A 127,834-nucleotide genomic window follows, 5' to 3' on the forward strand; every position below is an offset into this window, starting at 1 on the left:
TTTTAGATCATTAAGTTCTTTAGTAAGATCCTTATCTAAGGTTTGTTTATATTTTTTAAGTTCTGAAAATTCCTTAGTTAGTTTTTCATTTTCTTTAGTTAAGGTGTTGGTCTTTTGAGTTAAAAGTTGGTTGCTTGTTTTAAGTTCTATATTTTCTTTGGTGATTAAATCCTTATCCTTAACTAATTTATCGTATTTATGTAGGTATGATTGATTGGTTATTTTCAGTTCTTTATTCTTAAGATTTATAGCCTTATATTCTACCATTAATTCATTAAATGCATCATAAAGTTCATCAAATGAAAAATCATAGTGCGTATCGGAAGTTACCTCATTTTCGTTGGCCATGAAACAAAAATTGGCCTTCTCTTCTTGTTCTTCATCCGATGATGAAGATGATGCGTCGGAGTCCGATAGGGTGGTGACAAGGGCTTTCTTCTTCTTCTTGTACTTGCTGCTCTTCTTTAGTAAGGGACACTCAGCCCGGATGTGTCCCGGCTTTTTGCACTCATAGCAGCCGATCCCCTCACTTTTCCTTTCCTTACCTTTGTCCTTGCGGTAGGAATTTGAGGGGCCTCTCCTTTGATGATAGGACTTCTTGTGGTTGATGAATTTCTTGAACTTGCGCACAAGAAGAGCCTCACCACCATCTTCCTCATCTTCTTCTTCTTCACTGCTGCTGCTGCAAGACAAGTCCTTGTTAGAAGAAGTAGATTTTAAAGCTATTACCTTTTTCTTATGGGAGGACTCTTCCTCGTTGTGTTGTTTCATGGTAAGCTCATGCGTCATAAGGGATCCAAGGAGCTCTTCAAGTGGAAGCTTGTTCAAGTCTTTAGCTTCTTGGATTGCCGTCACTTTAGCTTCCCACGACCTTGGTAGACACCGAAGGATTTTCCTGACAAGTTCACTGTTAGTATAGTTCTTGCCAAGGCTTTTTAGGCCATTGACTATATCAGTAAACCTAGTGAACATGCATGTAATTGTTTCGTTAGAGTCCATTTTAAATAGTTCATATTTATGAACCAAAATATTTATTTTGGACTCTTTCACTTGATTCGTGCCCTCATGGGTCACTTCAAGTCTGTCCCAAATCTCTTTTGCAGAATTGCAAGTAGAGACCCTATTGAATTCATTACGGTCTAAGGCACAATAAAACACATTCATAGCTTTAGAGTTTAATTGTGCCTTCCTCATGTCATGTTCATCCCAGTCCATTTCTAGTTTAGGTACCTTAACACCATCTACGTATATGGATGGGATGTATGGCCCATTTACTACAATGGACCACATCTCATAGTCTTGGGCTTGGATGAATATTCTCATCCTAGCCTTCCAGTATGAGTAGTCAGATCCATTGAAGAAAGGGGGTCTTTGGGTGGACTGACCCTCAATGTGAGAAGATCCAAATGGGGTTGTCATTTTGATCTTTTAACTCTTGAGTGGAAGAGTTTTTGGCTCTGATACCACTTGTTGCCCAGATAGACAACCCAAGAGGGGGGGTGAATTGGGTTTTTAATATAATTTGGCTAATTAAAACTTTGTGGATGATTAATTAAAAACTATAGCAAGTTATTTAATTAACGCCTAGTGCTGTGAGTAATGTGCGGGGAAGAAGATGAGAGACAATGCACTACAAACACAAAGTTTTATAGTGGTTCGGAGCTAACCCTTGCTCCTACGTCCACTCCCCAAGTCTCACTTGGGAATTTCACTATAACCCCCTTGGATTACAGCCGGTTGTTTTGCAAGCTCACAACCAAACTTGTTGTTTTACGAGCTCACAACGAACTCGGTCGGTTTTCCCAGGCTCACCGACTAGAACCAACCCCGATTGTTTTCCCGGGCTCACAATCAAACCCTTACACATGTTGGTTTTAACTTGGCTCACCAACCAACCTTAAACCCCTTGATTCAATCCCCCGATTGAATCAAGTAAATACAAGAGATAGAAGAAAACAGAAAATAGCTTCTCAAAAAGCAGATTTAAGACAATATAATCGTAAAGGAGTTAGAAGCCCTCAAACGCTTTTAAGCTGGTGAAGAGGTATGGCTTCTGGAACTCCGGTCTCCTCTTGAAAGAGTGGTCGACTTGAATGCAGGAGGAGGAAGCTTTGATTGTTGGGAAGAAGTTGTTGGAGCAGTAAATGCAGATCTCCCCTTTTTCGTTTAAGAGCACTTGGAGAGCTTGAAAACTTGAATGCTTGGAGTGGAATGTCTGTTCCTTTCCTTGCTACAGTCCTCTGTGGCTATTTAAGCCAATCCCCACGAAAACTAGCCGTTACTCTGCTTTTTCTGGCCGTTCTGCATACTCTGCGCAGCCTGACAATATGACCGTTGGTGGGTTGGAGTCGACTCGCGCGATCAGGAGTCGACTCGGCTGTAGCAGGAGTCGACTCACGCTTTTCCGGAGTCGACTCGGCAACTGTTCCAAATTTGAATTAAAGTTGCCGTCTTGACTGGGAGTCGACTCGTCTTGACCTGGAGTCGACTCGCCAATTTCTGGAGTTAACCTGGCAATTTTTGGAGTCGGCTCATCCACTGAAGTCCGTGGATCCAAATTTGAATTTTGTCCACTCGAGTCGACTCGACTGTCCTGGGAGTCGACTCGAATCTCAGAGCCCGAACTCTCGATTCTCTGTCGTTTGGCTCATCCAGTCTTGGAGTCGACTCGAACCTCCTTGGAGTCGACTCGGCTCTCAGTTTCCGAAAGTTGGTCTTCTGCCTTTTGACGTGTAGCTTGTCTTGGAGTCGACTCGAGCTGTCTGTGAGTCGACTCGAATCTCAGAGGCAGTAACATGGTCTTCTGTCTGTTGATGGTCACTCAGTCTCGGAGTCGACTCGTGTACTGCGGGAGTCGACTCGAATCTCAGAGTCCGAAAATCGTTCTCTGACTTTTTCCTTGTGTTCCTCTGAGAGTCGACTCTTACCTTCTTTGGAGTCGACCTCCCAACCATCGGAGTCGACTCGCATTCCACTGGAGTCGACTCGAATCTCAGACCCGAAAACTGCTCTCTGACTTTTCTGCCTGTGACTGCTTGGAGTCGACTCTTACTTCCCTGGAGTCGACTCGGTGAACATTGGAGTCGACTCGCGCACTTCAGGAGTCGACTCGTTGACAGGTTCTGAGATGAAGCTTTCTGTTCTTCTTTCTGTTCTCAGTCGGAGTCGACTCGTACTAATCTGGAGTCGACTCGAGCTCGTGCCAGTGAACTTGATACGCTTGGAGTCGACTCGTGATACTCGGGAGTCGACTCGAGTCTCAGACATTGGTTCATGCAGACTTCTTAACTTATCCAAAATACTATGAACCAAGTCTAGAAACACTTGGACAGGATTTTCACTGAAACACTCAATTGAATTCATTAGTAATCACAAGATATACTCAATTGCTTTGAGCTCATCAAAATCAAATGGGGTTTTAATCAATCACTCCACAAGGTTGAATATAAATCTCATCTAAGGTATTTCGGAGCTTCTTAATATCAGAAATGGGATAAGTGGTTTCGGCATATACTATTCTATACATTTCAACGAGCAACCAACTACCAGTAAAGTGGTACAACAAGTGATTATTAGTGCCTATTAATGGGATTAATGGTTTGATACTTCTAGCTTTGTCCATATCTTGCAATGCTTCCAGCCTTAGCTCTAGATGAGTCTTAAGGGCCATTACTACCTATTTACCCAGGTCTAAAGGTCAGTTTTTTTTCACAGAACATGCTCTAACTTGATTACATATGCCTCTATATGTGGTTTGCGCATCAACAATGTCTTATGAGCTTAAACCATTGTTTATGTCACTCTCATAGTTGGATTTACAAGCCTGGTACTTCATTCCATTTATAAATTGTTGATTGTTGCATCTGTTTTTTTTTTTTTTTTTTTTTTAGTACAATGGGACTTGGATGTGGGTGCAGCCCTTAAAACCAAAACAAAGTACAGAATTCAAAAAAGATAGGGCATACTTATGTTTTTTTCCAACTAATCGGAACGAAGGATCGTATAAGATGCCACTCAATCCACAACACTGTTTGCCTCTCTGTAGATGTATGTAGTCTGATATTAAATGCATTTGCCCAAAAGACTGTAGATATCGTGGAGCAGCCGCATCTCACCGGCAGTGAGCCTCCGACCTTGAATCCATTCGATTGTTATGGCAGACTCTCTTAAGGAGAATACAGTCCGCACCCACAATACGCCTTGCATAGATGATGCCCTTTCATGCTATTTTGAGCTCAGCACCAACGACAAACTGATCAAAGATCTGCTAATCCCCAGCCGCCGCTAATCTGGCCTCTTAGTTACGGATGACAAACTCCGCACCTTCGCTGCTCCTTCTCACACCTATACTGTCATCGAAGTTTACCTTAAAAAAAAAAGCCAGAGTGGGAGTTCCTAGGAGGCCTCGCATATGCTTGGACATTATATAAATACGCATACTCTCGTATTTCTAAAAACTAAAATCTCATGAACGAAGAGGAAAAAAACTAAAAACTCTAGAATGTTCCTACGTCAGACCACCCCCGACACCCGTACTACAATCTGCGGCCGGCTCACGCGCCCCAAACCGTCCAGCCAATCAGGTAACAGCATTTGATCATCTCTCCTCCTCCCTCCGTTTCTGGATGCGACCACTACGTGGCGCACTATCGTCTTTCCACGCAACCCACCCTCCCCCTCTCTCTCTCTCCCCCCACTCGCTAGAACCCTCCCCACTCTTCTCCTCAGCGCCAAGTCCAAAAGCAGAAGAAAAATCGCCTCTGCTTCCTCGGTTTCTCCGCTGCCGTGAGGAAGAAATCGAACTCTTCAATCTTCACCATCTTCTTCTCGCTTTCACGGGGAGATTTCGTTTCTTTTTTACTTTTAGCAAAATTCTCAGGGTGTTTTTTTTCAGGATCGAGTTTCGAAGATGTTAGATTGGAACGATAAAGAACAGGTATTTTTCTTATCTTTTCCTTCTTTCCTCATTTTATAATCTATTACTCCTCTCTTCTATTTGTTTTGCCCCTCAATTTGGTTTCCTTCTAATTCATTCCTCTTTTCTATGTTTTCTTATCACTTAGTTCCAATCAGCGCTAAATAGCCAGCAACTGGAGAGAAATAGAAACATGATGATCTATGTCGAATAGCCTACTTTAATAAATCACAGTCGCTGAGACTTTTCTCCCTTGAGAAACGTCATATTTTGTAGCCTGATATCGCCTACTTGATATTTGAAAAAAATATAACTTCATGAACTGAATAAAAACTTGCACTTGGTCATTCTAATATCTATAAAAGAACATTTAATATACATTTGCCTTTTGTTTTGAGGATATTAGCTCATTATATCAAGCTGGAGATCAACTTCTCTGTTTTCTGATTGCTTATTTTTTGGTTATATTAAATTCGGGGAGTATTTAGTGTATTTCTAAGATGGTGTCAACTTTCCAGGTAGAGGGCCCAGAATTGGGTGATTTTTTTGGCAATGAAGATCGTACCGTGCCACGTGACATGGAAACTGAAGGGATGATTTTTACTTTTGGAGATCAGGGGGAGAAACAGATGAAGGAAAGCATTGCCAGTGACAGGAGGTCTAAAGACCAAATCTGTGGAACTAAAAGTAATTTAAGGAGTTGTCATTTGGAGAATATCTCTTGTTATAGTACAGATGGGAAACCGACTGCTTCGGAACTTGACTTTGATGCATTGCCTGCTTTGCCTACCGTAAGTTCTGCATGCAGTGAAGGGTACAATGGTGGACAAGAGCACGATTCTGGGGCAACAGAAGTGATGGAAGATCTTATTGATAATTCTAAACTGAATTCACCGAGTGATTGCATGATGGAGTGTCATCATTCTGGTGTTATGCTCCATGACAAGGACTCAATATCTGCAGATAAGTCATGTAGTTTCTCAACCAGTAGGACAGTGCAGCTAGATGGTGAACCTGAATTATTTGGTAGAGTGTATGAAGATGAAGAGATTGATGGCCTTCTTGACTTTGATCGGGATACTTTTGAAGACATTGATTTTGATACAGTTTTCAGGTAATGCAGTTCACTCTGAATTGTGACTATAGATATCTTAATTATAATCATTTTAAAAACAAATATAGATATGCTTTACAAATTATTAATATCCATGCGACACTTTGAATTGTGATGCCAGCAAATCAAAATTTTTATTCTTTTGATGAATTAATGACATTTTGATGGAAGAATATCCTAACAGACAATATTTCTGCAGAAATAATGACTCTGCTGACTCCGTTTTTGGAGATGAAATAGTTGGTATTTCAGATGGATTTCTCTCTCCATTTACACATCTATCGGGTAGCACCACACAGTTTATTCCAAAGCCAGTAAGTCTCTAAATTAGAAAGTAGATGTTCTACAGCATATTTGTTTTAGTGAGTAATCAACCAGTGTATAAAGTTTCCTCTCACTATGAGAAAATGATTAATCACAATTCCTTCTCTTTACAGGATATTTCGTTTTGCAAAGATGAGACTCCTGATCAAGGTTGTTGCTCCATTCAGTTAGATGAACATCCAAATAGAGAAAGAAATGCTTTACAGAAAGAGAAGGTATGTAGACACATCTATGCATTTAGTTATGAGGTATTTTGACAGGTAAGTCTGTTGAAAATGTTTCCTTCTTTACGTTGGCCGATAGAAGGTATTTCTATGAAAGCTGAAGGATAAACTTCATGTCAAATCTATCTTACCAGTGAATAATGTGGAATGTGCTACCTATTCTTAAAGTAGATGAGTTTTACCTACTTTTATTTTGGTTTTATCCTTAAAAAATTGTTATGATTTCATAGAAACTTTGTTTCTCACAATACAATATAAGTTTTCAAATGATCTATGACCTAGCCATCAACTACTGCAATCGGGTGACATTCTTTTCAGCCTAAGGTCCCAAATTCTTGCTAAGAAAGCTTACCTGGATTGTCAGTCCGCCTGAGAAATTCCTGTATTAATATATATGTGACACTAGGACATATATGGATTGTTGAACATTCAAAAGTCTGCATCAACTAACTGGTTATTCTAGGGGTGTAATTTGGGATCCAACATTCATATGGCTACAAAATTGTTGACTCTTTCTTAAATATGGCATCTTAAGCAGTAAATTCCTTGCATATATTTAAGAATCGATTTCTTGAGTAGGTTTCGCCAACGATTCAAATTACAAAGGAAATATTGCTTGTAATTTCCTTCTCAATAACATATGAACTCTAATGTTAGTTATCACCTTATATAACCCTTCATATTTATTATTCTAATTCTATAACCCTTTACAATTAACAAGAACATTTTGATATTAAATATAATATTGTTCATCAAATCTTGAATTCCCTTCCCAAGATTTCTCTAATCATACATATATATGTGGCAGACTTCAATATTTGAATCCATACCCTTGCCACATAATTAGGTTAACAGTAGTAGATCATGTTGTGCTAGGGGCCCACAATTGTGCATTAGCATGCATTTATTTGTATTGTTTCCATGCTTCAGATTTGATAAAATTGGTTAGCGTACTATTATCTCAACCTAGATGTGATCCTCTTGAAGCTCATTGATGCTGGTCCTCCAAGGGACCATCGCATGTTCCACTCCATTCTCAATTTGTAATTTCATTCTGATTGGGAAGCTGATCAACTATCTACTTCTACCACTGTTGTCTACTTTAGAAACTCCGATACCTCCTGAAAGAGTAAGAAGCACGATGCTATTTTATGATGCAACACTTAGGCTGAACATTGGACATTATCTTGTACCACTACAGTGGTCAGTGCCATCTTTCCTGTTAACTTGGTTACTACCCTTATATTTCAACTTTATCTTGATTGTGCCACTGAAAAAGCTATTTTAGTATTCTTTTTTCTCACTGAGTGGACATAGAGAACATCAATTGTCACCTTGGTGGCTGAAGTTACATCTCTTCCGATATCTATGCTATGTTGCAGGTTACTAAAATCTTCATCAGGATTCCTACCACCTTGTGCTTTTAGAATATGCTTGGGGAGCTCTTTATGAAGGGGCTTATAGAGTGAAGGGTTATATATTGTATTGCATGTTGTAAAAAGCTCTATGCTGTATATCATGTTAGATTAATGGAACCATAGCTTATTTCTTAGAGCATATATTGGGATTTTGCTCCCTATACTAGATTTATGCATTACTACAATCATCGAGATGTTGCAATTATTGAAACACCTACATCATGTTTTTTTATTTTCTTTGTTTTCCCTTTTTTTCAAGAGTGAAGATTTTCAGTAAGGTGCTTGTTCAATGCATTTGGAATATCTTATTCTGCTGTTGTTAACATCTGTACAGGCGGATGAGCAAGAAAAAACACTGATTTCTTGGGAACAGGCAGAGGCAAAGAGCAAGAATAAAGAATCATGCAACTTAAAAGGTTCCTGGTCCCATAAAACTCGCCAAAACCAACAAAATTCAAGACAGAAAAGGGGTAATCTTGTCACAACTCCTTTACAAGCCTTTCAAATCTCCTGGAATGTCATATACCGCTGTTGTTAATCCAGATCCCTAATGCAGTTTTTTCAGATACAGTACCAGATGTTCTATCTAGACAATGTAATGCAACACTCCAGGAAAATATTGAAAATCAAAAGCAGCAGCAGCAGCAAACACAGGCTATGATTGCAATTCAGCAGCAGCAACAAAAATATGGCCTTCAGATCACTAGTGCTGGCAATTCAGTCTCCCGATCATGCTCACAAAAGAGTCTGAGTCAGGAGGCTGCCACAAGCTCTTTTGGAACTGAAGAAAGTTCAGAGCTCCCATCATTGGAGCAGAACATGCTTGTAGAGCAAGATGAATCTCAGATGATCTCGATGCTGAGTGATGAACACTCTTTGGAGGAAACCATATATTACCATCTCCAGGATACTTTAAGAAAGGTTAGATTGTACCAGCCTTTCTATTTGTTCTCGGAACTTGCATTTACATTTACAAGTTTACTTTAAGCTGTACGCTACTATTGTCTTTTTCTCCCACTGCAGTTGGACACTGGGCTGAGGCTTTGTATCAGAGATAGTGTGTTTCGTTTAGCTAGAAGTGCTACAGAAAGACAAAGCATTAGTGACAGCTCAAGTACCAACAAGAGTAACAAAGATGAAGAAGTGGTTGCTGCAAATGGACAAATGAATAATAATGGGAGGTACGTTCAACTGCAACAGCCTTGTTCACCTATACAGAATTGCATGCAGTCTATCTTAATATCCTTGAATTCAAATTTATTCGTGATTGACATATATGGTATATAAAGTACTAAATCTTCATGTATATAAGTTCTCTTGCATTTGTGGCATATGATATTAGGAGAATATACTGTCATTCTTTTAAGTATTGGATAGTTTAAAGTAGATAAGTTTGTATAATATTAATAATTTACAGTTAAATATTGATAAGCTTATGTATTACAATTCTTGTATCATCTTCTCTCTCTCTCTCTCTCTCTCTCTCGGGGGAGGGGAGTGGGAATCATCTGAACTTTATGGATGGTGTCAAGTGATCGTTTGGAATATAAACTAAGTGCTTTGTGTGTTGAACTAAGGAGATAAGCGAGAACTGATGTGCGCAACTTCAAAGAAGTGAAGGCTAGTATCTCTTCAAAATAGCAAAGTTGAATACAAAGGAGGAAACACATTCATTTTTTGGAATTGACTCATTGAATCACCAATCCACGCTAATCATTACGAGTTTTTGGATTTTAAAATAGAGCAGTATGTCTATATCTTTTTCATTTTTTCTAGATAAAAAATATTGAAATTTTGATACTAGTTTGCAAAAGTTTATGTTTATATTCAACTTAATGCATATCGGTGATTCGAGTGCAATACTAGTCAAGTCTTTTTTCCTTTCACCTATGACAAGAATTCTGTCTTTGGTCTTAGTCAAACCTTTACAATTAAGCCATCGTACAATGTTCATCCCAGGCATTGCAGAATACTTTTTTTCCCTAAATATGTTGAGGAAGACATTGAAACCAATTGTAAAATGTTGATCTGCAAGATTCTAATATAACTAGCATTAGTTAAAATGGTCTCTAGATAGGAATAAGATTGGAGGAGAATCCATAAGGGTATAGAAGAATGTGTACAATGGAAATATAACCAATGAAATTTGGATATCATTAGGCAAGCTACCTTTGAAACAAATATAGATACATACATATATACATGCTTGCATTTGCATATAGATATATTCATCCACTTGAAAACACATATATGTACACACTCACATGCATATATGTACATATATATGCATATACGTATGTACATATATATGCACATACGTGTGTGGAAGTATATGTACATGTGTAAGTGTATTGTGTGCATCTGCATGCACATTTTGCTTGTGATATTTTGAAGTAGGTGAAACCATGCACTAGCTTATGTGCGAAGTGTGATTTGGGAAATGCTTACCCTTGAGGTGTTGGAAATGATGCTTCAAAATAATCTAGAATTCCTAAAGTATACACAGCAAGCAAAATAAATGAACATAGTTAAAGAAATAGAACTTCTTTCAGGGCACAATATGTAAGGCACTTTTCAGAGTAGAATTTCATTACAGCCTGTGTCTATGCAGTTGAATGGCATCAAGTTACAAGGTACAACAAGCTTCTAGAGTCTCTTAATGTATATTTGAATTGAATTCTCAATGAACCCTTTAAGCCTTTGCCAGTTTGCCTAAATGCAAAGCAATGCCGAGAACTTCTGAAAGATTCTTTGAAGGAAAATGGTTTGTGTATCTTTCTCTGTGCACACCTGTATGGATACTAAGCACAATATGCTCTCATCCTTAGCTCACTCAAATTTACTCAGATCTCACCAAGGAGTTAATCTTCTCTCTCAGACACTTTTGGATCTTTAGTTGTTGAGTTAGGTAGGACTACGTGACCCATACCCAATTTATAGAAGGAGAGGATGCAAGTGAATAGGTGTCACAAAGAAAATGATCACGCCCCTTCACCTAAAAAATGCCTCTTGGACCTGACTACCAATTCAAGGGATGTTCCTTTTTGGTTAATTCAAGAGAAATGTATTTTGGATCACAACCACTAATAGATGTATACACCCAAGGGATATGTCTCTTAGATTTATTGCCCAGAAGATATCTCTAGAAAGAGAAAACCCCCAAGAGATGTCTTCATTCAAAATAATATAAAAATATATTTGAAATAATAAACAATCAAATTTTGAATCACTATTTAGAAATTAAATATCCATATGCTATTTATAAAATCCAACTGACAGGATATAGGTAAAAATGAACTCATTAATATTTGGTTGAAGCTTTAGATCTAATCTATTTATATATTAGCAAAACCATCTATATTGGCAAGACATGATTATTCACATATAAGGTGTGTATGTCCTATGAAAAGTACCGTTGGAGAGACAAGCATGAGGATCTTGGTTAATATATGAACTAACGCTGGAGATGTTGGATCATATGAAATATGGTGGAAGCATCTCCACTAACTATCCCTGTGTCATTGACAATGCATTAGATAATTAAGCAGTGCAATGAAAAAAGTAAAGCCGGCTGTCAGAAGCCTATTTTAGTCCATTAATGTCAATGGAGGTGACAAAAACTTATTGAATCATGTAGAAGTCTGGAAAAGGGCTATTGGTTTCATGAAGAAAGTAAATATGTATATACGGATGGGCTAGTCATAAATTAGTGTAATGAAAATTTATAGCATGCACAATGCTCATCCGTTCTGTAGGAGCCAAGTTCTTGTAGCATTTAATGCGATACTTCTAAGTGAAGCTACAACTAACTAGGTGAGCTTTATATTGCTTTTTCTAAAGTTGGAGCAGGTCTTAAAATTTTGGTTCCACATACAATTAATTATTTTTGCTGTTGGAGGGGGAACAAGGTTCCACAGAACCATCATAGAGCTCAAAGTTCTTTAGCCATGACATCTGCAACTATGGAGTTGTTAAGCTACCAAGCAAATTTCTCCAAAAGCCTGTTGTTTTCCTTTTTCTAATTTTTCTGTTTGAAATTCTACCAAACCGGAGTCATAATCAATTGTTACTTCAGATGATCTAAGTCCTAAGATTTGTCTTAGAGGGGATAAATCATCTCACAGACATTGACCAGTGAGGCTGAAACTGACCATAATGACGATAATGCATATCCTTGAGAGTATTGAGTTTTTTTTTTAACTCAAATGTATTTTTTTTAAAATCCAGTAGTTATAAAAGATTGACTGTTTATTTAATAGTTCTTCTTTCTTTTCAGGGCTGCGAGTTCACCGACTTCAGAGACAGATACAAATTTCATTGATCGGATCGTGGCTCAGTTGCTCTTTCACAGGTCTTCATACTCATGTCTATGATCCATAGAAGATGAGCAACGTCAAGCATGGTATGCCATACTGTACCAAACCGGATGGTATAGGACGTACCATACCATACCGGACACAATAATAGTGTGACACCGGTACAGGGCTCGGTACTGAGACGATGTAGCTTGACCTCAACCATCCATTTTGGGCAACTTTTGTATTGTCCTTTTTTTTCTTGTAAAAGTACCGTGCTTTGATTCGTTCGATGATGCATTACACTTATTTGCATATTTGGTGATTCATAATGCATTGTGGAAGCGCAATTAAGGGACAGCTCGGGAACTTTGTGTCAAAGGAGGCCCAACCTTTGCTTTGGAGTAAGATGTATTATTCCACCACTTACTTTCATATCTTTCTCCTGCTTGATGAGATTGTTTGCTGTTAATTAGTTGTTTTTCACCCAGACTGAGCGGATTGGATCCCAGTGAGCACTCCAGTGTTCCAGTGCGGTAATCTCCTGCAAAACAAGAAAATGTGTCACCTGAAGTGTTGCATTTCTATACATAAATTATGCAGCCTGTGGATCTTGTGGGATCTTTTTTTGCAACTGTAACACAGTTTATTTTTTCTTTGGTTGCACAGTTAAGGTAGAGAATGTTGTTAAATAATTCAACATGAGTTTCTTTTTCCTTTCTTTTTCTTTGTTTTTCTAGGTTAAAGAGGAAGTCCAACCAAAATCTAGGTGAGGGAGAGATCATACCCAGGTCACTAGTATCCAGTGACTTTATCAACTCAACCAGTTGGCACCTTTATACATGTATCGAATCTCATGTGGGTGCTTACCATATACTTTGTATGTCTAATTAAATCATGAGGGCAAAAGCAATATATTTTTAAAAGAATCATCGAAATTGTTGTATAGCTACATGGCTTGCTGTTTCTATTATTCTTGAGTTTAGCCTTTAGCCAATGACATATTCTGGATCCCTTTCTCTTTCTCTCTCAATGAAAGAAAATTATGAACAGGCCATGCTATAAAATCCTTGCAAAACAAATTAGATGTGTCTGCTCTCTTCTTTAGATTTGCTACAATGACTTTCGAACATCATCAATTGTAATGGTATAGCCTTCATTTTTCTTGATGATGAAACTGTACATGGAATCTGCCTCTGCGGCGCAGCTGACATGTTGGAACCGAGAACAAAGGATTGCAGGTTAAGTACCTTCGACCTCTATCTTGCAAGCAGCTGTAGAGTGCTGGTGGCCAGCAATATGAATGTGCTCCTGCTCTGATCTAAATAGCTTCTACAAGGAAGCTCCATTTCACTAGAGTTTTTGATGAAGAGGTTAATATAATCCAGCTTGTTAGGGAGGAAAGATTTGTTGAGCTGTAAGAAACAAAGGAATGGGCAGCAAGAGAGAAAAATTAGAATGGTAGATTGTGGGAGGGTTTGGGTTTAGAGAAGGGAAAGGAGCTATATATGAAAGCCGAGAAGATGCAGCCCTCCCATAAACGATCTTATCATTTAGAACTAGACAACGAATAGAACTTTTTTAAGGCCTAAAGGCAACTTTGTACGTTAATAACTATATTTTGAGCAGTCACAAGAAGATAATTTGTATACAAAGAGATCTATTTCCACCTTAAAGAAATTGTGGAGAATTCACAATGAAAGGAAAACCTTTCTTTCCCACTAAAACGGACAAAATATAATAGGTCAGAAAACTACCCATATATGCGAAAAATAACAAAGTGATTAGCTTAGTATAACGTATAGGAATGTTATATAAACAGCCGTATTACAGCAAAAATTGTTTATATAACATTTTCATGGAACCCCTGCATTATATATGGTGGCTCGCATGTCAAAAAGGACGGCCTAGTTCATGCGGGGCCTTCGTGCATGAGTAGTTTAGTACTGCCAAGAAACTCTACAGTAAAACAAAATTTAATTGCTACTTTGATTTAGATTGAAATAAAGACACATGACATCATGCCGCTTATAGAACGTACCGTACTATATTGGTTCAATATCGGCAGATGGTACGAAGAGTATACCGATATTCGGTAAGCCGAACTGACCTTTATACATGACATACTGATATAGTAACAAGATGATATCAGTACATGATCTGGTAATCTTAATCTAAATTCTTGTATCATTTTGGTTAACTTAAACAAATCTATTTTTTTTTCAATCTATACCAATATGTGTGTATATATGTAACTTGGGTTGGCTCGAGCTTACTTACCTAGACACTTTTGCTAATAGAATAATGTTACATTTCACATTAGTCTCACCCTCTTGATAAGGGAAGGTCATGGAGCTGCAAAATGAATCATGCGACCCGAGAGCATCTTGGGCCCAACACGAATCATTGATCGAATCGATCTCATTTGATTGAGAAGCAAGTTGAGCTCAACCCTCATTGAAACTTAGACTAATAAGTAAACCACATCATAATACTCGGTACTTAGGTCTCACATTCAAAATTCACTTTCATACAACAAAAGAAGTCCAAGCTATTGAAATCCTAGTTCAATGCTGCTCGTTTCCACTCCAAAGCCTATATCAGTTGCAAGTAGTTCTAGCATAATTTAAATTAGTCACTCAAATAAATTATTTAATAATTATTTGTGAAGTAAAAAATTTAAAAAAAAAAAAAATCTGCCGGCTGACACGTGCGTTGCACGTGCAGTGCAGCACGACAAGTACAGGGAGAGGCGATGCCCCTGTGCACGTGTCGGTCCACCGCCAGGAGGGAGGGAGGGAGGGAAGGGGAGGGGGTCGGAGGCGGGCGTTTGGAGGTGAAGAAGAAAAACGGAGATGGCGAAGAGGAGGGCGGGCGGTAGCGAGTCGGCGGTGGCGGCGTCTTCCTCCGCCGCCTCGCCCATAAACAATCTGGACGACGGATGCCTCATGCACATCTTTAGCTTCCTCAGCCCCATCCCAGGTTCCCTTCTGTCAAACCCTAGTCTCTTCTTCTCCTCACTTCCCATCCCGAGTTATCTCCCACCGCCTTAATCCCTCTCTAGGGTTTCAATTCGTCATTCCGGACGTAGCCTACAAGCCCTAAGAAGGTTCACTTGGCGTTCCGAGCGTCGATCTTTCCGTCTGTGTGGTTTACCTCTTTGTTCGCTTATTCCTTCTGATTCCATCTGTTTTTAGTTTTTTAACCTCTTTGTTGATAAATGAATAGCAATAGAGACTATAATTTTAAAGATTGTTGGAAAATTTCGCTAAATTTTGGTGTTTTTCCATGCATATGGTAGCTCCATAGGAGGAAGAAGAAATAAAAATTAGATTTTTTTTTTTGGCAGAATGTGTCGGGATGGTCTGAATCGGTGGTTTGATTATGTGGCAACGGGGGCTTTTTTTTTCGTTTTTAACTCAAATAATTGTTGGTGCTTTGTTGTGGTGCTTTGTTGTGCTCCATCGTTAGTTCCCCCCTTTGACCTCTTTGTCGATAGATAGAAATAGAGGGAAAAGTTGAGAGTATGATTTTGTGCTATTGTGCTCTGGATCATAATGGGTAGTTTGCGACTAAGGTTTGGTGCTTTCCATGTTTTTGATAGTTGTGCAGGAGGAAGAGAGAATAGAAATTATTTTTATGTCTGGTACATGTGTCAATGTGGTCTTATTGATGGTTTTTATCGGATGAAGTGACTTTTTTTATAATCAGATTGCCGCTGGTATTATACTGCTAACGCTACTTAAATAAGTAGTAGTTATAAAGGGTAGATAATGAAGCATAATTCTACACCAACTTTTTCTATCCGGAGGTTGCTGTTTGTGTTCTTTACCTGGTCAGATTCTCTTTGGTTTTTATTGGCTGTGGATATCTAGGTTAGCTAATTTCCCCCTTTTCAATTGGTGAAAAGTTTATTTTATTTCGTTGATGTTTGGAATATTCGGAAGCTTATGGTGTGGTCCTATTTGGATTATCTGATTTGGAGGATTTCTGTAGGGGATGCATTTATATTGGATTCATTTTTGTTTGCATGGCAAAAGTACAGTTCTATTCGTAGTCAGATCCATGCTATGCGTAGTCAGATCCTTGTGTATTCTCCTGATGAGTTTATTTCAAATATTTAGTATTCTGTCTTTGCCAACAATATTTCTTGCTTGACCATCAACATTGGTTTGTTTGAAATTTATTTCATTTCATGGTGAATGAAGAGATAACCCTGTTTTTATTGTTACAAAATACTTTCAGATACTGGTAAAAACTACAATTAATTGTAATGCCTTCAGTTAAACTTTATTATTTATAGCTTTAACATGTATTCATCTTTCTGAGTTGATTCGACAATAGAGTAAATGATATCATTTAAGGCCAGTGACCTAAGTTTCTTTCTGACCCTTCTCTGTGGTGGATACTGAAACTATTAAGTACATAATAAATGATGTATTCAATGTGACATATTTTGGTTAGAAAAATTAGCTCTTTACCTCAGTATGCTCGTGTTAATATTGTCATGTATATCGCCATCAGCAGCATAACACATCCTCTAACTAATTCAATTTCTTTTATTCTGTGTTATTATTTGAGCATATATTTATGATCATGTTGGTCTTAAAGTTTATTTCTTCCTTTTGGGAGCACAAGAATTATCTCACAAATTAACATTCTTGAACTTAATGTCATGATGTGCTGATCTGGATAATGAATCCAAGATCCCTTGGATAATATAGATTGTTGACTGCAACAGTCTCTTTACTTATGTAAATGCTGATCCTTAAAAAAGCAAGATCATGAAAAATCACTTAGTTTTATAAATAGATATCTCTTAATTTGTTCCTTTCTTGCTAATTTTCTATGTACGGTCCAACACTCAGGACCGGAGTTGGTCTTGTCATATGAATATACTTCTTGAGATCTGAAAAATTTTCTACATTTTTCTTGTCTGTATAGTAGTTTTGATTCATCTATGAGGTTCTCGAGAAGGTTGCCGTAGCGTTGTTTCATTTTAGAAATTATTTAGATTGTTGGTGGCTAAAACTGTTAAGTTGGAGAACTTGATATTTATGGAGAACTACTTCTCATGTCTGATCATAATGAGATGTTGTTACTGAGATAAATTGTTAAACTGTCGTGGTTGAAACTTTTAGTAGTATGTGATTAGTTTTTTTGATTATCATCCGCTTAATTGACGAGGCTTATCCCATCTTTATGGAAGGATTTGAAATCACTATATCTTTCGAAAAGTGTGGCCCTAAACATCGCTGAATGGAGGAAAAGGATTCATGTAGCCAATCACAACTAGTTTGGGATTAAGGCTTAGCTGAGTTGAGTTCGACTCTCCAGTTCACCATTCCTATATAACAAAAAAAAAACTTTAGTTGCCAAATATTTTATGCTATTCGAGGATTTTATGCTTCAACACCAATTTATCATCCAAATTAATGTGAATAGCATGGATCTTATCTTGACACTGCCTAGTGACCCTGATGTAGTGAGATGGGTGAAGAGCATTTTGATTATCGGATTACACTTCGAAGTTCAACACCCAATTGGAAACAATTGGAGCGAAGAACCCTTCTTTGGTAAAGGAAGTTCTCTCTAAGAAATTTTATTAATATGTCAAAAGGCTGCCATGCAATGTATTAAACGCATATATATAAGACATGACCCTGTCCCTTATTTGGGCATTAAACCTAGTATAGAATCATACTTTAAATAGGACTCAATAATAAGAAGACATGCTAGAATTATTCTACTGTAAAAATAGAAACTTGGCTAAATCTGACACTGACTCTAATGGAAAATGTATAAGAAAATTCAGCGAAAATCTCTGAATCCGTTGATGAAGTCTTCGCCCGCGAATCTGTTTGTTCCTGCAAAGCTTGGCATGGTCCAACTAATCACAATATCTATTGTCTCCACCCTATGCCACATCAATATTATTCCATTGATTGTTAGCAATGTTACGTTTTATTAAATCAGCAGAATTACTCATTAACTTGGATCAGATTTTAGCTCAGATATCCAGAAGTTGAACCCTAATAATGTGATCATATATTTAGGGGGAGTAACTTTAATTCAGAAAGTTAAAGTGTCTGTCTTTGATTGTTTTCCTATTGGAAGTGGATTTTTTTGGAAGTTCTCTTTATATCTTAGTTGTTACAAGATGGATGAGAACACGGTTTTCTAGTTGCTTTTGTGGAGTTATTATGAAGAAACATAAGAATGTTATCACATATTGTACTAGAGCCAATTGTCGCCGACATTTACTTGTGCCATTAAGTGTCAACAATGTACCCTAATTGTATTCTTACAATCTATGAAAAGTTTTCAATTTGGGCATGGAAGCTACATTTAATAGTTCTCATTGGGGGGTGGACATGTTTTGAATATTTATACATGATTTTCACCCATCTTAACAATTCTAACATTGTGAAGTGCTAGTGACATGTGGTTGCTTATACACAGTGTCTGATTATACATACTCCAGGCTATTTAAGGAAGTCTGAAGCACAAATTACTATGAACTGTCAACTAGTATAATATATTAAAGAAAACAAACAATAACCGAAAAGAAAATGTTTTTTCATTTATGGGAACCTTCTTTGCTGGTAAAGGATTGAAGGATTTATTTCATTGAGAAAGTCCATAAGATGCTGCTACCAGAACCAGTCTTCTAGTGCATCAGGCTCGAAGAAATAAAACCACCTCCAACAAGTTTGACCTTTTGAGCTCTACGCTACTCACTAGAGACACAGAGTATCATCTCCTACTATATGGGTGTTATTCAAACTGGTGGTTTGACAATGTTGTTTATATGATCAACCAATTTTCCTGCGATCATATGGTTTAATTATTGTTTGTGATTAACCATGTATCCTATGATCGCATAATTCAATCATTTCTATATACTTTGTTGAGCAAACCATATGGCAAATTTGTTGGCTGAGAGTGCTTGATTGAGTCTGCAAAGTTTCTAGAGTCTCTTGTTGTTGTGGAATATATATTTTTGATGGTTTCCAAGAATTAAGCATCTTGGAACTTACCACCTGTTGCACGTTGCTATGTTCTGCAACCATACATGCATGACATGGAAATGGTTCTCATGACTAGCTTGTTTCATCTTCTGGTTTTGTTTGAAAGTATGTGTTTGAGATGGTATTTTTACATACTAAAAGTATTGTGTGGCACAGATATCTTTTTTTCTTTTCAACATGAATGACATGCATTTTTTGCTAAAAGGAGGAAAATTAAGATTATTGACCTGATATTATAATTCCGTCTTGAGCAAGGTCGGCGGAACCGTCCCGAACCGGGCCGTTCCGGCCGACTCGAGCCATACCGGTGGCTTACTGATACGGTTCCGACAACAAAAACGAGATCCGCTGCCGGAGAAAGAGAAGGAAAGAGAGAGCGAGCGGGAGAGGGAGGGAAAGAGAGGTGGCGGACGCCAGCGGAGGGCCGGCGAAGCTGCGGCCTCGCGCAGCCTCCGTCGGCCCTTTGCCAGCGTCTGCCACCCTCCGCCAGTGTCCGCCTCCCTCTCTCTCTCTCTCTCTTCTCTCTCTGTCTCTCTTTTCCTCTCAGTGTCGCGCTCTCGCTTGTCAGTACAGGCTTGGCACGAGCCTTACCGAGTCATCCCGTCGGAGAACCAGTACGGTGCCCGGTATCTGTTCCTCAGACCTTGGTCTTGAGTTTGCCACTCTAATCATGTATCTTTTGGTTATGAAATTTCCTATATACGTTATGGTCATAACATGATTATATGTACTTCCTGTGATTGTGATAAGCTCAGGTAACTTTTTTAATAGTATTCTGCATTTTCATCCCAAATATGCTTCTTAAATGAGCTTTTTAGCACCCTGTTGTTTGGTTTGCAGATCGGTATAACACTGCCCTCGTTTGCCACAGATGGTGCTACCTGGCATGCCACCCTCGGCTATGGCTGCGCGTGGAGAAACCCATGAAAAACATAGCTGAGCCTGGAGTATTCATCAATCTTGAGGCTGCAATATCTGCTGCAAGGTTAGCGAGTTGTAGTTCGTTCTGTCTGAGTTCTTGGTAGAAAAGAAGGGAATGAATACATAATAATTTAAATCTTTTTGAAGGCCTGGTGATACCATCCTGATTGCTGCTGGTGGGGATCATGTTGCTTCTAACATCCAGATTCAAAAGCCTCTTTGCATTGTAAGTTGACCCATTTACTTTGGCATTGGATTTTTTATCGTCAAATACCTTTCAAACAAGCACATGAATGAGTATGTGTTATCATCAGAACGCTTGTGAAAGTTGAATGGCTTATTCCTCAATTTTTATATTGGTTAATGTTTGGGAATATATCTCTCTTTAACGTGCCTTGCTTTAACACTGACTTGGTAATTAGATCACTGATCATTATGACTGATAGCTGGAGACACCAGGGGAACCTGTTGTGTCTTAGGCATTTCTTGTATATGCCACAGAAAAGCTGAACAAATCAATCATAGGATATGTTTCCTTTTCTTCTTTCCATTACATAGCGGTGTAGTCGGAGAGAAAGGCTTAACCGTGGGCTGATTAATGTCTTATTGAGAGAAGATTTATTCTAAAAGGCAGATTTCTAATTGCCTGTTGGTAGTACACAGTTCTTTTTCCAAAATTTTCATGCTTCCACGTATCATAAGCTCATCATGTCATTTTCTATTTTGTTCAGATGGGTGGTGGCGAAATTCCAGATGATACCATATTGACCTGTTCTCGTGGCTCTGACAGGTTTGCTGATTTCATTTCATTTGTTTTATGAGATGATTTCACTAGCCAGCTTATAGTATAAATTTGGCTGCATTCGTCATCAACTAATTGCAGCAATGGAACCAAAATATCAAGCTGATAACTATATTTAGCCAACATGTTAAGTATAATTGTAGCTTTGGCCAATTTATGGGTCTTTAAAATGTCAACTGAAACCCTGTGTATAAAAATGCCCAAGCAGTGCATTGGAGTTTCTTTCCACTTGCAAGGTTGCAAACTTGACAATCAGAGCAGAGCTGGGGTGTTGCTTGCTTCACCGAAGTGGGAAATTAACCATTGAGGGGTGCATACTTCAGTGTGAAGAAAACCCTTTGGATCATCTCTCCTTCCCAATAGTGAGCACAGCCAGCGGATGTAGTGCATTTGCCCCTTCAGTGAAGGGACATGGAGACAGCGTCACAGTCGCTCGGACAAGAATTGAAGGCGGTGCTAAGGCAGTTCGAACCAGTGGGAATCTGGTGTTGCAGCATGTGCGTGCCATTTATTCGCGAACTTCAATCTTTTTCTGGTTTGAAGTTGGCGAACAGCAAGTATCTGCTAAGGCATGATGTACAAGTAGTTTCTGTTTCTGTTCGCCTTCTATTTGTTACAATGGCGCCTAATGTATAGATTGATGATGATTCACTTATAAAGAGCTTGTTTTCGACCTTAAACATGATTGCTTTGGTTATTGACCGGCAAACCTCATTAAAAAAAAAAACAAGCTATAAGATCTGTTTGTGTATCTTATGCCACTTGCAATATTTGGGATCATCTGTGTAGATCATCTTTTCAGATAAAGATTTTTCTCTGATGCCATCCTAGTTGCAGTGCTGTTGGAGAGTAGCTCAAAGCTACTATCATTTTGAGTTTCTTGTGTTTAATGGTCCACTTTTCATATCGAGTTGAAGTGCCATTGCGTTCTTGTAAATGCGCAATGAAGTAAATTTAGAATGTTCAATCTTTTACCCTAGCAAATATCGTCTCCTTAATCATTTTGTAATGGTAAATGTTGCAACCCGATTCTGTTCATATCTGGCTTGCATGCATGCCCTTTTGGTGAATATTTGATCTCCCAGCAATTGTTCTTCCTTTTCTGTAGTTTTTAATCAGAGAGTAACCTGCTCAAAAAAAAAAAAAAAAAAAAAAAACCCTGATCTTGGGCTTCACAGGTACATCAAGAATATGCCAAGCAGTAGGGTAGATGGCTTTCATTAGGGTCCAGCGTTTATATATCTTAGGTTGCAAGGGATCTAAGAGACAAAGCTAATCAATTAGTAACCGGAAACTAACTACCCACCAAACATTGGATGCAACTAACATGATCCTAGAATGATCTGTTGCCCAAAAACAATAAGCCGACAAGCTCATAACATGTGCAATCCATCTCGAGTATGATCAACCCCTAGATCTGGATTAGAACACAAGCTACTAACAGATTGCCAAATTTTTTCATGCGTCATACTCTTTTTTTTTTGGGGGGGGGGGGGGGGGGGTATAACGGGGACTCACACATTACGTGTGTGGGTGTAGCCCATGAGATCAGAAAAAAAATATAGAGTGCAAGAAAGAAGTAACAGTCACGTGGTTCTTCTAAATAAAATTTTCTAAATGATGGGCTGCATAAGATGTTACCTAGTCTGCAGCACTATTCGTCTCTCTGTAAGTAAATGTAGTCCAATAAAAAATATACTCATCCAAAATACTGCAGATATCGTGGAGCAGCAGTATTCCACTAGCTGCTGCCTTAGTGGGAAGTTTATCTTAAGAATTTTAGAGGAATCTTTCCACTTTGACAACTTGGAGGCACTTAAACGTTTGCAAGATTACGGAAATCCCCCCCAATCTACTATAACACCCCCGTTTACGCGGGATCCGTCGGTGGATGCCGACACCGTAGACTTTCAAATTTGGAATCCCGTTGGGACGGGGAACTCAAAATCTAATTAAAAATAAAGTACGGCTGCTATCGATACAAGTACGGGTGGGAACGATTTCCAGCTCCTCGCGATGGCCATCGTGAGAAAGGACGAGTGATCGGCGGTTAGAATAAATTTCCGCAAGGCCGGCATCAGAAGCCGTTGGTGACCGAGTTGCTTAACAAAGCAATGAATAGAGTTGGTGGGCACAATAAATGCACCGCCGATTTGTCACAACGCAGACCCTCTCTAGGGTTCATGATTCAAAGGAAAGCAAGCATTAGCACAAAATATTTATTTGTTTATTTCAAGATAGGGAGAGAATCTAATCCATATTATAATTAACTAGGTCCAAAAAAATCAAGTCAAATCTTCAATTTATAATGAAAAATTATGACCACTCGATACATTTGAACCGATTAATGCTAAATTGGTAGCATACAAGAGGTAGCAAAGTTTGACCTTGATAAAATCAATGCCCAACTTAATTTTTTTAAAGATTTGGATAAAAAAATTAATGAGAAAAGACAAAATACTAAGTTTGTTGGCACATATTTCAATTGAAAAAGAAATTGCATGTTAGAGCTTTTGAAGTTTCATATGCCAATAAAGATCTATTTAAGTGAAGATATATCATAATAACTAAATAGTATTATTATAAATAATTGACCATTTTTAATGTTACTTGTTTCATTTAGAATTTTTTGAGGATGATGGTTAAAATGTTAGGTTAGATTGGCTCGGAATTAGATAGAGCTTCTAGTTGTCTAGCCAGGTCACGATTATTAAATAAAATTGGTTCAAAATAAGATTTCATATGCTACTGTGACTCTTCCAGCTAGGATGGTTAGGGACATCTGAAACTTCCGCTACACTGTTTTAGTGCTCGAGTTCATCCTTGTTTTCTGGGAGCCCCCACTCCTCGACCATCTTAAGGTGGACTTTAACAGTAGTGTTGTCGGTGATGAAAACAGAGCAGGAGTGAATTTTGTGATTAGGGATCACGACTCACAAATTATAGCTGCGGGTGGGAGATGCACTTATGGGTTGACAGACAGTCTTGGGAAAAAACTCAGAGCGGCATGGGAAGGCATCTTCTATATAAGAAGGAGATGGGGGCGGAGCGTATTATCCTCGAGGAAGACTTGACCACGATGATCGATTAGATACGAGAGAGAGGCAAGAGAGGATGGATTCCGAAGGTTCTATGACACATCAGGAAACCCCTCCTCCATAGTTGTTGAGTTGTATCTCTTCATTCCGCTGGCTGCAAGGTGACCAATTTACTCATCTAATAAATAGTATGTGTTCGGAGCGGCAAAAGCTGGTAAAAGGAATGAAAAAAAGGTGACCAATTTTTTATATTTTGAAAATATCCATCCGTTTTTGATGTGGGGCCCATGAATACACGCAGTTATAGACGACAGACGCGGCCTCCGCCCTTCAATGCGCGTTCCCCGCTTCCCCACTTCAAACTGCACTTGCCTTTAAATTGTTCCCTCACAGTCACCAGCGGCACCGCTTTGCGTATTCCGAGATTCCGGAGGGACAGCACACCGCACTCCCCTCTCCTTTGTCCGTCCCCGAGACAAGAAAGATAAAAACAAATCAGAGAGAGAGAGAGAGAGAGATCAACGGCTTTATTTCGAATTCTCTGACTCTCTTCTTCCCTTCGGCTTTATTAATCCTCAGTATAAATTCCTCACAAGTTGTTTTGACTGCGTTGGCTTTCTTCTCCTTTTTCTCGTCCTTCTTCTCCCGAGAGGTATGGTTGGAAATCACAGCAAGAAGCCTTTTTTTTTTTTCTGGTTGTTTTCCTATCCAGATTCTCACGAATGTTCTATTTGGATCTTTCGGGGTGTTTTCTTTTGATTCTGTGTGATTTTTAAGGTAATGTTGCTGGATTTGTTCCTGGGTTTTCGCTTCATTCCTGTTCCTTATTTTGTTCTCTTAAGTTTAAATCTTTGGGGGTTTTGATGCGTTGTATGTGTTAAAAATTTCTTTTTTAAATTTTTATAAGAAATTTCTGTGAAAGAAGGGGGAAAGATCTGTTTTGGGGGTTCCACAATGGGGTCAATCGACGAGTCTGCTGTACTTGTTCATGTTTTGTTTGATTCCGATTGGATCCACAGAGAATGTGGTATGTTTGGAACCTCACTGAATGGCTCTTTTGCGTTTATGTGGCTTGATCTGATGCCTTTTGTAATGAAATGATGCTTATTAGTGCCAATTGACTCCAAAAAGTACTTGCTTTTTCATGGGTATGGGCTATCTATTGCCAAGTTTACTTCTTCTTTACCTGAAATTCGAAAATGTTGATTTAAATGCTGTAGCTAGCCTTTTGTTCTGTTTATTTTTATTTTCATGAATATACATGGCAGTAGATCTTTGCAGTTCGTGCTAGTTTTTTGAATTGCTTTGTATGTGGAGTCCAGGACTTACAGTCGGAAAGGAATTCATGTAAAGCTAATGGTTTAAAACTTTAAATATTGTGTGACATGAAGAGAAGCATGGGCTATTTTTGTCTATGTATCTAAGCATCAGAGTTCTAATAGTTTAAAACTTTAAATATTGTGTGACATGAAGAGAAGCATGGGTTATTTTTGTGTATGTACTTAAGCATCAGAGTTTTAAACCTTTTTTTTACTTTTTTTAGATGACTCATTTGATCCTCAACATTAGGAATCTTCTACTTGAAATGCCACACACTTATGAATCATTCAATCTCCACTGCTCCAACCATGCTCCAAATCATATTTCAGTTATTGCTACCACATCTGTGAAGAATAAACGACAGCTGAACAGTAAATGTGTCATGCATTTTTTATTATCTTTTTGATACAGATATCATATGTATAACAAAATTACAGAATAAAAATTGCTATTAGTCTATAGTAATAACATCAGTAGATTATGTGTTTAGTGGCTAGCGCTTGACTTTCTGACTTTCACAGCGAAATTAACTACAACTCTCTTCCAAATCCAAACATTTAAATTTCAAGTTGTAAGATTGAATTAATCTTTTTATGCATTTGGTGGTCAGATGGTGCTTAACTAATTATAAACATAATAAGAGAGCCCGATTGACTTAACTCAGGATGGTCCGATACTTAATATTTTTGGGTAACATGTAATTTCCTTGAGCTCAAGGAATGTTACTTTAACATCATTCTTATAATAATGTATTCTTAGGACCGATGAGGTTGAGCACATGCATCCTTGAAAGATAGCAAGCTTGTGATAACCAAGGCCCTGCCATCATGGTAACCTATGCTTTAGAGCCACAAAAGTTCTGTCTTCCTGACTATTGGGCCACCATCATATGTAGCATGTACTTCATGTAGATCAACCCTTAAGTGTGAGGCAATTCTGATCACCTAGAATGATCCTTTTGAATAGTAGAAATCATGGATTAAAAATTATCAGAAATGACAACAATTGTGTGGAAAAGGTTGTGATTACGAAATAAAATGGGTAAATTAACTTGGAAAATTGCTAAGCTGTTGTTTTTCAGAAAACTTGAAAATCAATATTAAAGTAGGTAAGCATAGTATGAAAGAGTAGAGTAGGAAAACAAGCAAAATAAGAAATTTGGTCTAACATTGAGATGCACGAAACACTGCCCTACGAGTTTTATCAACCAATGTTTTAAATCCTGGAGTGACGGTGTCATCCTGGCCGTCCCATCAATCTCTATGAAAAAATGGGGCCAGGATAGTGCAGGACTCCAAAATCCATCCACATGAGAGAAAAGAAGAAAGAGGAAAGAAAGATACAAAGGAAAGAAGAAGAAAAACAAAAAACCAAGGAAGGAGAGAAAGGAAGAAGAAAAGGAAAGAAAGGAAGGAAAGACGGAAGAAATAAAGAAAAAAGAAAAATAAACAAATAAAAAAAAGAAAGAAGGAAAGGAAAGAAGAAGGGGAGAGAGGAGGGTACCTAATTGGATGCTCGGGATGGGATGGCAGGGCATCCATTCTGTGGAGAAACGAGGGCACCTTTATCCCGTAGGATATAAAACCTTGCTATCAACTCGGTTCACAAGTAGCACTGTGTTGAAGCTCTGGAGGCATAACCAAACTCAATGCTTTCTGGCATCTCTATCAATGAGCATGTTAGTGGCAAATTAACTTGTGATGTGAACACTCCTTGCCCAATAAAGAAAACTTGTAGATTGAATAAAAAAGCAAAGCCTTAAAGAGTTGGCAGAAGAAAGGAATCGAAGAGCTGTGGGTTCATATGTTTTCTGGCCTCTCTCTTTTCCTTTTTCTTTGATTATTGTGTCTTGCATTATTACCTGTTATGGGCCTCCTTTTTTCTAAGCCCAGCTAGTCATTGAGCTAGCTGTAACTAGTCAGCTAGCTACTATTGGCACTAGCAGTTGGGCTAATTACTGGGCCTGCCAAGGTTTCAATAGCAATGACATACACAGACAACAAAACACCTTTGAAACCATTGTTTTTCCTTAGCATGGAAGTAATGGTTGTTTTTCACCTAGATTATTCTCGTACAAGGTTTGTTAGAAAATAAGTAAAGACAGTTGTCATGGCTGTTATAAAGAACAAGTAACAACTTGATTTTCTGAAGTCACTGCTCTCATCAAATAAAAAATATTTTATTTAGATGAACAGTAAATTTATGAACTAATGGTTGTCATCCCTGATTTATAACAAGTGTTAAAATGGGCCAACAGTTAAATAGCAGTTGTTACTAGAATCCTGTAATGTATTGGTGTATACAAGTATGTATATCTTTATGTATGTGTATCTCAGTAGGCCTTTGAGACTGTGGAAACAGGTTTTATAACATTATAGTGGCTGCTATTCTGATCTTGATTACTGCTAGCCATTGAGGTCATGGGTGACATCTGCCAGCTCAGCAAGACTTGGCTCAGTTGTATATGGGCCGGGAAAGAGAAAAAGCGGCACTTCTTCTCAGACTCAACAAGCCTTATTCTTATTTTTCTCAATTGTTTCTTCAAATACTCAAACTCAACAACAACAAGCCATAAACTTTAAATCTTAGGTTCATTCCTTCTTTTAGGTTCAAATATTTTGCTTCCTTAGTCTTTTTCCCCACTTTCCCTGCTGGGTGATTTATGTGGTGATATTTGTATCTTGGAGATTTGTTGCTTCACTCGTTGCACAGGCTGGGGGATAGAGCTTTTTGGTCAGTGTTCCATGCATCTTGATCTTAGGCTGAAAATCCTATTATCTACTTGTTTTATATATGTGCTTTCATGTTATACTTGAGTGCTATAATACTGATGCAGAATTCTTTCACAACAACAATTTAGTAAGTTTTGTGAACTTACTATTGTTGCTACTTTTGTGAACATAATCTTGGATAGTATGTTGGGCCTCATATCCAAATTAGACCAATAATAAACCCAATATGATTTTTTTTTTCTTTTTTTGCAAGACAATGTTGTTAAAATCGTAGCTCAAAATGTCACCTTTTCATTCTTTCACCATAGAAACTACACATTTGCATGAGAACAATGGTTGATCCTCAAATTTTAGGTGATGAGCTCCAAGTTTTAAAATTGTGGTGCTAATATATCTGTTGGGCCTACACATTTGCCTGAGAGCAACAAACCAAAAATTTTATGAGAAAACTGTAAGTTCAACAACTATGGAGCTGATTTATCTGTTGGGCCAAATGACACTTGAGTTTTGATTGTCTTCTTTAATTTAGATGACAGAAGCTTGTTAAATACTACTAATCGCATAATAGGTATCCTAGGACCTGAAATGGAGAATAATTTTATTGTTGTTGGCTTGTGACAGGACCCTACCACTGTCTTCGCTATTTACTTATGGCATCTGGTAGTCCTTATCTTGATGAAATGAGAGTCAGTCCTGAGGTTATTGACCCCCCTAAAAATGAAGATATGATGGAACTCAATGAACATGCGAATGACCATATTCAGCATTCAGCGAAGCCAAATGCTGTTGCTAGTAATGTACTTGAACTCCTGGAGTGCCCTGTGTGCTTAAATGCCATGTATCCACCCATTCATCAGGTCTGCATTTTGTATAACCCCTCCTGCAAATGGCACTTGGATTGTTCTACTACCACATTGATTATGTCTAAATGTTCACTTTTGATGTTCTAACTTATCCTATTAGTAACTTTTAAGGACTTAATTAGCCATTCAAGTTTATTGGCTGTTTTTGTTTTACACATATTTTTCATGCTTTGAGGTGCCTCATATAGATGAATGTCATTATGCATCTATAATGTGATTTACTGCACAAATGGGTTATATTGTACTAAATGTAACTTAAATGAGTTGGGTTTGCCCAATCTTTGCTGCAAAAAGAAAATGTTTCATTAAGTGATTCTTATTTGTCTACAAGCTGTTTTATGATTTTAGTTCTCTATATTTTTACATGGGTATTAGTTTATATATACCGTAGATTTCCATCAGTATGTGTAAATCCATCAAATGTTTCAATCTAATTGATTCCAGATGTTCTAGTATATCACGACCCAAGAAATTTTGACGGGTTTATGTAAAAGGTTTGTATGAATTGAACTAATTTCAAGATGTTTAGTTAATAATAATTAAGCAAGAATAAATAGAATTTATGCGAGAAGAAACCAGCTTTCTAGCAAGATAACCAGCTGAATGCCTTAAAGATCATTACTAATGTAATTTTTCTAGCAAGATAACCAGCCGAATCCCCAATGTTTTAATGTAAGTTTTCACATTGCAGAGATTAAAACCCTATGATGTCGGTAGGCAGAAAGCTGCTAACATTATGATTTATTAAATTCAATCAAGAAATTCCTCCTATTTTGTCGTGATGTGAATCAAGTCCTACCCATCACTTTATTACTATGCTTGATTATACTCAATCTTTATTTTTTCTGTTAAATAATTTAAATTTGAAGAAAAATTGCTTAAAGATGCCTAAGATTTAGGTGTTGGATGTTTGAAATAAGTTCCTCGTTCTTGGAGTATGTAAAGGCAAGCTATTCATTGCTCAAGTTCTAAAGATGATTTAAGAAAAGAATGTGCCATGCCCTCAATCCCAGAATCACAATTCAAGGGCATGGGCAGCCACTGCACTTACATTGTCTGGCGCTATAAGCATGCAAGGCATTCCTCCTGTCAATGTATTTTATATAACTTGAAAATTATACAATTCATCTATAGATAATAGTAAATATCAGAACAACTAAACTATCGAACCAAAATATCACATATATCATGCACACCACCACAAGCCATAACATAGAGTTCTTCTAAATTTTATAATCCAAAACTTCTAGTGTTAAAGTTATTTATACATAATCCAGAAAATATTATAATATACATACACCGATCAAACTAGATCTACTAACTGTCAGAAATGGCCTCACCTCTAATACCTCCAAAATTATGTTACTAGTCTAGTTGGATCTGGAAAAAAAAAGGTGAAGATTATGAGCTTCATAACTCAGTAAGTAACAAGTACACTTTATAGAATTGGATCAAGCCATATCAAGTCATTTAGCTCAATTAAATTATACCAAGCATGATACATCCATACAAGTAAAATTTATATCATTTTCTTTCAATAATATCCACATGCTAATTTAACAAGGCATTTCATCTCTCAATAGAATTAACAAAACAAAAGGATACATACAATCGGAGTAATGTAAAGTATCTAATCTCATAATCAACTATACTTACATTTATATACTTGTACGCATAATATACTGGGTATCCAATTTCCAGTTCTCGCTCTACAACCAATGACTCCGGTCGCACTTGCTGCGGATAGAGCACTCTATATTTAACCCATGTGGTCTGGATCATTAGTAATCAAATTCCAGGAATAGTGATTTAAGACTGCTCTTAACCTCAGTGGCTTAGGTCACTTCACGTTTAATCCTTGTGGTCCTCAGTCACATGGCCATATTTAACCCTTGTGGTCTGGGTCACATAATCATATTCTGGATCTATATGTAGTCATGCTGAGAGTCAGGTGATGCATACGTATGTACGTACGTACGTACATACCTACATATATATATGTATATATATATATATATATATATATATATATATATATATCTTCTTTTCAATGCCACTCTTGAGTCTTACAATTGAACATGCAACAATTTAATTTTACGTGCTTGATCCCATAACAATGTTTCAATGATGCAGTTAATTAACAGAATTTTTATGATAGATCAAATTTATTATAATTACGAAATTTCATATACAATTTTATTTGGAAATCATGGTATCAGGTTAATACAAAGTAACAGGTTAGATGAAGAATTCATAAAGACAACCCTCAATATAGGGGGTATGGCTAGTTGGTTATGATCATAAGTGATGCATGGCAACTAAAGTGGCATTTAGGTACTCTCTGCTTACATATCTCCTTGCAACTAGCTGATATAGTCCAATATGACCAAGAATTTTAGCTTTCATCATTTTGTATATCATTCACTTAGATCTTACTTCATTATTTTTCCCTTTGCTTTTGCTCTTTCTCCCCATTATTAAGAACCATTGCTATCTTAAATCTATATATTTTCGTTCTGGATTTTAACTCTGTGGTAAATACTTTTCCATGCATTTTATGTTTATTTTTTGTGGCTGTCTTCCATTTTATATGGTAGCAGCAACAAGTGTGTTCCATATATTATATTTATATATGCATGTACATACATCTGCATGCATGCTTCTAGTTTCTCCCTTGCACTTTTTTTTCTTAGCTATATAACTGTTGCTGTTTCATTGGTTTCCAATGCGATGGCGTCTTTTCAGTTTTGCTTTTGCATTACCTCTCTCTCCCTCCTTCCCTCCACCCCCACCCCACCCCCGGCCCCGTGCCTGGCATTCATACATTATGGGGGCTATAAAATATGTTTTGTTAAAAATCCTGTTCATACTTTTATGTTCTTTATCATGTGATGGGTTGGTCTCAGAACTGGATATCATTCCAGAGCATATTATAGCCAATTAAAAATGAATTTTCCACTATATGCAGTTCTTTGTGATTTATCTATTTTGCCCTTTCTGTGTGCAGTGTTCAAATGGCCATACATTGTGTTCTGGATGCAAGCCTAGAGTTCACAATCGGTGTCCCACTTGCAGGCATGAGCTGGGCAATATAAGATGTCTTGCACTGGAGAAGGTGGCTGCTTCTCTTGAACTGCCTTGCAAATACCAGAGCTTTGGGTGTATGGGCATACATCCTTACTACTGCAAGTTGAAACATGAATCACAATGTGCCTATAGACCCTATAATTGTCCCTATGCTGGATCAGAGTGCACTGTTGTAGGTGACATTCCTTATTTGGTGACTCACTTAAAAGATGATCACAAGGTTGACATGCACAATGGAAGCACGTTTAATCATCGATACGTCAAATCAAATCCACATGAGGTTGAGAATGCAACATGGATGCTAACGGTACTGTTCCTACTTTTTCCTTTTCCTCTTTTTTGGGTTTAAAACAATGTTTTCCTCATCTATTTAGATGAGAAAGACTGTGTAATGTCATACTTCTGTTCCTTTTCTTGGGCCATGACAACTTTTGACTTTAAATGGACTTGCTAAATTACAAAAAATTGTGGTGATTTCCTTCAGCTTTCAGTCGACGAGCGAGCTTTAAAATGGATTATGATTTAAAATTGTAGTATTCTGCAAGTACAAAATTATGATAACCTGTGTGTTTTGATTTCTAGGATTGTCAATGAGCTAAAATAGTTTAGTTAGCTGCATGCTTGATGCATATAAGCCAAGCTCGGTTCTAGCATTTTCAGCTCATGCACTTTGCAGGCATTTCAAATATAGTAATGCCTAGTACTAATATTGATCAAAACTATAGTTTGGATTCAGTTTGCAGCTTTAGCTTGGTTTATTGGTGAACATGCACAATATATATTTGTACATATATCTTGAATGAACATGCATAACTGAGGATTGAATTCATCTGATTTGGTGGTGCAAGACCTAATCTGAAGACCTTTTACTAACTCAAATGTTCAATTACTAGGTTTGTTTTTGATAATCCTTTTTTATTTCGCTCTCCTTCATATGTCACATTTTTGTTAGGCTGGAATTTTCTAAAGAAGTTCAACTGTGTCAGATTCTGTAGTTTTCCAGAGTACTCCTTAAAAGACATCTGAACAGTTGGAAGCTATGCCTACTGTCCTGGTAAATATGAGACTTGAGCTTGCGCAAAGTGCCAATTAGCCAGGCAAAGCTGATGCTCCACCATGTTTGATAATGCAATCATGATAAATTGAAGCCATTTTTCATGCAAATTTATTTTCATCATCACTAATAAAACTGTTCTGTTGAAAGCTGGGATCTTCTTCCAGGATGTTAGAATGCCATGCAGATTTGTTGCTTTGTGGTGGTTTCGATGTGATGGTGGTATTAATACGATTTATGCAGTAAATTCTGAGGATGTATCTTGTATTTATTTCTGTAATTGTTCTATATTTGCTTTAGAGCATCTCTCTTGTTTGTATCTCAAGTTTGACTTCGTAATTGTTTATATAAGTTTGTATATGCAATCATATTGGGCCATAATATAAGAATGTGTTGTATCTTTAGGTCTTCAGTTGTTTTGGGCAATACTTCTGCCTGCATTTTGAGGCATTTCAGCTGGGCATGGCACCTGTGTACATAGCTTTCTTGCGATTCATGGGGGATGACACTGAAGCGAAAAACTATAGCTATAGTCTCGAGGTTGGAGGTAATGGACGCAAGATGATCTGGCAAGGGGTTCCCCGAAGCATAAGAGATAGCCATCGGAAGGTGAGGGACAGTTATGATGGGCTTATCATCCAACGGAATATGGCCTTGTTTTTCTCAGGTGGGGATCGGAAGGAGCTAAAGCTGAGGGTAACTGGGAGGATTTGGAAGGAACAATGAAAACCCTTCCCGCTCTCTATCTCCAGTTCAGCTTCACTTCTTTTGTGGTCCCTAGATGATCTCTATTTATGTCTCTTCAGATCCTATATATATTTTGAGGTAGATCATGTATTTAAGGCAAACTCTCTTTGCTAAGAATGATGCTCAAACTGGACTGGAAAAGCATGAAACATATTCTTTTGTTGTGTAAATGCCAGATATAGAGAACTTTGGTGCCGTCTGTTGAATCAGCCATCATATGTGTAACTTTCTGTTTTAGTAGCCCTGTGGCAAGGTAATTCTATCTTGAAATTTTATTCGATCTTTGAATTAGAGCAATAATTCATAGAGCTTTTAAAGCCTCATGGCGGTTCGTTTGAGAGCTCATGGATATATTTGATCTCCGGCCTGAAGTTCAATGTAATGGCTTGTTTAGTTGTTTCATTGATATACACTATCTATGTTCCTTTCCATGGATTTTGGTGCATTTAGGTTGTATGCGTATTTTATTTTTCTAATCCCTAATAACTTATTCATACCGATCCACATCCATGTATTCTACCGATGGCTGTGCATAAGGGTAAAGTTTGTGTTACTTGATGCTTTATTGAAAGGTCTAATATAACATAGATTATGTGTTCTGACTGAATGGCTTTTGAGAGCAAGTTGAATCACATGTAGGATGATAATTTTTAACATTTCTTTGTTCTTTTTGGCACAGCAAGATTGATTTGTCTTGATGATTTTTTATTGTCTCAGTTTGAAACCAGTGAGTGTTGTGCCACAACCACAAGGCCGTCTATCTGATCTTGTGCCCCGTGCTGCCTAGCTACTTTGTTACATTTTTTTCAAAAAAATTGTTTGCAAAGAAATCGAAGGTTAAATAACAAAATTGGTGCAGGTGTGTATACTAATTCTCCGAGTTGCATATTTAAATGCAAGACTGGTCCACAAGTTCTTGAAAATTACTAGCAAAAAATTGAGAAGCTAACTTTTTTATGAGAGAATTTACATGCTGGTAATGGACATCGCTTGCGTAAATTACTTTTCATTCTGAGAGAATATTATTCCGGAATTATCTTAATATTTCTTTCTGAACTATAAATATTTCAACCTCTGTAAGGCACAAATAAATCATGGAAAAGCTTAACTTATTTTTGCATCGACAAGATACTACATCAGATAATCGAAATAAAAATTCTGTATTCAACCGTAGAGCTTTCTTATATCAAGATCGTTCTCAGGCTAATCCAGGTGTCTCGCGTTCGTGTCGATTTTTGTTTAGTATTCTAATGCGGGATACTTGCACCTCACATCCTTAATTTCTGTTTAATACTCAAGACTTAGTGCTGATATTACTTGACCCAAGAAGCAGCATTTTGGTTGCAGCAAAACATTAATTTGCATCAGATAAGTCAACCAAAATCGACATTAAAACTTTGTGGCTGCAGGTTGTGACTCTTCTGTTATGGTAGGCATGGACTGCATCGATACTGAATTAAGAGCTAGATGACATATCCACGAGAAATTCTATTCTACAGAAAACATGCCAAACAAAATCTGAAACCAAGTCTATGAGCAACTGGCTTTGTAGGCATCCCAGCGCTGAATCCGATGCTCCCTCTATCATGGATTACCTGCAAAGAAGTATGTAATTTTATTGTGGAAACAGTTATCAACTACAAAATAAAGAATTCATTGCAATTAGAAGTTCCCAAACAGACTACAGAAGAAAATGCTTTCACCATGCATCTGAATCAGATAATAATTTTTGCTGCCTATGGCTGCTCCTACTTATAAGATGTCATCAAACAGATTAGTCGTGCCCCTAAAATTAAAATGGCATGATTTTCTATGTTAATTGTTCAGTAATCCAAGAAAAAAAAAAGCCAAAACAATTCCCCACATAGTTGAAATCAAAGTCTAGTTGAATAGCATTAAATAAATGGAGAGAGGTGGGGAACAAGGAACGCTAGTACCAGTAAAGTAGCTTCTTTCAAGTTTTCTAAAGCTCCTTCAGACCCCAGTATTCTTTTGCATTCTGTGGGATATCCACATATTGTTCAGCTGGTATTAGAATCTACTTTGATGACTCAAGCCAAAATAAGATTTTTATTTAACCCAATAGAGAGAGGTAAGCCATGATATGTTGAACATGTTTTTAGCCTTTACAATAAAGACATTTAGACACTTAGATATGACCAAACTTTTGCAGACATGAAAATAATCATATTTAACTGACAATAAGTGCCCAAAAAAAATCAGCACAGATATTTGGTGTTTTGAAAAATATAAGGTATAATAAGTATGATTACTAAGGTTCTGAAAAATCCAATTACTTTGGAGCAGATTTTCCTTTGCATTTGATTTGAGTCAAATGAAATTGAAATCTAAGTTTTAATTAGAATCTGAGAATTGAAATGGCAGTGGACGAAAGTTAAGAAAACTATACGAGAGAAAAAAGTTTAAATTACAAATTGGAAATTGATTTTGATAGAGGGCAGAATGGATCATCCAGCTTAGAATAGGGGACCACCCCATTCCAGCCAAGCAGACCTCGGCGCCGACCAAGCTAGACCTTGGTCCGCTAAGAGCTAGTCCTATCTCGGATCTCACCAAAGGCCAAGCCGACCTCAGTTAGATCTCTCCGCTGCTACGACATGCAGCAACTTCCTCTAGAGTCTACAATGATGACGTGCCCGGTCAAGTTCGGTGCGCCCCATGCGACGACGCGCCCCGACCCGAGCTCAGGGCGCTCTGCTGAGCAGACCTTAAAGTCAAGAAAGCTAAACCGACCTCAGAGCCCGCCGAGACGACCTCATCAAACATATAACCGACCTCAGAGCCCGCCGAGCCGACCTCATCAAACATATATCGTGGCTCTTAAGTCGGACCGACTTCAGCGCCCTGCCAAGTGGGCAAGGCCGACCCCGGCCCCCGTCGAAGACCTAGCTGACCTCGATCGCCGCCAAAGGCTGAGCTAATCTCGCCCAATACGCGCCGCGGCCATGCCCTGCGGTAACCTTACCGCACCATGCTTCGCTTGATGACTACGCCAAGACACGTTAACAAAGGACTACGTCTTACTGCCCCAACCATGCCTACTGACAAGGGCCATACCGTATGGCATATGCCAACGCCATACCGCGCGCTGGGACAACTCAAACTGTGTGCCTCAAGCAAGCCATGGCCGCATGCCACCTGGCCAATGCCATCTTCTCCCATATTTTTTTATCATTTCCTACATTTTTAAGAGGTCTCAAACTTGTTTGATATTACCCAGACCGGGTTACTTGGTAACATGTATTGAAAATGTTGCATATTGTGTGTTAGCACCATCTAAGGACTCCAATCAATAAAATAAAACTAAAATGGATGGAATGTTGCTTTAGGTTCTTTTCTTCATTTCTCACCAAAAAATAAAAAATACTACAATTCTTATAGATACAGAATTTTTTTTTTCAATTAAAATTATTTTTTTTATTAGAAAGATCTATAAATAAAAATAGCACTATAAACAAAAATTATTTTTATAATAATTTTAAAAAAATCAGAACAAGGTGCATTTCTCCCCATCCATCTTAAGTGCAGAACTTCAATATATTTTTTTTTGTTGTTGTTGTTGTCGTCGAGATTAAAAGGTACCAATCCTCACCTACCGTTCTTTATCTAATCAATCTACCAAGGACCGAACTGCATCATCCTGCTGAGGTGGTGGGAGATGGTAGTGTGCTAAAACAAGGGCGGAGAGGCAGGAGCCAATTGAGCCAAAAAAAAAAAAAAAAAAAAAAAAAGCAAACAATATTTTTGTGAGGATCCCTACATATATATGTTTAATCTCATATCGATTATTCGGTGGATAGATTTTAGGTATTTATACAGAATCAAAGAATCTAAATAATACTTACTGTAGGAATTGATTATAGATCAATCGTGATGTTGGTGGTTAGAATTCAATAGATTTGAACTTAGACCGATGAAAACGTATACTATGTGTATCGCTTTTATACAGGGTCAAAGAATTGTTAGCATGTCTCCTAATTTTAGGAAATGTGGCCCACTTGATCAAGCTTATCCGACATCAAGATAAACCTCGTTTAAATAGTGACTTAATTCAACCTGATTAGAGGTTATTCAGAGTTTATCTTATTTGGTAGCTTATGTGATGGATAGAAACTAACTAGAGATATACCTTGAAGATAAGGATCCGGGTCCCTAATCTAGCACTATAAATAAGCCTGTGGATCCATCACCTAAAGCACTAAAATTCTGCATAGGTTAGAAGCTCCGGATCTCCTCTCTCTCCCGTAGGCCTCTTCTTCTTTCTTCTCGTGTCGGTGGATGCTTAATCTCAAGGGTGCTTAATCAACGATGGCAGAAGGTTAGTAAAAAAATTATTTAATCAATTTCGCTGCATGATATACTTACATTGTGGTATCAGAGCCTACCTCTGGCTCATGTTGTCTAGCATCTAGAAATGTGGCCCACTTGATCAAGCTTATCCCACGTCAAGATAAACCTCATTTAAATGGTGACTTAATCCAATCTAATTAGAGGTTATTCAGAGTTTATCTTATGTGATAGTTTCTATGATGGATAGAAACTAATTAGAGATAAACTTTAAAGAATTCAGATCCCTAACCTAGCAATATAAATAAGCCTGTGGATTCATCACCTAAGGCACTGAAGTCCTGCATAGGTTAGAAGCTCCGGATCTCCTCTCTCTCGTAGGTCTCTTCTTCTTCTCTCTCGTGTGATGCTTAATCTCAAGGATGCTTAATCAATAATGGCCGGAGGTTGGTAAAAAATTTATTTAATCAACTCCGCTTACAAGAATTTCCTCGCCAATGGTTTCCTATGGCTCCCTTAGGCAGGCAAATCAGGCATCAGATTTGTCTTTTCTCGGGTGGCGAACTACGTCAATCCGACGGCTGTAATTCGACCAGTTGGCGAAGTCGCTCACGAAAACGAAAGCCGGTCTGTACCCAGAAAAGACAACACTCGGGTCATTGGCTATTCCGCAAACCGTCCACCAGCCTTCAATTGCGTCAACCCTTCGGCTTTTGACTTTATGGCCACAAGCCCCCATCCATTTCTCTCTTCTCCCTCTTTTTTCTTATGAACAAATAAAAAAAAGCATCCATATCGATATTCTTCTCTCCCTAATCTATAGAGAAAATTATAATTTCCTTGTTTCGATGTTATTCCGTAAGTTGTTACTTAGATCCAATGGATGATCCTTATGTCCTTCGAAGGTGATGATTCCTTTGGTCTTCTCCGGAAGGTTGCGATCCCTTTTCTTCTCTCTTTTTTGTTAGTTAATTTCCCTTTTGTTTTGTTGAGATCTATCGACCTTTATGTTTAATTTGTAATAATTATGCAATTTTATCATGCCATTTATTTGTTGTTTCTTTTTTTGGATTGAAGGGGGGAGAGATAGAAGCACGGGGAGATGATTATTATCAGAAGAAGATTGCTGTGATTCGGGGGCATGCTATGCAAATGACTACTCATCAAGAAAATCGCGGCCCCGACGACCATCCAGGTATCTTCGTCATTGTTGTCATATGATAATTTTAAGAAGTGGATTGGAGGGTTGGGGGATTGTTGGTAACTGATGCTGCAACAAAATAAATGACCAGAGCTGCATTTATTTGGATCATAGCTCTATTTCTTAGTAGTTCCTCAGTCTCAAATGCAGAGTATACTTGAATTTGGGATGTTTGGTTTGTTAGTTACTTGGAAATACTTTGCATTGAATGCACTCTAAATTGAGGAGGTTTCCTTTGACATCAAAAATCAATTGGATGAAAATTTTATGTAGCTTTTGGAATGATGATGCCAATTTTTTGCCCTAAGGTTGACAAAAAGAAAGGAATTATTGGCTTGAAGGTGCATTTAAAGCACAACTTTGCGATATCAATCTTTTCGCTTTAAACAAAATGGCAAAAAAGTTTTCTTTGACATAAAATCGCCAACTATTCATTTCTAGGCATTTGCTGCTCAGCGTCCAAGCAACAAAGTATCTCTTTTTCTTCGTTAGAGTGAAAAATGAAAAGTAGGTGAAGAAAGTGGAAGACAGCAGTGAGCACCAATGGATATAAAAAGTTGAAAAGATCCTCCATCATTGTTGATTCTTAACACTGAATTAAGTTTTTTTGGGTTATAACATAATCAACCCAAATGAGACTGCTTATGCAGGAAGAGTTAAATAAACCTTGAGAATAATAGCAGCAAGTTCAGCATTTGGCAACAACTGGCTACGGGAAAAGATTTGGCATTTGGATAATGCGAAGAATCTATCAATGGATGGCACTCAGATTACCAAATATTAGAAGGAAAGTGACAAAAGCAAATAATTAACAATATATGTATGTATGTATGTATGGAGAAAGGCAAAATAATACTTGTGACATCACCACAGAAAGAACAGTAGAATGAGTAGCCAATTTGTAATCCACGAATAGGTTGTGAACACTCGTGAATAAATATATTTTTTAAATTCATTTATGCCAAAAATAATCAAAAGGATAATTTGCTGAGTACAAATCAAACAATATTTTGTTAATCTTTCTATAAATTCAGATAATACTGTCACTATGTTAATCACTTGCATCATTCAACACCTTCTGCTGACCTAAGACAGATATTGAATGTCCCTGCTCCCTAGCTTGAGTTACTTGTACAGTTTTGCTCGTTCCAGTGTTTTAATGAACAAATATGAGTCTTCATCTCTGTTGACAAATGTTATGCATATTTCCTTCCGTTCAAATTTCTCTAATGGAGTGGCAGTGGACCTATCCTCATTTAATTATAAATGAAATTAGTGGGTTGACTTGCTACCTGTAGGGTTTCTTGATTATCAAAACATTATGTCATTGGCTGCTTCACTTTAGTTCCATTTAGCAAGCATTACATCGAGTCATATGACAGGAGTCAGCTTGGCATTTTGTTACTTGGAGGATTCATAACACTATGATTTTGCTTAAAGTCACTAAATTGGCTCCAACAAAGATCTAACATTTAGTAGGTGAATTTTCTCTCTTCTGGAATATATTCTAACCAATATGCATATATCTATACAAGAGTCCTCTTACTAGCAAACCACTGAAGTGCTTTAATATTCCGACCACTGCCTCTAGGTAAGACCATATAGGTTAAACTAACCCGTAAAACTCATAAAAAATGCAATAACAAGTCTACTAATTGCTAAATGTATAAGCTTGTTCGCCTCTTCAACCATATACCACTTTCGCATAATCCATTAAAGCTTTATATTTCATCTCACTATAGTGTCTAGAATCTAGAGGTTCGTAATTGGATAGAAAAATGCCTATTTGTGAATGTGTCGCTCTGATGCCGATGGGTGGGGGTGGGAGGATGGTTTTGCCAAACTTTTGGTTGGAAAATGTTTCCTGAGAAAACCCATAGTTTCTAAGTTTGTTCCATTCTTGCTAATCATTAATATATTATTGGCAAATATTGCTAACGTAATGCGACCGGTAGTATTTATATAATTGAAACAGGATGATTGACATGATTTATATAATTAAGGCCCTTTCTGAAATAATCTTTTGAACATTTTCAGGACCAAAGCTAGATACTTTTATCAACAAAATTAAACCACGACCTTCCCCCCCACACACACCCCCTTCTCCTGCAAAAACCACCAAACACTTCCAAACCACAAATCTTGGATGTTGCTACATACACGTAGTAGGAAGCTCCAAGGAGCTAGGCATCTTTCACATCCTACTGGTGTGAGAACTATTTCTACCCATAGCAACATATTATCAAATTTATTAAAAAGTCTCAAAGTATTAGTAAAATATTACTCGGCAAAATTATTCTTGAGTAATTTGAATTAACAAAAAACTATTCAGTTATTAACAACTTACTGATAACATTCATGAATAATTTAAGAAAGCCTTATAATGATGCTATGTGTTGCTGGCACTGGTGATGACTATTCTATTTCTTGTTATTGCCTCTTTCATGCTTTTCTTACATCAATAAATATATAAATATATCAAAAATATTACATTATTTTTTGTTAAATTTTCTTATAACCTTTGTTAGCCAAATTGTTTTCCAAATTTTGGCAAATTGTCTTGCATTCTTTTCCAAATTCTGGATCTTTACACATAGCCAAACTCCTCCTAAACACCAAAATTGTGACTATTTTTCAATTTAATCATTTTGTATCTGTAATTTAGTATACCTTGTTATGTCCAAAATTCTATGTCACCGGCGTAATACATACAAATAAATGAATAATAGTCTTTGGATGACCAAACTTAATTTTATAATTTTAATTTCTGGGATGCTTCCATCATATTCATTGTATGATTATGAAAATATGCAATACAAGAGAATGTATATATGATGCAATGAGTTTGGTTGTCCACGACTTGAAACTATTTCTACGTTCAGCTTGTTTCCATTTTGTAGGTCCCTCAGGCCCACTGGGAAGGCTGGAAAATCTGTTGAGTCAACCAGCTAACAGATTTTGTGCTGACTGTGGCTCTCCAGATCCAAAATGGGTGTATGTATTTAACTTTGTAGAGCATTCCAGCTTGGCTTTCAAGTTGTGCTAGATTTCCTCATGTATCAATTGTCATCCGAATTTATTATCATGTATTTTTGCCTGCTACTTGTTAATCTTCTTCCATTTTCATATTTGGTATTCTTAATAAAGTTTTAAAGTTAATACTGAAGTTCTATTTTGTTAGATAGTTACTGATGTTATGCAGTTATCTAACATTGAACTCCTACGTAAATACTTATATAGTAATGTAATGCCTTTTCATTTTATGTGTCTTTTCAACTTTATCTGCTCTTTAAAGAGATCTGTGATTTTCGTTGGTGAACCATATTTGGCTTGAAGAATTCCCTGGTGAAGTTAGGGATGATCTCGACCCTATGACAATCTAAGAATTTTTTTTATATGTATAGTTATTCTCTGAATCTTCGGTATGGTTTGTAGTCGGAGAAACATCTTTTTTAGTGAGACAGCTAAACATATTCTTTAAAATATTGTGTACCTCTTTGATTTGGTGCCTTGTTCTGATATAATTGTTATATCTGGAGTTCCCTTTCTGTAATCAATTGCTAGTCCAATGAACTTCAGTTGCGTTGATGCACTTCATGGTACCTTCCACCTTCAAGCAGAAGAAATACTGTATTTGATGCTTGCTGTTTTTCTTCAATTGCTACATCACAGGCTGTATTCAAATGCAAAGCTGTGGTGATGCACTTAAGCTGTTGCATTTTCTGGCTACCTGGAATATGTTACTCTTGACTTGTGATAATGAGTGTAAACTGCATCTTCACTGAACTTTTTCCAGGAGAAAAATGTTTGCATTTGCGTATTTATGCTGTTTTCATCCTTTTTTTAAAAGAATTGTAGAAAATAGCAATGACAAATGATCTGGCCAAAAATATTAATCGAAACAATGTATAGGTAGCTCCAAATAGATTTGATATTGCATATGTATTAGGACCACGCCAGTTGGCAGGTTAGATATAGCTTTAAATGTAGTGTTGGAAGAACTTTTGTTGGCCAACTTTTGTTCTGGAGAGTTGAATTGTATAATAATAACTTCCAGCAAACGGTATCTAGAATGACTGAGGTTTGACAACAGGGGTTCAAGTGTGCCAAGGTAGTTGATACAAAAAAATTCTGAAGGTTCCCTCTAGAAAAATTTGTATAATATCAATTAAAAATTTGGATTGAAGGAAATTGTTGGGAAGCAGCGGTGTCCAAACCTCTCTATCTTTTAGGCTTTTGGATGATGGAGACTTTTGGATACATTGACATGACAGCAAGGTTCGCTGTACCGGTCAGTACCGGTCGGTACCGAGCGTACCGTACCCGTACCGATGGGTACCGATATCGGTACACCAATGTCGGTACGGTCGGTACCGAGCATACCGTACCGTACCGACACTCGGTACGTTTATACTAGTGCGGCACCGGTACGGGGTTCGGTACCGGTACGACGAACCTTGCATGACAGCATGGTAGGAAAAATCGTTTGCATTCCAAAATGGCACTATTCTTGTTCTGATTACTAGAATGTTATACTATAGGGTACACAACCATTTTGGCATTTCAACTGTCTACCGTTCTTGGTCTGGAAGCACAGACTTTTTCTTCCTTCTATAATATAATCCATACTATATTACAAAAAAGAAAGCTTTATTTTCGAAATACTCCCTATAGGACTCTGTATATTATCTTTTCTGACCAAAATGATTTGAGTTAATCATAAAATATCTTTGCAATGTACAAAAAAAAAATCTAATTTGGAAACAAATAGATCCCTATCTTTATTTCCTAAACAATCAGTGCCTGTTGCCAGCTATTATCTTCTTTGAGTTCTTTCTGAACAAATTCTACTTTTAATCCCTTAAAAACAAGGGAGTCAGGAAGGAAATAGTGGACACTGTATGATCTCCTAAGTTGTTATAATAGAGAGTGGATAATTAGCAATGGCAGCATCTTCAAGAATGGGCTATAAACCTGATGATGTCGATGGTTATGAAAAATCAAAATTTGTGTATGCTTTGTATTATGTATATTTTTTTTCATTTTAATCATATCAGCTTCTATTTTAATTTTTGTATTCTAATTTTTATCTTTTCATTTTAAGTTTTCTATTTTATGAATTTATAATTTAATGCTATTGCAAGTTATATGTTTTCTTACATGCATTGGACATGCCAAATTGCTAGTAAAAAAATGTAAATCAAATATAATTTATTTTTGAAAAAAAAAATGCTTGATCAATCAACTTGCTAGGGGATGCAAAACCCAACACTTGAAATTAGACCTTTTCTTCGTGCAAGGAGGGGTGTTTGCCATGGCAGTTCCTAGTTCAAAACTAAGTCAAACACATACATGTGCACACGTCTATAACGATCTTCAACGTTACATAGATCTTATTTCAATATGGTGTGTGATGTAATGAACTCGCAACTACCTCAATGAAATGAACCATCTGTTGGTCGATCTATTCCTTAAAGAATTATAATTGGCATGAATAGAGAGGTAGATGGCACATGACTAGATCAAATCCACATATCTCTTCTATTCAGTAAAAAGCACTTAGACCATGTTTATGTATGCCATAAACAGTAAATTTTGTTGATCTTATAGTCACAGTAAATAGTACTTTGTAGTGGTTGATGAATACCATATCACAGTTTACTATGTGCAAATTATTTGGCAAAGAGTTTTTTCCTTTATATTCTTGAATCAGGTGAAAGATTTTCTATATGTTATGGAGTTTATTAAATATATAAAATATAATTAGGAAGTAAGATAAATAGATATGAAGGTTGCACGAGAAAGAGGAAGAGTGAGAGAGATGTGTTGGAAACTAACTTCTCCTCCTATAGAGAGACTGATAGAGGATACTGAAGAGTTATGATGATGTCAAACAGTAGTGGAGGACTGAATAATGCTGACCCTCCACTGCCCCAGAAAACAGTCTAACTGGGTTATGGGTCAACAAGTAACCTGACACATTAACTACCGCATTTTTTTCTAATCCAAGCTTGCATATACTTTCTCACAGTTTCCAACTAAGTCTCGAAAGCCCAAATTTCTCGCATATCTTTCCCCGTTTCCTTCATAGAACCTACTAGTTTTTTTGTTTCAAATGCTTAATACTTATTTTATCTCAACTACTTTTCCATCAGAATGTTGTTTTGTGGTGCAATATCTTATCATTCTTAAGTTCACATTTCTAACATGATGTTGTTTTTAGCTTTGTCTTGCATTTACTTTGTCGTTATTATAATTACAACGCTCATCCTATAAGCTTAGGCTCTTTTTGGTAGGCCAGCCTTCTTAGACTGCGTTGCCAACCTTTCAGTTGGATCATGTAATTTCCAATCAAGGCATATCACAATTACATAATGCTGAACATGTATTGCCTTCCTACTTCCCTCCTGCTCCATTTTCTGTGAAAATGCATGCATCTATTTCTTTTTTATTGATTTTTTTTTGCTGGGGGCGTCGTGGGGTGGGGGCATCAATCTATCCCACCATTATTTGTTCTCACTAGAAATTGGATGCTATATGCTTCCTTAGATCTGCTCCTAATGTTTTTCTTCTCATTATAGTAACATCATTCACTGAGCCACACTGTCATCTAATAAGTTACCATCAATCATCACAGGGCCTCCCTATGAACCTGAATGGTAAATATTCTTGTGATAATTATTATGATATGAAAACCTAAGGCCACTTATTTGTGAAGGTCTACTGCATTTAGTAGTTCATCTACGTGGCCACAACTATTGATCATTCTCATCATTTCTCCCTTATACTCTCCAGTGACAGTACAAGTACAATGTTAAGTAGCTATAATCTGTATAGAATTTTATATTGAAAGCATCTTGACTTTAATGTTCGTTCACTATAACCAAGTACCTTTGTCAATATGTAAATTATAATACCTGATATCAGCTCATCCAAAGTATACAATACCTTTGCAGGAAGTGCCAATATTTCATATGCAAAAATGGGTGATTAGAAATGAATGTTGAAGAAGTTTCATGTCCTATGAGCTTCAAATATCATTGATCATTAGAAGATCCTGAAAGTAAATCGTACAAGACTAGTTAGATGTAGCATTTGGATTTCAGATTGGATATTTTTATCTTCCATAAAAGATGCAGTCAATCTGGAATTTTATATTTTTGCAAAATTTGTGGCCCTTTGCGTTTGTTGCCATCTTTTAGATGCCCATTTTCCTTGGTGAAAAATGTGGACTCATTTGAATTATCAAATAATTTAATAAGAATGTCTTTATAAACCTGTCGACTTGATTGGAATTTGGATTTGAGTTTGCTTTGTTCCTTGCTTGTACTGTGATTGGTACATCACATCAGAAAGATAGAACCTGATTTGTAGCGTTATGCATCACTCACTCTTGACATGCAGATGTTTTAGCATTCTCTAGCAGATATGTTGGCACTCTATAGCATGCCGATTTGAAAATTGGCTTCATATTTTTGGGCTTTGCTATGTGAAATTATTTATGTTTTATTCAAGAATAATAAGATACCTATTATATTCTCGGCACATTATTTGTATCTCTTGATGATTTTTGGTATTTTATTCAACAAGTATGTATCTCATTAGACCAAATTACTCTAACCAGGTCATTGAGTCTTGGAGTATTTATTTGTATCAAGTGTTCTGGGGTTCACAGAAGCCTTGGAGCGCATATATCAAAGGTATCAAATCTAAACAGCTTTTTATATGACTTATCAAAAAACATTCTGATTGACTATTTGGTATTTCATTTCAGTGAATGTAACCATTATTACGTAGAATAGAAGTACACGGCAGGATCTGAAAGTGCATTGTTTTGATTTGTTGCATTTATTCTTTAAAATATATCAAGAATTTCTCGTGCAAATAATTCTTGTTTGTTGTGCGAGACTAAAAGGAATGCATATGTCAAATTGCAAGCATCAAAAAACTCAAAACAAAATTCTACTGGAGTACATTGACGAAAAACATGTACCTAGGAGAAGTTTGCATGAAATTTAAGTAATTTTTAATAATACAACACATTAGAAGAATGAATCTAGAAAGAATGAAGAAATGATGAAATGATATTATATAATATTTTGTTCAACGTAACTAACCTATTTGAGAGAGCTTTTGCTAATATGGGTTTTGAATCAGCTTTAGGGTTCCCACCAATAATTTTCTTATTCGTTAGTTTAGTTTGAAGTTGAAAGTAGGGAAAGCACTATACTGTTACACTTTGTTATAGCCTTTTATATACATGTGCTTCATACCTATGTTGAAACAGCAATGAGAATATTTTTAAGGTAAGAAAGAAACATATTACAAAATACAGAATCAAGATCCTTCATAGCAAGGTGGTTAATGGATATTATAAAATTTAAAGGGGCAATCCCTATGTAAACAAGACCCCTGAAAGCCATATTGGGTCTCAGAGTAACCTGCACTGTTTAGAAATATGCATATATGATGCTGAGCTTGGCACCATTACCATCATGATATAAATTAAGTTTACCTGCTTTCTGCTCCAGGTCTTATCAGTGAAGCTAGATGAGTGGACAGATGAACAGGTTGATTCTTTGAGTGATGGGGGTGGTAATGCTGCAGTAAATATGAGATATGAAGCTTTCTTGCCTGAAAATTTCAAAAAGCCAAGACCAGATTCTTCTATCGAGGAACGCTCTGATTTTATCAAGTACATTCTACTGCTGCAATTTTCAAATTTGTCTACAACGTTCTCATAATATTTTAAATTTTAATTCCATTTCTTGAATATTCAGGAGAAAATATGAGCTGCAACAATTTTCAAACTCTAATGGATTGATTATATCTACAACACCTGGTAGTTTGAGCAAAACTTTGCAGAAGACTGTTTCCAGTAAAAGCTTCGAGAAACAACACACTGGCCTCCGTCATGGACTAGGTCATGCATTCCGAAATAGCTGGAGAAGGAAGGAGTCTGAGCAGAAGGCAATAAAAAAAACGGTGTGGTTCACACGATCCAAACTTATTAAACTTATGGAGTTTGCCTTGGTCCATATTATTTAGTTTGCATTTGTATGTGACTGCTTTCGAATCTGCTAACCAAACTCCTCTTGAATCTTCTAATCAAACTTAATTTTGTAGATGGGTATGGTTGAATTTCTCGGTTTGATCAAGGTCAACATCATAAGAGGTACCAATTTAGCTGTTCGAGATGTGATGACTAGTGATCCTTATGTTATCCTCAATATGGGACACCAAGTAAAGAACTTTTAACATAATCAAGTCTTCACATGCTGAATCTTATATTTTATGCATATCTGAAATGGCGCAAGTTTTCTATTCATGATGGCAGACAATGAAAACACGGGTGATAAAAAGCAATTTGAATCCCGTATGGAATGAAAGACTGATGTTGTCAATCCCAGATCCCATCCCACCTCTGAAGCTGGTAAGTTGGTCTTTATTGCTACAGGAACAGTGCTGTAATTAGGTACCAGAATGATATCAGTCATTTCTCAACTACTCTAGTACACAACCATATCTTCTGAAGCATATAATTTGTAGCTTCCACAAAAGTTTGCTTGTTCACTTTTAATATTCAGGCTGATGGTTCCTTTCACATGCTTATGATTGAAATATTACAGTTTTTCATATACTCAAGCACTCCCAGATTTTCTATTTATCTTCTTAGAAATGCCCTCTATAGTCTTCATCAGAAGTTAATTTTGTGTCTTAAACATCTTACTAGTACATTTGGTTAGTCATAGCAGCATAATCTTTGTTTCTCTCTCTCTCTCTCTCTCTCTCTCTCTCTCTCTCTCTCTCTCTCTCTCTCTCTAATTTTGAGAAACACTGGAGAAAGTGCTTCAACCTTCAGCCTTGTGGCTAACAGCTACATGCTCTGACCAACTGAGCTATTCCATCTGTCTGGTACAATATTTGTTGAACCAACAGAGCACATTCTTCAACAATAAGTTTCTGCTGACTAAAAATATCCGACTATATTTTGCTTAAACTGAAAATATAGTTAAGCGGACCTAGTGCTTGTATTTTATTAAAGGCCATTTGGAACTCAATGGACAACTGACATGATCAAGATGATACTTATTGCTTTCTTTAAAAATTAAAATGCCGAAGTAGAAACTTGTTGAAATTTATTGCTAATATATTATTTTAAATGACATTTATCAGTTCTTCTTGGAATCTACTCTTCTTTTATTTGCTCCTCCATTGGGAACTTTAGGAAAAATATTATTAATCTTTATCAGCTTTGTTGGTGCAGGAATTATTTCCTCTAAAAGGTACAATGTAATTTTTTTATATTTTATTTTCTTTGCTTTTAAGAAGTCCTTCCCGATAAGTGGTCTGCTCCTCTATCCTGTTAAAAGGAGAGGCCGGAAATTGGCGAATCAGATATAAAGTGGGGACTTAGTTTTTTATGTTTCAGTTAATGTTTTTTAATTTTTATTATCTCTTTCCCTCTCTTCTCATTCGGCTTTCTCCATCTCTGAATTACTCTTTCTTCATCCTATTTCTCTAGTTGTCTATTCTTTCCGGGTATTTTATTGTTGTTCTCAGCTGAAAGAAAAGAGCATAATCAGACATGATTTTATTACTGTAACATAAATACAATCCCTAGTGGTCTATTACCTCAATAGACTAAAAGACCAAAATCTAGAAAATTCATATCTTCTATGTGGTGAATGGATTAAAAGACCAAAATCCATTTTCTGTTAAATATAAAAGCATAGATGTAAATAGTGATGGTGAATGTATCCAATTATGTTTAATTATACTCAATATTCTCTGATGTTAAGGTGTAAAAGCCAATTTTTGCCAATATTTCATGATGAGCAACTGGCTAAAACCTTTTCAAAAGTTGTTTCGTGAGAATCAAAAGGATGGTGATATGTCTCGTGACATTCCAGCCAAGACAAGGTCATTCTCTATGTAACAGTTCTGAAACAACTGAAATGACCCTTGAATGGCAGGGGGATTAAATTGTTTCACCCATTAAAAATTGCAACTGGAAGATCGAACTATGTTTTATAAATCTTTTTAATCTTCACAAATTATTAGTGGCAACCCTTTATCAGCCAGGATGGGAATAGTTTCAGACTGATCATAGGATAGAACATTTTGCATTTAAAATATCCCTATTGGATTTTGTAGATTAGGTGGTTGTCAAACATTCCAAATTGGTCTAGTGAAATAACCGCAGTATCTACTCAGATCAATTTCTTGAAAGAGGTGCAGGAAATTAAAGATATGAAGGTCATCTTTTGTTTTTTGCCTTCTATAAGGAGCTAAATGCTAGGCTTCGTTTTGTTTTTATTTAAAATAGGTATTTTCATTTTATTGATCTTGTAAAGTAACATGTACCAAACTATGATGTTTATTGATCTTGAAAACCACACTTGCATTTACATCATTTGATCATCTTGGAAAAGACTTGTTGACTTCTCACCTTTACAAGGACCTAGGATACAAGATTTTCTTGATGCTTCATAACCATAACTTGCTGAAAACAAATGCATTTTTTGTTGCAATCAATTGTTTTCGAAACGATCCTATTTTTGTGAATTATGTTCCACTTTATAAAAATTTCAGATATCATAATTCCCAATTTATAGTTTTGGCATTATCCAAATAATTCAAAACGAATTGGATCACCCTTTTGTGTAGTTGGAAGTTGAATCTACTTGTACCAAAATGTTGATTGTTCATGAATGCCCCATTCACACAGTGGTCCCATTCTTGTGAGCCCAAAAGAATAGGAGAATACAGGGGTTTTTCTCTCCAAAAGCAAGTGCCTTCTATATGCGACTAGAAGTGGTTGAGCTGTCTCCTCTGCCACATTTTGTTATATGATTGAATTCTCATGACTGTAATCTCAATCCAATTCTGAAGTCATGATTTTGGTTGTTCCCAGTGGGTCCTGAAACATAGACAATCAATCGTGACTCAACCTAGATAATCATGGCTCTCTCTCTCTCTCTCTCTCTCTTTCTCTCTCTCTCTCTCTCTCTCTCTCTCTTTCTCTCACTCTCTCTCACGCACACGCACAAAAGATCTTGCTCGAGGTTGCGGCCAAACAAAGAGAATATTGGTGAAATTTTTAATTCAAAACAAACTATGATATAATTCAACCGGACTATTGGAAATTAAATAAAAATCAAAAAACACATAATGCACATCCACCACAAAAATACATCGATTTTCTTTTTATTCTTAGAATATACTTAGATTTTTGAATCCAAGCTGGTCCTGAATTTGTCCATGCCATAAAATGTGTTAAGCTTAAGTATGTTGCAGATATTTGGTTCTCACAAAGCATGAACTGTGTATCTTCTTTATATCTTTTGGCAGCAAGTATACGATAAGGATACATTCTCAACAGATGATCGCATGGGGGAGGCTGAAATAGATATCCAGCCGCTGGTCTCAGCAGCCAAAGCTTATGAAAGCTCTACCATTTCTGAGCCCATGCAGCTTGGGAAATGGCTGGCCAGTGACGACAATACGTTGGTCAAAGACAGTATTATTTCACTCGATAATGGCAAGGTAAAGCAGGAGATCACACTCAGACTTCAAAACGTTGAACGTGGTGAATTAGAGATTGAACTCGAATGTGTACCCCTAAGTCAATAATCACCGGAGGGGTACAAAGTACTGTAATATAAACTCTGGCCTTTCATTTCGTGATACATGACTTGTGGGAATCGTAGCTTTACTCCCATGTGCTTTATTATCTGATTATATAATGCAACAGAACCTTTTAGCTGTCATTAATGATGGAAAACATCATACTTCCACAGAAAACAGGTTATGCCTCTTCTGAACCACTCATTTCGACCTACTCGGCATCTCAGGATCCCACTAAATGAGTTTATAAGTATCCATCAAGTGGTCATCCACTTACAATGGCAATGATGAAATCTGATGTGGAGTCTCCTATTATCATGATGGCTTTTCTCAAGCCATATGATCATGATGGTGAGCACTTGTCTAGATAACAGGTTGAACTAGATTTTTGGTGTGAAAGAAAGTCCTAACAGCAGCATGATGACAAAACATCATTGAGATGAATACTGGAGATCGCTAACTCTATGTTGCTTAAGCCCTACTAAGAGCTATGTAATTTTTGGATCAGCAATGGCCCCATGGTACAAATTGGCAATTCTGGACAACTCAAGGGTCAGCAAAACCAATATAATTAGCTGTATCCAGAAAGAAATTATCAGAAAGTTCAAAACAAAACAAACAAATAGAAATGTTACTTCCAAACAAGTAGGAATGTTACTTCCAATCTTCATCTATCGCATTTATTCTGACATCGGCAAATTTCCAAAGTTACAGCAATAGCAACTAACAGCAGCACCCAGCAGCATGACTGTAAATGACAGCTATTTTAACAGTTTTTCGGCACCTTAATTACCATACGGTGACCTGCAAATAAATAAAATAATTTTTTACAGAAAATTCTGGACGATCGATGGCCTAATAAAAGCTCAATATAATGTTCTGCTGTAGATATCAGTTTCAGGTCGTAACCATTGTATGGATATCAACCGTGCTATCAAGACTTTGCTTGGTTAGGAACGCATGCTTTCATTCGCTTATCCAAAACAAATAAAGAACAGAAACACCTTTTGAACCACTTAATCAATCACACTTCTCTACCATTTTCCAACCTCCACCTAAAATAGAGAGAGAAGGATATGCACTCACACGAAGACGATGGGCCACCAGATCCTATGAATCCGAAAAATATTTTATGAACATTTCTCGTCATTCATCCAACTCAAATGACAAGGCACCAATCACACTACAAAGCTACTTGTATATCACTTGAACCGAATCCCTACCAAAGAGAAAAGAATAGGCCCCCTTTGCCATTCTTTTATTTCCCCTCTTCCTCTTCTTTCTCAAAAAGTAAATCTACCACGGTGAAAACTTCAGTTCTTCAGCTCACAAACTAGTTGTCCTAATGGATTAATGTTGAGGATCGGTAATAATTCACCTCCAATATATGCAACCTATATTTCTTCAGGTGTAATATGACAAGATAAACATCACTCTCATGAGCATGGCCAATGATTATCCCAGGCAAAGGACAATGCTTTGCATCCAAAGAGAGTTAACTGAAATGCAATTGTCTTTTGAAGAGATTAATCAAATTTTTTAAAGTTATGCAGCACAGAGAATTTGCAGAATTACTAGTATAGACGCAAATCACAAATCCAGGTAATTTTTTTTAGTTACTAAAAAGGGAAAAAAAGAAAGAAAACCCTATTCAATATATCTCATCCCCATTATTTGAGCAAGCTTCGTGAAAATTTTTTGCCATCCAAAAGCTTGGCACATCTTCATTTCACTTTTAATTTTCATCAAATAATCTCTTTAAAAAAGATAAAAAAATATACTTATTGATTTCTTTTCATGAAAAATGAATTAGCCGTACTTAAGCTCTTATTATGGACTCCTATGCCTTATATGGCTTCTATTGCTGGGAAGAATTGCCCAGGCTTCTATTGCTCGGAAGAATTGCCCAGGCTTCATGAATAAAAGGGGATTAAACGTGGAGAATTTCATAAGGTAGGCTCACTAATTGTGAAAGTCTTAGCTAGAGGGGGGAAATTTGAAACTGAATTAAATGGAGGAGGATTAGATTATGCATGATTAGGGGAGATGATAGAATGGTGACTTTTAGCTTAGGTTTACCTTAAGGGAATGAGAGTAGATGACATGTAGAAGGGTTCAAGGCCTCTCTTAGGGTTATAAGGTTGGAGCAGTGCATAGTTAAAAAGATATGTAATGAAAAAAGAGTTCATGGATGAACTGGTACAGAGAACATGGCAAATTTTCAGAGGGTATGGCTGGGATTCAATTATATAAGATGAAGGGAGGCAATAAAGTGTTGGAATTTGGTTAGGCTCAGCTAAGAGGGGAGACTATGTGACTCTTGAAAAACTAAGGCTCTTAAACTAGGAAAGAAGGGAATTAATTAGCATTTTATGAAAACAATATATAAAAAATTCCAGAGAGATAAAAAGGTAGAATAATGTTGTAGCATCATTCTTTTTAATGTGATGTCATTTAGTGTGCATGTATTTGTGTCTATTTCACATTTCAGAGGTTCATACATATAAGTTCGAATGTTTCTAGAGGGGAGTGTATAGATATATATATATACCCACATGCATACACTTTTTGAAGGTTATAAATGCAAAATTCTACCAAAAAAAAAAACACGAGTCAGGGTACCATTGGAGCCACAAAGTTTTTTCTTTTCCCCCTTTTGATGAGGCACTGGAACCAAAAAGTTGATGTGCTAATCTTACACTTCCACTCATATGTATGTCAAACCAACCTGTTATCGTGTCAAAAAAAGAATAGGCCTTTTCTGGCTGAGAAAAGAAGGCTTTCATCCATAGCAAAAGCACAAGGTATAAACAAAAGCAAGAACCAATGCACATTTCCGCAATAAGATGTAGAACCTTGAGATCATGTCACAACTTTATCTCACTGGCATAAACACTGAAATAAGCACTGCTCCCAATTACATGAACAAATAAACTCACAGAAAAAAATAGACAAAAAAAAAAGCAATTGTCACTCCTGCATAATGCGATATCAAACAATCCAGAGACTACAATGGTAAAGCTCCATCTATCCGAATAGCAACATTATATAAAATAAATAGACACAGACTAGAAGCTCATGCACCTCTCTGAAAAATCCACTCTTCTCTAACAACTTCTAGATGATAGGGACCAGCTCTTTTCGAGTATATGCATATATAGCTGCTCAACAGTTTCCCAAAAGAAAATGCATGTAAACTTGTGATGCCAAAAAAACACATCAAAAATATGCTTACTAACATAAAGTCCATTTCAACTCCTAAATAATTAAGAGACAGAACGAATTCTATTCATATTTATATATGTCAAGTAATTGACACAGCGTCATCTCAAGGTTATATGGAAGCAGAAGGATATAGAAGACACAAACCAAAACCATGCAAAGATAAGGATAACTTCAGGATGTTGCCAATGACCGAGAACATAAAGCTGCAGCTAACCTTACTAATTAAGGTTAATAAGCAATCAACAAAATCTAAGTCAAAAAGTAAGTCTCAACTGAACCATCACATGTAGAACATCAAAATGTCTTACCAAATAAATTAAAACCACCACAAGTCCATGGATACATCAATCAAATTAGAAAACCTATAAGCAAGGATGATTGCAACAGACTTAAGATGAAATCAGGTGCGAGTGTTTGAGATAAAGAAAAATGGACCAAAATTCTGACTTAAAAAGCTTTCTAAGTCCATCATAATCCAAAAAGAACAAAGATTACATAAAGAAACAAAAGAAGATCAAACTAGATATCAGAAGAGTAAGTGGCCATCAGCAACACTAAATCGACAAAGTAGGAGGAAGTCAAAAGAAGGGCCAATTCCCCAGCTGAACATATCTAAAGACCATATCAATACCAATCAGGGGACACAGGCAATAGACATTCAATAATGATAATAATGCATGGGGGATATAGGTCTCAACTCTACCATCCACATGAAAAGAAATTCCAGCATTCGCGCTTATCATTGTTCAGAGAAGCCAATTCCATGAAATAAACCAAGCATTGAGTCACTAAGAAAAGATGATCAGATGCATAAAGAACAGAATAGCATATCTTAGTGAATTTGCAAGGATGATGAGGAAAGAACACCTAAGCTGTTCTGACAAGACAACTGAATCTTTATGTCCAGTTTCACCCTTTTCATTCAAAGACAGCCACAAGCTACTCTACTCAAAGGTAGGATTCAACTTTTACCACAACTCCAAAACTAAAATATTTGATATGCTCCTCCCAGAAACAGCACATACCTACATACAAATTGGGCTGCCAAAGGCCTTAGAATCCATTTTACCAGGACCTCTTGATTTGCCTAGTGGTATCCACATAGGACACATTGATATGGGCATGGATATGACACTTGGGTATGGGTTCATAACAAGACTTTCTTTAAGATTATATGGATCTGATACCTGCATAGGTTAGACTAAAAACCTCAAAAAGTCTCCCACCAGCCCTCTTTTACCACAGAGGGCAGCTTGCCTAGGTCACCTCTACTTCATCCTAGCCAGCAACAATGCTAAGACCTTAACAAGTGACATCTGTGACATAATAGGTTATTTTAAAGCACAAAGTGCCTCCAAGCTATACAAAAGAAGACAAGAAATCCCACAAAAAGATACAATAACCATTTCTGCACTCAACTTTCTTAGCAATGTTGCTCTTTGCAAGTATGTCGTGCATAATACATTTATATGCAAGCAAAAGTTAATCTCCATTCACAATTACAATAAACCAAGATCCCCCTTCAGTCCTTGGGCCAAAAGATTACTATATGATCTTATGCACCTTATTTGACAAACCACCATAGTCTTGAGTTTCTGGGTAGCTTCTTTCTTAGGAGTGAGAGGCGTGTTACTAGAATCCTCTCTAGACTGTATTGGTATAATTATTTGAAAATACCCATTAGAACATTCACAATAATCATTTAGAATTGAGAGAGGCAATATGGTTGCCCTGACTCTAAACCAGTCAGTTTCGGCCACATCACTTCTCACCTCCAAAAAATTTGTGAAGAGTTTCTTGGGTTTCTAACATTCTATTCATTGCTCCTTTAAACACTTCTACTGGCTTCAGTCCTCAATATGTAATTAAATTTATTTTTCTATTCCCATTTTGAGAAGCACTCCAGCAGTTACATTACATTCTTATAGCCTATAGCACCTATCCAGTTTCTTAAAAATAATGCTTTAGATGCTTCTTATTCTGAAAACCTTCATATCATTATCGTCTTGCTTTCAATTGATATCATGAATCAGCTCCAAAATGCCTGACTTGACAGTTCTCCCCTAACTCCCTAAAAGCAACCTCCCTCCACTACCTAGGAGGCTATTACTATCTTTTAACGTATTCAGTTTGCACACCATACGGCTTACATCATGATCCCCTAATAAACCCATTCCCTATCTGATCCTGACCATAAATATTTTCAGGCATGCATGCATAGCTCAAATCATAGGCCTATGCATGTGTAGGTATACCCAAAGAAAAAGGGCTTTCCAGCACTGTTCTGATTTGCTTAATACGAACCAGCTTGGGCACACTAAGATATTGACAGAAGCTAATCATTAGTATTAGCCCAAAAAGAAGATCCATGAACAGTTTCATACCAAAGAAACAAGAAAAACTAATCCTATAACATGAAGTAGATCGTTCATCTGGTAACTAAACTAGAAAACAAATCACAGCTTCCATGTGCCAAGATTAGAGCAAATAACCGCAGTTCTTCCAAAATACACTAATAAAAGTAAGCAACCCATGCTTCCTATTTACATAGACGAATTGATTGCTGTAGTTTTATACAAACAATTTTATTTCCATTATTACAAGCATACAGACAAGAACCCGGATGTTTCCCCCTTCACAGGTACCAAGTATCCAACAATCCCCGTTACCAATAATCCCTTCATTTATAGCCCACATTTCTTATATACCAAGAAAAGCACTACTTCCATACACATCTCAATTGATTCCCACCCCCTTCAAGAATCAATCAACTGCAATTAAAATGCATCCAAATTGGCCCAAAAAGAAGAAAGAAAATTACAAAAAATAATCTTTTTTCGTTCTCCTTCCTTCTCATTTCTTCATATCTAATTTCAGGAACGATTTTTCCATTTTCTTTCATGCGGGAGCATCAGCAAGAACAGCAGTTAGGGCAGCGTACCAATCCATTCTCGTTGCACTCCTCGCAGCGACGCATCCTCCCGTCCACCTCGACGAACACCTTGCGGCTGCCGCTGCAATTGGTGCACGGAACGAACCGAACTCCGCCGCAGCCGCTGCACACGAACGCAGGATCCTGCGCGGCGACCCCTTCGAGAAGCCGCCCCAGCTCCCCGGCCTCGTGGAGCTGCCGGATTTCCTCCGCGCCGCCAAGGCACCGCCCGCCAACGAACACCTGGGGGAGCGAGAAAGGCCGGCCCTTTCCCAGCAGCGCCTGCAGCTCCCGCCGGTAGGCGGCGTCCATGGAAACGTCCCGCTCGTCGACGGCGACGCGGAAGCCGCGGAGTATGGCGCGGACGGTGCAGCAGTCCTCGTGGGTCCGGCGGATGCCACGGAGGGAGGTGGAGAAGAGGACGACCTTGGGGCGCTTGGGCTCGTCGGCGAGGTGCTTCCAGAGGGGTTTGACAGCGGGATGCTCGTCCTTAGCCTTGATCGGGCGATGATGGTGGTGGTAGGTGAGGGATCGGGGGAGGAGGTAGGGCTTCTTGGCGGCGGAGGCGGAGGCGGCGAGGTCGTCGAGGCCGTCCATGAGGTCCCAGGCGTTGATAACAGCAGTGGGGGAGGCGAAGGCCACGGAGAGGGAGGGATCGGGATCGTCTAGGGTTTTGAGGGAACCGTAGGTGGTGGAGGTGAGAGAGACGAGGTGGGTGGAGTCCCCCTGGTGGAGGGATGCGTGATGGACCACGATAGGAGAGGAGAGAGTGGGGGTTCTCCCTAACAAAAGCGCCGGCGGTGGAGGCGGAGGCGGCGGCGGAGGCTGAGGAAGAGAGAGAGGAGGCGGCGGCGGCGTTGGAGAGAAGGCGATGCAGCGATCGCGAGAGGAGGCACAGCCCATAGAAGGGGACCGGTGGGGTGCTTTTTAGTTGGTTTTTGCGGCGGATTTTTTTGGATTATTTTAGCTCGTTTTAATACCGTTTTAGTGTTAATACGAATTTAATCCTCGGTTTGGAGGGAGGGAGGGAGGGAGTGGGGTTGCCGTAAATGGAACGTGGAATGTGTGCTTTGGAAGGGAAGGAGACTGAGAGATGCGGACTCGGCGTTTTCCGCGAAGAAGGAAGTAGTTAGAAACAGAGAGAAGGGGGGGGAGCGCGGCCGAATGAAGAAAGAGAGGCGACGCGGTTGCGTCAGCTTTACGCTGGGATTTGAGGTAGCTTGTGGCGTATTAATTTAATTGAAACAGAATAAATGGCGGAGGGGGCAAGAAAAGGAAAGGAAGCATGCTAAGCTTTTAAGCTACACCAAGTTTTATTAGGGGGGGCCATAGAGCATGCATCATTGTTCATGCATGATGATACAAAAAAAGAATATGTATTAAATAAAACTTATCATCTACTTGTGTTCTACATATTTCCAAATTGTATGCCCGTATTTCGTCGAAGAATTAGTATTGTATCAAACCTCAGGGCAACACTATTTTCTTCAGCAGCTCTTATGAATAAGGGTAGTAAAAAGATTGACCCGTTCTAAGAACCTGACCTCACCCTCTTTGGGCTGGGATTTCTTGTCTCTTTTACTTTGATTTGAATGAATCAAAGCTTTTGACCTGAGATGTTTTGTAATAGCAGAGTTTTATTTAGATAGAGCTAGTTCGAGTCAAATGAAAACATAAATTGTCACGATTTGTTAGGTTGGTCATGAATTGTCACCCTCTGGGTCATGCATTCTTAGCCTGCAAGCAGGTTGATTTAGGTTTATGTCAAAGCCATTAACCTCTAATGTATGATCTTAACTCAACATGACTCACTGATTGCTAAATCTAGACATGCAAAGCATTGGAAATGGTATTGGGAGGACTATAGAGAGAGATCTTAATTGGAACTCTTGTAGGCATGCGTTCAAGATGGATGTTATTGAAGCCATATGTTATGTGTTTCCCATGAAATGCTTATAAATATACCTGAGTCCAGCATTATGATGCACATACAAGGAATTCAATACTAGAATATTTTTGGGAAACATAACAATGTTCTTTCTTTTTCCTTTGATTTTTAGGCCCTGTTTGGGGGAGCTTTTGGAGGGCCAAAAAGCACTTTCTGGCCCTCCAAAAGTACTTTTAGATAAAAAATAGTGTTTGATAAAATTTTCGAAAAGTTGTTTCAGCTTTTGCGGGAAGCTGAAAACAGCTTTTGGGGAGAAGCTCCAATTTGGAGCTTTCCGAAAATGTTGTTTTCAACTTTGTCGGGAAGCTGTTTTTTGGACCAAATTACCCCCATTTAAATCTCACTTTTTTTTCCCAAAACCCTTATCCCATCTCTTCCTCTCTCACCCATGCTCTCCCTCTCCTTCTCTATCTTCTTCTTCCTCTCAACGCTGCCGCCTCTGTTCCTTCTTCCTCTTCTTTTTTTTTTTTTTTTTTGTTTTGGGAGCTCGTGGCTGCCCACGGTGGCAGCCACCATGCCGGCTACCACCCATAGCCGACGACCCTTCTATAATTCAATGAAATAAAATAATAAATAAATAACTAAATAAAATAAATAAAAAAAATAATGAGTGAGTGGCAAATAATCTGATCTAAATAAATAAATAAATAAAAATATTAGTAATTATTTAACCAATTTTATTATCTAGCTAGAAAATTTGTTAGAGAGATAAATAGTCATTAGAAGGATGAAAAATTAATTTACACTAATAATTATAATATTATATATATTTATTATTGTATTATACTATAAATATAATATTATATTACATTATATCATAATACATTGATATGTTATGTTAAATAATTTAATATTATATTAAATTATTATTCTATAATACATAATATTATAATACTATATTATAATAATATTATATTACATTACATTAATATTATATTATATCATATATTTATGTATAAATATATATTATATTTTATTATGCTTTGTTGTATAATACTGATGATGTCCTTTATGGTCATTTTGTCACACAGAAGTACTTTCTCAATCTGTTTACTAAATACATGTTAAAGTACCACAGCACTTTAGAAATGTAACTACCAAACAGCAAACAGCTTTTTATAAACGCTTTGCTTCAGACGCTCTACTTCCAACAGTTCTACTTCCAAAAGCTCTACTACTAACAGCTCCCCCAAACAGGGCCTTAAGGTGAATTGCATTCTCTTTTATGAATTGCCTTCCCATTTTGTAGTGCACCATTGATTGTAGTTTCATACTTAGGAGATATATTTTGAATTTTTCATTTTTAATATGTTATCAATTTAACATGTAAATAAAGAACAATCAAGATCGCTCCAATAATCTCTATTGGTATTGGGAGCTATATGCTAAGGATGATGTCCACTTAGAATAAGAATCTTTAGTTCTTCTCATTGTGGCTGTTTTCCATATGGCTCAAGTTTTTTTTTTTTATATAATCTTAAGTTGGTAACCAGTGGTTTGAAAATAAGAATCTTTAGTCATTCTCATTGTGGCTGTTTTCCATATAGTTCAACTTTTTTTTATATATATATATAATCTTAAGTTGGTAACTCGTGGTTTTATAAATTTATGAGCAAAATTTTAGATCCGGTTCTCAGTTTCTCCCTATGGAATAAGAAACTCCACTATTCCACTTCATCCCAGGCTATCACAATCGAGCACTCCAATAAATGCCCTCCGTCTCTATACTCTTCTTTCTTTCTTTATTTTTCTTTCTTCCCTCCTTATTTTCTTCCTCACTTTTAATCATTCTTTCATTTCTTTTTTTCCATTATCTTCTTTCTTTTCCTTGTTTCTTCTTTCTTGTCTTTCTTTTTCTTCTCCCCTTTCTCTCTCTCTCTTCTTTCCTTTTCTTTTATATCCCCTCTTTCCTTTCTTTCTCTTATTTTCTTCTTTTCTTTTTTTTATTCCTATTATTTTTTTCCTCTTTTTTCTTATTTCTTGCATGAATGGCTTTAGAAGTCTCGACCTAATCTTATTTTTTTATAGGAACTGGACGAGATGCCTCTCCTCTTGCCAGGTCTTAAAGCATTCGCTTTAAGTTTGGTGGATGTATATGGACGAAAATAATACAAGTTAAAGGTATTTATTTTGGACGTCCTTGAAATTCAGATCCTTCTTCTTTAGGTGTGACACTGTCAAGGAGGAGTGCTGTTGGCGAAGGGACGGGTAGGGAGGTGAGAGAAGGAGTGACGCGCGGGGGGGGGGGGGGGGGGGGGGGGGGGGGGGGGGGGGGGGGGGGGGGCGGTGGGGGGGTGGAAAACAGAGGCGGATGTGGGACACCTGGTCCTGAGAAAACAGAGGCGGGCAGGGGCGACAAGGGGGTGTAGCAACAGCTGCGAGCGGGCGAGAAGAACCGGTCGTGGGCGGATATGGCGAAGGGCCATTCGAAGACGCCGACCTGGTCCAACCATCAGATCTCGTCCGCGGAGCTGAAAACCCTGAAACAGCGGTTCACGGATGTGGTAGAAATCCCGCCGGAGAAGATGGAGCTGGCTAGGGCGGCTTGGCGTGACACCGCTGTTATTATGCGCAGCCTAGGGCATCGAGTTCCGGTGGAATGGATCTGCCGGGAGCTGCGGGTGGTCGGGAAACTTGACTACGATGTCGAGGACTTCATGATGGCGGAAGAGACTTTTGTCTTCCGGTTCCGGTGTGAGAGGGATCGGGAGGCTGCCATGGAGGCCGGACCCTAGCTGGTGGCAGGGCAACTCCTGGCGATGGAGCGATGGCGGCCTAACTTCGTTCCGGGGGCCAATCGGTTGAGTCGGGCGGTTATTTGGCTACGGCTCCCGAGCTTGCCGACGGAATACTGGACAAAGGAGCTTATTTGGAGCATTGCGGAGAAGGCGGGTCGGCCACTGGCGCTGGACAAGGTCACCGACCAAGGCCGGAAACTGGGGTTTGCCCGCGTCAAGGTCGAGATGGATGTGTGCGAACCGCTCCGGCCAGGGACCTTCATCCAGGTTGGAGCAGATTCTCACTGGCAGGCGTTCCGCTATGAGAACTTGCCTGGCTTCTGCTACAGGTGTGCTAGGCTTGGGCATGGAGAGGGTGCTTGCCCGTTTCCTTCCACAACTCCGGCGATGCCCGGCGTACAGGGTGATTCTCTTTCTCAGGAGCCGGGGGCGGAGTTGAAGGAGGGGGACAGTCTGGGAAGCCGGCTGCCCTTCGGTCCGTGGCTGACTACATCCAAGCTGTGGCAGCCGAAGGGGAGCAAGCCGAAGGGAAAGCAGGCTGCTGTGTCGAAAGGGGATCATACGCCGGTGCAGGAGGCCTCCGGGTCGAGGCCGAGGTCCCCTATAGCGGCGAAGTCCCTCTCCGAGTCGCCCACGGACACGGATGGTTGGCAAAAGCCATCCAAGCTGGCAAGGAGGAGGTCGCCGGAGAAGGTAGCGGCGGGTGTGGTGATGGACACTGAGTCAACTACACTTGGACCGGGGTCCGGGTTGAACTTGGCGTCCGCTGCGGGCCGAGTGGTACCCGGGCGAGTCGAGGCGGTCGGGCTGGATCCTGGCCCATCATCAAGCCTACCCAAGGATGGACTGGGCCAGGCGAGAATGGGCCAGGCTAGCGCTTCCGGGCGGGCCCGTGGACAGGGCCCAAGCCCAATGAAGCGGGCTCGCAGCCCGGCCAAGGCTTCCAAGGGACTGGAGGCGAGACGGAACGTGCCGACTCAGATCCGTCGGTCATCTTCATCGTCTTCCTTCGATGATCCGAAGCTCCGACTGAGGGAGGAAGGAAGGAGGCATTTCCGGAGTGCCTCGCTGCCGCCGGTGAGGGCCCCCAGCCGGCCGGCGACTGGTGGTGGCCCAATAGTTGAGGGAGCTGTGGAGCCAGCGACGGAGGTCACATCTACGGCGTGCGATCCGGTGGTGGTGGATCTGGTCCCTCAGCCGCGGGCAGCCGTGGCAGGAGGCGGTGGGATGACACCAGCCACAAGGATGTCCCTGGAGGTTAAGTTGATGGAGGGGCTTCCTGTTCCGACGGTGCAGAGTGGGGTGATGCCCGCGGATCTGCAAACAGGGGGGAGGCCAGCGTCGGGAGAAGTGGAGGACCTCTCAAGCTCTTGGGTGCCGGCGGAGCCCTCTCTTGGTGCATCAGCGAAGGTGGTGTTGAGAGGCATCCCAAGCAGTTCCGGTCATGGGTCCAGCTCCCCCATTCAAACCCACGGGATGGTGGTGGACCTGTTGCGTGCGGTGATTCAGGGTGGTGGGGTGGAGTCCGGGGAAGACACAAGGACCTTACAGGGTGCGGTCAGCCCAAGTCAGGGGCGAGCCTCATCTTCATCCCATAGTGTTAAATGAAAATACTAGCTTGGAATTGTAGGGGGGCGGCCAAGCCTTTATTCTTGACGTCGTTCAAGAGACTAGTTCAACTTCATTGCCCCGAGGTTTGTTTTATTTGTGAAACACGAGTGTCTGGAGAAGGGTTGCGCCGGGTGATGCGGCGGTTGGCCGTTGACTGGGAGTCTTTTGTAATAGAGTCTCAGGGCTTGTCTGGTGGTATTGTGATGTTGTGGAGACGAGGAGTGGCCTCTATAGATGTCTTTTGCAATTGCCCGCAGCAGGTTGTGATGGTCATCTCGGAACCGAATGAATCCCCATGGGTCCTGTGTGGGGTCTATGCTAGCACTGATTACCGTACTGGGAGAGTTCTCTGGGGTGAGCTGTCATGTTTGTTGACCCAGGGGGTGCCGACTATGGTGGTGGGAGACTTTAACTGCATTCTTGGCCCCTCTGAGAAACGAGGAGGCAGAGTCTATTCTGATTCAGTGGACAGGAGGGAGTTTCGAGAGTTTCTGGATGTGGCTGGCTTAGTGGATCTTGGCTTCACTGGACCGCGCTTCACTTGGTGTAACAATCAGTCTGGACGCCCGAGGGTGTGGGAGCGGCTTGACAGGGCCATTGCCTCCCCGGATTGGATTCAGCGGTTCCCCTCCTATCAGGTTAGTCATCTTGCTCGGATTGCCTCAGATCACTGTCCTATTCTGATCTCTACAGCTTCGAGCTCCATTTACCATAGTCCTTTCCGTTTTGAGAAGCTGTGGTTGTCTTACCCCCAATCTTGGAAAATAGTTAGAGAGGCTTGGGGCATGCCAGTACAGGGAGATGCCATGCAGAGAGTGTCGCGGAGTTTGGAGCTCACCAAGCGTCATCTTCGCAGATGGAACCGGGAGGTAGTGGGTAACATATTCCGGAGACTAGAGGAGGTGGAGGGCAGGATTGCAGATCTTCAGGGGAGGGAGGACCGAGGTGGGGAGTTGGAGGAGGGTGAGATGGCGGACTTGCGACGCTACTTGGCTTCACATCACTCCTTGCTGCATCAACAGGAGACAATTTGGCGGCAGAAGTCGAGGATCCAGTGGGTCAAGGAGGGGGATCGGAACACTAGCTTCTTCCATCGATCGACGGTCATTAGAAGGTAAAGGAATATGATTCGGTCGTTGAGGGTTGGGGCGGGCCAGCGGGTGGTGGAGGACATTGCAGTGAGACAGGTGTTGTTTGATTTTTTCAAATCCAGGTGGACGGAGGTAGATGGGCCCTATGTGTTGAACCAGCTCCCCAGGCCGGCAGTCCGGGTTGAGGAGTCAGAGAATGAAGCATTAATCCAGCCAGTTTCAGATAGAGAAGTGCAGGAGGCAGTTTGGGCCCTGGGGGAGGACAAGGCACCAAGTCCGGATGGATTTCCGCCATTCTTTTTTCGGAGGTATTGGAGTATCATTCGGAGGTCAGTAGTGGAGGCAGTGCAGTTATACTTCACTCGGACGGTGATGGCTGATGCCTGGCAGGTCACTTATATCACCTTGGTCTCGAAGCGTCAGGATGCGGCGGAGCCGGGTCATTATCGGCCCATTAGTTTGTGCACCACTTTGTACAAAGTAGTAGCGAAGATCATGGTTGGGAGAATGAGGGCTTTGTTGCCTAGCATGATTAGTATGGAGCAGGGGGCGTTTGTGGGGGGAAGGAGTATATCGGATAATATATTGCTAGCCCAGGAGATGATGGGAGACTTACAGCGAGCTTCGAGGAGGCGATATTTGATGGCTGTGAAACTGGATATGGAGCGTGCTTATGACCGGATCCGCTGGGATTTCCTCAGACGTGCATTGGAGAGCTTTGGATTCCATCAGATCTGGATTGACTGGGTCCTTGGCTGTGTGCAAGGGCCTACTTTCTCCATCTTGGTCAATGGTACGCCATCCCCCTTCTTTCGAGCTACTATGGGGCTTCGCCAGGGATGTCCTCTATCCCTATATCTGTTCATTATTTGCTCTGATGTACTTTCTCGTTGCCTACATGTAGCTTGCGAGGACCAGGGGTTGGCTGCCTATAGTCCAGCCCCTGGCGCTCGCCCCATTTCTCATTTGTTGTTTGCAGACGATTGCCTGCTGCTTGCTAGGGCGAGAGCTAGGGATGCCCGAGCCTTCCAGAGAGTGCTGACTGAGTACTGTGCGGCGTCTGGGCAGAGGATTAATCTCCAAAAGTCATCTATACATTTTAGTCCGAGCACAGAGCGGAGGGTGCGACGGGAGATTAGGGTGATATTGGGGATGCAGGAGCAGGAGGGGGCACTAGACTATCTTGGAGTCCCCATTACTAGGAGGAGGTTGCGGGTGGCGGAGTGCTCCACATTGGTGCAGAGAGTATAGAGTAGGCTTGAGGGTTGGAGGGCCTCATCGCTCTCTATGATGGGCAGGCTGATGCTGGTCAGGTCAGTGCTCTGCTCCATGCCGGTTTACATTATGGCCCACACAGTTGTGTCGAAGACAGTGCTGGTGGGGATTGAGCGGCTTATGCGTAGCTTCCTGTGGGGCTCCTTGGGGAGGGGCCATGGGGTGCATCTGGTGGCCTGGGAGAGAGTTTGCCTGCTTTTGAGTGAGGGTGGCCTGGGGGTACAGTCTCTCCTGGCGAGGCGAGAGGCACTCCTGGCGAGGCGGGCGGTGCAGATTGTTCTAGAGCCACATGGACTCTGGAGTCAGGTCATGATAGCGAGATATGGTCGAGCAGGCTTAGTGGGCCAGGTAGTGGGTAGCCGGAGGAGATCCTTTATGTGGCGGGAGGTTGGGAGGTATTTGCCTATGGCCCAGGCACATTCCAGGTGGTTGACTGGCGATGGCCGGACCATTGACGTGATGGAGGATCCATGGGTGGACGCTCTCCCGCTGAGCTTGTGGCCGACGATGATCAGAGTTGAGAGGGCTGTGGGACTCCGGGTATGCGATCTCCTCGTACCAGGGGAGATGGAGTGGGATGCGGACAGACTGGGCCAGTTATTTGGGGAGCACTTAGTGGAGCGCATTCGGGCTCTTCCCATCCCGGGATCAGCAGGTCCGGATGTCAGGGTCTGGAGTACCACCTGCAGGACCAGAGTCAGCGTTGGTGATGTTTCTAGGGTTCTTCTGCAGGAGTCTGAGCTGGGTAGGGACTATGGTCGGGTATGGAGGTTTGGCCTACACCAGAGGGTGGCACTATTCCTTTGGAAGGTGGCCTGAGATCGCCTGCCGACTAGCTCAGAGTTGAGCCGACGGGGGGTTAGCATTTCTCCCTTGTGCACGCTCTGCGAGGTGGACGAGTCAGTGGATCATGTACTCTTCCAGTGTGGTTGGGCGAGGAGGACTTGGAGGCTGTCAGGGCTCCCGGAGGGCTCTTGGAGCCGGAGGGATTGCTTTCTGGAGGAGGTTCGGGGCTGGTCTAGATCCCCACCGATGCGTTTTACGGCCATTAGAGCGTCATGCATAGCTTATCAGGTTTGGTTGGCCAGAAACGGTCGCATTTTTGGTGATATTAGTCTGTCCCCGTGGTTTGTGATGGAGCGGGCTCGGGCACAGGCAGCGGAGTTCTTTCACGTAGATTCAGACTATGGACCTTTGACAGCTCGGGATACCTGGGGCCCCCACTTTGCTTCGGCAGCTCCTTATGTGGTGTTTTTCACCTGGGAGCCCCCACCCCCGAGCTTCCTCAAGGTCAATTTTGATGGCTCAGTCTAGGATGGAGGTAGGAGGGGAGGAGCTGGGTTTGTCATCAGGGGTCCGGATTCCAGCACGGTGGCAGCAGGAGGCTGTCAGATCTTCGACATCTCGGTCCCAGGGGCAGAGCTGCGAGCGGCTTGGATGGGGTTGCGATATGCACGATCCGTTCTTCGGGCAAGCTCCATCCTCTTGGAGGGAGACTCGGCCGCTGTGATCAGCTGGGTCCGGAAGGGCCCTTATAGCGATAGGGGAGTTCACCCATTGCTCCGAGACATATGGTTGATGGTAAGGGAGGGGATACTCTTTCGAGCTGTGCATGTATATCGGGAGGCCAATGGGGCGGCGGACTGGGTGGCAGCGTATGTTGCGAGCCACTCAGGCGGCTCTTTATGAGTTGGTGAGGATGATTTGCCTGGTGCATTCTGGGATATTTTGTATGCAGACTCTTCTAGGTGTATTCGTACCCGTATAGTATGAAACACCGGTTTTAGCAAAAAAAAAAATAAAAAAATGTAGGTATATGGTTATATTTTAAGAGGATTATTGGAGGGGCTTGGGTGTGTAGGAAAGAGAGAGATCTATAAGTATTCTTCGTCATCTCTTATTTGATTACTCCCGGCAACCAATCCAACATCTGCTCTTCCTCTGTTGCCTCCTAAAATAACACATTTCTAGGACTAGCTGACAATGGCCATTTGGGGTTCATAAAGCAATACTACTTGCTCCCCCCACATACCTGCTTCTTAAATTTCTAATTTTAGAGTCCTAAAGTTAAAAAATTCATTTTCCCGCAAGCTTATGAATTGGCACTTCTTTTTTACACTATTAGCTATTTTGTGCCTCAATCTTCTCCTTCATCTGCAGATTACCCCAATCCTTGCCTCAAGTTTATTACTCTTTACTTAAGCATTTAGATGATGTATTTTTTTAATTATTGTTGCTAATTAATGAAGACTGTATTATTTCTAAACTAGACATAATATCATTTTTATAGAGAATATTAATGATTAATAAATGATCATGCAATGTCATTAAGGGAGCCATGTAATTTATAATTGTATGACAATACTCTACCACATTATATATAGCTTAAAAAACTATTAAGGCAAAATATTTTGGCTGCTAAGATCTTTAGCATCTCTACCCCACATCCAGTTTTAGAAAACAACCTAGACCACTTAGATGTTTAATACCTAGCATTCATCAGCTCAAACAAAATAAAAATCTTAAATCAACATGAATCTCTCTCTCTCAAAAAAAAAAGAAAGAAAAAAGACCAAGCTTCGACGCGAGATCTCCTCCATTAGGGTTTATCAAGTTTTTTCCCATAAACACTAAAACCTATTATTAGGTACAACACTATTGTAAATATACTCCTTTATATAGAAATTTAAAATTATATTTTATTTTCATTGGTATATCTCTTTAATCTCTCCTGCATTGCTGGGTTATTTTGTTTGTAATTAATTAAAACTATTAAATGAAGGACTTGGAAAATCTGTAGATCTCAGTGGATCCGCTCGAGTTTGGCCCAAAACCGAATGGGCTGGCTCAAGCCGGCTCGATTACGAGACAATCTTGATGTTTAATTAAAAAATTAGATCGGCTCGCTTGATATTTGCCGACCCCCTCGGCGACGTGAACACCCCCCACCCTCTCCAAAACTCTAGAATCACGTGCTTTTCTCCGTAGATTTCATCCGACCAAAACCTTGCTCCTGCTAATCGGCAAAGCAGCCGGCGGCGGCGCCTCTTCCAGCGGAGCCGGGGTCTCCTCAAGACCTCAACCCACCCTCCCGTAGATATTTCTAGGGTTTAGGGTTAGGGTTTGGAGGCCGCTCCCAGCGGAGCAATGATGTACGGGGAGCAGCAGTCGGGCGGGGATTTCCCTAGAGGGCCGCCCATGCGTCAACCCTCGGCGTCTTCTACTAATCTCGCTCCCGAGTACCCCCACCATCCGCCCCCCTACGAAGGTACGATATGGGAGAAGGTTTTTTTTTTTGTTATTTTTTGCTCTTCATTTTGATCCTGCTTTGCTTAAACGTTTTTTTTGGAGCATTAGGTTCGTTTCTGGATGTGTGTTTTATCTGCTGTACTCTTGTATGTTTCTTTGTTATTATTTGCATGTTTTACAAGTCCTTTGATGTGAATTTTCGATTTTTTTTTGTTTTTTCGAAATAGAAAGAAAAAATTGATCTTGGGATGAGGTGAGTTGATTAACTAAAATGTTGGGAACTCATAATTGTGCGGCACTTGCTGCACTGGAAGGAAAATTTGTCGATTGAGCGTTGTAGCCTCGTAATTGCATGAAATCATGGAGATTCGTCAGTATTTTTCTACTGAATGTGTTGAAGTTAGATGGAGAGAGTGCAGAGATGGTGGTTAGGATGGTCGTATTGGGAGGTAGAAACTGCTGGCTGTTTTAATGTGTGGATGTGGAGGGTTTAGGTAGGTTATTGGACTTGGGCTTGAGATCTTATCAGTCGTCTCAACGAAGGCTTAGTTCTTCTGGTTTATTCTTGGCCTAGGAGTTTCATTTTGACACTCCAAAGCTTGCTATCCAGCTCTATAGAGATAAATACACATATTAAAAAATGTCCTTGTTGCAGAACAATCTAATCTACTAGTATTTTCAGCTTATTGAAAGGCATCTGTTTGGAATCGCATAAGGAATTTCTATGCAAGTGCTCCACGTGCTGTTTGGGAAATATCACTGTCCTGTTAACATTATCCCTGAGCACGACTTAACAAATAATACATGACAAACAGAAAGCTAAAAGCAATTGGATCGTTAGTATTGAAGTGCACTCTACTTATATGCTCTAAAATGGACCAATACTAGTGCTACATGAGGTCATGGACATTGCTTATCATTCAATGGCACATAGAATAGTCTGATGTTGGATACAGCCTGATAATTGAACATTTATTTTCTTGGGGCTTCTCTTATGCAGTCCAAATTGTCTTGTCTTCATATGATACTTTTTTTGCCTGCTTTCCCTAGATTTTTTCCCCATAAACCCATTGATAAATCTTTTCTGTAATAGGAAAGGCCTCTCATGGCATCTAAAGCCTGTGGGCAGCAGTCTCTGTACTCTATCATGCCTTGGTAGTACACATCACCTGACCCCTAAATAAGCCCAACCGTCTCCTCTATAAACACTTGCTTCATCAACAGAAACACCCTTGGGTTCAATATTTTTGCTCTCTTTAGGGTAAAGAAGCATGACTTACTACCAAGTTTTTGATAATTAGGAGGTTACTCTATTGCAAATTGAACAACATCACCTATTGATAGGAGACTAACCATGGAATCTGGCAATTTAGAAGGCAGGAAATTCTGTTCATTTGCGAGAGAAGGGCGAGAAGATGAAAACTGAGCAATGGGGAATTGATGTAAGCTATTTCCATAATGTTAATGGTTTCACCTAATTACCAAACATAAAGTCTTCATTCACTTTTTCGTTACTTTTGTCATTCAAATGCATACATTTTAATCACCATGAATGTCTAGACGTTGGACTTGGTTGTAAGCAAAATAAGCTCGTGTATAACTTCCCTAGGGTGTCCTAAGAGTGTTCTTATCTTCAATGACTATTCAGTTAGTTATTCACTGTAAGTAAAACTTCCTTCTCTAAAGCAGTTAATTTCTTTTGTATCGGGATGAGTATGCCAAATTGCCAATTGTAAATTTTGTTGCTTTTTGTGATGTTTGTATAGTGTTGTCCCAGTTTTTGCTAAATTAAGATTTTCCTTTTTCTTGCTATCATATGGTGTGCTCTGTGTTTATATTTGCAGCCCATGGAGACAGTTTTGCCGCTAAAAGAATGCGAAAGCTTGTTCAACGGCGTGCTGTGGACTACACCAGCACAGTTGTTCGATATATGCAGGTAGTATCTTCTAATTGTTTTTTTTCTTTTCGAACTTATAGAGTTATACGAATTTTGATCATCAACTCTTAGAATTTGATGGTTTGCATTGTTGCTCACATTCTCTATCATATATTGCTTCATATACTTATATATTTTTATCATATGGATTTCTTCCATTCTTCAAGGGATTAATGGTCCATTATTTGCCAAAGGAAGTTAAATTCATCAACTTTTATTTAGGAGCCAATTGTTTTTGTTTCAGGCTTTAGGAATTTCTGCTGTTAAATCATGATGGCAACTTTAGCAACCTAATTTAGTGGATTTTCATGATGACATGAATCTTTCTTGACTTAGCATGGTCTTATTTGAGTGAGAAACTTTAAGCTTGCTCCTCAAAAATTGGTTTTCTATTATTTAAAAGGTTCATAGAGTGATGCTATAAAAATCTGTTCTTGTATTTCATATTACAATATATATTATGACTAGAATGGGCATTGAACCTGGGGTTTTAGTCCATTGTTGGGTATGCAGTTTTCTGAGGTAGTAAAGCTTATCCAAATGTCAACATGTCTGGTGCTGTGAAAATCCTGAAAGTTGAAGGGTCTATGTAACACTTCACAAGCTTCCCACCTACTGAATTTGGTTGGTAGGTTAGGGGTTTATGACAGAGAAAGTGATTTCCACTTTAAAGGTTGAGAGGAGGGAAAGGAGGGGGGGGGGGGATGTGGATGAATTCTGTTTTGTCTATACTGATTTGTGCTGGTATTAGATTTCCCAGGTAACTGATTTTTGGCTGGTTTCCCCATGGATCTGTTATACTGGCTGAACTGGCCTCTTATCCAACAGGTTAAACCAAATATATGCTGATATGGTTCACTCCAAGCTAGTCTAGGCTGCCAATGATCTTTAAGGCTTAATATTAAGTGTTATCTCGAGTTTTTAAGCTTTTTTTTTTGGTGATAGAATGGTGCTTAGATCATTTTTTTCTTTTTCCAATTCCGACATCAAAAGAAGAATAAAACGTGTTGGTGTTGAAGAAATGAGGTTTACTTACAATATGTTTATGCTTTTTCTGTACTACTTTAATTAAATCATTCTACTAATTATGAACATACAAGTGTAACGATTGAAAAGTCACATGTTGCCAAGTCATTGACAAAGGTATAATTTTATTTAACTTTTAACTATTATTTTGTTGTAAAAATTAGTTTTGATTTACATAATTGCTCAAAAACATGTCCATCACATACCGATTGGTATAATAATTGTTGAAACCAATCCAATTTCATGTACCAGTGGGAATTGGTATGATATGATTACTGGTCATGAAAGATACAGTGATCAAACTTCTTATTTATACTCTTTGGTGGGAAACCTGATGCATTGCTTGATTTTGGGGCCATGTCATGTCATGCTGTTTATATTTTGGTCCAAGTGGCAAAAAGTATAGGCACTCCTATAATTTTAAACCTGGATTATCTGTAACACTTTTGTGCTAGCCACCCACCAATTCTAATTTCGGATAACGGAGGAGTTGGACAGACAAGGATCCCCAATTTAAAGGCAGAAAAAAGGGGGCAGAACAGGATACCATTGTGCACATCGAGGTGAGCTCTTGATCGGGTTGTGAAATATGTGCTTCTTTGACAGCTTTCTTCCTCTTTTTGAGCCTCCTTGGGGAGTCAGTGTTTCCCATGGTGGTGGGACATGTTTTTCCCAAGGTCCAATCATTTTGTTCTTTGGTCTTGGCCATAGTTTTTGCTCCCTTTTCACAAGCTTCCAGGTCTTTTTGAATTTTGTCAACTGTCAAACTTCACATCACATCTGACTAATTTATCAGAGATCCACAGTTCAATCCTTGTTTTTTCAAACTTGATCTAAAACTCTGCCTCATATAGCCAACATACCCTCTTGACCGTGTAGTGGATGTCTCTCAAGAATCTGAGTTGCTTACCTGCCTTTTAATGCCACCCATACAAGAGTGATATATAAAGGCATTTTGATGATTCCGATATTTGCAGATGCAATGAGGTATCTCAGATTATATAGATATTGCTCAAGAATGTATTTATTTATACAAATACTAGATTGAATTTGATGAAGCTCTTCCCATAGGTTCTATCCCTATCCCTGATCAGTGATGCCTCTGTTTCTGAATTTGAACTGTTTTACAAGCTGACCAAGTTCAATAATCAGCAAATAAACATCTCTTTGACTTAGTTTGTTGGATGACCAAGGGATAAAGATGATGTTGTTATGATTTAATCTTTTATCTTCCTATAAATATTTTTCCAGAGCAATTTCCTTGATGAGGGATAACTTTCTTTACAACTTCTGCTTCTGTGACCAGTTGGCAAAATCAACAATAAGAGTGTTTCAAATGTTCAGCCATTTTTGTGGTTGATGTCTTCTTGCTAAGCACCTTCCATCAGATCCTTGTTGATTTTGACTCGCTCTCAGGACATCAGCCTTTGTTTTTCTCATGTCTCTTTTCGCTGCCATATTCTGGTCTTGTCAAGCATCAACTCTTATTTCTAGAATAATTTCAATGAGAGGGCGATCTGTATGATTTAATAGATTTTCAACTTGTTGTTGCTTCCCTTATGCTAGCAACAAATCAGGAACTTGAACTCTTTAAACCACCTTTTTTTCTTGTATTTTTTGTTAACCAAATGTATCGTTCAGTAGTTAATTCAATGTTCTGGAAAACCTGTGGTTCAACGGCTTCCTGTTTAAACTTCTGTTTAAATTTGGCCATACTTGATAATTTAATATTATAGATGGTGGAAACTAGGGTTTTGTAAAGAGGATAACATTGAACAACCTGTAGAGAACTGTTTGTATTTTTTTGGTTCTTCATCTTAAAGTTTTTAACCAACTCTCCAATCTTTTTTATGATACTGGAGTGACAAGGGCCTGTTTATGTTGTACTAGGTCAAACAATCGGTCCATTTTGCTTTGAAAACAAAAATGGAAGTAATATAATCATATGAGTAGTTGCCAAACTTGACCTGTACCCATGCAAAACTCATGCTTGTTGCCACTGTCCACTATGTTTAGAAAGCCGAAGCATTGACTTCTATCATTGTCTATTTCTTAGTAACTCCTATAACCAAAAAGTGAATTAGCTTTGATAATTTTTGGAGGATGTCAGCATGATCCATTGATTGTTTTTTATTAGACCTTCTAATTTGGTCTCAATTGTTACTTTTCCTGGCATTATTGTTCCCAGAGCAGCTTACTTATTTCATGGGTCATGTAAATGATAAGCAGGTTCGTATGTGGCAGCGGGATGTGAGGGACAGAACTGTGTTACAACCTACTCCAGCTGCAGTCTTGGATGTCAGTAATTTAATTTTCCTATAAATTGCTGATTAAGAGATATATGCCAGGCATAGTTTGATGTCATTTTTTCAATGCATGAATCTTGCTTTTATGGTCTTATCATCGTGGTTAATGCCTAAGTTTTAGAATTGTTTTTGTTAATTATGGTGATTTGCCCCCCTTAAATCTCCCTCTTATTTCATGGGTGAATGAAGCAACTTCTAACACAAGTTTCATGATGGCTTGCTTGGTGGAGTTAAGTTTTGAGTATATTATTTGAATTGGGATGTGACATGGTGGATTTTACTTTAGTGTAAAATGGACCTTCAATGTATGCATAAGCTGCTTAATTTTAAGTTGTAAGATATCCTAAGAGACGCAACAAATAGTTACATGTTCCATACGAATTCCATGGACGCAGGCATGAGAATTGGATTTAGATACATGTCCAAGTGTTTGATTTGACATGATAAAAAAGGCAATACAAGAAAGTGTAGAAAATAATTCAAAAATATTTACTCACATATTGCTTAAAAGAAAATATTAAAATATGCTGCCTATTAAGGTCTTCTAATATTCTCATCCAAACTTTGCAATTAGCTTAAGAATTTTTGAAAAAAAGACATTTTGCAATTATTTTTTTATACCCACATTTTAAACCAATCTCTATGGTAGATGTTGTATTAAAAAAGTACAATTAATTGTTGGTTTTGCAAGAAAAGGTTGGATTTTATTTTTTTTAGTTTTTTGCAGTACGATACACATTTGGGGGTCTCCAATGATTTTGCCTCTGGATGATGAGTTGGGTCACAGTCTAAACAATTGTATCATATATTCAAATTGTATCTCAGACATTGAATAAATGTGTTTCACTGATTTCATACTTAGGCTTGGGACAAAATCATCCAGGGACTCTTAAATGTGTATCACCCTGCCAAAAAAAATCTGATCTTTTCTCGCAGAATCAATAATTAGGTGGTTTTTAATGCAGAATTCTCATCCCTGTAAAGAACAAATCTCACTTTTAACATTATCACAGTAGGTGAACTGATTATTGGAGGGTCCACCTGCTTACCAATTTTCAGAAGCTGCGATTAGAAAAATGATAAATATTCAAGTATCTGATGAGTTTCCAATTCGTATATGTATTATACATGGATTCTAGGATGTGGACATGGGTGTGCAGGTAACATAGTTCAACCACTGATCTTAATATCAGATTTGAATGCAAGGAAGAAAAAAACTTGGAGGCACTAAGAAATGGGTAGATCACACTACTTGAAGGCTCTGGTTACAATTATTAGTTGTGAAGACTTATTGCTATGTTGATGGTTTTTAGGATTTATTTACTTTGCTGAAGTTTTTTATGGGTGCAGATGTTACCCACAGTTGCATATGCTGATAATCCATCAACAAGCTTTGCTGCAAAATTTGTTCATGCCTCTACAAACAAAAACAGATGTTCAATTAATCGAGTCTTGGTAAGTTTGATAAATTTTATCTATTTTCTTCATTATGATTGCTAAACTACATGCACACTCAGTCAAGCTTGGGTCACATAACAACCGAGGCAAGCTTGAAGGCTTCCTGAGCCAAGCTTGAAGACATCCTGTAAAACTCACTCGAGCTTGATTGCCCCTTTTGCATAAAGAGTGAAGCCTGAACAGCCTACTACTTGGCTTGGAGTGGCTTAATTGAGCCCTGTATGAGCAGGAACATAATTCTTGTTTTTTTAAAATAAGATCTATATTGCAGAAGCAGTACTAAATAAATAACTGTAAAACATCCAGGATGCATATGTAGACGGTAAATTCCTTCAGATCATGGAAGTTTTGGTGGATTAGACCGTTCAATTAGGATGGATAAATCAGTGTTCTGTTTCGAGTTTGATATAGTCGTATTTTCTAATAGGTATTAATGTTTACACTGTTAAAGAAGTTGAAATATTTGAAATTAAGCAGATTCTGTTAGTTTTAGCGTAACATTGAATTTCAGTTACCTTTATTTCCTGTTTCATTTACTTGTGGTTAAGGTTTCAAATATTGGTATTGGATCTCATACCGATTTTTTGCTGGAACGATATGGTTCCAGGTACCAACATATGGTATAGGATTGCATACCATATGAAACACACAGTGTACTGGTTCAGGAAATCTGCAGGAATGGTACGGTGCCACTCATATTGTCCTGTTCTGCCAGTATTTGAAACCTTGCTTGTGGTTCTATTTCTTCTTTACCCTAGTTAGACAGCTATACCCTTGCAGTCTCTTGAGTTATGGATTCCTTTGCCGAGCCTGTTGCATCCCTTTCATATTAAGGAGTTGACTTTAGGTTTTCTAAATTCGGTACATAAACACTAACATGACCGTGCTTCTAAAATCCTGATTTCCATTTTAGACATCGCTTTCAGATATGAATTCTGTCTTTTTGGTTTCTTTGTCTACAATAAATAAGATATATTTTTTTCATTTGACTTTGTAACCCCTTTTTTGGGTATAAAGTGGACCCCTACAGGGCGGCGTCTTATAACCGGGTCACAAAGTGGCGAATTTACTCTTTGGAATGGACAATCTTTTAACTTTGAAATGATCCTTCAGGTATTTAATGACATCTGTTTTTTCCCTTGAAAGCTATCCATTTCTCATGAGTAAGCTTGACTTATTTTAGTAGTCTCATTTATGCTTCAGGCTCATGATCATGCTATTAGGTCCATGGTTTGGAGTCACAATGAGAATTGGATGGTCACTGGTGATGATGGGGGTTCAATCAAGTAAGTTTCCTGTATGATAGATCTGACTGCTGTTACTCTACCATCGCTCAGTATATTCTTGAAGCCTGTTTTATTTCTCATGCATCAGATATCTTTTGCTTGTCAACTGTTGTTTAGGTATTGGCAAAATAACATGAACAATGTCAAGGCAAATAAATCTGCCCATAAAGAATCAATCCGGGACTTAAGGTGCATATTCCTTGGCTTTTTATTTTTGGCTATTCTGTACAAAGAGGATCAAGTCATGTAAAGCTAACACTTGTTCAACAGTTTTTCTAGAACAGATTTAAAATTCTGTTCCTGCTCTGATGACACTACTGTTAAGGTCTGGGATTTTGCAAGGTGCCAAGAGGAGAGATCCTTAACTGGTAATGTTGCAAATTTATTCCGTATGCAACTTTGAGTTAAAGTTGTTACTTGACTACTCATATTGCAGCTTCTTTCGATGTTGGCTTTTGTTGAAACTGCGTATATATCTGTAATTTTTTTTTTCACATTGGCTTTTGTTAGTCCATACATGCATGCATCCTTCTCCGTTAGATGATACAGCAAAATGCTGATTTCAACAAGAGAAACATATCTTATCATTGTTAAATAATACTATAAGGCTGATTTAGTAGATCTAGTTTTAGCTTTTGACCGATCTGTGTGATTGCTTACCTCCCCTAAATGAAAGAAAGCTTTTTTTATTATTTTTGTGTTGCATGCAACTATGATCTTTACTTTCTTCCCTTACATCGCAATATGTAAGTAGAAAACTCAGACTTTCTACTTCAACGCATCAACAAAGGGGCATCTATGGCCGTTATGTTGTAGTGGCATTACTAGTCTTGCGAAGGAAGCACAAGAAGGGAGGAAACATGCACACAGACTAGGTTGGAAATAGGCCTGGGCTAGCCCGAGGCCCGTCAGCCGGGCCAACTTCCAGCCGGACTTTGGTACTAGACTGAGAGTGTTCGAGCTCAATTGTAGAGCCAAATTAAGATCCAACGTAGCCCAAGCCTAGCATGGCCCACCCGCTAACCCTAACCCATTACCCCCGCCCCCATGCTTCCATCCTTACCTCCCCCTGCCCCCTATGCGTCCCATTTTCGCCTCTCTCTCTCCCTCTCCCTCTCCCTCTCTTCATGCCCTAGCCCTCCCCTCCCTCATGTCCATCCCCCTCAAACCACCCTTCCTCTCCATTCTCTCTCCCCCCTGTGCCTTATCCTTTTTCTCCCTCCTCTAGCCCATCCCCATTCCCCCACCCTTCCTCTTCCCCTCTATCTCCTCCCTCTTGATGGTGGTGAAGGCCACAGACATGGAGGTGGTGGACTTCGAGCCGCAGGGTGACGATCTTATGGATGAGGATGGCAAAGCCAATGTTAATGCCTCCTCTCCCTGCTCCAAGCTCCACTCTGTCACCTACTATGATCCATCTCCTAGCTCCAAGAAGACTTGGGCTGTGGGTTTTGGGAGGTGGCTGCCTATCTAGCCCAACAACCTCCTTGCTGGCCCAGACTTCGATTTGCTCAACTTTGACGGCGGCTTGGGTCCCTAATGTGTTCATCTACTTCGTTTGTTTTTCCCCTTTGATTTTTAAAATTTTCTAAGCGGCATCTTGCTAGGGTTTCTTAATCTTCTTCATATGATTAGATGCTTTAATCTTTCTTTCTGGGTTTGGGTACCTTTAGATTAGAATGATTAGGGTTTGAGGTTTTCTAAAACCTCCTCTATCTCTCGCTCTCCCCCTCCTTGTGCCCTAGCCCTCCCCTTCCTCTTGCACATCCCCTTCCCCCAACCTTTCCTCTCTGCTTTCATATCCTCCTTTGCCCCTCCTCGACCTTGTTCTTCTCCTCCCTCCATCCTCCACCACGTGGGGCTCGAACTCAGGTTGGGCCTACTCAAGCTCGATTTAGATAGTGCTTATTTGGGCTTTGAGCCAGACTCGGGCTCGCATTGGGCTTGGGCGTGATCCTACCAAATATTTTTATGCATAGGCATAGCCTAAAGCTTGAAAAGATTTTATGAGTTGGGCTGGGTGGGCCTATTTGGGCTTTGGGCTGGATTGGGCTTGGGTTGGGCTTCAGCTTGACCCTACAAAAAATTTTCAGGCATGTGCGTGGCCTAGTTTGTCTTGGCTGGGACCGGGTTGCATGGGGACCTGACCGGGTCTGGCCACGTTTCAACCCTTACATGTACATACACTTTTATGTATCTTTCTCTGCCGATCAGATTACCATATAACTTTTGGACATGGAAAAAATATATTAAGTAGCCTATGAATTTGGTCTCAGTTGGAGTTTTTGGCAGACTTGTCTAGATACTGTTATCTAGAAATTTCTTTCCTACTCAAACCAATATAATTGTAGTTACATTTTCTGATCATCCTTAAATTGCAAAGAGGATCCTCCTCTTTTCTTTTTTTTTTTGGCCTACTTCCTGAGTTTGAGCTTCACCAAGAAAATTATATACTGTAGTTTCCATATTTGGCAATATCAATTGTACATGGAGTACCTTTTTTTGTGTTGTTTACATTTTTCATTAAACTTCTCTCAATTTTATGGGCCATTTTACTTCTGATTATCCTTAAATTGCAAAGAGGATCCTCCTCCTCTTAATTTTTTTTTGGTCGACTTCCTGAGTTTGAGCTTCACCAAGAAAATTATATACTGTACTTCCCATATTTTGGCAATATCAATTGTACATGGAGTACCCTTTTTTGGGTTTGTTGTCTACATTTTTCATCAAACTTCTCTCAATTTTATGGGCCATTTTACTTTTAAAACGATCATGATGTTTTGTTCTTTTGCTAGTAAATGAGACGACTAATTATGTGATTGGAACTTGCATAAGTAACCTAAGATTCCTTTATATGTGCTTTGAACTCAGACAGGCCATGGTTGGGATGTCAAGAGTGTTGATTGGCATCCAACAAAATCTTTACTGGTTTCAGGTGTGTTATTATATCTTTGTTCTGTTTGTAATGATTTTCTCATCTTCCAAGATTTTCCACGTTATTTATTTTTCTGTGCTTGCATGTGCTACAACAGGTGGCAAAGACAATCTTGTGAAACTATGGGATGCAAAAACAGGAAGAGAGCTCTGTTCATTGTTAGTATAGTTTTGTTATCGTCTTGCTTTTTATATATGAAAAGTATGCGTTCTGGTTAATGATACATTTGATTTGCAGCCATGGTCACAAAAATACAGTACTTTGTGTCAAATGGAATCAAAATGGCAACTGGGTGCTGACTGCTTCTAAAGATCAGATAATTAAGGTGCATCTTCGTCACCTTCTTTTGAATTTGTTGATTCCATCCTTGCAACATTCTGGCCCTTTACTACAAAGCATGGACACATTGATGAAATATGGATTTGATCCATAAGAATATGTTGATAAGTAATTTTTTTTAAAATGGTACAAATATAGTAGGGATGCAACAATATAGAATAGATTTCTATGCATAAATAATTCTAGATATATACAGCTAACATTTACTTTACTTTATTGTTGGTTCTACAGTTGTGATTTATGATAATCATGCAGGAATCCTTGATTTACTCTTCAAAAAAGATATTTTTACCTGTACACTGTATCAAAGGGTTCAAGACATAAATAAAATACAATCAACATGGTAACTGAGTGCTGACTGCTTCCAATGATCAGATAATTAAGTGCATCTTCGTTTCCTTTTGAATTTGTTGATTCCATCCTTTCAACATTCGGGGCCTTTACTACGAAACATGGACACATATACGAAATATGGATATGGTACATAAGAATATGCTGAGAAGACTATTTTTTTTAAAAGGTACAGATATAGTGGGGATACAACAATATTTAAAATATATCTTTACATAATAATTCTATATATAACAAACATCGACTTTAGTTTATTGACGCTCTATAGTTGTGATTTATGACTGCTTCTAATGATCAGATAATTAAGTGCATCTTCGTCACCTTTTGAATTTGTTGATTCCATCCTTTCAACGTTCCGGGCCTTTACTACGAAGCACGGACACATATACGAAATATGGATATGGTACATAAGAATATGCTGATAAGACAATTTTTTAAAAGGTACAGATATAGTGGGGATACAACAATATTTAAAATATATCTTTACATAATAATTCTATATATAACAAACATCGACTTTAGTTTATTGACGGCTCCATAGTTGTGATTTATGATAACCACCCAGGAATCCTTGTTTTATTCATCAAAAAAGGTGTTTTTATCTGTATCAAAAGGTTCAAGACATAAATAAAATGTTAAGAAGTTTAAGATGCAATTAAGGAACCCCTGGACACCTCAACACCAATGAATCAACACAAACAGAAGTGCATGAAAGGAAAAAACTATGCATAAATAAGTTCTGACGAGTTTACAAATGTGTCTATACGTACGTAAATAAAATTGAATGAATTTTTATGAGGGAAAAGTGTTGGCACATTCTTTAAGAGGGTGTGTTGGCAATGGTCCTGAAATGAAATTAATGAAAACTTTTTTTTACCAAAAAAAAACTTGTTTCTGGACCTATTGGAGTCATTGTTCTAATAAGTGATTAATGCGGCGATGTACATATGCATCCCCTGGTTGCCTGGCAAAGGGGCTAGGCGGCCAAGCTATGCAACCAGAAATAATTGTTATCCAAGTACTATGTTGGCCTAAGCCTAACCAGCCTGGGCAGATATGTGGATCAGGTAGAAATGCAAGTTGAGTACCACGCCATACCTCATCTCATCTTCCTTCTCTCTCTCCTACCCTGCCTCTTCTCCTCCACCTTTTCCTTTGGCTTCTCCTCCTCCCACTCTGCTATGACCATCTATTTGTCTACGTCCCTTCTTGTCCTCCTCTTCCACCCAATATACAAGTTGCCTAGGTGCTATGCAATAATTCCCTGGTTGCTCACAGCCACATTTTAGAACCTTAATGAGGGAAGAAGAACATCATATGATGCTTATTCAACATGTTAAGTAATTGGTTTAGCATTACATTCTTGATGGGAATTCGAACTCTCACAACCCCGATTGACTTTTAGTTGTAGTTATGATGTGTTTTTTCGAAGCTCCTATATTATGTGTTTTCTGGGACATGAAATGTTTCAAGGAAACCATATCTTGTGCATGCTCTTCTTTGGATATATATATTTTAAATTATTTACACTAATTAATTATAAATTTTTTTTTATTGATTTCAGCTTTATGATATTAGATCCATGAAAGAGCTTGAATCATTTCGTGGACACAGCAAGGATGTGACTGGTTAGTGAATAGTTCTAGATATATTTTTTGTTATTTTGTTATCTTGTCATAATTGCAGGGCACATGCACGGAGGGACGCAGGCACATAGTTGTTTGCAAAAATATAGTTTGATTTGGATTTGGAAATTTACATTATTGTTGCTGCAACATATGTGACAGATATACTCCAATACGCCTTCCTTATTTTCTATAAACAAATAAAATATCATTTATAATCATTTCTTCCCTTTTCAAGTATATACAACATTGCTAAAGTGCAAAATATAACCTCAAATTTAAGCTTGCTGGTACATGGAATGGTATATTACTGGAAAGTAGTTTTGTGGAATCTGATTTCAGGTGTAGAACCAATTTTTGCTGTATATGTATTTGTTTTTCTCATCCTCGAGGCTAAGGATAGGTATCACCTCATTTTTTGTTCGTCTGATTTTAGTTTTTTAGTCATTAATGCATTTAAACGTAAGATATCTTAAGATGCATGAAGCATATTTTTCAATGTGAAACAGGAAGTTTAGATAGAATTTGATGCCATGCAGTTTTTCTATTCTTCAACATCAGTGAGGCTTGAAAAAATATGTTGTCTTATTTTATGTTGTTGCTGTAGCATACACTCACCATTTGGAATTGTATTTTGCTAGCTCTGGCATGGCATCCATTTCACGAAGAATACTTTGTCAGTGGGAGTTTTGATGGATCCATCTTTCATTGGCTTGTTGGGTAAGCCATCTTCAATGACATCATTCTTCTTTACTTCTTATATATTTGGCCTACACCACACTTATTCCAGCTTATGTAACATGTGATTGCTGCATGATTCATTAGAGGCAAAAGCTCGTATGAAACATCCCATCATTCTTCAGTTCTTATTATTCACCTGCTCTTGATCTGTATTATCTGTTGCAATTCTTAATTAGCTGTTGTTATCTCGTATGAAATTGGTGCATTCTGCTTTCTGTTATTATTAATGACTGTTCTGTGCAGGCATGAAACTCCTCAGATTGAAATTCCTGGTGCACATGATAACAGTGTTTGGGATCTAGCTTGGCATCCCATTGGCTATTTACTTTGCAGGTATCTCATTGATTTGATTGGTTTTGCTGATGTTATTGGTTTTCTTCTGCATATCAACTTTTCACTTTACTTTTTGCCTTGAGATCCCTGTTCATGTTATTATATGTGTAGGTTTTTGTTACTCTTGTTATCAATAGCATGCATTTAGTTATTGTTATTTGCATGTTTAACCATGTGTCCTCGTTTTTATGCATATTTGTATAGCTGATACCTTCCATCTCTTTTTTTTAATGTCCACTGAGTATTTTTTCTCTTGGAGTTTTCACTTTTATTAGTACTTATTACCAAGGAATGCTGAATCGGCCCGTACCGGCTGGTTCATCCCGTACCGAACTAGTTCGATCTCTGACAGGTCCGGTTCGGCCTTAAAAATTGGTTTTGGCCCCGTCGGAACCAAGTGGTATCGGGCCGGAATCGGCCTGAACCGTCCGGAACTGGCCGGTTCCGTTCGGTATGGCTAGGAATTGGTGCGAATTCGTTAGTTCACACCGATTCCAATTTTTTTTGCCACAGTGCCCGTTGTGGTTGATTTGACCAGACGAGGACACTACGGTCCTTGGTCAACTCGGTCAGGAGGGCGACATAGCCAGACAGAAAGGGGCACGAAGGGTAAGAAGGCAGTTGTCCAGCAAACCAAAATAGAAAAAGAAAGGGCCCCAGTAGAGAGTGTCGATAAGGAGACCTGGAGCAGCAGCGATGAAGGTTCTGGTGGTCATGGATCTGCTAGCCATGGAGAGAGTGGAGAACAGTATGGTACTGCTTATGAGACAGCCGGAGGCTGATCTTTGATACACCGATGAGTTACAGTTTACGTATGCTACATAGGATAGGAATCGTGGTCCACGATCTGATAGAGCTCGCAAGGATATCATTGTATATAAGAGATGGGCTCCTCGAGGTCGTTCAGGAGGACAGGATGCGACTGCAGATGACCTCGCATGTGGAGTAGGATCCATAGACGTATCCAGTTCTAGGTCGTATATTGGATCTTATTATTTACGGCCTCAGGCAGCTTATGACCTATACGGATATGGATATGATGCGTCGGAGTCATTTTCCGATGGCTACTACCCATGCAGCCCGGAGTATCTCACGGGTCGGATTTTGCTGCATCCATATTTGGATGGGCCCCTCCATAGCTAAAAGACACCTCTTAGAGCCAGAGCTTCAGCGAGAGATCCCAGAGTGCTTATAACCTGATGCTTGTTTCTTATAGGATGAGTATACAAGACTACAACACTGCTTGGTTAGAGGGGTGGGTTGATGTGCCTTCTGATTATGTTGATTCGGATATCTACGAGAGGCATCGCCACTTAATCCAATTTTAGATATCCGAGAATGCTTTAAAAGTATGTAATTGATTGTATCTTAATTTGAAGATATTTTATGTTGTTTATTTTATGATTTGTATCATTTGAAAGCAATAAGATGTACCATTTGAAAGCAATAAGATGCATCATTTAGCTTAAATTGGAATCATAGAAACATTAGAAAACATGAAAAAAATAAAAAAAACAAAAAAACATTAAATTAGATTTAAATTCATAGAAAAATTTGAAAAGAGAGGTAATTCAAAAAAAAAGAAGCGTGCGGAGTCAGAAATCAGGCCGAGCCGGTTCGATACGCCTACCGGTATCGGTTCGGCATACCTTGCTTATTACAGTATTGTTTCTTTTCTTGAGCAATTATTGTATGTGAAATAAATGCCCATGAGATATACCTTTTTCTTGTTACTGATTGATTGTTGATGATATGGTATGTATGTAATTAAACAATTGGGTCTGGGTGAATGTTCACAGGCCATGTTGGCTGTGGCATATCTAGTCTGTGCAGCTCTAGATGTTTGACTCATTCATGCGAGCTTTTGCTAACTATATTTTCTTTCCTTTTTTCTTTTTAAATGACTTCATTCGCATTTGAGCGTATAACTACTGTCAGTTACATATAGTTGACCTTATTAATATGTGCACACACGTGCGTGTGTATAAATTCTTTGCTAGATATCATCACTTCTTGTCTTTCCTTTCCATTTAAGTGTCGTTATCTTATCACCAAAATTTAACCTACTTTTAGAAAAAAGCTTTTGCTTGTTACCAAAAAATTACTTTTGCTAAGTTCATGCAAATAATAATGCAGACACTATCTTATGCTAAACTGTTTTCTTGTGTATCTTTGGTCTGATCTCTAATATATCTTTTTATTTGCTTTTATTAACTATACAAATGTTCTCATCTTCATTATGGTTAATCTGCTACTAATTAAGCGTTTTGCTGCAGTGGTAGCAATGATCACACAACAAAGTTTTGGTGCAGAAACAGGCCTGGAGATACTAGTCGTGATAAATATAGTATTGGTCAGAGTCAAGTCACTATTGCTTACATGCAGTCTATCTTCCATTCTACTTTCAGTTTAGCAGTATTTAAAATACTGATAGCTTTCCTTGAAAATAGGACAACCTCTTTTTTTCACATGGATAACTGTTTATTTTTATCTGAAGATCAGAAAAGTTACCCTCGATTCTTTATGTTTCTTATTTCTAGGTCATTGTGATCAAAATGCTATCCTTGCTGGTCGTACAATAAGTGGTTTCCCAGTACCAGAACCTCCACAAACTCCAGGACCATTTGCTCCTGGATTGTCGCGAAATGAAGGAACTATTCCTGGTATTGGAGTTGCAATGCCACTCTCTGTTCCATCTCTTGATGGGTCAGATCAAGGAGAGCAGAGGCAGCCTATTCCGGGTATTCTTCCTAGTGGTGCACCTCCTCTTCCACCAGGTCCCCATCCATCCCTTTTGGCATCCGGGCAGCAACAAGCATTTCAGCAAATTCCCCAGCAAGGCCCACCTCAACAGCAGCAACAAGTGTCATTTTCACAGCAAATGGTTTCACTGCCACTTCCTCCACCGAACCTGCCTCAGCTACCGCCGCAATCACATTTGCCATTTCTTCAGCATCCTCATGGACCTCGCCCTCCGCCTCTGCAGCTTCCTCCTCTTGGATCCATTCCCTCATCAATGCCAGGCTCCATGCCCATGCCTTCGTCAATGGCTCCATCATTGCCCCTACCTTTGCCTAATCCAATGGTACTACCCTATCCTAGTTACATGATTATTTAACTGTTAAACATCTCAAGTTATTTATAATCCTTTATTTTTTTGATGTCAGAATTTCATTAAAATATCTTATTGTGAACTTCAATGAATTTTTAGTTAGCATTTTACAAACCATGCCTCCATTTAGTTGTTCCCTTCTTCTGTCGGAACTGTTAAGGATGTAAATTTTATTCATTTTACTTCATTTTACAAGATTTAAGGAAAGTTTATGAGCTGTTTTTAGTTGCATCAATTTGAAACAGCAAGGTTATAACTTAGTTCAAAATCTTTGCATTTTCCTGGAAGCTTACAACCAAGCCACCGTGCAACTCATAATTGTAAAACCCGAGCATGATTTTCAAAAAAAATTCTTTCTTCAGTCTTAACTCATCACCTAAAAGCAAGCTCAAAGATGTAAAGAGGTCTTTTAGTTTGGCCAATGTACAATAATCTGGCCACGAGTTAGTCTTGACCAGATTGAAAGTGACTGCAGTTTTGAATTGGTTCTGCATGAATCCAAAATATTTCAGTTTTTCTTTCTTTCTGATAAAAATTCAAACCATTGTTCTGCACTCTTATTTGCTATGTGATATCTGTGCAAGATTTTAGTGTCTGCCGGCCTGTTCTTTTTGCCTTTGCTGCCGCATTACATTTTGCTCATGTATCCAATGGTCAAGTGTAACTCCTTAGTAATGCAAGAATTCACATCTTTTGTCTTAAATCATCTTATGCATTAGAATTCATCACAAATTTCCTACTTTTACTGTAATCTGAAAGGTGAAAGCCAACTGATTATAGAACATATATACAAGTCTGTGATTTATCAATGCAATGGTTGGCTGGTAGATGAAAAGTATGTGATGAGAGAGTTTATTGTGTGGTTTTTGAAAATATTTGGGAAGTAAGACATCATTTATTTTTATGTTGGTTATCTTATAAACGTTGTGTGTCCGCATGTACTAATTGCTGTCATTACTATTTCAGCTGATGCAAGGTTCAGGAAATCAGATGCTCTCCCCAATGCCACAAGGAAGCATGATGGGCCTTAATCAGATGCACTCAGGGCCTGTTACTACCAGCAATATTCCTCCTGTGGGAGGTTTTGCAAATGGGATAAATATTCAGGGTGCAACGAATGCAGCTGGGCTACAAAATTTTCCGCTTGGTGGCATGTTTAACCGGCCACAAGTTGGGCAAATAGGGCCAATTCCAGGATTAAATGCTTATCAGGTACAAAACGATCATTTATTTCCTCCAACTCGGTAAATGGAATTTTGCCAAGTTATTAGTTGATTCAACATTGCTTATGACCTCATCTGTGGCCAACTATTTTGAGGGATGAATCTGTTCTTAGCTAATGCTGTTGAATTGGTAATTGCAGCCTGGAATGATGGATGTTCGGGTTCCTGGCATGGCTCTAGGAGGCAATATGGGGCTTCCACCACCACCACCACCACCACTTCCTCATGGATCAGCACCCCAATAGCTCTGTGAACACTGTGTAGCTGTCAGCTAGGAGGGTAAAATGGATTCGCTGGAACATCTTATGCAGTATAAGACTGGAATTCTTGCCCGGGATTGTAGAGTTTGTTGCTATAAAATATTAATTTAAGTTTCAAAGATCTATAATATTATCAAAATTGCAGATGCATCTCTTGAAGCAAAAAACTGGAAACATATAATGTTGGTGCCCTGATACAACGTTAAAGAGCTGATCGTTCTTTTCTCCCGGTAGATTGGATGTATGTGGTGTAGTCGAAGCAGCTGGAATGTCACCTGTGCAAGAGGACTTATCTTCTCACTACGACAAGCTTTGGGAAACTAGTGTATGAATGTTAAAATCCTTGAGCTGCCTCGGAACAAGTTTCTATAGACCCATTTCTATCAATTAAGAAAAAGACTGGCACCTAAAATCCTTGAGCCCACTACTGAGATTTTCAAGAAGAATGGTGGGAACTTAAAGAAAAATATAAAGTTAGGAAGATTCCTATCTTCCTAATTGGAGCAATATGTAAACAAAGCTTGTTTCTTCATCTGAATGAACCTGGAATGCTTGATGTCGCTTCTGTCAAAAGACGCTACTGGCTCCTAGTTTAAATGTGACCAAGAATTGTTATTGCTAGTTCTGAAACAAATATCATCTGCACCAAGAAAGAATATCAAGCACCGGTCAGCTTCATCTCTTTCGTTTTAAATTCCATGGGATGGGACCGTCTCAATTTTTCTGTGGAACGAGATGTACCTTAGTTCTGCACCGTCACGATATTTGAGATGGGAGATATCCTTGGGACAATGGGGCGATAGCAAAACGGTCCTATTCCGTACCACTCTTGCCCATGTTGCTTAATTATATAGTTTTGACGTGATCTAGTGCCCTCGCATGGTCAGAGAGTTAGATCTTTGAAAGTCTGCTAGGTTTATTACATTGTTTTTCATATAAATAAATAATATTTTTTAGATTTTTTTTATTTTTTTATATAATGTAAATATGAAAGTGTTAACTAGTTGAGCAGCTAGATCGATCAATAGGTCTGCCCCTCCCGCCCCCCCCCCCCCCCCCCCAAAAAAAAAAATAAAATAAGAATAAAACATATATATAAGACATATTAACTAAATGTAGAGAGAGTTTGCCACTCTGCTATATAGGTTTGGAAATCTAAAGCTATTTACAAAGCCAAACATCTACTTTGCGCCTTTGATGTCATGATGATGTAAAAGCTAGAGAAAAATCAACATTCCTCTAGATTTATTCCTTATTCATGTTTATTGATTTTACACCAATAGAAATTGAGAAATTGAATTAATATTCAAAGTTGCACAAAAAGAGATTTATTAAAAAACATAATGGGAAAGGTTCTAGAATCCTAAAATAACTTATTATAGTTATGGAAGTTTCTTTTTTCTAGTTAAATCTGCCTTAGATGAGAATCTTAATATTGCATGGATTCCACATCAAAGTGCAATGGAAACGTAAACTGCATGGAGGATCTAAGACGCACCCTTGTTTGACTGCCATTTTATACTTAGTTGTTTAAACCTATTTTCTCCTACAAAGGGAACCTATTTTTACACACAATTCCAGAAGAAAATTTCCATTTGTCATGAATTTCAAGCCAAATTACGGCACAACAATGCAAAACAATCACTCGCCAACACAATCCAAAGGAACAAAGTCAGGCCACTACCAACACAAAAAAAAGCTTTCAACCCAAACATGGAAGCAAAGGAGTCACACTAAGATGCAAACACCAGCAACACTTTACAGTTTATAAAGCCCCTCTATCTATCTCAACTGCGGGGATAGACAGTGAAGATGGTCTGTATCACCGATAGGGCTAGAAGAACCAGTGCAGCAAAGAAGGCAATGGCCGTCCATGGGCTACTGAAATGGGTGTCTAGGAACCTGAAAATAGAGACCTTAAACTTAGCTTTACGGTGGTCGCTGATCCCGGTCAGGACCTGGACATAGGCCCGGTAATCCGGCGCCAAGTCGGTGGCGATCTCGTTGAAGAGCTCCGCCACTTGCTCGTCGCTCCCGAGCGCGTTGATCAGGATCTCCTTCTCTCGCAGCTCCCGTACGTCTTCCGCCCGGTCGATGAGGCAGTCGAGAAACCACGCGAAGGACGTGATCCCGTAGTCGCCCGCGCTGCCCGAGCACATCTCGAGGGCGATCATGTTCAAGTACTGCGACCGAGTCAGGTCATCGATGACGATCTTTGGAAGCGACAGCGTCCCGCACACGATGCCGGGATGGAACTTGATGTCGCTCAGGTGGTGGGATTCGCTCAGACGGAACTTGATCCCCACCTCGCGGAGCTCCTTCACCGAGCGGAACGTATTCAAGTTCGGCTCCCCTTGGCCGGCTTGCTGCCCGTCGTTCGGAGGCCCCAAGAGCTTCGTTCGAAGAAGGTCGAGGAGGTGATACGGTGCTCGCGCGGCTTCGTACGGACGAGCTTTCTCGATGACGCTGAGAAAGAAATCATCGAGCTTCACTTGCTTCAGGCTCATCAGGGCATCGAGCACGACGAAGGGGAGCTGGTTTTCGAGCAAGAACATGTCTCCCCTGATGAAGCCATGGAGGTGGGTGCTCATTGTGAACTCCTCCATCTTCTTCTTGACACAGCAGTCGATGAAGTGGAGCAGGAAGCAGCCGTCGAAGAACAACATGCAGGCGAACTCCTCGTCCGTGAGCTCGAATTTGTCGGCGTAGCATGCTCTTGCTTGGGCGGTTACATTTTTGACCTTGTTGTAGAATTCATGGATGCAGCGACCTGACGTGAACTTGAGTGCTGCGGCTAGCTTGTGGTCTTCCGCTAGCTTGAGATTGGCCTTGCAGCGGTGGTAGGGTCCGATGGCCACCACCTCGGGGTAGAAAAACTTGGCGCTCTTCTCGTCCTTGCAGAGGAGTTCAGGGGCCCTGCATATCAGAGGCTGGGCGTTCTTGTACTGGTTTGTTATTGAGATCAGCAATTCTTTTGCATTACATTCTCCCAGGGGAGCGCTGCATGTCCCGTTTGTTACTGAGATCAGCCATTCTTTTGTGTTGCATTCTCTCAGGGGAGCGCTGCATGTCTCGTTTGTTACGGGGACGGGCCATGAACTGGATATGGTGGTGGATTTGGCGAGCTCTTCCATCAGGGCCCTCTTCCTTTCGAGCACCTCCGTTCGGGCTCCCTCAGTTTCAGCCATCCTCCAGTAGAAGCTTGGCTTAGGAGTTCATGGGATAGAGAGGCTTTCCACCTCCTATATAAAGGAGAGAGTGATATATGAATGAGCCCAAGAATTTTGGCTTTGATTCAGTCTCACTTCAGGAATCGGGGAATGACTGCATGTGAACATGCATGCAGCGAGTTTATTCCCTGATCAAGCTTTGCATAAAACTGGTCCTTGGTAAAGCTGGTAGCTAGTATATATATATATTGGAAGAAATGTCTGAGGAGACGTGGTCACGTAAGGACCTTTGGAGGGGAATTTCATTTGAAGGTTCGAAGCAGGTATGAATGATTAAGGTCCCTTTAAGCTCACAGTGGTCCCGTTTGATCATCGATATGCTTGTCGTCTGTGGTTCTAAAGATCACCTTGAGCCAATGAAGGCAAGTATTGGGTAAAGAGGGAAGCAGGCAGAATGGGATGTAAAGGAGAAAAAGGCCTAGACTTGGATCAAAGCACTTCCATCTTTTTTGGAGTCTTCAGCTTGATCATATTTAGTCTTGCTAGCTCTGCACCTGATCTGATTTGCAGAGAGCCTTTATTTGAAACCCAACCATGAATCACTATTTCTAGTGCGTTCAAGCTGCTTAGAACGAAGAGAGCTGTAAATTTACACCTTTTTTTTTTATTTTTTATTTGACAGAGAAGTGACTTGGCAAAAATTGTTCGTTATACATTGTAATTAGAATGGATTTGAGGTGGTCATTAGGCCGATTTTTGTCGGGCCTGATAGGATAACCAATCATCATATCCACATCACATCTCCGACATGGATGGAGAGCGTATTTAATTTGGGTTGGCTTTCTTCACATATCAAATTCATTTGTGATGTTCTTCTCCCATAAAAAAAAACACACGCACACACACATTTGTGATGGGGTTGGTGCTCGGTAAATCACAATCCAGTGGAGTTTTTTTATAAAAAAAACTTTATGGTTGTGTTTTATTTTTTTAAGTGTATATATTGTTCAAGCAAATGGTATAGATTGAAGCATTGCAAATTTAATGCAAACATAGATGAGATGTTTAAGATAGCTTAGAGTTTTACAATATACAGGATTCACATTGCAGACATATTTGATGTTGCTTAAAAAAAAAAAACTAAAACAAAAAATATGCTTGGCGTTACTATTTCTATTTTAAAATTATTTTTATTATTTTGAAAAAATAAAAGTAGAATATCTTGATTTAATTTTTTTAATTATATGTAATTTAAATTTTCAAATCAAATCTCCATCTCCATGATATCCTTTCTTGTTATCACCACTGCCATCTTCACTACCATTATCATGATCTCTATCATTATTGTCACTGCTATTGGTGTTATTGCCACAGCCACTACCATCAAAAAATAGAATCTAAAGTTTATTTTTTACATTTATAAATATTATAATAATTAATTATACTAAAAATATTCATATTTTAAAAAATTAAAATTAAAAATCTTATTTTTTATTTTATAGAAAGTGAAAGTGATGCACAAAACTATACAAAGCTTTGAAAAGTAGTTTTCCATGTCCATTACTAACAAAAAAAAGAAGAAAAAAAGCCATTGAAATTTGAGATAGTGCATAGAATTTTAGTTTGCCTCAACAACTCTTTAGAGTGGGTTTAAATTTGCTATGTTAGGCTGACAGAATGAAATATAAATAAGGAAAAAGTCCGGTGTGCCTTCGCACGAGTTTCCTACTAAAAAAAAAGAAAAAAAGAAAAAAAAGAAAAGAAAAAGTGAGGTTGGAATGAGAACAAAGCCGTTGCTCTGCTTTAAACTTTGTGGGGGTGTTGGGCTTCTTTTTCTCTGCTACCCTTTAACAATTGACATGAGGTGAAAGAGTGGTAGATATCGGTCAATACAGACCAGACTAGATTTGGCTGGCAGATTTGGTCTAATTAAGGTCCAATTTTTCGGCCGAGTTAGAGTTGGTTAGGTCTCTAAGTCATGACATATATATAATAGCTGAGCTGAATAGTTATGGCTCGAGCAGCAAACCTTACTCTGAATGTGTTTTGTATTGAGATTTGAGAACACTGGATGGATGGCTAAGCCAAGATCATTTCAAAGTTGAGCCAAATGTCCAACAGGTTAGGTGAGAAATTCTAATTGTAGGGGTCTCGAGAAAAGAAAGAGCTCTCGAAATCCAAGATGTATGTATTCAGCTTGACATAAACTCACATAAAATATGTCAAAATTTGTGCATGTGCAAACATTTGAAACAACAAACATAAATATTGGGTTCAATATATCATAAGAAAAATTGATTGAGTTGGTTTTTTACTCTTCAATTTTTGTTTTAGGTTGCATCTTAACTGCATTTTGCTTTTTTGTTCTTTGACAGCTCTGCTCCCTCCTAAAAACAAAAGGATTTGTCGGAAATTTCTGGTTGGGTTTAGTTCATGCTTGATTTTATCAGACCTCATTATGGATCCAAATTTCATGCACAAACTAGACAAAAAAGAGCTATGAAAACTGCAATTATTCGGTTTCTACAGGGAAACTTACCAATTAATAGGATGAAAGACATTTCTACAGGGAAACTTATAATATTGTATTCTACAGAGGTTGCCACCTTGATAGATTCGAAGTAGTATCGGCAAATAATACGCCGATACTAGGGTAGCCTTTACATTACACTTTTACACAAATACCCCTATATTATGTTAATATTACAACACTTGAGATTTTAGCCTGGAAGGATTAGCGTCGCGCTACTAGATAGGTAAGCAGCTGGGAGCCACGATTCGATCGCGATGGCGCGAAGCTCGGGCGAGGAGTTCTCGGTGGTGGTCTTGGCGTCGGACCTCGGCGTCGACGCCCGCAGCCTCCTCTTGCCGGCGGAGCGCCAGGCCCAGGACGAGGACGAAGTGTGGCACGACTGCCCTCCCAACTTGATCGCCTCCGGCGACGAGGATTTCTCCGATCTCGAAGCCCTCCAGGCCTTCCGCGTCGAGGGATCGGACAAGGCCGGCAACCGCATTCTCCGAATTGTCGGAAAGTACTTCCCAGGTCCGCTGGATCGCATCCCATTTCCCTGTCGTCATCCTTTCTCTTCTGTGGTCCCTAGTGGGGTTAGGGTTCTTGGTTTTGGTTGTTATTTTACTTACCTTATTTATTTTTCCTTATTATGAAGTGGATCCACGGCTTGTTTGAAACTCTAATTGTTCGACATGCTTTAATTGCTTCTCTAAAAACGGTTTCTCTTCTAGCAATCAGGTTTGACGTTTTCCCTTGGAATGGAAGTCGGATTTGTTGAAAAATGTCTGCTTTGAGATTTTTACCATGGCTCTGCTTCAATTGAGTAATTTTGAGATACTATGAGGAAAGATTTAGACTTTAGATACATCACTTGCTCTTCTTTTTCCCTCCTTAAAGAAGAATATTTTTAAAGCTTAGTTCCTGATTTAATATATTTTTTAGGTGCTTTTAGGTGGGAAGGGGAGAGCTCTTAAGTGTTCTTGGATCAAGCCATGCTGAGATTGCACTTCAATAGGCTTAATGGTTTTTCGTTGATTCCAACCACCCAATTAAAATGTCCTAATTCAAGTGCAAATTTTGGTGTTATGGAGTATATCAAAGTCTTCATGCTTGCTTTCTTTTCTTTATTATGCTTAGGTTCTGCTAGTGGCTTTTTTATTCTAAAAAGCGGCTTTCTTTGCCAATTTCCAGCTCCAATTATTAGCGGGGAGCGTTTGAAGAGGTATGTGTTCTACAAGCTAAGCACAGAACTGCCTGAAGGTCCATTCTGCATCGTATACATGCACAGCACAGTGCAGTCGGAGGATAACAACCCTGGGATGTCCATCTTGAGATGGGTATATGAGGAGCTTCGTTCAGACTACAAGGAAAGGCTGCAGGTTGTGTACTTTTTGCACCCAGGGCTCCGCTCTAGGCTGGTCTTCGCCACACTTGGACGCCTCTTCTTAAGTGGAGGGTCAGTAATTTCCGCATGGTTTTTGCATTATTTCTTAACTAGCACTAGTTTACCTGAGTTTTGCCTGAAGATGATATTGAAATCTAAGGATCAAATTATCAAAATATTAGGATGATCTTATCATTGATATGATTATGAACTTATCACTTTACTCAGATAGTTGACAGGTATATTGACCCTCATCGAAATGCTGTATCAACCTCTGCTTATCATGCATTTAGTTACAAAAGTTAATTGGTCGTCTCAAGAGTAGTGGGATTTTTTAGTAACTTTTATACATGAAAGTATTATGAAACAAATGCTCATGCATTAGGTGAATATACTTGTATATCACCTGACTATTATTAGGTAGCTTGTAATGTGATATCGAAGAAGTTATTAACAGAGGGAGAATTTTCAAAACTTTAATATAATCCTTGCTTTAAAGCTTATTTAAGGGATGTCTGTGCTGGAATGTCCATTAAAATTTGAACTTCTAGAGCTTAATGTTGTCTCAAAACCTAGTAAGTGGAATGGAAAGATATGATCAAGTAACTTGATGCCACAGTTTGGTTTTCTTCACCATTTAGTAAAATGTAACAACAAATCTCATGTTCATAGAATTTTCTGGGCATGTTTTTTGTTATGAAATCTACCCTTAAACTTACATAACTTCTTTTTGAATTTATATTTGAACAAGTACAGGGCTTGTTCTTTTTGTTTGATAAGTTGTGGCTAGTGATTTAAGTTTCATGGCATTTCTCTTTGCAATTTTTTTGTCTTAACTTTTTATGTTGTTAAGTATATAAGATATGTTGAAAGAACCCGTAGACAGGACGTACCCTAAATTACTTGCAAATTAAAAAAAATAATGAACTTCTCCTATATATTTTTTTAATAATTTAAGACATCTTCAAATGTTTGGAGATGGATTATATCCAAAAAAAAGAAATAAAAGTGGACTGAATGCTTTAATCTTTTCATTCATTGAAATATCTGTCATATGCTTATCTGGTACTCTACCAACAAAAACCATCTTGCATACAAAACTTTTGCGCATTTATGATTATCGCTTTTTTGTTTTTTAATATTCAATTTCTCTCATATGGAAGTCTATCAATTCACGACTAATGCCATAGCTTAATGATTCTGGTTTTAGTTGCAAAGCTCAAATCAATTATTAAATTATTCTTTCACTGTGACCTCCTTTATGTGATAATAATGTGATTGTATTATGTAGTTGGTGGTCTAGAATATATGCAAAATTTTTCATAAGCTTTTGTTTCTTTTCTTTCTAACCAAAGAGTTGAATGATGTGGACTTTGTGAAGGTATGTGATAAACAAGGGGTGGTCATAAGGCCATTCTTGGATAATGTATATTATGATCCACTTTTTCCTAATGAATGAGATGGTTAAACAATTTTTTATACAACTAGAAATCTTTTGAATTATTTGTTCTGGTGAATTGGTTGACTCTTTGATAGATGATTAGAATTATAAATACATATGTGTTTTGAGCCTGATGAAAAGATTACAGTTTGATTAAATGACTAAAAATATATCCTTCCTCTTACCAAATGGAAAAAACAATATATCCTTCCTATTTAGTTTATTAAGTATTTAATTAGTGTTAGGATTATGTGTACCACCAATGCACATGATGGGTGCATAAAACAGGAGGACCTGGGAGTCATTGTTCCCAACTTATGAAAAACTGCTGCTCTTTTGAATATCCAATATTTCTTTTGCATATCTTATATTTGTTACAAATTTTCAAATTCAAACCTTAAAATCAGTGTCATTTCATATCAGTCAAGGAGATCTCTACAAACTATGAGGTCATTACTTGGGAACTATAAGATGATGCATAAAGAGCTATAGGATCACCACCAAGGCACCAACAACTGCTAGCTCAGTTGGCTGGCACCTCTCCCCCGAGTTCTTGCCCTTGGAGGAGGTTCAAGGTTCAAATCATAGGTATTGCTTAAAAAAAGAGAAAAAAATTATAAGATCTTCGCCTCATGAATGCTTAGATGAACAGAAACTACTTTCAGTTGCTGGGAGTTGACTACGAAATCTATTATTGCTCATGCAATACTGATGCTGGGTTTCTTGGTGCATAATCTTGACATGTCACAGCTGACAAATTTCCATTGTGTTAGTAAGGATTGCAGTACTGTATCTGATGTGTTACATATTTGTGCCCATGGGAATTGGTTTTACAAATACATCCTTGTAAAAACAGTCATCCTTTTGTTGGTAAGTTGGTCTTTTATTGTCCAGTTATATGGCTATGCATTTACTCTCCTATCTTGATTAACCAATGAAGTATGTTTTGTTGTTCAAATAATTCAATCAGACCATCTAATTTATTGTTCGATGGTTCTATAAATCTTAGAAAATCTATTATTTAAAATTTCATATTCAATGATAAAGATTTATGGCTCAGTCAAATGAATTTCCTATTAATCATCCACAATAATGTAATAGAGAACAAAGTTGAAAAATTGCAAGGTTCCATTCAGTTTGGGCATTGTGCTAAGGCAAGTATAATATGATGGTACTTTAGTCATAATCATTAATTTTCCAGTATAACCCATCTAGGTATATAAGAATTGGGCATCTGCATGAAGACATACCAGCTTTATTGCATGATAGCAGCCTATCATATTGGTTTAAGTCACAACCTAGACGTGATCCATATGCTGTTTTTTTGTACACTTTTGTTCTCATTGATTATGTACACATATTTAATGTATTGTTTCTGTACAGTGCACTTATCTGATGGTGGACTGTTCATCAGTGAATGCATAGGCATATACTAGCTACTTGCCATAATGTGAACTAACGTCCGCTCTAACACTTTCTGCTTAAGTTTCATAATTTTAAATCATACATATTATCTACTCATGACTGTTGCGAGACCTAAGTTACGATCTGTGAAGTGTCAACTACTATTAAGTCAAATCCCAGAATTAGATATAATTCATGTAGAGGGTGGACTGGTTGAGTTCTTTTATCAACCAGATTTGTTAGATCTATATTGAAATCCAGAGACAACTTAATCTTGTTTCCTGGGAACAAAAGAAGAGAAGAAGAGGGAGACAGGGTTCGAGAAGAAAACGAGTTGTTGGAAGTCATGTATGTTTCTATGCTTATTCTAATTGTATTTGTTACTAAACAAACAACAGCAAGAAATTAGTCCCTTGTTGGTCATATATTATTAGTTACGACGGTAGTTTACCTGTTATAACCCCAGGAACAGCAGAATAAAGTAATGGAAAAAATCAAAATAAACAAGCAGGCAAAACATCAAAATTTTATGTGCTTCACCCGATTGTCTGGCTCTGTTCATAAGAGGAGAAAGAGGTCCATTATATTTGTATAAAGGGTTTAACGAAGAGAATTTACCTCTTCCTAACAACCCTCCAGTCTCTGGTACACCTTATCATGCCACTTCAGAGAAAATTTCTAAAAAGCTCAAAGCCTGATCCAGGAGAAAGCTGCACATAGAGAAGTCACAAGGAAAAACCTGAGACAAAATTTCTCCAAAATCTTCCCCATAAAGTCAAATGACCCTGTGAGAAATGGATATGTTATGCTGTGCCTTGATAAGTATGGAGTTTTTGATTGAGCTTCCAAACTAGTCATTCCTCTGCTTCTGAATTCTTCAGATTGCAGTGCTGTCTCTTTGTTTATTGCTCTAATGCTTCCCAGGCGGGGAAATGGATCCCCCTTCCTGTGTACGTTTTATGTTGCATCTTGTTATATGTATAATGGAATCTTTTAGCATATCTGGGCCATTGGTGTAAACAATTTGGAGTAAATATCCAAAATTTTGAAATATTATATGGTTTCTTTTGCTTGAATATATTTTGTGGTGTATCTTCTGTAAAATCATGAGAACTTGGGGAGTAGGGTTGTAACAGAAAGGTATAAGACATGCGAGTGCAGTGCTGCTTCCTTGCTACAACAGAATCTATTGCTCACTTCCTTAATACATATGTGCTTGACCAATCAGTCGTGCTATTCGAAAGGAAAGATGAATTTTAGCTTGTTTTGGTAAAAATGCTTATATGCGATGATCAGCATATTTTCTTGAGCCTCACTTGTGCTATTCGAAAGGAAAGATGAATTTCAGCTTGTTTTGGTAAAAACATTTATATGCAATGATCAGCATATTTTCTTGAGGCACTGATTTTGCTTGACATTCAATTGTTTGCAGCTTGTATTGGAAAATCAAATACATCAGCCGTTTGCAGTATCTGTGGGATGACATAAAGAAAGGACAAGTTGAAATTCCAGAGTTTGTGCAACAGCATGACAAGGTTCTTGAGCACAGGCCACTGACAGATTATGGCATAGAGCCTGATCCTCTGCGCTTAAGTGAGGTGCCGGCTATGGAGTACTCACTCGGAAGGTTCGAAGATAGATGGGCATCTCCGCCTTACATGTGATGCTGTTTGCTGGAAGTTCCTCTGTCATGTATATAAAAAACATATTATATTTTCTTGCTGGGGACTGCCATCGTGACAAAATTTAATGGCGTCAATTGTGTAAGATAGTTGTTTTCTGAATTTGCCATTTTATTTTCCTTCTATGACATCAATATAATATGCTTCTTCATGCATATATCATGATGCTTGCTACTTGACATGCAGTTGGCATCTTGCCTCACATGTACTAGCGGATATTATGACATGGTATACTAAACAGATCAAAGACTTGAGGTAGTTTTATTTGAAACTTATTGTGGGTATCAGATGCTAGGTTTTTCCTGGACAGAATATGTTGAACTTCTATTTGACTGTCGATCCAAAGTAGACAAATGAGAGGTCACTAGCTAGTGGTGGAAGTAGGTACTTATAAGAAAATCTATATTGCATGGCTCGAGTAGGCTAATTAGAGCTCAGTGCAACATCCATTGTTGCCTGCTTTGCATATTTTTTTTTTTTAAAAAAAGAAATAATGCTGACCGTTTTGTTAAGCCACACATGATAGTTGATGCAGGTAATTGCTCCTCTTGCCTCTGAAAACAGAAGCTTCATATGCTTTACAAATGGAAGCAATTGCTGGAGATTAGCCATGAAAAAAGATGTTGTCATGATTTGGGAATAAAATCCATGTGTTGTTCCTTCTCTTGCTTGCTAAGTTTAGCCAGGAAAAAAGATCTTATCATGATTTGGGAATAAAATCCATGTGTTGTTCCTTCTCTTGCTTGCTAAGTTTAGGCTCGAAGTGGAACATTTCAATGTCACTTTTGATTTTAGAGTGTTAGAGCGACATATTTGTTAGAATAGAGAGAAAAAGACCAACCACTTAGTGAGTTGTTTTTTTGTACTTACAGATGATGTTTCAATTGAAAGTGCTGCAAGCTTGCTGTGAAATTCAGCAATACTGTTATACTGGGGAAGGATTACTAGTGCAGCTCCATATCCAAGAATTGCCTGCAGGCCTCACATATGATACAATGAGGGAAAAAAACAAGGGACATGCCAGCCTGCTATAATGTGGCCTCCCCACTTGGAAAAAGAGGATCCAATTCAAGCATGGATAGCATATTTCAAGAGGATATCCACATGCATTAAGTTGATGCATTAAGTTGATGGCTAAAGCACTGGGATTCAATCTCCTCGAAGCCCTTCGAACAACATGACTTGATATGGTTCAACACCAATGAGGTTTGCCAGGCTCTTGAAGTAGGATTAGTCAATGTATGGAAATATACTCCAACTGTACATTAGCCTAAGATCAAACAGCCATAAAAAAAATCAACAAGTACATAGAAACTTCCATCTGTTCCTAAGACGCAATTAGCTATCTACCTCAATATTTGTATTTCCTTACACAGCATAGACATCTTATCACTCTGTTGATGTCACGACCAATCAACATATTTACTCGAAGCCTTTGGGTTCCTTTTGGGCTGCTGATATCGATTGTTTTCAAAATTTGCTTTGATAATGAGAGAGTCCAAGAAATCTGCCTCCGCCAAGTCATGTGGTGCACTTAAGATACTGCAAGCATCGATATCAAAACAGCAAGAGTTAGTATAATCCAATCTAGAAGTTCTAATTTCTCTTTTGTTAATCACAACTATAATCTTCTGAATTATTATCATTAACCTCCGGAGCATGTCCTCCAAAATAACTCGTTGAGAAGGTGTGACATAATGTATGCATCTCCTTGGGCACTGCCCAACAGCACTCTCAACGAGATAATCATCACCATGCCCTGCATTAACAAACCAAGGGACTGACAAAATGTGGAAGATAGGAAAACTAGCCTGGCAAACAAAATTTAAAGTCGAGAGTTTATCCTCCCATGGGAGTTGAAGCATGAGCAAGGAGCACACATTATCCTCAAATGCTATTCATCACTGGTGCATGGATTAACTGGAATAAACTTTTTGCACCTGATCCACTACTTCTAGCTGTGGCATTTTTCCATTGCTTTCATATCTGTTTCCTGCTCTGCTTGCTAACCCAGGGACCAGGGTAACATATTTCAGCTCAACTTTTGCAGCAACAACATCAAAATACCACCAGTCCAAAAGAAACTTATTTGCTATCATGCTTGTAAGATGACAAAGATAACTGAAACAACGAAATATTCCCCTAGGGACAAAATATAATATTCGTAACCACAGGTTTTTGAATAGCTAATGTCAATCCCTATCAGGTAGCCATTGCAAGGTGTGCCTACCATATGCAAGCTAAAAAAGACTGGTGACTCTTCAGTTTCAAATGTGCTCTCTAGGATTCTGAACCGTCCAAAGATCATGGGAGCTCTTTACAGAATCCAAATATTCAGTATCAAGGAGGTGAAGAATCAGCAAAGACCTTCTTTTTTTAATAAAAGGGAAATAGATCTTCAGAAAGATTCATTTTCTGCAGGGCACTAGGGTATGTCTCACGATCTTTAGAGAGGAAGAAGATTTGTGCTTCTTTCAAGTCAGTGATGCATGATAGCTGCTAGAAATATTTGTAAAATGATTTCAGATCATCAGCATTAGTCATTTAAACCTTCTGCTATCCTGAGAGATATTTGAGTAGACATATCAGGATTCTTGTTCAATTATAATTTGTCATTAATGTGCTCGGAGAACATCGTGAAAAACTTTGAGGTTTCAGTGTATTAATGAATGATGCACAAAGAAATATGCGTACTATCTATCACTCTAATAACTTCAATGATTTCAAAATTTTAAGATATCGCATTATAGGATAAATTTTTAGTCATTGGAAGTAATTCAGAAGTCATAAATCTAGGCACTCACGAGAAGCCATAATAAATACTTGTGTATCACTAGAAATGGAATTAAAAATGTGGCAAACCTTGAGAAATTGCACGAGCAGTACCATTCTCACCAGTGAATGAAAAGGCATGAGGTGCCCTTTTAACACAAGAATATGGACATCCTGCAGATAAATGAGTATCTATTAGGGCATAAGAAACTCAAAGGGATGCCTAACACTCTCAGGACTCATACCCAAAAAAATTACATGTTCAACATATCTAAGTCATTTGATATGCGTAACTATATGCAGGAAAAATAGAACAAAACATATTATATTTAGGGTCATGTAGGACTGTAGGAATTGCTTCCTTCTCTCCTTGTTCAAAGCAAGGTCAATAGCCAACAGTGAAGACAAGTAAATTTCAATAAGATTGAAACTCAGACAAACAAGATCACAAGGCAAACCATTACCTTCATTAGCATAAAGCATGCAAGCACATATGGAATCTAGCTACGTCCAAGCAACAACATATGGACAATCTTTAAACAGGATGGGTGTTAAGTAAATAATTGTATTTTTAAGATCTATTGTCAAACTAGGTAGGTTATATAGATGCTCTAATGTTTGAGCATGAGATGCTGAATAAGTGAAGGAGAAACCATTTGATCAAGTTCCTTTACCTTTATTGCAAATACAATGACAATAATAGATATTAAGGTTATCCGCCATATATTAGGTCACATGGAAGGAAAACAGACTTCTCCTCCTCGTCCGTCCCCACAATCCACTTTCAAGTGAATATATAGATCTCTAGATTTTTATAACTATCTTGAACTTATTATGACCCTTAAATTTTACTGGAACTATTTTTCATCTCCCTCGAATGTTCAAGCTATGTTAAGCTGTCACTTGTACAGAGTTTGAGTAACTGTGATATTACTGCTTAACAACAAATAACCAATTACATGCGTATAACTCCTCAAGGAAAGTGGAAACTTTATTAAAACTTTATAAAAATAATTGAAACTGTGGAATATATTAGAATTTGATTATGGCATCATTTGAAGATTCTTGATCAGAATTTCTGCTTTTATTATTCTATAACTCTCTCAAAGTACCCTATAGACAAGGTACAGCTCGAGAATTGGAATAGATTCTTATAATTGTATACTATTTTAATACATTTCCTGCTCTTTAGTGTCCCATCAATGGCAAATCATCTTTATGGCCAAAGTCAGTGCTGGAAACTGAAAGAGGCATCCATAACCAAGCAAATAATCACTTATAATTATCCTGAAGATTCAGTTGGAAGAAATCATGTAAATAAAGCCTAGACTTATCACACGGCCTTATAATTCACCATTAGTTTATAAGCTGAAGAATGGACTGTAGCGGATTGAAAATGCATTTCATGAGTAAAAAGTGGATATAAATTTCCCAGACATTGAAGTTATCAGATTCCATATTTTCTGTCCTGTACTTGACAAGATTTATAACATGGTCTTGTAAGCATAGCTAGAGGGATGCTAACAGGGATGTCAACTGGGTTTCTAGTCTTAATTCACATGAAGATAGAAATTTCTTTTATCTAAATATAAGCACCTTGGAGCTCTTTATGCTATAATTTTGGCAACAGAAAAGAACAATTCTGCACTACATGGCTACACATCCATACTTTGTTAATATTGTTGTCCATTAACTAACTGTCAGAGTTAGGCCAAAACCCAGCTTCTTCTACAAAAAAAGGGAAAAAAGAAAAAGAAAAAAAATCAGTATATAAAACATGTTTTAACAAGTTTATCTTTTCCAGATACTATTTGGTAGGTCAAGAAATTGATACTAATGAGATAAAATGTGAAAACAAATAAAAGAAGTAGATTGAAGTCTACCTTTGCCGAGACATCGAATCTCATTGACAAAGAGGTCATAAGCCACACATTCTGGTTCCTCAAATGGGTCCATGCACACCCTCAAAGATAGAAAAGTTATGAAAATAAAGAATATCAAGAAAAGTTACATTAATATTTATTTATTTAACCTAAAATCATTCACGAAAGAATTCCCACAGCAAAATGAAAGAAGTTAATATAAGATGCTAGGTTCATGACACAAATTTGACGACTCCATATGGTTGACTTCCTGCTTACCCATTTAAGGCATATGTGTAGTTTGTCATTGAATGAATAGGATTTGCTTAATGAACAGGGCTTTTAATACTAATAGAGGAGTCTGTTGTAAGCAGATGAATGAATTTGGTGATTACTCTACTGTACTAAATAGTTTTATATCAACAGGAGGTCTCCTCTAAGTAGAGGCCAAAGCATGGGGATTACCCACAAACAAATGTTATGCCCAAATCAAGGGCTTATGAACATGGGGCTAAGGTGGATTAGCTCAAGGGTCTTATTGTGACCAAATGCTGAGATTTCACGCATATACTTTAACTCGAAGCTAGTTCCATGCTAAAATCCTTGTCAATTTATATAGATTTTATATCAATCTTGTTTTAACATTAAAACATTGAAGAGTTGGGTCTAGAGGGAGCCATCACCAATCATTATGACCCAAGATTAGCCGTCTCGGTACCGGACCCCGTACTGGTGTCACACTAATACTGCGTCAGTACGGTATGGTACGGAATCTTTTCAGCATACCAAGTGTCGGTACGCCACCCGTACCGGATACTGGTACTGAAATAGTATGGTACGGTACCACCCGGTTCAGGCTGGTACGACAAACTATGTTATGACCTTATTATATCCTTTTAGATGCTTCCTTACCCAAATCATGATCATCAAGACAAATTGGATGCGAGTCTTAAAGTCTCTACCAAGTATAGTGCCTTGTTTGGGTCTTCAATAACCTTCATTTTTCAGGCCAACAAGGACCTTCCAAGCAAGAGCATCTAGAGGAGATTTCATGTAAGGCATGTTTGCTTCGTTAAAGATGCCTTGACCCACCTTTCATGATCTTAGACATGACAGTGGGTATCGATATCGCATGACAATGCAACAAATTGCTCCATCATATGATGATGCTACTTAAAATGGCTCAAAGTGGTGTTCTTGGTTATAGTTGACGTTCATGCTGGTATCTTAGGGATGCCTGGCACAAATACATCACCATTTGGCAAAGGGTGACAAAGCTTGAGAGAGTCACAAAGCTTAGGACAATGGCAAACAGAGAAATTGCGGTCACAACAACTCAAATCAATGCATAGGAAGATGGTGTGGTCAAAGCACAAATTGATGTTGTATACATGCACAACATGATTGCCACAAAACCCAACATGATGGTAGCTCAACCGTGCAAGGTGGCGACCATGCTTGGTGTTGAAGGGAAAAACATAGTTAAAGAAAGAAACATAATAGATATAGAAAGAAGGAAAGAGAGTCAAGGAGGAAATCTAGAACCCCTTCTTCTACCATCTTTTCTTGGAAAATTCTCTTGACAATCTTCTTTATAAAGTTTTCACAACAGCTGGATAGGAGAGTTGGTATTTAAGATATGAAATTAGATCTACCTTGAATAGAAGCCATAAAAATAAGGAAGTCCATAATGTCATTAAGGGAGAAAAAGTTAGTCTTAAGGTGGGGATCCAGTTGTTTATAATCTGGTCTGGCATATGTGGAATGAGATGAATGTGTCTGCATTCAATGAGAAGACCCCTGGAGGCTAAAGATGTTTAGGAAGCAAGTGGAGTTTTTAGAGGAAATTCAAAGTGAGGAAATCAGTTTCTAAAGATGGATAATAAGAATGAGCACAAAACTGGATGATAATTTTTGTTTTCTTGAGGATGCTCAGACAAGTGAGTCATTTCGTAAAGTGATAAAGCTATAGGACAAGATAAAAATAGAATGTTTGATATCATAGTGGTAATCTCGAACAGTTTCAAAAAAGATCTAGGATTTCGATTATCATATTTCGAGTTTCAAGGTAGGTGATCGTTCATAGAGCAAAAAAGTGACGGGTAGAGCACCAATACTTTTAGGATGAATTTTATGAGTCTTAATAGTTTTTAGCTAGATATTTGTGGCTTTGTAAGTCCAAGGTCATGATGATAGGTAACTCTTTTTCCTAATGATCTGGAGTTTCGAGTCAATTAGGTGTCATGATGTATAGTCAAAGTGTGTCTAAGGAGTCCTAACTTCAAATAACACCAGTAAGTTTCCTTGAAATATACATTGTTTTAAGAAGGCTTGGAAGCCTTTACATACAAGTCATTGCAGACCTGCAAATCTAGAAGTTTTTTTTTCTTTTTTGTTTGGAGAACGGGAGGGAGACCCAGCCGCATTATAACTACCTGGCCATATACTTGGGGAAGCACCACCAAGACTTGAACCTAAAATCTCTGGCTGCTAAAACAAAGAGGTTTGATCATTGAGATGAAACCCGAGTCACAATGTGGAAGGACTATTTAGTGCAATTTTTTTAGAATTTAAGTTTCTCTTGTAGTTATATCACTTCACCTGTTCTACTGTCAGTTTCTTTTATCCTTCAAATCACTAATATGGAAGGTCGAGAGCCATGCATATAAGCCCCACAAAGAAGATTTGATTGACTATCAAGGTATTACACATCAACAAAGAAAAAAAACTCGAAAACTAATAATTTTTTATATCTAACAAATTTCAATTAGGAATATCAAGAATGCTAGCATTTTCAGATGCATATAAGAAATGGTTTGAAATAAAAATCCTCATCTACCTTTCAGTGGTCTCCACTTGTTGGTTTACAGAAAGTATCTGCAAGCAGAATGAGTCAGTAGTCGATAAGAGCATGCATTTACAACTACGGGCACTAATTTGTATACAGCTGGTTGTTAATGTGATGTCAGATACACAAACAGATAGTGCGTATCAAGAACAACAGCATCAAAAGGTGAGAAGGGTCAAACAAAAAAGGTTCCTCCATGACAAAGGAAAGATAGTCCTATATATGGCCATGGAAACAAAATTAAACTTATCATGCACAATCCCCCCATTAAACAGAAACGAACAAGAAAATACACTAAAGGGAAGATTGTTAAAGAAAATCTTATGACGGTCACCAAGCACGAAGACTAATATTGCAAAGGCTCATGTGTGATTCCATAAACTCTGGTTGCAGAGGAAGAATGATGGCTGGACCGAATTTTGGCCGCTCATCGAGCGACCCCTTTGTACCTCGACCTAGTATCATATCTTCGTCTTATAATTTTCTCTTTATCAAAAACAAACAAGTAACTCGACACACATGCATACTACATAGTACCTCGTACGCCTGAATAACACGTCTGATTATTGCATCTGCATCTTTCATGTCTTTACATACATCTGGATGAAATTCCTTGACCTGAAACATGAAAAGAATTTGATATCATAATAATCATAACGTAGTAACAGGACATCTTCAAACATTCTCAATGCAATAAATCCCATTATAACCAATAAACTTACAACTAATCTAGTTTTCCATGCATACTTGTGCAGTTATTAATTAAATTTGCCAAAAAGCTGGACTAAACGCATATATATATATATATATATATATATCTTACCAATGCAGTGGGAAAAATGCAGTAGCTGGAGAGCAGATGGTGTAGAACTTACGCGGGCTCGGAAGGCGGCTTTGAGCTGGGCTGGGGAGCAGGAGGTGGAGTCCACGCCGAGGATTTGGTAGGGGGTGGCCGACGGCGATGACATCCAATCTTCTTCCAGTCTGCTGCTGCCGCTGTAGTCTTTCTCTGTCCCTTTGCAGTTGGACCTCAGCCGTCTTGAATTACGACGGTTGGTTCTTCTTCCTTCCATGAAACAAGTAGGAGGACGAGGTGGAGGAAATAGTATGCTTCTACTGATCTCAGTGTACAGTGGAGCTGTCGAGAGGGGTTCAAACATGGAGAGAGTCGGAGAGAAGCACCGCAAAACGTCTCTTTTTCTTGGATCGTCTTCGGTCTGAAAAGAATGGTTGGTTTATAGCCTTGTTCCAACCAAAGCCACAAAAGTCTTGGGACCCACTTTATGTAACCGAGATTTCATGACGAGTAACCAAACAAGGGGGTACTCTCTTTCTTCTTCTTCTCTCTCCCTCTCCCCCCCCCCCCCCCCCCCCCCCCCCCCCCCACCTTTCCTCCCCACCTTTCCTTCTTCTTCTTCTTCTTTTTTTTATTTATTTATTTATTTATTTATTTATTTATTTATTTATTTATTTATTTTACTAAATCGGGCATTTCATATATCACGAGTACGAATACACACAATAAAATCGGCAAATAAAAGGTCTCATAATGCAACAGGCATCTCACCCCCCAATCCACAAGGTGCCTCTTGAGTGGCTTGCTACATATGCCGCCATCCAGTCCGCCGCCCCATTAGCCTCACGATATACATGTAGAGCCTGAAGTGTAATACCCTTCCTCACCATCAACTAAATATCACAAAGCAGAGGATGAATACCTCTAGCCCTGCTCGTGCCCCGTCGGACCCAGCTGATCACCGTGGCCGAATTATCCTCTAAGAGGATGGAGATCGCCTGAAACATGTGTCGCGGATAATGCAATCCCATCCAAGCCGCCTGTAACTCCGCTCCTGGAATCGAGGTATCGAAAATCTAACCCCCCCCCCCGGCGTTGCCACCACACTCGAACTCGGACCTTTGATGACACTCCATCTAGGACAGAGCCTTCAAAATCGACCTTGAGAAAACTCGAAGGTAGGAGCTCCCAGATGAAGAAAAAGAAAATGCCATCTTTAGGATTACTTTTGTAATTTACCTAATTTACAACCACTAATTAGGCCATGCTTTGAGGAATCGCCAAGCTATATATATATATATATATATATATATATATATATATATATATATATATATGTTAGCCGTACCAAATCAAGAGGGTTACTCAAAAGACCAATCATGATTGGTCCATCATGATTGATTTCTCCTCTTCACATGGGCTGAACCATGCAAACTTCAAAAAGATTGAAAATCTTAACAACCTCACAAATGGCTTAGCAGTTGGTACATGAGCTGTTGATCTTTCAATAGCATAGCAATATTTCTAGTCCTAATTGCAAATCAATTACTCCCCATCATCTTAGACAACCCATGAGAAATATGTGCAGCTTTTTATAACATGCTGCGATGATTTTTATCAGAGACATTCACAATGACCTTTTCTTTGAATCCCAGTGCTCCATCCTTTTTCTTTTTCAAAATTTTCTCATGGAAAAGGGTGGAATAAGGTAATAACAAAATCATTTCCAAAGTACAGTAACATTATAATTAAGAAGAAGCCCAACTCTTCCTTTAAAAGTTACAATATATGCGATACATGCACCAAAAAAATCCATCTGCTGAAAGTGAGAACTCCGATTTATCGGTGCTGGCAATATCCATTAAAGGATGCCGCAAAACATGTTAGCAAATGATTTCACCTTCTCTGAAGAATAAAACAGTAATCAATTGGGCATTGCAATTAACTTGATTGAACAATTCCATATGATCCAATTGCCCTTACAAAGGCATCCAGACTAATGTCCTCCTAGCCAAAGAAAAGCGGCCTGATATTACTGTGTTTGTGATAGTTCTTGGCACCGTTTTGCTGCGGCAACAACAGCATTCATCAGGGTACCACGGAATGAACCCCTCTCTAATTCCTGAATTCCAGCTATAGTGGTCCCTGCAGGAGATGTAACTGCATCCTTCAGCTGACCAGGATGTCTCCCAGTGTCGTTAACCATCGCTGCAGCACCTAGAACCTACAGACAGAAAGTTCATGTATACTACACGTTATGGCAAGCTGACCACCCATGTTCGGCACAAAAGAAACTAACTTCCTCTGCTCATATAATGCTATGATCAAAAGTCACCTGTAACTATGATTTCGTGAATGTCACAAACTGGAGATACCAAAAAAATGTATATATATGAGGGTTTTCTGAAAAATGTGTGCGCGCAAGTGTGTGCTTTTCTGAAAAAAAAAAAGCAAAAATAGAATGGTTTTCCTTCTGAGCATGAAATAAACGAGGGTTGAGACCATGATTTTAGGTGCTTGTCCATGCCAGGCCAATGCTGGTTTAGGCACGGGGTAAGTATTTACTATGTTCAGAAGCCTTCACAGATGGGGAGCAAAAACATGTTGGTTTGTGGTGTTTTATACTTTGATTTTAGAAAAGGTCCAAATTTAACTTTAATTTGGGTAAAATTGGATTTAGGTGAGAAATGCCTAGCCATGTACTCTGTTTACATGCACAGTTGCTTGTTTTAACTACAGTCACACATCTTGAGCATTGCTATCATATTATTTGTTTGATAGACCACTATGCAAGATTTAGATTGCTAAATAGGGATTCTAAATCTATGTTAGATTCTGGAAAAATGGCTATTGTAAAAAATCAATATCTCCATATTGTTTTCACAGAAGATGCTCAATCAATATGGAAATTGAAAACCTAAGAGCAAAAGCCATAAACAGCATACTCTTGCAAGTTGGTTTGCATGTGAAAAAGTAGAATTCATGCTACTTGTCCTTTTAATAAATGCATATCAGAGGCTGAGCCCACAAGCAACCATTCACAGGTCAAATATAATAACTAGAAATGTGGCGCATGCAATGGAAGTGGTTTAACTTCAAGGCGAATATAAGAAGGGTTTTAATGAAATTTCATTTAAGAAGATTATTATACTTACTGTCTGAGAAGCAAGACCAAGAGCAAGATCTCGAGGAAGACCAGCAGCCACCCCACCATCAGCCAGGGCCTCTATTGCTATATAAATATAAGCAGGGCCGCTACCACTGGGATTTGCAATATATAACCTTACATAAGACATTATTCTTGGAAAAGAAAAAAACGTTCAAGAGCTTTATACATTAGCTAGTCTCTAAGTATATTAATCTGGAAAGAGAAGCATGCTAGCTAGTATAACGTATCATATATGCATCTTCTGAGTTGGCAATTTATGAGTCATAATTATAACATACCTCAAGCCAGTTACAGCATCAAAATATTTTTCATCAGCAGTCCATATCTTTCCAATCGCATTGAACAAACTGGTTACACGTTCTTCGTCTTTCTTAGTTGCCATCTCACCCACACACATGACTAAATAAACACAGGATATCAGGAGCTGTAGCATGCCAGTTTACACAAGAGGTTTTTGTGCAGTAATAGAAGTTCTGGTTTCACCTCTTTCAATGTGCTATCATAATGCCAAATTTTGTCACAGGTCTTTTACACAAGTATCCTACCATTGGAATTCCAATAGTAATATATATACTAGCTTTTCACTGACAATATGGTTTTATATTGATCATTATACAACACATTAAGTACATTCTGCACATGAATTAGAAGAGAAATAATATAAAGGGAGCTTAATCTTGCTGGATAACAAGCATACAAGAATTTCAGGAAACACTATAAATATTATAAAGGGCCATATGCAATCCACAAAGCTTGGTGTCTAGGCAAGCCCCTAGGTGGTTCAACTACGCCAAGCTAGTAATTTATGAATTATATACACAAATGAATCTCTATCCTGTTTTCTACCCATTGTTAGTTTTAGATAGAACCTGTTAACTAACATGAGACATACTTGAGGTAAATTAATTAGGGCGTTATCATTTTCTGATTTTGCAATCAAAACAAATATTTAGCTATTAATCAAAATATCATATCTTGATTAAGTATCAGATCTTGATTATATAAATTACACCAATAGAACAGTTATGATGCTTCTTGGTCCCTTGAAGCAGATAAACAGATTCTACACACCTGTCAGGACCACACCATATGATGCGGCCCTTCTGAGGTAAATCTAGATCCTTAGGCCTGTCTAATAAGCCAGCCATGACAGAATACAAATGCCATCATAAAGAATATTACAATATCTCTAATAAAAGAAAATGAAAGCATGAAGTAGTTAAATATCACCTGATGCTGCTAGACCAACAGCAGCAGGAGTATTTGGCATCACCCTTATTACTCGACGCTGGCCAGACCACTCCTGTAAAACAACTTAACCAGACATGGCAAGTTAGCCATGAAAGCGGATTTGCGGATACCATAATATAGAAGGGATAATAATGAGAAAGAATTGCCTGCATAAATATTGCAGACACTGAGAAACATGCGAAAAAGAAAGAGGCAGCTGTTCCAGGTTTTAAGAAAAAATGATTAGTCAATAAGACTGCGAAAAAATAGATGATTACCTAAAACATATAGAATAATTCTAAAAACCATGTTACAGGCACATTAGTTTATAATTGTTGGCATTTGGCACTTGTGAGACATTATGACAATTTACCGATATCCCATGCCTTACCCATTACATCTCCACCCCCCCCCCCCCAAAAAAAAAAAAAAAAACATCACACTTCTGTCAAGGTCAATGTATTCTCTTTTTCTAATTTTCACCTAATTAGTGCAATTTAAAAAATAATATAAATAGGTTTTCGAAGAAGTTACGATCAATATATAACAAGAGAAGGGTACTACTTAAGTCGTTTTTCACATATTGAGGACATCAAATCAGCCAGGAATGTTTACCTCAAATCTCTCAAATTCAATCTTGAAACAGAAGTTGGATAATAGGGTAGACTGGTCCAAAACTCAAGCTAGAAAGCGGTAGATATTTTCTGAAGGGCAATGGAATCAGGGAACAACAAAAAAAATAACTTTAGAATCTGTTGATCAGAATCAGATCAGAAAAATGTGGTGCGGGACAGTACACAAATGAAGATAATGAAAGTTATGAGAGATTCTAGAAATTAGGTTCATAGAATTATTAGTAGAATACAATAAAAGAATGGAGAATAGTCAAACAAACTAGTAACCCTCATCCATAGATCTTGCTGATGAGATTTTAAAGGCTAGAGAATGTCATATGAATGAACGAATAGAATCAGGATACCTAGGGCTGCCAATGGACTACCCATGGTTAACTTGGCAAGGGCAAGCTCAAGCAAGACACTCAAACTCCAACCCAACAATTATTTACAAACCCTATTCAGGTAGCAATAATCAACTCCAACATTCTCACTTAATTCATCTTAAAATAAAGCGATAATAATAATTTAAATATAAACAATTTAAAAAGGAAATTAGGTTTGGATTATTAGTGCTTAGCCCAGTCATAAGAGCAAGGTGTTCAAGCTCAGCAGACAAGCTAGCTAAAGTTGTTCAAGCTTTGTTCTTGTGCCATGTAAATGAGGTCTTGAGATAAGCCCGAGCTTCTATTCATCTTTTGTGTGACAACTACAGCATGCTGAGCCTAAAAGTGGGGTTGCGCACTTGAGCTTGACTCCTTTACCAAATGAACAGGTATATTATCAAATTGAAGTCAAGGTTCATAAGAGCTCAGCTCATTTGTAGCAGTTAGTCTTGATTAATTTTCACAAAAGCATACAAGCCATATCCCATAAATCTGCAGTCAGCAGGAATCATCATTCAGAAGCATGAAAACCTTTTCACCATGGGCATCTTTAGAATTGTGGATACTACTTGTTTAGCCTTCCACCTTGCAATATCAAATGTTCATATTGGTGATACATATATTATTAGTATTTGTCTACATATCATACACATGCAACACTAGAAGGGCATAATTTATTGAATTGGATGGGATATTGGGCTCGATTCTGGCTTCTAAATCGCAGAAAGTAACCCTTTAATACTTACCACTTATTTTCAATCTAAATCTATTGATGCAGCATAAGTTGTACATGATTTGCAAGGCAAAAGATTATATGCCTTGAAGTTTCATACTTAATTCATATTGTAGCTGCAAACTAAGAAGTCTATCTCAAATACAATTATACCCCAAAAAAACTAAATTTCAATCATTGCAGTACAACTCCGGAAAAAGAGTAGACAAGAACAATGGTAGAACATGAAGCAAGGAACATTAGATCATGCAAAAGTGAATCATTCTACTTTACAAAAAATGTAGAGTATAAGGAAGATTGCATTTCGTACGGACCTGAAGATCCTTTAACTTGATTCCTGCAGCAATGGACACTAGAACTTTCTCCTCTGAGAAAAAAGGCTTCAGCTCCAAAAGCACCTTTTTAACTGTATACATCACATTATCAACTCAAAACATGTAATGGAGATTAAACAAAACATTCAGATAAAAAAAAGAAAAGCAGACATCTTCCATATTTTCTTCACTAAACATTATGGAGAGTTGATAGTTGAAACAAGACTGAAGTATCTAGGCAGCAATTTAAGTACCAGTTGTAGGGTATGCTGAGAAACCATATTGGCAAAGTTGGAATGGTCAAGCAGTACATGGAAAGAACAAGAAGCTATGTCTTAGATTATGTCCTTGCATCTCTATGTCTATGTTTCAAAATATGAATTGATCAAGGATTGAAATGGCATAGGCAATTAGGCGCCTAGAGCATGTAAATTATAAATTTACTGATCCAAACTTTTCAAGATAATAAATGGCAAAGGTGCTTAATGTTTATGGCCCCAGAACTTTTGTTTGATGTGTGGACATTTCAATTCTGTTGGACAATTATACTTGTGCTTATGAGCAAGTTTTTCAGTATCTGTTTCGATATCCATAACAATACTCAACTGGTACAGTGCCGGTATAGTCTGATTCTTGGTACCAAAACTCGGTAAAGGGGCATACTGAGTAACAATTTCCTAACAGTATGAGCCGATATACCCAGTATGAACCGATATGGCCCTGTACTGAAAACCATGGTTATGAGAACGGGATTCTTAACAGACGGCAGTCCTCTAGGGACTTTAGACTTTCATGGAACAGCTTCGGTACCAAAGATACCATCCACAATCCTTATATTGATGCAATTGTTTTGTTAAGCCTAACCACCCCCAAGAAGTTCGAAAAGAACCACTTTTCTGACTAATTGTGCATCATCAAGTGTCTTGAATGCAGATTCATAACCAGCGGATGTTAGGTCAATGGAATCACCCTGAAGGGGCTGGCTTGCACATGCATTCCAATGCATACATACTCCGGAAGTTCTTTTTCAATCCTCTCCTTAAAGCTTTGATTTTGTATGAGTCTTGTGGCAAAAAAATAGAGTAAAAAATTTGATACTTATTAAAAGTGACAGCACCAGACTTTGAATGTAAGGACCCAATACCCCTTTTCATTATTATTTATCATCCCCACTTGTTCATCTTCTGTCGGATATTCTTTATTCAGAATGTGATATTGCCACTGGGGTTCCAACCTATAATCTGAGAAATATTTCAACAATGTAATTAACAAATACCAAAACAATGGCCCCAAAAGTGTGTGATTCCTATTTGTTATTAATAAAATCCCAAGGTAAGAGGTCCTTTCTTGCAACATTACTGCAGACACAAATTAGATTGCTTTCTTGTTGCAGAATAGGTATTGGACAAGTGATTACTCTTTCTGCAAGTGATTGAATGTTGGTGGTAAGGATTATATTTGATTATTTAAGCTGACTATGAAGATATTTAAGGTGTGACTTTGTATGAATGGACGATCAAAACAAATCAAATATTTGACATGACCAAAACACAAATTCAAACACTTCACAGTCGTTTAGGCAATTATAGAACTTTAAAATTCTCACTGCGCTCATGACTTAGGCTCCTTATGTCAATGCTCTTGTCCAGAAAAGTTAACTAGCATTTAACACTTTATATTAAATAAATTTATCATATCCCAGGTGGAAGGCCATGTGTGTGGACCAATTAATGCAAGATAGCTCATGCAATTGATCTCGCATAAGGAATGAGCACGTCATAGTTCAGCGAAGACAACCATGAAATAATCATTATCATAACAAAGTTGAAAATTTAATTCACCCCAACTGTACAAGTTACCTGTTGATTTCACCCAAGAAATTTCAACATTATAATTTAAACCTTTGCAACACAATGTTTTCACATGCATAAAGGAAAATATCCAAGTGGAGATACCAATGCATTTGGTAATATCAATGCAAAAAGCTTTCCATTAGTAGCTTTTTGTTTCATAATGCATGTATGATAAAGCAAGACTCTATTGTACAGGTTATGGAATAGTAAAATACCAATTTGAGGTTTCACAGAGAGAATAATGATGTCGCTGTCATCAACTACCTGCTTATAAGAAACATTGTATGCATTATAGGTTTAATATCACCACTACAGAGAAAAAAATTCAACTGAAACAAACAAATATGAATTTTGTATACATTCTAATATTTATAAACGTAAAATGAGAAAGGGAAATCCTAGTTGGCAAAAGAAAATGTTTTGTTTTCCTTCTGAATGTGTCAAAACACCAAGCCATGAAGACGACAGGGAATTAGTAACATAACAAAAGAAATATAGGTTGAAAATAATAATGGAAAAATTTAAAATAATTAGCACTATGACACAGATGATAATAATGTTCATTTTTATTCTAATAGAGCTATATTTGATAGAGAAGATCTGAAAACATATTCAACAACTGTTATCAGTTGCAATGCATAATTCTAGTTGGTCATTTTACAGGTCATATGTAGGTTTGTAGGTTCTTAAAATGCTTAATGTAAGAAAGAAAAGTTAAGATATTGGCTCAAAGCATCGAGAATTGGCTGATGAAGAGCACATCATTGTGTTTGCCTTTCTATATTTTATGAAGAATATAACTCATTGCATGGTTTCCGAATTTGAAAATGGCCTAAAAGTTAGGACATAAAGTTCTAATGTTTGATTTCATTTCAAAAAAATTGCACTAGAATATTGGTAAGCCTAGTATGGGGTCGCTTCGGCGTACCAAGACTTGATACGCCTCCCATGCTGAGTCTCGGTTTGGTATCGATATGATATGGTACACCCTAGTACAACATAGTATGCATCGGTACAGCGAACCTTGATTACTACTACAAGCTGTGTTAATCACGAGAACTGTTTCAGGAGACATTATGAGATTAGTTGCAATGTGAAGTAGATGAATCCGATGGAAAGTAAGGGTAATATCTGAAGGAGTAAAGGTTCCAGAATGAGCGTTCATACAAATGCTAATTTAATCAAAAAGATAAAAATATTCGGGAAAAACGTAAACACTAGAATTTGGATCAACAAATGTAGCTATCTGACCTCATTAGCTAACAATAATCGTCAGTCAGTCCAATATTAGATTCTGACACTGAACCAAAATTCATTTATTCGTAAATAACACACTATCCTCAATTAAATGCACATAATAATCATCATATGACATTCTTGATGCACAAATAAAACAAGAGGCTCAACAAATAATCAAATTTCATCCTAAACCGCCTCATCATTCAAGAGTAAAGCATAGAAAGACATGAATTGATGCAAAAAAAGAGACAATTAGCTGAATAAAGAAGCAAAATTCTAATGATAAATCCTTATCAAATGATAATATAAACGAGAACTCTCGATCAACGGAACGGAACGAAACTCCATCGATCAAAAGTTATGAGCTCATAAATCAATAAAATTCCTGGGAAGCAAACAACCCAAGAATCCGCCCATCAATCCAACATCTTCAATCGGTGAAAAGGGCAATGGAGTGGCTTTGAAATGAGAAGGACGGGTTACCTGGGCATTGGTCTCCAAGATCTTGACGCCGAAGGACTGGAATACCAGCCGGCGCTCGGTGCGGCGGTGGGTGGTGCGGATGCTCGACGGGGGCAGGACGCCGGACTTGGCCACCCCTCTGGCGATGCTCTCCGCCATGTTTCCGCCGCCGACGAACCCGAGCCTGAACGCGTCCGGTGCCGCGACCGCTGCCATGGCCAAGAACGCCGGCCACTAGGGTTTTTCTCCGAGGTTTATAGGCGAAGATTCTTCTCTTGTCCGGGTAACCGATGATTTGTTTAATATTTTTTATTTATTATTTATTTCAGGCGTCCCGGTGAGACCGGCAGGATCCGATAGAAACGGACCCTACCCGGTTGACCCAATTTATAGCTTATTAGACCAACACCTCGGAGTTCATTGCTTGATCAAGGAATTTGTTGTCAAGTTGACTGTGTGCCGAGATTGGAATTTTTAAATCAATAATAGGTCGTTTAAATTGACGATCTAAATTATTAAATACAATTTATATGAAATTAATATTTAAAAATTAAAATTCATATATTTTGGTAATAACTAATCTATTTGTCAAGTTAGTGCCAACATAAATGAATATCAATAGTACTAATATAATAAAATACATAATAGAATAAATAAATTAAAATATATCATGATTTTTATATTTTAAAATATGTGTCAATCTAAATTTATTAGATTTTGATGGTGACATTATAATAAAATATAGCATAATGCTATTAAAATTATTTCTGATTAAGTTAGAGATTATTAAAATATATAAATATTTATAAATAGTTTTTATGATATAGATAGTATACAATGATACAGTTTGTATTTTAAATTTAAATAATTGATTATTAATTCTGAACGGCTCATCTTTCTCCTATGCAAGATGTGGAGTCTCTCTCTCTCAATATATATATATATATATATATATATATATATATATATATATATATATATATATATATATATATATATATATATATATATATATATATATATATATGTATGTATGTATGAGTTGGGTTCAAGTTGGCATTCTTGATCCATTGGTTGTGCGAAATTAGAGCATGAATCAAGTTTATATAGAAACAGCCTGGAGATCAACAACAAACAGTGGAGTAAGAAAAGAAAAGAAAAAAAAGCACATTCATTTGATTATTTTAAAAAACAATATTATTTCGAGAAACAACCCTAAAATAAAAGAAAAAAGAGTGAAAACAGGGTGGACTTTATGTCTGTCTATCAGGTTGATTGACAATGACTTTTACATGGGGGAATGCCACAGACGCAAGACTTCGAATTTCGTGTTAAAATTTGATCATTTTCTCAGTATCCATCATCCAACAACCAGCCATTAGGTGGACATGAACCTCTCAGAATGGCGCATCACCATCATTTTTTTTTTTTTTTGATTTTTCTTTCTCCACACACCATGTATTGGATCTTAATTAAGTGGAGCAGATGAAAGAACGTTTTTACAGTTTATTTAGCAAACAGTGACCTTTTACCGCACCAAAATAACCATCTTTTCCTTCCTCAAACCTATCTAAAGTCTCAGCTTTATCATATGGGAATCCATGCATTGAGCTAATTTTTCAAACTGCCAAAAGGTGGTGAGCGTTTTGATTATTCTGAATACTCTCAAGTGCTTAATAAGTGCACAGGTTGTAACCAAAAGAAAAAATGAAGAAAAAAGCACTCTGAAAAATGAGCCAGCAATTGCACGATGGCAAGTTGTCGGTCTATTTTTTTATTGTTAGAAACAATGCATGAGAATTCCAATTCCAATTGATGCGGAAAAATGAAAGATCCGATAAAATGTTAGCTTAGACAACATATCGCTTCTACGCGGGGTTTAATGGGCTCCATCAGCCATTGTACTCCATAATTTCCACAAAAATGATAACTCAAAACTTCTTACTATATTCAGACACACCCACACAACATAAAAGGATGTTGGATATCATCTACATGTAATGGTCTACTAGTAAGTAAACTTATTCACAATAACATGTAAAAACAGTGAACAACAGTAACCTGTAAACTGGGTATTCCCACTAATTGCATCATTTTTCTCCATAAAGAATTAGAAACCACTCCATCTCTATATACTTCACAATAAAAAAAACAAAAAGAACTGTTGCTGGAAATTGGACCCGGGGGCGGTCGTCGGTTGAGGAGGGGGAGCGGTCGGTGGACACAAGAGAGTGGCGGTCCGTCGGCGAGCGGCGTCCTCCGTCGGGGTGCCTGCAAAAAAGCCGGTGGCCGGGTTTTCCGGCGCCGGCCCTCCGATGCTTAAGTCAGAGGGGGAAAACTGTGTTTAAAGGATAAAGGAGAGAAGTTTTTCAGAGTTTCCTGTGTTCAACCCCCCTTGAGAAACAAGGGTCCCCTTTTTATAGGGGGGTTGGATTACCTGTGATGTGATTGGGCGAGACCGTCGTACGGCTCGGCACGTTGCTTGGACTGGCACACGATCAGGTGAATCATTGCATTGATGTCGGAGGTGAGGCCGTCGTACGACTCGAGCTGGCGCGCGATCGGGTGAATAATTGCATTGATGTCGGAGGTGAGGCCGGGGTCAGAGACTTATCACGGCTGACAGGACCCTGCTGAGCTAATTTGCCGTGGAGAGCTGAGGATCCGTAGATAATAGGAGCCATGCGCATTAATTGTTGAGTAAGCCGGAGATGCGCATTAATTGTTGAGTGAACCGTGGGTTTGCGGAGATCATGCGTAATAAATGCTGGGGCAGTGGCAGGATATGGCCCTCGGCCGGACCTCGGAAGGGTACGGCTGTGGTAGGTGGGCGACAAGGATGGACCTCCGAGGTCGAGAACTCTCTAGGTCGGACGTTCTGAGGTCGGACATTCCGAGGTCGGGCGCCGACCTTGGTCGTCCAAGGTCGGCAGACATGCAGTCTTCTAGCGGCGAGGTTACTATGTTCTGGGGGAAAACTGCATTCCTCCAACACTACCCCCCGACTTCCGAGTTCGAGCTGCTTGCGAGCTCGGACGCGGGAAGTAGAAGTTGTTATTGCGGTTATTGAGGCCGAGGGGGATCACGTCTGCATCCTTACGTATCTTGAAGTTTTTATAATGGAGACTGCGCCCTTTGGCCCTTCGAGGTCGCTTTACATGGCGAACTTATGACGGGGTTCGCGTCTTTACGCATCCTGAAGCAGCTACAACGGAGATTGCGCCCTTTGGATCTCCGAGATCACTTCGTACGGCGAACTCGTGATGGGGTCCCTGGACCCGATGGGGCGGCGCCTCGATCTCGTGGTTGAGGCCCCTCTTCTTAAATAGGTACGCCATTTCGCACTTCAAAGTGGACACGTGGCATGATCCGAGGTCGGACGTTTCTGATCTCGTATTGGCGGAATAGCGGTCTGAGGAGGCTGAGGTTATATCGGCACTCCACGCGTCCCTGAGGCTTATTAAATGAAGGAAGCGGGGGTGACGTTCGCTCGTCTTTTAAGGCGGTCCGGTTTTGTGGACCCATGATGAGGCCGTGAGATCCGATGGGACGGCGTTTCGATTTTCTACCCGACATATTGATCTGGAATGAATGCGGTGCTTCGGCTTCCGAGGCTGACACGTGGCGCGATCTAGACGAGGGGTGGAAACCGAACCCGCCGATCTGGGCCGTCAGGGGGGTCTATATAAACCCCACGAATCTGCCCTAAGAGGAGTTTTATTGGGTTGCCTTTCATTTTCGCTGCTTCCACCTTCATTCTACCTCTCGACAAAATCTTGTCGACGATACCCGGAGCGATTTCCGGCGACTCCTCCGTTTCCACCCTGTGTTAGCTAGGGTTCCTCTTCCTCCTTCTTCTCACTCCTTTTATCTTTGGTTTGTTTCATTTTTCTGCAAAATGGGTCTTGGTCCAGATGAAGTGGGGTCGAGTTTGTCGGGGGAGGAGTTGGAGTTAATCAGCTCTCGGTTCTTCTTCCAGCCCGGATTTCGTCTCGAAACTGCGGGGCCGGAAGATAGGGCGACGCGGCCGCCCCCAGGTCGAATCGCGATTCACCGCGAGACGCTCTGGGCCGGTCAGCGGTTCCCCCTACACGAGTTTGTGAACAACTTGCTGGTGGAGTATCAACTCGTCCCAGCACAGCTTGCTCTGAACTCGTGGAGGACTATAGTCGGGTTCTTATCCTTGTGTCTCACACATGGGATCCCGACTTCGGTGAGTGTTTTCCGCCGGTGTTTTTTGTTAAAGAAAAATCCGGCGGATGCGGGGTGGCTATACTTTGCCTTTCGGGGCGGTATGTCACTCTTTCAGGGTGCCCCTTCCTCTATTCATGAGTGGAAGGAGAAATTTTTCTTTCTTGCGTCCGAGGTGCCGTGGGGGTTTAACCCGAGGTGGGGGCACCCTCGGTTGAAAGCTCTCAACAGACTCTCCGAGCCTTCGGGGAGGGAGCTGAGGGTCTTGGATCCCTGCGGAGCCTCGGGAAGGGATTCAACCTGACCGAGCTCCTAAGGGAGGACGCCTTAGCGAGCGTGGGCTTGAGTTCGGCGCGCCCCGAGGGTAAGAGTAGTCGCATTGTTTTGTTTTGACTTTACCTGTTTCCTCTTCATACTAATGTTGGTCTGACACTTAAGAAAAAATTTGGTTTCAGACATTCCTCACATGCCGACCAGCAACACGTCCCTTTTCTCCCGGTTAAAGAGACGGGAGGCCGAGGCCGGGGGGGCTATTCCCCAGCCTCGAAAGAAGTCGAGGTCGGGCGGCGCTTCCACGTCGGCCGGGACGGGAGGCCTGGAGGCGGGGGCCTCCGCAGCTGACCAGGGGCGGACACGGGCCGCCGGTGATGCGGGCTCGGTGGCCCCTCTCTGTCCTGCCCCTGTCGCCCAGCGGGGGGGGGGGGGGGGGTGTTGCCCAAGGTGACAAGCCAAGAGGGGGGGGGGGTGAATTGGTTTCTTCTAAATTTTGGTGCTTTAAACGTTTTCTTAATTAAGTGCGGTGGATGCTTCCTTAAACTATTTGAATGATTTAAACTAGTGCAAAGATAGAAGATGATGCAAGAATAAACGTAAGCACAAGCACAACACAAACACAACAATATATAGTGGTTCGGTGCTCTCCTTAGCACCTACGTCCACTCCCCAAGCGTCCCCTTGGGAATTCACTATAATCCCGCGGATTACAGTTGGATTGTTTTCCGGGCTCACAATCCAAAAACCTTTGTTGGTTTTACGGGCTCACCAACGAACCTATACACTTTGGTTTTCCGGGTTCACCAAAAATCTTTGTTGGTTTTGCGGGCTAACCAACGAACCTTTACAAAGTGTTTGACAAACAAAAAGAAAAGATTCAAACTCCTAAATGAGCATATGAAACAATATAAACTACAAAGAAGAGTTAGAAAGTATTTATCGCTTTGAAGTGGCTTTGCTCTTCTTTGTTAAGGATGCTTCACTCTTCAAGGAAGGATGGAGCTCTTGATGCCTCTTTGAAACTGCTCAATCCCTTTCTTTGATTGTTGAATGAAGCTCTTGATGAAGGAGATTAGGGCTCTTTTGTTTTCTTGTGTATTCTTTGATATCCCTTTCAAAAATTCTTCTCTCTGATGAATAGTGCCCCTTTAAATAGTTTCCAACCTTCCTTGGACAAGCCCCAATGGTCAGATTTGAAAAACAAGCCGTTACTCATCTTGGGAAGGACAAAAAGTACATCTGCAGAACTAGCCGTTACTGTTCAGCCCGTGTTTGGGTCGGCTCAACCTGTCCTTGGGTCGACCCAACTTTGCCTTAGGTCGACTCAAACATTCCTTGGGTCGACCCTCTCAGAAACCACAGAAATCTCAATTTCAGCCTTCCTTCCCATGGGTCGACCCAACCATTCTTTGGGTCGACTCAAAGTTCACTTGGGTCGACTCAACTTCTTCTTGGGTCGACCCTCTCAGTAATTCCAGAGAACCATTTTCTGTCTGTCTTTCTGTCTTGCCTTTGGGTCGACCCTCTCAGGGTTTGGGTCGACTCAAGCTTGGGTCGACTCAACCACTGTGTGGGTCGACCCTCTCAGTAAATCCAGAGAGCATTCTTCTGTTGTGTTTTGAGGTTCTTTGGAGGTTGGGTCGACTCATGCTTACCTTGGGTCGACCCAACTCACTGTTCATTTGTGCCATTTTTGCAGGAGTGTGCCAGATGACTTCTTGATGTACCGGGGTCGACCCAATCAACCTGTGGGTCGACTCAAACCACACTTTGCTGCATTCTCAAGGTTAGATTCATCCAAATGAACAAGGCCATTTATCCATTTTCAATTAAACAAATATACTGAGAGTAATGAACTTATAAATGAAGTATCAATTTAACTTATAGCATGCTCTAGATAATTGCTTGTTAATCATCAAAATAACACTATCATCCTCAATCTCCCCCTTTTTGATGATTACAAAATAAAGAGTATAAGCCTATTGATACTTGTCTTTAAAATCAGTTTATAAAAGGGATTAAACTGCTGAATTTCAGCTTTTCATATATACTTGTGAAATCTCCCCCTATATCATTTAAATGTTGCCAATTTGACTCTTTGAATTGCTCCCCCTTTCATTTATAATTCATTAGCGATGAAACTTCAAAAATTTGAGATAATATGAGTTTCAGGCTATGTATCGGGGTGCGAGAGGTGCGTGCCAAATTCTGAATTTATATGTGACAAATTCTGAATTGTGATATAAATTTTTGATTTGATCAATTTCATTGTTACAAATTGCTCCCCCTTAGATGTATAAACTTTCTTATATGATTTTCAATTTGTTTGCCCATTCATTTCTTTTTTCTTTACATAACTTCTTTATTACTCTTTCTTTACTTTGCCCATTCATTTCTTTTTTTCTTTACATAACTTCTTTATTACTCTTTCTTTACTTCTCCCCCTTTTTGTTACTCTATTTACTCTAAAGATATCTTTACTTCTCCCCTATTACTCTTTCTTTACTTCTCCCAAAATTAATACTCTTTCTTTACTTCTCAAATAAAATACTCTTTCTTTTCTTAAATTGATATACTCTTTCTTTTCTTCTCCCCCTTTTTGTTATCATCAAAAAAAATATATATATGGGGAAGAATGCAATAAATAACAAACTTCAAATTTCATTGATCAAAATAGGAACATTTTCATACATGAATGTCAAAAACAAAAGCAGATACAATGTTCCTTAATCAAAGTTTAAAGATGCATGATAACCACCAAATACATATGAGAACTAGATACATATCCTAGTCTCTAAACAAGATCGTGAGACTCTCCCGGATCGCTTGGCTACGGCTCTCTCGGGTCCCATTTCTCCAAGATCTTGAAGTAATCTACTATTTGGAGATGATTGGAGAAGATTTGAGAGTGGAAAATAAGGTTTTCGGAAGAGGACAAAGGGTAAACAGTGCCCTAGATAGCTCACGGGTCCTCCTTTTAACAGTGGGATCCCGACGTTGGGTCGACTCAAGAAACTTCTTAGGTCGACTCAACGTTGGGTCGACCCTATTCTGGGTTGGGTTGACCCAAGTGCAGAATTTTTCTTTTCTCTTCCTTTTTGCTTCTAAAAATTTTTCTTGCTTCCAATGATACATGAGTAAGGAATCTATAGATACATTCCTCCAATTTCTTTCTGGGACAATGATACATGAGTAAGGAATCTATAGATAACAAGTTTGACTCATGTTTCATGGATTTTTAGAAATTGGAGGAATGTATCATGAGACTACTTACTCCCTTTTATATTTCTTCAATAAAAAGGATCACATATACCTAATTCTCTCCTTAGCGTGCAGAATCTATCTTCACTCAAGGGTTTTGTGAATATGTCGGCTAATTGTTTTTCAGTGCATATATGCTCAATACATATGTTTCCATTTTGCACATGATCCCTAATAAAATCATATCTTATTTCTATGTGTTTGGCTTTAGGAATGAGATATTTAGGATATAAGCCAGAAGTGATCTCTAAATGTAGATTCCAAAGATAGTTTTGAAATCAAGTGTAGATGGAATCTTTTTCAAGTTATTTCAAGGAGTATCAAGAATAATATTCAAAGAAAGCACGAATGAAACTTCAATACCCTTTTTTTTAATATATTAAGTATATAGCAACATGAGAGCAATCTAATTAATTTTTAGAGTATAGTATAAGAGCAGATAAAGATCAAAACTTATATACTCGAAAAACATAAGATTATGTTGAATCCTTAATTCTTAATGACTTCAAAGTTCTTTCATGATATAAAAGTATTGGAGCATAGATACCAAAATATGAATTTATGCAATGTAGGATACATAAAATTCAGGGCTTTGAAAGTTCTTTGAAAGCTCTCTTAAAGACTTTCTTTTACTCCTTTAAAGATCATATCATCAAAATCAATTAAAATGAATTGGCTCATGATTGAAACACTAAAGTGCAAGCCAATAAGAGCTCATTAGTAGATTCCAAAGTAAATTTCCAATACTAAGACAAATGGAATCCTTTTCACTTAGTTTTCAAAACAAGTGATTTACCAATTAAGTACAGATGAAAATCCAACTTTCAAAAGATATTCAATGAGGCACAAAGTTTAATACCACTTTACATTTAGTATTCTTTCTCTCATCTTTAGTTGTGAATTTACATGATTAAGTTCTATATGATCTCTCCCTCTGAAATTTTCTTTCTCCCCCTTAATTAATCATTCCATTTGAGAGTTTTAGAATTTGTTTAATAAAATTGTCAATCTCGAAAATATATTTTATTTTCATAAGACTCAAGGTTTGAGATAAGACAACCTTTATAGAACTCATCTCAAGGTATAAACTTATTATATAATTAAAGCAAGTCTTGCAATATAAGGATGTTCATCAAAATCAATCCATAAAATTCAAGGTATGCATCAAATTAAAGTAACTTTAGGATAAGATACTGAATATCTAAAGCTCCCCC

The 127,834-nt window shown here is 38.7% G+C and overlaps 10 protein-coding genes across 17 annotated transcripts; 6 read left to right on the forward strand and 4 right to left on the reverse strand.

The window, feature by feature from the left end:
* The first annotated feature begins 4,636 nt into the window (after positions 1-4,636).
* LOC103724051 (uncharacterized) lies at positions 4,637-13,236 on the forward strand. Of its 4 annotated transcripts, XR_003383062.3 has the most exons (10): positions 4,715-4,936; positions 5,434-6,029; positions 6,229-6,343; positions 6,467-6,568; positions 8,330-8,465; positions 8,552-8,916; positions 9,019-9,176; positions 12,272-12,701; positions 12,782-12,826; positions 13,031-13,236. XR_003383062.3 is itself a non-coding variant. In XM_088713238.1 (8 exons), the coding sequence occupies exons 1-8, from the start codon at positions 4,910-4,912 to the stop codon at positions 12,366-12,368; spliced, it is 1,587 nt and encodes a 528-aa protein (XP_088569364.1). In that variant the 5' UTR covers positions 4,637-4,909; the 3' UTR covers positions 12,369-13,236. The 4 variants fall into 4 exon arrangements, 2 of the variants coding, with proteins under 2 accessions (XP_088569364.1, XP_008813419.1); XR_606758.5 differs by having other exon boundaries at positions 8,561-8,916; positions 12,782-13,236; XM_088713238.1 differs by having other exon boundaries at positions 4,637-4,936; positions 8,561-8,916; positions 12,272-13,236.
* Positions 13,237-15,055: 1,819 nt separating this feature from the next.
* On the forward strand, positions 15,056-21,724 carry SKIP5 (SKP1/ASK-interacting protein 5). Its single transcript, XM_008815198.5, has 5 exons — positions 15,056-15,272; positions 20,162-20,306; positions 20,390-20,468; positions 20,974-21,032; positions 21,253-21,724. The coding sequence occupies exons 1-5, from the start codon at positions 15,146-15,148 to the stop codon at positions 21,617-21,619; spliced, it is 777 nt and encodes a 258-aa protein (XP_008813420.1). The 5' UTR covers positions 15,056-15,145; the 3' UTR covers positions 21,620-21,724.
* Positions 21,725-24,486: 2,762 nt separating this feature from the next.
* On the forward strand, positions 24,487-34,314 carry LOC103724054 (E3 ubiquitin-protein ligase DIS1). 2 transcript variants are annotated; one of them, XM_008815199.5, is made up of 4 exons: positions 24,487-24,734; positions 28,756-28,991; positions 32,005-32,391; positions 33,544-34,314. In XM_008815199.5, exons 2-4 carry the CDS (start codon positions 28,785-28,787, stop codon positions 33,862-33,864), a joined length of 915 nt encoding a protein of 304 aa, XP_008813421.1. In that variant the 5' UTR covers positions 24,487-24,734; positions 28,756-28,784; the 3' UTR covers positions 33,865-34,314. The 2 variants fall into 2 exon arrangements, with proteins under 2 accessions (XP_008813421.1, XP_038988744.1); XM_039132816.3 differs by having other exon boundaries at positions 24,726-24,859.
* A 4,556-nt stretch (positions 34,315-38,870) lies between these two features.
* On the forward strand, positions 38,871-52,167 carry LOC103724055 (putative ADP-ribosylation factor GTPase-activating protein AGD11). 2 transcript variants are annotated; one of them, XM_008815201.6, is made up of 9 exons: positions 38,871-39,127; positions 39,271-39,388; positions 42,295-42,388; positions 47,019-47,094; positions 47,926-48,089; positions 48,175-48,379; positions 48,521-48,637; positions 48,732-48,827; positions 51,749-52,167. In XM_008815201.6, exons 1-9 carry the CDS (start codon positions 39,077-39,079, stop codon positions 52,028-52,030), a joined length of 1,203 nt encoding a protein of 400 aa, XP_008813423.1. In that variant the 5' UTR covers positions 38,871-39,076; the 3' UTR covers positions 52,031-52,167. The 2 variants fall into 2 exon arrangements, with proteins under 2 accessions (XP_008813423.1, XP_008813422.1); XM_008815200.6 differs by having other exon boundaries at positions 38,889-39,127; positions 42,277-42,388.
* A 5,651-nt stretch (positions 52,168-57,818) lies between these two features.
* LOC103724059 (uncharacterized) lies at positions 57,819-59,369 on the reverse strand. Its single transcript, XM_008815207.6, has one exon. It carries the CDS (start codon positions 59,082-59,084, stop codon positions 58,161-58,163), a length of 924 nt encoding a protein of 307 aa, XP_008813429.1. The 5' UTR covers positions 59,085-59,369; the 3' UTR covers positions 57,819-58,160.
* A 10,338-nt stretch (positions 59,370-69,707) lies between these two features.
* On the forward strand, positions 69,708-89,580 carry LOC103714650 (flowering time control protein FY). The gene is made up of 18 exons (XM_008801974.5): positions 69,708-70,112; positions 71,938-72,029; positions 75,285-75,353; positions 76,712-76,816; positions 77,837-77,932; positions 78,023-78,105; positions 78,223-78,294; positions 78,376-78,473; positions 80,981-81,040; positions 81,138-81,198; positions 81,278-81,365; positions 83,295-83,358; positions 83,997-84,075; positions 84,340-84,429; positions 86,706-86,782; positions 86,970-87,514; positions 88,508-88,753; positions 88,905-89,580. Exons 1-18 carry the CDS (start codon positions 69,992-69,994, stop codon positions 89,007-89,009), a joined length of 2,151 nt encoding a protein of 716 aa, XP_008800196.1. The 5' UTR covers positions 69,708-69,991; the 3' UTR covers positions 89,010-89,580.
* Positions 89,581-90,599: 1,019 nt separating this feature from the next.
* Positions 90,600-92,435, reverse strand: LOC103714687 (UPF0481 protein At3g47200-like). The gene has a single exon (XM_008802044.5). The coding sequence runs from the start codon at positions 92,210-92,212 to the stop codon at positions 90,812-90,814; it is 1,401 nt and encodes a 466-aa protein (XP_008800266.1). The 5' UTR covers positions 92,213-92,435; the 3' UTR covers positions 90,600-90,811.
* Positions 92,436-94,924: 2,489 nt separating this feature from the next.
* LOC103714651 (SEC14 cytosolic factor family protein / phosphoglyceride transfer family protein) lies at positions 94,925-101,955 on the forward strand. Of its 3 annotated transcripts, none has more exons than XR_015974535.2 (4): positions 94,925-95,237; positions 95,898-96,162; positions 100,368-100,698; positions 101,490-101,955. XR_015974535.2 is itself a non-coding variant. In XM_008801976.6 (3 exons), the coding sequence occupies exons 1-3, from the start codon at positions 94,982-94,984 to the stop codon at positions 100,597-100,599; spliced, it is 753 nt and encodes a 250-aa protein (XP_008800198.1). In that variant the 5' UTR covers positions 94,925-94,981; the 3' UTR covers positions 100,600-100,774. The 3 variants fall into 3 exon arrangements, 1 of the variants encoding a protein (XP_008800198.1); XR_015974536.2 differs by lacking the exon at positions 101,490-101,955 and adding an exon at positions 100,990-101,353 and having other exon boundaries at positions 100,368-100,687; XM_008801976.6 differs by lacking the exon at positions 101,490-101,955 and having other exon boundaries at positions 100,368-100,774.
* On the reverse strand, positions 101,835-109,376 carry LOC103714688 (Chaperone DnaJ-domain superfamily protein). Its single transcript, XM_039132814.3, has 7 exons — positions 108,975-109,376; positions 108,637-108,717; positions 108,091-108,128; positions 105,273-105,352; positions 103,480-103,563; positions 102,268-102,376; positions 101,835-102,159 (listed from the first exon to the last, which is right to left on the reverse strand). The coding sequence occupies exons 1-7, from the start codon at positions 109,257-109,259 to the stop codon at positions 102,021-102,023; spliced, it is 816 nt and encodes a 271-aa protein (XP_038988742.2). The 5' UTR covers positions 109,260-109,376; the 3' UTR covers positions 101,835-102,020.
* A 1,242-nt stretch (positions 109,377-110,618) lies between these two features.
* On the reverse strand, positions 110,619-119,182 carry LOC103714652 (pyrroline-5-carboxylate reductase-like). Its single transcript, XM_008801978.5, has 7 exons — positions 118,917-119,182; positions 117,410-117,458; positions 115,342-115,433; positions 113,295-113,367; positions 112,343-112,463; positions 112,051-112,156; positions 110,619-111,119 (listed from the first exon to the last, which is right to left on the reverse strand). The coding sequence occupies exons 1-7, from the start codon at positions 119,109-119,111 to the stop codon at positions 110,928-110,930; spliced, it is 828 nt and encodes a 275-aa protein (XP_008800200.3). The 5' UTR covers positions 119,112-119,182; the 3' UTR covers positions 110,619-110,927.
* Positions 119,183-127,834: the final 8,652 nt, after the last annotated feature.

Source organism: Phoenix dactylifera, chromosome 17, assembly GCF_051530095.1.
Source record: "Phoenix dactylifera cultivar Ajwa chromosome 17, Ajwa_hap1_PhDact_Kaust_v1.1, whole genome shotgun sequence".
Taxonomy (NCBI): domain Eukaryota; kingdom Viridiplantae; phylum Streptophyta; class Magnoliopsida; order Arecales; family Arecaceae; genus Phoenix; species Phoenix dactylifera.

Excerpts from the sequence above, each read along its gene's own strand:
- LOC103724055 (XM_008815200.6), top strand. The coding sequence starts at position 39,077 with ATGATCCTTATGTCCTTCGAAGGTGATGATTCCTTTGGTCTTCTCCGG. Across the intron at positions 42,389-47,018 it reads TCTCCAGATCCAAAATGGGT|GTCATTGAGTCTTGGAGTAT; the intron begins GTATGTATTTAA and ends TACTCTAACCAG. Across the intron at positions 47,095-47,925 it reads TTGGAGCGCATATATCAAAG|GTCTTATCAGTGAAGCTAGA; the intron begins GTATCAAATCTA and ends TTTCTGCTCCAG.
- LOC103724054 (XM_008815199.5), top strand. The coding sequence starts at position 28,785 with ATGGCATCTGGTAGTCCTTATCTTGATGAAATGAGAGTCAGTCCTGAG. Across the intron at positions 28,992-32,004 it reads TGTATCCACCCATTCATCAG|TGTTCAAATGGCCATACATT; the intron begins GTCTGCATTTTG and ends TTCTGTGTGCAG. Across the intron at positions 32,392-33,543 it reads ATGCAACATGGATGCTAACG|GTCTTCAGTTGTTTTGGGCA; the intron begins GTACTGTTCCTA and ends TTGTATCTTTAG.
- LOC103714651 (XM_008801976.6), top strand. The coding sequence starts at position 94,982 with ATGGCGCGAAGCTCGGGCGAGGAGTTCTCGGTGGTGGTCTTGGCGTCG. Across the intron at positions 95,238-95,897 it reads TGTCGGAAAGTACTTCCCAG|CTCCAATTATTAGCGGGGAG; the intron begins GTCCGCTGGATC and ends GCCAATTTCCAG. Across the intron at positions 96,163-100,367 it reads CGCCTCTTCTTAAGTGGAGG|CTTGTATTGGAAAATCAAAT; the intron begins GTCAGTAATTTC and ends AATTGTTTGCAG.
- LOC103714650 (XM_008801974.5), top strand. The coding sequence starts at position 69,992 with ATGATGTACGGGGAGCAGCAGTCGGGCGGGGATTTCCCTAGAGGGCCG. Across the intron at positions 86,783-86,969 it reads TCGTGATAAATATAGTATTG|GTCATTGTGATCAAAATGCT; the intron begins GTCAGAGTCAAG and ends TCTTATTTCTAG. Across the intron at positions 87,515-88,507 it reads TACCTTTGCCTAATCCAATG|CTGATGCAAGGTTCAGGAAA; the intron begins GTACTACCCTAT and ends TTACTATTTCAG.
- LOC103714687 (XM_008802044.5), bottom strand. The coding sequence starts at position 92,212 with ATGGCTGAAACTGAGGGAGCCCGAACGGAGGTGCTCGAAAGGAAGAGG.
- SKIP5 (XM_008815198.5), top strand. The coding sequence starts at position 15,146 with ATGGCGAAGAGGAGGGCGGGCGGTAGCGAGTCGGCGGTGGCGGCGTCT. Across the intron at positions 20,307-20,389 it reads GCTGCAATATCTGCTGCAAG|GCCTGGTGATACCATCCTGA; the intron begins GTTAGCGAGTTG and ends ATCTTTTTGAAG. Across the intron at positions 21,033-21,252 it reads TGTTCTCGTGGCTCTGACAG|TGCATTGGAGTTTCTTTCCA; the intron begins GTTTGCTGATTT and ends ATGCCCAAGCAG.
- LOC103724059 (XM_008815207.6), bottom strand. The coding sequence starts at position 59,084 with ATGGGCTGTGCCTCCTCTCGCGATCGCTGCATCGCCTTCTCTCCAACG.
- LOC103714688 (XM_039132814.3), bottom strand. The coding sequence starts at position 109,259 with ATGTTTGAACCCCTCTCGACAGCTCCACTGTACACTGAGATCAGTAGA. Across the intron at positions 108,718-108,974 it reads AAGCCGCCTTCCGAGCCCGC|GTCAAGGAATTTCATCCAGA; the intron begins GTAAGTTCTACA and ends TTCATGTTTCAG. Across the intron at positions 108,129-108,636 it reads GTGTTATTCAGGCGTACGAG|ATACTTTCTGTAAACCAACA; the intron begins GTACTATGTAGT and ends TTCTGCTTGCAG.
- LOC103714652 (XM_008801978.5), bottom strand. The coding sequence starts at position 119,111 with ATGGCAGCGGTCGCGGCACCGGACGCGTTCAGGCTCGGGTTCGTCGGC. Across the intron at positions 113,368-115,341 it reads TCAAGTTAAAGGATCTTCAG|GAGTGGTCTGGCCAGCGTCG; the intron begins GTCCGTACGAAA and ends GTTGTTTTACAG. Across the intron at positions 112,464-113,294 it reads TGTTGGTCTAGCAGCATCAG|TCATGTGTGTGGGTGAGATG; the intron begins GTGATATTTAAC and ends GTGTTTATTTAG.
- LOC103724051 (XM_008815197.5), top strand. The coding sequence starts at position 4,910 with ATGTTAGATTGGAACGATAAAGAACAG. Across the intron at positions 4,937-5,433 it reads ATTGGAACGATAAAGAACAG|GTAGAGGGCCCAGAATTGGG; the intron begins GTATTTTTCTTA and ends TCAACTTTCCAG. Across the intron at positions 6,344-6,466 it reads CACAGTTTATTCCAAAGCCA|GATATTTCGTTTTGCAAAGA; the intron begins GTAAGTCTCTAA and ends TTCTCTTTACAG.